Raw genomic sequence first — 103,059 nt, 5'->3', positions numbered from 1 at the left:
AAACACTGGAAGAGGCATATAAGTATACCCGTCAGATTAGCCAGCAGTCTATGCTTAGACAGAAGAAGTATCACGATCAAAATATTATCAGTAAGAGTTTTGAGGTTGATGATAAAGTGCTAGTGTTTTTCCCACAAAGAAATGTAGGGAAGTCTCCCAATTGATGAGTTTTTGGTATGGCCCTTATATTATCGTTGAAAAGCATACTGATGTTACATTCAAAATTAGAAAAGAAAACGATACCAAGACTCTCATTGTACATATTGACAGGTTAAGACATTATGGGACTCAGGTCCTGGGTAATGAAATACCGCAGTCTGAAGATGATCACCAAGTAGTGCAAGATGAAAGTCAGACTGATGAACTTCAGAATGATGAACCTGAACTAGATATGCTTGGTAATTCAGAACTGAATGAATTAGAATTGTCATACGCCAATCGTAGACAACGCACTAGGCCTAAATGGCACACTGATTATGAGTTTGATTATACAATTTAACTTTCAGTACAGTGTTTTAAGAATTATCATTTATTTTCAGATAAAAAAAAGGGAAGAAAGAAAAGAAATGCCATTGACCAAAGTGACTCCCAGGAAGCCTGGGTTTTTATGCTCTATTTGCTTGCTTCGCCTTCCTTCTGAAGAGGAATGGAGAGATCACTTGCTAGCTTGTGGAATGGCTGATAATAATCGACGAAAATATGAATGTGAATTATGTGATCAAGCTTTTAGTAAGAAAATTATCTTAACCAGGCATGTGAAACGCGTGCATAAGGAACAAGAGATTTCAGAATTACAAGGAAAGAGGCAGATTCAAGATTCGTCAGTGGAATCACTTATAGAAGAGGATTGGCTAGAAGATCCAGGAGAACTAATTTTTGAAGAAACCAACATTGAGTTAGGTAGAACTCAGAGAAAAAGAACTGCTCCGCGTTTGCCAGGTATAAAAAGAAAAACAACAGACAGAGTGAACCAAGTAGTTGAGGAAGAAATAATAAAAGACAAGGATGCGAAGAATGAAGACGAAGCAACTAGAAGTAGACCAGACCAGGAGGCACCTGTGGAGAATCTGCATTGCTCCTGTTGCAAGAAACAAGTTGAGACAGTGGAAGTAGCTACACAGGCCAACATTCATGTTGAAGAAGTAAACCAGAGAAGACATAAGAAGATCATACGAGTGATCAGAAAATATCAAGAAAATGGAGAAACCATTGAAAAATTTGAAGAGGACATTTGGTATGATTAGACTTCCTCATGTACATCAAATCAAACTGACTATGTGTTTGTATTTCTTTCATTTTTGTAACCAGGTGTTATTTTTACCTTTGATAAATAAATAAATTTAAAAAAAATAATAAAACATATAAATATCTAGAAAGAAAACATGCGGGACGCATGAAATCAGAGGCGTGGGTGATGTAATGGTTATTGGAAACTGAAAACGCAAAGAAGACCCAGATGTAAGGTTAGAATGGAATAACCTGTCCTCCCTTAAGCTTAAAGTAGACTAGTCCAAAGGGTATAAATAAGACTGCATTGAGAGATTCAGAGTCTTTTGGGGAATGCAGAGCTGCAGTTAAGTAGAAGCAGGAGAAAGGGTAAGAATAACGGATAAGAGAAAGGGAAAATAAAAGAAATAGATTTGCACCAGTGATAAGAATCTCGGGGAATTGAGGCGAGATACTGGGGGCTGTAGATTCTGTATAAGAACGAAACTCCTAGTATCCGCTATCAATAGGAACCTGGGGCAAGGTACACGGTGCTAAGTCTAACAGTTACCAAGTCATAAGAATTCATCCCACATTATATATTCTTTGATTAAATATAATAGAAAAACCCAGATAGGTTTAAGAAAAATTATTATACTGTACATAGTCAAATTATTAGATCATAAACTCAGGTAGAGTAAGAGAAAAATTCATCCCCTGAGAACCCAACGTAGGGGTACACGTTACATTATTTTGCCTGCAGTCGCCTGTATTTAAAAAATATATTTGCACCATTACAGAGATGCTGTGGAATTGTAGCCCTCTCCAGAAAAAATCAGATAAAAAAAAAAATCGGAGAGGGCTACATTATTGCAGCTACAATGTGACGTGCACGTAGAAATCTTTTACATGTACATAAAGTAAGTTTAACAGAATAAAGATCTCTCTGACATATTGTTTCCTATACCTGCCTGTGGATGTGGAATACACATACCGGGGGTATGTAGAGGTATTGTATATTTTCATTTGTATGTATAATGAAAAAGGTGAAAACCAATCTCATAAATCCTGTAAATAAAACAAAATGCATCAGGATTCAAAGGCACGGACCCCCTGAAAAATTTCTGAGAGAGTCCTACAGAGATTAAACTGGAAAAAATTTCTTTGCAATGTATTCTAGGGACATCTCAAGTATGCCAAGATTTTTGGTTAAGATCCGGCTTTTTCCATATATCAAAATATGGGATTTGACCTCTTCTGGTTATCTCCCTTTGAACACTTCGGTAGTAGTTTGGTCGTATTTCGACTGACATGTTTCTAGGCATTGTTTTATACTCATTTTGACTACGAATTACTCTGTTTAACCTGATCAATACAGAGGGCGGTTGACAGGAGATACTTAAAGTCCTCAACAACTGATCCCACCCCTGGTGTTTCCAGGAGACCGTGCCTTTGAATCATGTTGCATTTTGTTTTATTTACAGGATTTTAGGGATGCGCGATTATTTCAGTATACCGGTATATCACGATTTTTTAGTGCGTGATACGTATCGTGATACGAAGACTAAAATACCAGTATTTGGTACATAACTATAAATATTCATTTGTTTGTTCAATCTATTGAATGACAATTACAGGAAGTGTAAAAAATGTTGAAAACAGTTAAACAACTGCATCCAAACATTCTTTCTATTAAATAATAAATATTTAAACAGTAAAGTTATGTTTTTATAGCATATTTTTAGGAAATACTGTATAGGGGATTAATTTCACGGATTGTAATTTTCACGGTTTTCTCTCCTTTGACACGATCGCGGTTTGTTGAATTCGCGGAATCGGTATATAATAAAAGTTACCTCCCTTGTCTATATCCGTTTAATCCAGAACGACATTAATCAGCGTTAAGTATTCACTTAAAAAAACAACAGAGTAGGTTTATATAAAATAGATTTAATAATTAATTGACGACTAATTAAAACAAGTGCAGTTAATAAAAGTCCTTGACTATAAACGTCGAATGACTTTCTTATATACTATTACGATGAGTGCATGTACACCCCAAGATCTTCTTTCCGAAGGGATAATACATCGCGGCGAAAAACCACTGGACGGTAAGAAATGTGTTAATGTAGGTCGAAGAAATAATATCCTTCCACATATTCAGCAAGTTCAATAGTTATTTGAATGATTTTTTAAAAAACAAAATGTCGATAAAAACTAATACACATGATAATGCAGGTAACAAATACATGTGGTCACAGAGTTATGCACGGGTAATCAAAACCATGACCCACGTGTTTTGATTGATGTAGCGTGGGCTATTAAAACAGCTTTCTTACAAATACAGGTTTATTATGTGCTGATCTAAATTAAAGTAAAGCGTGATAATTAAATTAATTGAATGACAAGTGCGACTCGTAATTACTGAAATGACCACGTCATATAGTATATACATGTATACCTATCGTAGTGTATTGTCAAATTTCCAAATATAACATGGAGGTTATTGAAAACTTATTCACTGTTTCTTGAATTCACGGATTTCTTAACACCGTGAATATAGCGAATATTAACACCGCGAGTTATTTTCCCCCTATACAGTACTATGGAAATTCATATGAAATTGTAGTAAAAATTTTATGTAGAAATATCACGATTTATCGTGATATTTGGGGGGGGGGGATCGTGATATATCACGATACGAAATTTCTGCCGATACCCATCCCTACAGGATTTATGAGATTGATTTTCACCTTTTTCATTATACATACAAATGAAAATATACAATACCTCTACATACCCCCGGTATGTGTATGAAATTCCACTTGCACAGGCAGGTATAGGAAACAAGATGTCAGAGCGATGTTTATTCAATTAAACTTACTTTATTTAATGTACATGTAAAAGATTTTTGGTCAGTGTTTTGCAATTTAAGAAATTCTATCTATTGATTTATAGATACATTCATGTTGTTTTGAATTTTTTAGATTGCAAAACTTTAATGTAACAGTTTCAAGTGTTTTTCTGCAACAAATTAAACATAAGTTTTGTGTGCGATATTTTTTAAAGAAAAAAATTAAAGATTTTTTGAAGAACATGTTCCAAGTCTGCATGTCAAGATTTTTTAAGCACATGTAAAGCTATATTTTTTCAATACTCCAAATGTGACGCATATCGACTCTTACGATTATCTCCCTTTCAACACTTCGGTTGTAATTACATTATCACACAGAGTGACAAAATATATAAACACTACTCACAACACATCTTTATTCCACCTACACAGAAACTTGGAGAACATGATAAGCGATAATCTTATCTCCACCTGTAAAGGTATGCAACACTCCCTCAGTACCACTTTACAAAACATTTTCTTCTGTAGATGAAATAGAAGGAGATTGACGTCATTTAAATGACAAAATAAAATCATGAGTCGGAAAAAATACTACACAAATTGTCAGATGATAATGTGTTTGATTCTTTCTATCTTGGATTGAATAAACATATATTGCACCTCTACAACCGAAGAGTGGAAGAGATTTTTCTATCTGCATTGGAACTCTTTCGTACTAACTTTCCAATGATCGGGATTTGTAGGAGCATCAAAAAATTTTTTTTCTACTGGACTTGACAGGAAAAATACAATATAGAAACACATCAGTTTTATATAACATCTTACTATACATATCACCATTCAAAACCTTGCAATGTTAATTACATTTTTCTGATGAGGTTTATTGTCATAAAATGTTAAAATATGCTTGTTTTTCCCCGCGTAAACATAGTTCCGTTTTATTTTTTTCAATGCTAAACTGATTATATAAAAAGAATTTAAAAAATCATTTATCAAGAATGAAGATGAAATAGTATAATCTTTTTATCTTTGCTAATTTCAATGTATATATTTCCACATTAAGAATGACTGAAATTAATTAAGTTTTGCGAAATGTTCAAACATCAACCACGAGTAAAATTGTGCAGATATTTGAATATCAAAGTGTCTCTTACTATAAACTCTGTGTATATCAGTCAATAATCAAAGTTATAATCTAGTAATTAACATTTTTTTTTTGGGGGGGGGGGCTATAATACTATAAAAATTGTGAAGCAAATTCGAACATAAATATTTGTTTTAGATCCTCTACTATAGTAAAACAAAATTTCCATCTCTCTGCAACTGATTTTAATGCAGAGCAAAAATACAACACGTCTTAGAATTATATAAATTCCCTAAACAACGCACGCACACCTTTTTACTCAAGTTTAAAGTATTGATACAGACTTCGTCATGTAAAATAAATTGGATTAAGGAATAGACGGGGTACTGGTTCGGAAGTCCATTTGTGTCCAGTCTGTGTTCTATAAATATAATCCATTGGTCATTGTGAGAAAACAAGGTTCCGCCACCATTGGGTAACTCGTCCACTTCCACGATAGATTCTGATTTTCTCCTTTGTTTGTTTTACATTTACAGAAAAATCAAATTGTGTTGATTCAAAGCTGACAGGTGTAATTGAAAATAAATTCAGATGCCATATGCTTATGTTTTCTTCGTTGTAAAACTCAAATCTTTATTTTTTTTAAGGTTTTATAAAGGTCTGGAGTTCTTTAAGCGCTTACTTAATAATATTTAAACAACTAATAAAAATCATTCTAATTTTTTTTTCTTTGAATCTTTTTTGAATGAACTTACAGAGAATTTATTAATAGAGAATTTATTTATCAAATCTAAAGTGAAGTTAGTGATGGAAACATCACAGTTGTAAGTACATTAAATTGTCATTGTAAACTTAGAAAGTGCATTGCACTCTAATATCGCATATCCTTAAAGATGTGAGGGTTTATGGTGATATTTTTTCTCCGAGTATCTGAATTTTAAACTTTAGTTTTGTACGGTGGCACATTCAAGTTATTATTTCTAAAGATTATATCGACATGCAAATGCAAGATAATTATGTGAACATTCAGCTTAACTATATTGACATGCAAGAAAATGTTGGCATATTTCTGCCCCAACATGATGAATCATGTCATATGCCCAAAAGTTTGTCGACATGTGAGATAATTATATCTACTTGCAAGATAATGAATTGACATGCAAGTTTATCTCTTTATAGAATCTGTTTTTAATTTTGGTAAATTTACATACTAACGCCAGCATCTGACATCATACAAGCAAAATGCTACATATTGATGCTGACATGCAACTTATTTATGTAAACATGCGAGTTACATAAGTCGACATGCAACATAATTACATGTTATATTAAAATACTATTTATTTATGTCAAAATGTAAGTTAATTTTGCATACATACATTTTGCCATCAACTAAATTTACTGGCATAAATAAGTCGCATGTCAACATGATTATCTTGCATAAATACTATATAAATTATTGACATGTCGACATATTTACATGTATCTTACATGCATGTTGACATAAATAAGAATTGTGACAACGAAATTAGCTTGCAAGTTTACATAAGTCGCACGTCAACATAATTTTCTGAAATATTGATATGGTAATGATGCATGTCAACAAAATTATCTCGCATGTCGACATTCGACATAAATAAGTTGCATGATTGCATTAATATGTTGATTGTCAACAAAAACAGATCGCATGACACCATTACTATGTTGCAGGCCCGTAGAACGCGGGGGGGGGGGGGCTTCTTTTTCTGAGTATGCTATTCTGCTATCGCAATCTTTCCTTTAGATGCAGGTTGACACCCCCCCCCCCCCACACACACACACACTTTTTGATGCTTTTTAGGTCGAGCACTGGCAAATTTCAGGATTCGGATAGTAAATTACCCCCCCCCCCCTTTTTAGCTTGTCAGATTTTTTTTGGGAAATTGCCCCACCCCCCACCCCCACTTTTGAAACCGTTGCTACGGGCCTGTGTTGCAAGCCGACAATTAACTCAAATACTGACATAATTAAGTCGCATGTCGACATAATTATTTTGCATGTCGTCTTAATATATAATTGCACATTGTGTATGTACATGTATATATGTCAACATAAATATGTTTGTTTGTTGTTTAACGTCCCTCTGGAGATTGTTTCACTCATATGACGACGCCATCACTTGCCGATGGAACGCTGCAAATTTTTACCTATACGCGACACTTAGGGCCATTGTGCAGCGAGGGATCTTTTTCGTGCTAGCACCTACTGCAACACGGGACCTCGGTTTATCCGGTCTCATCCGAAGGACCGGTCTCCACGTCCCACAGTTGGATTCGAACCCGCGACGTAAGGATCAACTCCTTACTCCACGACTCTAGAGCAGACGCTCTAACCACGTAGCATCTTGTATATATGACGTCAGATACTGGCGTTAGTATGTAAATTACGGAAGCTATAGGTCTCTACACATGTTGTGTTATAACTTGTACATGGTATTATTTTATAGTGTCTTATTATATATACTTTGCAAACACTTAATTTTTTTTTAAAAAAGATTTTAATCAATAAAAGAAATGATAAAATAATTATTAGATTTGCGTGTTTTGTATTTCTTATTGAATTGATGTTTGCTTCACTGGGGACAATCTTACTGCTCATATCCCCCGCGCACATTTCTTCTTCAAAACTTTTTCTCTATATCATGTAGCAAATATTTGACACTATGTACATGTGCCGTCACTAAATCCGAGTGATATGACGTTTCATTAGAATTCCCGACACTAGGAAGTTAGTTCAAGAACAATATTTTCAAACCTTTTCCCTAGAGATACTAGCATATCTATATCTATATCGATATCTATATCTATATCGATATAACTACTATGCATATATTTTTATTGTTGCCTGTCGAGATAACTACATCGATATCTTTAAATCCCATGCCTAGATCAATATTTTCTAAGGATGTCAACGAATATATGAAGGATATTCGTATTCAAAAATCCATGCAGACTTGTAAGTTTGTAAATCCAAACTTGCATTCGTATCAGTTTCATATTCTAAACATGTAAGTATAGGCAATGAAAATGATACGAATGCAAGTTTGGATTTACAAACTTACAAGTCTTACTGGATTTTTGAACACGATTACCCTCCATACGAATCGTCGACTATTCGACTATCATTCAAATGAACCGACGATCGAATAATGAAACGCCATTTCAAGTTCAAGTTCAAGTTCAATTTATTCACTCAAACCAATTAATGGTACATGAGGTTCTATGTACAATATATACAAAAACAATATACAAGATACACGTGAAATGGCGGAAATACATTCAAATTATAAAGTAACCAAAAAAATAGAATAAAATAATAATAATAATAATTATGGATATTATTCGAATATTATTATTAAAATAAATGCAATGAAAGAATGATAACGAGATGTAATTCTCATCTCAAAATTGAGAAACCGCCTTTGCTCAGGGACAATCAATAAGATAATTTTCCTCAAAAAAAGGTCGACTTTCCATTGTACATATAGAAAGTACAGTAATTATAATGCTTCTACTAACGCGAGAATTACATGTATATCTGTCAGCTATACTGTCTGTGTTGTTTTTTGTAATAAATCATCCATCAATACACAAGGCTTTGTTTGTAAAATTATTAATTGGACTGATTTTATACCATTGAAGATTGAACCGCTTACAAGTATATTTTAAGGACATTTTGATAGTCGAAACAATCAATAATAGAATAAGCAGTTATCTAACTGTTTAAGAATTTCACAGGTACCTGACGTGTGGAGAGTGTGAGATTACCCCTAACCATCACCGCTATTTATTTCATAATAAGCTTTAAAAATATTGGCTGGTAATTTTTTTTTTTTGAAAGTTTACTAAAATAAAAACTGACAGTACAGACAGATTTATGAATTCGATTAACGGGGAAATCATACATTCTGGAGAATTAACTGTCTAAATTTATTTCATATAATCATGCTATTCACACGTTACAATGATTTTGATTTTACTTTTTAAACACATTTAAGTAAGAAGGTTTTTGAGTTATGAATGCGTCATGTACAAGTGAAGTTTGAAATAAAATTTCATTTTCAGAAAATGTTATTTTCAAATCAATATTTTTTTAAATCAATATAGCTAATAGCAATAAAATCAATCAAATAAATAAAAAGAAGGTGCCTTAAATTATGTTCTTGACTATACGGAAGCGTAAAGGTCTCTACACTTGTTTGTTTGTTATATTTTTGTACATTGTCTTATTTTTTTATTGTCTTATGAACATATAATCTGTTATGATATTCTTATTTTCATTTATATGTTGTATTGTATCTGGATATTTTCACATAATTTAAAGCTTCTTTTCTGTATGATGGAAATTTATTGCTAAAAGTGATATCGACTTAAAAAAATATTGATTTGAAAAATATTAAGTTTCAGCATGAAAATTAAAGATATCGATGTAGTTTTCTCTACATACAACAATAAAACAATAAAAATATATGCATAATAGTTAAATTGATATAAATATGCTAGTATTTCTAGGAGAAAAGTTTGAAAATGTTGTTTTCCAACTAACTTCGCGGGCGCGGGAATTCTAATGAAACGCCACATCTCTCAAATTTCACAATGTGTAAAGTGTCAAATATTTGTTTTATGAGTATAGCGAAAAACGTATTAAAGAAGAAGGGGGTGGGAGGGGCGTGATCAGTTTGTCCCCATTGAAACATATATCAATTTACATCCTTCTAATCAATAAGAAATTTAATATATATGCAAGTCTAGTAATTATTATATATTCTCCTTATCAATAAAAATCATCAATCTTTCTTTGAAGTTAAAGTGATGTGCTAGCAAAGTATTCATAATAAATATTGCGGTGACTTAAATAATTAATGACCCCCCCCCCCCCTTTGTTCCAATGTTCCATTCATATATACATTAAGTATTATTCCTATTCGTGGATGAAGCGAAGGTGTTTATCACTCTGTGGTAAACATAGGATCTGCCACATTGACGTGAACCTCCACAGTCTTGAACCCCCCTCCTCCCCCCCCCCCCACCTCCAGTACTAAAAAAAATATAAGTATTGAATCATAATATATATCAGATTAAATTTAACTATTAGCACATCAGATATAACTTCTTATTATTTAGAATAATGTAAAATAATTTCTGCTTCACTGCAGCCAATCTGCATACATGTAAGCTTAGTCACAAAGTTAAAAGGGAAAAGGCTGGGGGTATATGACAAGAAAAAAAACAGAGACTTAATTCCGAGTATTCGTCTTTATTTTCTGGATATATTAGCGCGGATCAATACTATACTCCGGTTTAAAAAAAGCTGGAAGAGGAGCACAAAGATATTCTTGCCTCTCCCCCTCTTCAATTGCATATCAGCATAAATAAATCACATGTTAATTTAAATATTTTGCATGTGGATATGAATAAATTGCACGTCAAACTAATTAATCTCATGTCATATATTAATATTTCATGATGATATATTTATGCTGCATGTCGACATAATCTTGTAAAATCTTCTTTATTATGACTTTAAGCTTTACAGCTTATCAGTATATACAATATAATACAATATACAATCGAATACAGTACAGAAGTGGATGATTTACAGGAGAACAATGTGTACGTACATAAATAATAATGAAATAAAAAGAAGTAAAATATTACAATTATTGGATTACAAGATCTCTTCGCCTCATGCTATGATAAATATATTTACCAAGGTTACACATATCTTTATAGTTCTCTGTATTGAACAATTGCAATAATTTAAACATGGATGGTTTTTTAAAGAAATATTTTTTAATAAATTTGTTTCGATAATCTGCATAAACAGGACATACAAGTATAAAATGATATTCATCCTCAACACAATAATGACACGAAAAACATTCCCTCTGGTATTTGTTAGTTTTATTATATCTCCCAGTTTCAATAGCTAAAAGGTGTGAGGATAATCTTAACTCTGATATACATTTTTGAAACTTAACCGGAATAGATTTTTTAAAATAATATTGTAGGTAAAACCCATCAAGTAGATATTTATAGAAAGAACATTTCTGTGAACTTTCAATTTTAGCAAATATTTCTTGTTTAGCCTGATCCAAGATCCTTTGTTTAATAAATTTTAATGTAGCAGTATTATAAGTTGTTGTTTACCCCAAACTTCACTAAAACCAAGATCATTTAAGCATTTCTTAACCTGAAAGGACAGTTTTTTGTGATGAGATTCACAGTTAATATGCATTTTCTCATAACAATTTCTAATAATACAGTTATCACTGGCTAATATATTACTCCAAAAATTTTATCATTGAAAATATTCTTTTGTACAACAGAGGAAGTCTACCTAACTCAGTATAAACAGCTGCATTACATGTAGATTTTTTAACTCCTAGTATTTGCTTACAAAAGTCGAGGTGAAGTTTTCAACATTCTCCCCTTTATTATGTAAAATATAGAGGACAGAAATACGCCCCCACAATTTGAAGTGCACTATTCTACCAAATTATTATGACCTCGTTGTCCAAGAATTCCGATCACTACCTAATAATTGATATGGTGTCCTTCCAAATCCATGAGGTCATTGTTCCAGTAGATGTGATACATAGCTATGGACTGTAAATGGACTTAAATGTACCCCCATTTCTGGACGATAAGATCTAATTAACGAAATGGTCAACTTGTGCTATCTACATGTCTGACGTCATTTTTTTTTTTAAATGAAAGCCGCAAACCCGAACCGTTCATGAGTCACAATCTACAATATCATTTGCGGATGTGATTTTTATATTAATGTCGACATCAGAATGAAAAAAAATTCTTTCTATCAAAGCTGAAATGGAGGGAGCAAAAATGTGAATTTTAGAATGGAGGGGCAAGATCTTCGGGAAAAATAAGACAACAGAAAAGGTGGATGCCGACACCACCTAAAACACAATGCTACTGAATGAAAATAAACAATCTCCCAAATAAATATTTATTCTCTATAAGGTGTTAGGTAGATTGCACGAGATTTTTGAAAATATATCGAAAATTTCATACCTGAGTAAGAACTAATACAGTTTTCTTGTCAAAAACCGGAATCAAAATTAAATGTATATTAGGGGAAAAAAATGCTCTTAATGAAATTCCAAAACGTCATTGGATGGTGGCATTGATTCTGAAAACAAACTACTCGTTTGACTTCGATCTCCACTAAAATTATGTATGGGATTGTTTGAGGAAAGTCATCATTATATTAGAAGTATTCTAGAGAGAATAACTTCAATATCAGACTTCTGAAATTGTTTGATGTTGCAGGGTCAATTATAAAATTGAAAACAAAAGAAAACATTGATGAAAATAACCTATAAACACTCTTACTAATGAAAACACCTTCGGCAATTCATTTTGAAAAAAAAAGAAGTTTCTAAAAACTCTCTTCCATTCTCTCTCTTGAGACACGGTTTAGATTAATTCACCTCCCATATTAATTTCTATGACGAGAATTATCTGTCCTAGGAACGACCGCCAAGTTCCAAAAGACATGCGCCTAGACCACGCAGTCACCCGGCCCCACTGGGCCCAGTGGGAATTCGGTCTTTAACACATCCTTGCTGTTTATAAGTTCTATGGAACTGAAAAAAATACCTGCTTCTTCATCTATTTCGCTGTAAATATTATTGAAGACAAAACAAGACAAAAAAACAAAACAGACATGACGGGTAGGGGGTTTCTCTTCATCTAATATTTGCGACTGAGTTTTTTAATAATGCTTTTTATTTCAAAGACTCCATGTCGAAGCAGGAAAAGAAAATAATATAAGACATTTATCTGATTGTCAGTTAAGTAACAATACACTTTTAGAAACAGTATTTTCTTAAACATTAAACACCAATACAGAATCTGTAAATCTATTGCTGTAGTGTTGAAAGCGTCGATGATAAATTATACATTTTTCAGGAACATAAAACTCTTAACATATCTCTGATCTTCCTTTTATATTTCCAGTGTCATATATTGTGGGAAATCTTTTTTTTTCTTTAAAATAGAATTAGATATCCTAAAAATAGCTTGAAGCAACCCAAATACCGGTCTTTTGTTTATTTCATCTTTTCTTCACATTAAATAAATATTTACATGATGCTTCATACATAAATCGGAGATGAAACTATAAAAAGAGATAGTGAATGTTTTGACCAAATGATGTGATTATTTCTGATAAGATTGCTATTCAAACACTAAGTAGGTTTGTTTAGAAATAAAAGATGGTTAATGTAAAAACATGCTGATTGTACTTTTCTGATATGCTTGCAAATCCTTAAGATCGGCTAGGTATGACTCGGGGGAGTGTTCAAGATTCACTGTGCAAAAATAAAGGGGTAAGTCACCCACCAGAAATGCTGAAAGTGTGGTATTTCATCTTTGCTGATTATGAATTAAATACATATATATGCGCACATTTTCATAAATCCATATTAATGGAAGCGGATTGAAATATTGATGGTTCTATTTTATTTTATTTTTTAAATAAATAAAATACTAAAGATCGCCAAATTTCGCGACATATCATTTTCGCGAGATAGTGTAGTTATTGGCTTTTAGCGAGAATTAAAAAAAATCACGAATTTTGATCAACAATATAATCTTTAATTATAAAAATAACTCATGAATAATTTTTTGTGAGCAAATTGTATCGCATGAATACGCTAGAAATAAGGTTCTCTTGAATAAAAATGATTTACAGTATTATAATTATTCATGAATAACTGATAAACAGTATTTTTTCTCATTTAACTGTTCTTTTTTTAACTTTTCAACAGTCTTGTTTTTGGTGAAAACTGCCCATGAATTGAGAGAGGAAGCGATAATATAGTTTGACATTATAGGAGGATTCCATAAATAATATTTAATATTTTTTTCCTTAAGCTTTATTTCGAAAAATCCTCAAGTTGATCAAATGAAATGTAATTTACATAAAGTATATGTATTTATAAATTCCATAGCTTCTGTAATGTATGTTTCTTGTAAATACAATTAATGAAGAAAATAAAGTTATCCAAAATATTTCATTTGAAACTAATAACTGGCAACGAAAAGTGTTCATTAACACTATAACGTTTTGTTTTTAACAATGCTATAAATTTACAGAACAAATAATATTACATTAACTAAGGAAAAGGTAAGAGAAAATGACTTTTTATAGTGAGTTGGGTGTTAATTATTTTTTGAATTCAAGAAAGTGTTTATTACTACATGTATATCCATTTAAACATTAGATTAACTGTTTCCTTAATAAATGTTAGCTAGCAATTATACCGACATATAAAGGTGGGATTTAAAGGGGACATCCGTGTAGGAAAAAGAGGCGACAATTGACTTCAGGGGGTTGAACTAAACGATCCTCATCCAATGTACAAGAAATGATATAATTCTGCATAAATTGAACATTTTTTTTTTAAATCTACATATTTAGTCTCATTGATTTTCCGCTGGCCTCAGCGATTGCTTTCATGCAACAGAGGATGTCATTACTCATATTTTTCTGCCTAGTTGTATTTTATTGAATTAATTTTCAATATCTTTCTGAAGTCAAGCCTAAAGTTTGGTAGCTATTGCGACAGGAACCTCGGGGCAGGCAAAAACTAAGTCTAATGAGAAATGGCATGGCGTTCGAATTCAATTATTTCAAAAAGATAGAGTGATATTAATACGGTTCAGGGGAGAGCCATTCCATGTTCTTTTATTTGATTGTTTTTGTTGTTGAAATAGATACCTTACACGTGTTAAGACTATACGAACTACACGAAGACTATTTTGTCAAATCAATCAAGTTGCTGATGAATTGCAGTCCGGCGTTTATCACGATGTTAATTTTAACAGCTCGAACATGACAGAATGTAACATACATTGTAAATTTCTTTTATTTTTAAACTACCTAATCAACTTAAGGATTAAATTGATTCAGATCTCATATTTAAAGGTACATATATTTATTTTAACTCTATAATAGCCAGTAAATATATTTATATTTAATTCAGATAACCTCATTCTTCTGTTATTTTTTGATAATTTAAAGATTTCCTTTGTTTCACTTTTATAATAAAATTATTTAATGAATTTCATTATTACAAATACAGCTTTTTCCCCCTTTTTTATGTAAACGTGCATAAAATTAGTTGTAGATTATGAATATTTTTATAATGTACATTATATATCATTTAAAGGTAATAAAAATTACAATCCTGTTTCAATATGATTGCATGGACAATACACTGTAGGACTCACGTAATAAATTTATATACGTAAAACAAATCAATACTGTTAGGAATTAAATGCATGGATCCAAGAATCGGGGGGGGGGGGGGGGGTTCCACACCAGCGTGAAGAAATATCAGACTGGGAGATTTTTTTGACAACCAAAAAACACACTCACACACAAACATGCACACATAGACAAACAAAATTAACTTGTCGAAACTTGTAAACCTATTCCGTGGGATATGGTGGGTAGGAGGTAAGACGTCATTTCCTTCATATGACCCTCTCACCAATTTACGAGGGGTCTGTGTTTCCTACCGGGGGGGGGGGGGGAGGGGGGCAAGATCATTTCTGGTTACTTTACATAGAAATATAATAACTTTGAAAATTCCAAGGGGGTGATCCCCTTGTAAATCCGCGCAAATATTATATTCGAGGATATAATAGGTTGCAGGAATTTGTATTGAATCATCTTGTATGTTTGGAACCAAACTACATGACAAAACCAATTTGAGAGCAATTTTATGTAGCAAAGGGAAGAATTGAAAAAAAAAAAAAGTATTCCCAGCTATATATTAAAAACGTTAAACCAGCACGTCTATGTCAGTTTTTCTTCCAACTCATTATATTTTCAAATATATGTTTTGTTGTTTTTTCTTTGAAATAAGATACTAGTAATTCTATTTGAAAAAGTGTTGAAATTATCGCGTACATGAGATTCATTATCGCAAAGAAATAATTTGTATCGGCAAGAGAAATCCTAATGCTAATTCCAGAGGCTTGCTGGAGATTGGGGTTGTTCAGACATCTCGATGCTGGTGAGAAAACAGAACAAGTACTTCATTTCTTTGTTACATCTAAAACAGCCCCGGGTACTATTTCCTGTTTTCTGATTCAACAACCAATTCCTCCGCCTCATCTGCGGAGTAATTTTCACTTATGTGAAGGTTCACACACAGTTTTATCTTTTGTCTTGATATCACACTGTAGTTAGGATAAAAATAGTCTATAAATCTTGATTTATCATTTTATTTTTCTCTTTCATAAGAATTCATCAAATTTACTACTTGCAAACTTTTGCAATTCTATTTACTATTGAAATTTTAGTTATATAAGGGTGCATATATTTTTTTAAATATATGATTCTTTTAAATATTTTTCTAGATTTACTTTTCAATTTTAGAAATTGGCATAGCATGCAACCCCATTTAAACAAAGAAATTATCTTTGTTGGATAAGATTTAAAAAAGGCAAAGATGTGCTCGTTGAGAACATGTATAGAACGACGACCAAAAATTGTTTGATTTAATTGTGCATTCGGTGCAATATATTATATTTAAATATTTTAAGCCTATAGATATTACAAGATTACCAAAGCTTTAATCTGTAATAATACCCGAAAACAATCTTTAAATCTTCTAACATCTTGACTTTTGACATCTTGTTTAACTGAAATGCCCCAAATAATCTACAGGCAGAATTAGTATCACTTACAAATCAAAACAAAGTAATCAAAGAATTTGATTATACCTACTTATAAAATCTTACTTCGGTGTTGATCTTAATTTTGGCTCAAAGGATTTCAAATCCAATCATTCGCTCCGCTACCTTTTCTGAAATGAGGTGCGAAATAAACCCACGGAGACCTGTGAAGTTGTTCATTTTGGTGTTAATTGCCATAAAACGAGAATTAAAAAAAATTAATATAATAACATCATCTGTACAAGAATTTCTTCTCTCCACTTAGTTGACATTTCCTTTAATTTTTGTATTTATTGTTTATACGATTTGTTTGTTCAGTGAAAAGGTCACTTTTAAACTGAATTTTATGGCACTGAAATTGATTTAAAATAAAAATGAGACAGATTCCTCGATAAACATTATTATTTATTATTGTTCATTTTCTCATCTGTACTATTTCGTATTTTAAAAAATCTAAATGAAAGATGCATTATCAAATAGTAATGCATGAAGTTAGCTTGTTTTTTCCCCATGGAATTATAGTATTTTAGAGTGAATAAATATGGTATTTATATATGTATTTTTTCTAAGTTAATATTAACACAATATTAATAGGATCATGGAAACTAAATCAGGTTGTTCACATATTACATTGGTACAAAAGAGACACAAGATTTTGAATTGAGATCCTAACAAAGACGGAAATTAATTGAATTCTAACAACCCTCATTTTCACTGCGTCTTACAAGGAGGGATATGCCATATAATAAGGGCATGATCAGAAAATTACAGCTCTTCCAGAAAAATATCATTTAGATGATTATCTATTAATTCTTAACTTTTAACTTTAACAGACAAAATTTATGCTTAATTATGAACATTTTGAATTTCCGCAGAAGGAAGCGTAAACCTGACGCCTTTCATCCTTAGCTACTTTCCGTCTTATCTGATGGAAAGTTTTCTGTAAAAAATGTCACCACAACGCCCTGCCTAAAGCTAAAAGGCAATGCTTTCATGTTAAAGACAGCACATTTAAAATGTAGTTATCAATTCTGCAAATTAAATGCAAATGTAACTTTTAGAAGGTAGAAAATCTGTTTAGTGACGAAATAATGGATAATTATTGCTTTTGAATTCTAGATAGATTATCTGAACAATTGACTATAAACGTCAGTTTAGGAAAGTCTTTTTAAGGGTGTAAAACAATTAGAGATTCATAAAAATCGTACCTGGCTTGCTATTAATATTTTCTGTTGCATAACTCAATAAATTTACATTGCATTTTCATTTTTCAAATGCCACAAGACATATCCACTTTTACCTATACGTAGGGGTATATAAAATGGCCTTCTTTATTTAGCGTGATTGGATTTTTTAACACATTTTGCTCTGAGTCACTGAAATCTATCATTCATCTCTTTGTCTACCATATCTCAATTCATGAATGTGATTCACACCTACAGTAGATAAATAGTACAGTACAGGAAGAATTCGAAGAATATCCAGAAAAAGTTAATTTTCGTTTTTATTTTAAATCTTCTTTTTATCTTTGATTGTAAATCATTATTTTCTGTATTTTTTTTCTCATTTTAAAAAAAACCAAGCTCGAGTAAAACATTTGTTTCCGTAACTTTAATTAGCAAGAATAAAAACACAAGACAATCATCAAATCTTTGGAAATATTGAATACTTTTTTCACCCTGTCAACAACACCTTGTTTTCAAATCATTTTTTCAAGCCACATGTTGAGCTTAGTCCCCCTGGAGTTAACTTTATTATAATAAGAACATTATATCTGATGGAAAATCATTAAAATAAGTCGAGATCTAAATACAAATATTGAAACAACAGTTGAATATGACACTTGATCAATCAAAAAAGCGTTAAATTCTAGTTATCAAACGCTATTAATTCGTCACTGTGATTTGGTTTAATTCTTTGTTGTTTGCGCATGCATCTTTGAAAACCTTAATTTTCAGAAAAATTAAAATTCAGCTGATGCATGGTTTTAAATAGGTTTTTTTCTCTTGTGAGCTGAAATTATTTTAAGAAATTAAAAAGCACTTTACATATGATCTCATCATATATTTTACCAGAAACACAATGGAGTATCTTTTGCATCGACTCTACTTCTTTTGCACCCATATCAAACCCATATCAAAATCTGCCCATTTCAACATACTTTATCTTATCTTATCAAATTAACTCTTTGTTTTTAGAGCTGAATTTAACACGATTTTTTTCCCCGATATTAATAATGTTTGTCGCAAATTTTCAGCATAGTTAGTAAATATATATGCATGTTTTCTGTGGTTTTGAATATTTTTATACTGGTGTGTAGATCAATTTTTACTCGATTGTAGTGTATTCTTTTAATTATTTTCTTAAGTCATTTTATCAAAGTTGTTTTTTTTTAAAAATTCATGGAGATGTACGGAAGCCCGTTGAGGCCAGTTCAGAGAAAGAAATATTTTTTATTGCGTTTAAACGCAATAATTATTGCGTTTAATCGCAAAATTATTGGGTTTAAACGCAAAAATTATTGCGTTTAAACGCAATAATTTTTGCATTTAATCGCAAAATCATTGCGTTTAAACGCAAAAATTATTGCGATTAAATGCAAAAATTATTGCGTTTAATCGCAAAAGTATTGCGTTTAAACGCAAAAGATTGCGTTTAATCGCAATCTTTTGCGATTAAACGCAAAGTGTTTTGCGTTTAAACGCAATATACATTGCGATTAAACGCAATCTTTTGCGTTTAAACGCAATGATTATTGCGATTAAACGCAATGTTCTGCGATTAAACGCAATAATTATTGCGTTTAAACGCAATAAAAAATATTTCTTTCTCTGAATTGGCCTAAACGGGCTTCCGTAGAGATGAGTATCATAATTTTTTTTTTTTTTGAAAAAAAAGCTTATCTATATGTAAAAATTATTTAGCTTTTATTTTTCTCTATTCAACATTACTATACAGATTTATAAAAGAAATATTTTCTTTTTTTTTAAATCGTGGAATGTTTCTGAAAATAAACACTGTCAATTGGTACAAATGAAATGAGAAGATACTGAAGAGTGCTCATTATCATAAGTTCATTAAACAAAACATGAGCAGAGCCAACACGGTCACTGAAGATAGAGGTAAAGTTTAATTGTACAAACGCTCCATTTTTTGGATTTTATTGAGGAATATATTGAAGAAAAAATCCCCCCAATAATTTTTTTCAACATTTTCGTAAGCAGACCAGATAAAAAGCTACCAATTGTACATTTTCTCTCTAATACGTAAAAATATTCTCAATTCCCATCAACCCAGCTGATGCCTTGGTTACATTCCGGGACAAACCCTCGGTGAGTAAAATCTATTGTTCAAGTTTTACAGAATCAAGTGAATAATCTTATGTGTAACATTATCTAATTAAGATTACCATTCAACGATAAAATAAAGAAAAATGATTCATATACATTTTTCATTGCTATCTTTCTACTTGGCTTAATAGGAAAGTGCTTTTGATAGAGATCAGGAGTCTGGTCTTAGCTTTAATAGTTCTTAAGTTATATTACAGCGCCAGAGACAATGAAATGGACAAGAATCATTAGATGATGAGATTCCAGAACCTGCACGGTAAGATATGACAATCTCAGGTGGGCTCTCCACTCCGCGTACGGCCGCCGAGCCAGGCCCCATAAATCCTTATCAGCCTCTACCCTAAGGAACTATGTCACAATATCATTGTAGTGATGATCGCCGAGAACATTTAGATGATTGTTTTAGTCATTTCAGGGACCAGATTCTTCTTGCCGCTGGGTTTCGATGAGGTGTGTATAGGTACATTCATACGGTTGATGGAAAGCCATTCACTGATGACACCCTCGGGTCAGGTGTGGTATACTTATATATCGGGTTCAGGTAATGCTTGATATATCTACAATACAGCAATAATTATCAAACGGAAACGCTTTAAACACCTCAATAACATTTTACAAAAATACAAGTAATGGTTTACTTTGTCATTAAATATACAATTCAAATATTCTCTAAAGTATACAGATTTATAATAATTTCTAAGTATCTAAACAGTGACTCATTCATCTGAACCTTTAAGGACCTTTGATGAAATATAAAGTACTTATTTCTTTCACGTTAGGTTAGGCTTTAAAAGAAAAATTTACTGATGCAAAATAAACTTATCCTTATTTATTTTTATTGTTAATTGATATTAAAATATCCTGTGAGGCAAGAATTATTTCTTATTCCTTTTGGTGCAAAACTCACTACATAATTAAAATTATCAATTCATACGAAAAATATCAATGCCTACTGGTGGTCTGTTCAAGGCATGGAGTAATCTAGTAACACCTTGATTTAGTTGCATGTAAATCTTTTAAATAGTAACCCCCTTAAAAGACTTTTTTTTTTCTCAAATATGGTTTTCATGTTTTTTTTCTCCCTCAAATTTCGAGTAAATCACTATTCATTTAAAGACATTACTTATAATGTAGAAAATGTAGGAATAAACAATTTACAGATATTTATATATATATATATATATATATATTTGTGTGTGTGTGTGTGTGTGTGTGTGTGTGTGTTTGTGTGAGAGGGTGTGTGTGTGTGTGTGTGTGTTTTGGACTAAAGCATGTCAAAGTTTATCTTTTATTTTATGGAAAATCCCTAATATATTTTTTATCAATTAAAATAACTTTATTTTTTCTTTCATGTAAGTCTAACTAAAGAATTAAAATGATAAAGAGCAATAGTAAATAGAATCCCTTTTTCATTGATTAAATGTCTGTTATTCACAAAATGCCTCCACATCATTGACATATTAAACATAGAGTGTTGATTTATTGTCATGGTAACAGATTGCTCTTTTTCTACGCAAATAAAAAAAGATTGTTTAGTTTCTTTTATTTGAAAGTATACAAGAAAGTTGACTTCTGGTAATTTAGTAGTCTTTTAACTTCAATATTATTTCAATATCATTTATTTCTTTTCTAGGAAGATATAATCTGAGTATATATATATATATATATATATATATATATATATATATATATATATATATATATATATATATATATATAATATGCTTTCAAGCCAAATGCATAAGACGACACAGCTTTCTTTCAACGAATTAACTTTTCTGTGCAACGTGATACTTTTTTTTTAAATCCTTGGAATATTTTTTTTATGAAAGCAAAATATCGATTTTTAAAGCTGAGTATACCATTGCTTAACTTGTACTTACTGCATTCAGAATAACTAAAAAATTGTCTTCCGCTAAAACATCCATTCCTTGAAAGTGTCCGAAACATATATTAATTTTCAAAATGGAAAATAATTGCTATCTGTCTCGGACCTGTTCTGCTTCGGCTTCAGAAATAACGTGCACTATTTAACGAATCATCTAATATCTGCGAGCAAAAATATTATATATAGAAACCGTGATCACAAACTTGTATCAGATTGCAAATTAAAATCAAGCACCGGTACCTTGGAGGACTTTTGACTTTACTTTGTTCTTCAATACGTGTGACATATTTCTGTTGTAGGAAATATCTTCGGGATAATTTTTGAATTTTGTACACAATCAAGAACAAGCAAATGGTGTTTCTCTATTGCATGGTTTTATTGTCATTATAGAGGTTTGTCTTAAAAAAAAGATTTTCATGTGTTGAAGATTTTGTTTTTGTGTAATTCATTGAAAAAAGAATAATTTCAAAATTTATTTTTGGCTGTACGAAGTGAGCTATCTTCAATAGAAATGTAAAGTATTTTGGTCACATTAATGATGAAATAAAATTATATTTTCTGATTTTACATTAGGGACGAAAAGATTGTTCATGTTGCAAATTAACCTACACATTGCGTGCCTTTTATTTTGCTGTACTTTTCCTACCATTGAGCGAATTCATCCCAATATAAAGACTAAACAGTGCTCTTAAATGTCAGTTTATCCTTCTAATGAAATAAATTCCATCCAGAAAATTTTGGGTTTAAAATTCATTTCCTTTCTGTCCTCGAATTCTTCTCCCACTTCCTGTAATCAACTAAAGACTTAATTTCTTTAAACGACTTATTTTTGCAGAGTTTGCACTGCTATAAACCTTGGGACCACCATCTTTGCTGAGCTCTTCCATACCGTATAGAAGCTGAGAAAAATAATTCCGGAAAAAGCCAGCGAAAACCTGCCTTGGGGATGTCGACATCTAGGTACAATGCTTTAATAATTTCTGTTTTCAGTATTATGATTTATGACACTACATATGGGGTATAATCTAAAAATGTCAAATTAAGCATTAAAAACTATGATATATCGAATATAAAAAAGTCATCAACGACAATGGTCTTATTACTAGATAAGTTCTCCTTTCAGGTGCATGTTTTCGGTTTATCTTTCTCTTTTTGAGACAAAGTATGTTCACTGTTAGATATTACACATTTTCTTCTAAATGTTGGACATTTTTTTATATTTTAAATAGAAAAAAAAATTCTAGAACACGTCTTATGGGTTTTGTCAAAGCAAAAATTTACCATTGATATTTAATACTTTGAAAATATTTTTTGAAGGATTTTCTTTTTTAGTTAATGTTATTTTCTTTTTTTCTTTTTACAGTTGGTGAAAGTAACTACATGTATATTTATTTTCAGGGATACTTTTGTAATGCGAAACTAGTACAATGAAAATCATACAGCTTCGGATTTAATTGAAGTATCATTTCATTTTTTTGTAAAAGTTTAGAGCTTCTAATAAAATGATTCTTTAATTAGAATATTTCAAAATAGAAAAAGAAGTGTCTTCAGGGAAGTCTGGGGTGCTTTGTGGTCATGGTCTGTTGTTAGAGAACCAAGAAGCATCGTTTTTCTGAGTTTGCTACGACGAAACAAGGGGTCTGGGTGATTCTCCCAATTATAAAGCTTTTTAGGTTTAGCTTTAATTAAGAATGGGATTGATTTCGGAGCCAAACCTCCCCTCTTTGCTTATTGTTGGATCGCCATGTCTGCGCAATTATATTCAGACCTTCTGGGCATAAAAGGCGAAAAACTATAGTTTTTTCATGTTTAAGAATCTGTTGTGAGAAGGTTGGGCTTTTTGTGAGTGTGGCTTATTCTGTTGTGAGAGTTCTTGTCCTGAAAAAGACCCGGTATAATTATTTCTGGAGAGTAATTTATTATTAAAGAATTGCTGGCATCCAGAATTTCAAATACATCGTGATGTGTCGAATGACAGGGAAAATGCATCCATTGCATAGATGCTACCAAAATGGTAGTAGAACGATGGATCAAGTATAACTATTTTTCAGCTAGTATTTTTTTTAAGTCTCCTGGCCAATACACTGGTTAGTAGGTACAATTTATTGGAGCGCTATTTAACATTCCAGGACTTTATTTACCTTTTAACATGTGTAATCTTATTAAGTATAATTGGTTGTAGGTTCTTAACTTTTATTAATTTGTTCCTGTCGTATTCCTAAGATACCCAGTTTACAAATACACGTAATGTAGATCACTAAATACCAGACTTTTGCCTAATCGGCTTAAGCATATATTTGTTAAAGTATGTAAGCAGTGCTGAAATGCAAAAATCAATGAAAGTTTAACTGTAATTGACCCATTATACCCAAAGTAAAATTCTTAATCTTCACCTCGTCAAGTTGTTTTAAGATCATTTTAACAGTGGCTCATGTCCCTTCGGGGGACAGTCTTTGCAAAATTTTATTTCTATAATCCGAGTCGAGTGGGGTAGGATTCTGATACTTAGTCTTAAAGTCATTAAAGACACCTAGAGTTTTTAAAATTCGAAAGGTCGTTAGCAGAGAATTTGAATGTTTCACACCGCATCGACTTAAAGTCTTCCATACGATTTGTCAATTTGAAAAGTTTTGAAACTTTGATCATTCACGCATATGCGGTGCATTTCAAAATAATTCACAAATTTTAGTAGAAAAAAATTCTACCAGCTTCGTTAAATTAGGACAGACATTTTCGTTCATGTTTACAATTGGAAGAAAAAAATAGACATTATAACATGAATCATTGTGACTGAAAATATTCTTGCAGATTTAAATTGAATAGAGAAAAATATAACATTAAAGTAGATAAACTGAATGAAAACTCGAATTCAACAAAGATTTTGAATAATATTGGAAACATTTAAGTCTGTTCTGTACACCTTTTTTTGAAAACAAAATAGTAACTGGTCAAAAGCTATTAGTATAAGTACGTCCCATCATAGTAAACATTCAATTCGAAGATTCTGCTTACGTTCTCTTATTGCATAATGGTCTATTTTTTAATGCTAGTTGTCAAGGGTCATTTTCGATATACTGTATCTTGTTTTGAACGGATTGTCAGATTGTTCCTAGACTTGATGTTTCTGTTTGATTTTATCATCAGTAATTTACATAATATTTTTATACCCCAGCCTTAGCCATAGAAGAAAACCAGCTTAATATCTGTCAGACAAGCCCTATTTAATGACAAGGTTCACATCTCGATTATCAAAGGTTACGCTCTTTTTTAAGTTTATTTTAGGTTGATCAATATTTTTCATATGTCTGCAATGCAGACCTTTATTTAATCAAGCAAATAATGAAGCAAATTCATTTGTCCTGGGAGTCTATGCCAAATTATTAGGTTTATATATATATATCTATCATCCTATTACGCAATATTTTGATATCTCTAGTGATTTCAAATGAGAAAAAGTACTAACAGATAATGTACAATCGAATAATATATTTTATATCGTAATCTTTTGTTCCATTGATACCATGCAATCTCTTTTTGAAGCCATGCAATGTCAATTTTAATAACAGCTACCGTTTAACTTCACCCAACAGAAAGATCTTTTGTTGAGGAGGGAGGAAAGGTGGACAACTGTCCAGACAATTAGAGAGACTGCCCTATTTAACCTTAGACTAATGGTGGACGGAAGCGGGTTTCTGACTTTGGAATCTGTCTTGTCTTTTCTGACCTTGGGCAAAAAATGAATCTCCTGTCAGATGCATTAGCAAGGCATAAAAGATTCAGTGTAAAAAGCTACGCCAATTAAGTTGACATTATTAATAAGGTCATTTCTACTGACATGTAAACTGTTTTAGTCGACAGCTCGGGTGAGAAAAGTAATGGTTTTACAGTTTTATGATCACAGACGGTCTCAAAGATATTCATTAATTTCAATTATTGTCAATTTAGTAAGAGCGTAACACAATAAATTCTCTATGCGGATTGTGAAGATCGTAGATAAAATTATTGACAATTCTAAGACAAAAATGAAAAGAATAAAAATTATGTGAATCATCTCAAAATATAAAATATCCTCAGTGAAGAAAGTTCAATGAAAAGGTAAATATAATTTGATAACATTTACATTTTCACCTTTTCTCTCTGCAGTGATTTTATTCTTTCTGATGACAAACATGTGTTATTACGCCACAATCAACAGCAATTTATAGTATTTCAAAGTTACCTTCCGGACAAGATACGCCATTGTAACGGAACTCGTGTCATTTGGTTTCTGCTTTTTTCGAAAATACCCGATAATCACGATAAGGCTACATGCTGCAGCAGTCGGCGGGGATCTCGTTATAAGAGAAATGTCCAGAGGATACTCTGCTACAAGAGTAATTGGTACGATAGAAACAATTAAACGATCAAAAATATTTAATCCTTCTTTGATGTTTCAGTTCATGTAAGGTAATTAAGTGACTACAATGTCAGTGATTTTTGGGACCTAAGATTTAAACGATTCGTTTGCAAATTTATCTTTATAAATGTCAATGTTCGCCATTCCCTTTATGAAATAGCATTATTTGTTATTAAATAGATGTCAATAAAGTCATCTATATAGTCATTTATTAAGGTTTTACTATAACCCACTTTTTTTTTTAACATATTTAATACAACTGATTCAAGTAAAGTAAATGCTTTTTATTTATAATATCATTTTTTGACCCAGACACTTTCCTTCTGTAGGTTTTTTTTTCTAAAATTTTTTACAAGGAATGTCACCAGCCGTTTTCAAACTAACGTCATAATTCAGTTTCATGTATTCACATTATCAGTTTAATGCCTAAAAATGCCATGCACGACATATTTCCGTTATTTTACGTTCAATGCATTTTTCATTAATTTGTTACATTATTGGATGTATTCCTGTTGACCTTTTTCCTGTGCTGAGAGTACTTTAATGTCTGTGTTACCTGATTCAGATTATGAAATCATACATCAAATTGAAAGAAAAGTAAATAAACTATTAAAGACTTGGCATAATTGTACAATGACAATTACTCAAATTCATAGGATTAATAGATTTTCCAAGACTACTCATATTTCTTGTGTTCTTTCAGATTTTGGGAAGTTTGCTGTTTTTTTAGGGAAATCTGAGATGCAAAACAGTTGCTGATTTTTGTAGCATACTTTCGTATTGGGTATCAAGAAGACCAGGTAAGATAATGTACAATGTTGGTTATACTTTAATTGACATACTTATTGTAGTTTAATTGACATACTTATTGTAGTTTACTTGACAAAATTATTATACTTTATTTGACATAATTATTATACTTTATTTGACATAATTATTATACTTTATTTGACATACTTATTACACTTTATTTGACATAATTATTATATTTTATTTGACATTATTATTATACTTTATTTGACATATTTAATATAATTTGCTGGAAATACTTATTATACTTTATTACTTGACATACTTAATATTTTCCTTGTTCATTGTACAATGTTAATAAACTAGAAGTAACACATAGCTATTTTTGAGAAAGAACTGTATTTAATTATTATTTTTTAAAAATGAAACAAAAATCCATCATTAAGTTATTTCGAAGACCAACCAAACCACATACTTTCCATTTGCCCCGAGATAACGTATAATCCACTTAACTTCCCCGGACCTGCGCAGTTGGTTACCTTGTCAGATGCCACTACTCTGGTGTTATCTCCCCCTGGAGGCGGTAGATTGCCACTTGACGGTTCTCGGTGGTAGTTATATAAATCGACCAGTAATTTGTTCTAGTGGGTTCTATACATTAACAATACTGCTGACCACTCGAGATTTTGTGTGATATATTGTTAATTTGTTATCACTGCTGGAATGAGCATTGATAATATCAACACTCTCAGTTATATCAAGATGAAAATAAATCTGTGTATCTTTGTCATCTGTTAGATACGTTTAAACTTTGTTTCAGTTCTTATAATCAAGAATTCATGTTCACTGTTTTATTTTTAATCTTATAAACCCAGTATTGAAATAATAAAAATTGAATCGTTCTATTGCTGAAAATCATGATAATTTATCTTCAGTATATTTATAAATTAAAGTGCAATTTGATTAGTCTGGAATGCTCAAGAAGATCTTTGGTGAAGAATAAAGAGAAAGGTTTGTGTTTAAATTAGAAGCGATTCGTGTACTGCGAATAAGATTTTCAACATAGGAGGATAACGTATTAAACAAACTTTTAAAATTTTAATTTTGCTAAGATAGTAATCCTAATATATTATTTTTGAATTTTTATTAAAGCACTATATAGCAGTTGTTTTTAACATCATGGAGATACCACTGAGAATATCGTTAAATCAGGGACAGAGGTTTATTCTTCAACATGCAATCAAAAAAAAAAAAAAACATGTCGTGCAAGATATGAACACAAAACCAGTCATATTGAGAATACTGGAAGATGCGATATTTGATAACTCCTGTACGTTTTGTAATTTCTAAGAAGAATGAGAAACTATCACATCAATGAACACGTGGCGGCTTACAGCAACCATTGCTGGCGTACTAACTCCAGTTCGTGGACCGATTCATTAACTTTGGCATAAAACTATAGTTATTAGATCCTACAATAATATTAAAACTTCTGGACAGGTTTCCTCTGATAACAACTTCATAATCAAATGCCTCCGAGAAATATTCATCGTCAAGGAGACTTCAAAAGCTTCAATCTATTTGTACAGTGTATTACCGATCGACGTCTTTCCTTTTATGGGTTTGTTTTTGTTCGTAAATTAACAGTTAAAACAAAACGTTTTCATTTATTTACAAAGTATTTATCAAACATGAAAAATGACTCCAGGGGATTTATTTTACCGATGTGTGAAATAGATGCTGTCTCCGTGGTGATGAAAGAAGAATTCATACCTTCCGATTCAATGTAAAATTGACAAAATTTTCCCATACGGAACAAAGATAACAAAGGTTTGACAAAATGCGCCCTTTTTCGAAACTGTGAATTAGTGTTGAAAGTACACATTTGACTCCGGGGTACCTTACATGTGAAATCTGAAAGTGCGGTTTTAATGCATGTCGTTATGAATCCCGTAACCTCCATAATTGCTGTAATAGTGTATAATACGGTTTTTCAAAGAGAATGTCTTTTATTTGTTGTTGCTGTCTCTTTATGGTATGATCTGAACACAAAACGACACAATAATATTAAACTATTTGGTATCAAGAAGGATATTTCATTTATGCACCATTTAGAGTTCTTGATTTTTAAAATAATTAACAATTTTACCAGCAAAATATTATGTTTCAAAACACTTATTTGTATTAGGAAATATGGTAGCAAAAATATAGGAAACTCAGCAAATACAATTTATCATTGAGTCAAATGCTGACTGACGTTTTTCATACTAATTGTTAGGCCATTATTTACACACTGAATTGTCGACGGATTTTTCCGTTATTTCCCGATCATGACAAGGAGCACACGGCGGGTGTGACCGGTCGGCAGGGGATGCTCACTCCTCCATGGCACCTGATCCCACCTCTGATGTTTAGAGGTCCGTGTTTGCTCTGCTCCTATTTTGTATTGTTTAATGGACTTTTGAGCTTGAATACTGTTCGTTATCTCCATACATTTCATGGTAGTAAAATTTGTAGTTTGCTATTATTTTTTTTTTAAATTAAGATTTTCTATTGGAATAGGAGTTTTGAACTAAATATCTAATTTCATTGAAGTTTTTTTTTTAAATTTTGGCAAAATTCAACGTAAAAATCAACTCTTATGCGATGTATTTATAAATATTTAATGCCATAATTTCTTTAACCTTTACATTTACAACTCAATGAAACCTTATATTTTTTGTACTGATTTTTATTCACATTACATTTTATGTATTTTTGTATAAGGTTCGATAAACATGATATTTTATGTATTTTGTTCAATGGTGCAAGTAGTGGACCAGCAGAATTTGATCGTTCATTCTGCATAAAATACAAGACATGCAAATTTTTCATAATTTATTATTAAGTTTATAAAATGACATCCGGTTAAACGTCAATGTTAATTTTGGTCTGTAGTATTTATCAAGTCCACATTTTTTTAATTTCCTCATTGTTGAATTTATTTTCATCAAAGGTTAGGTACTTTCGTCTAAGGAAACGTGTAGTGTCAGCCCATCTAAGATGTTTACATGTAGGATGCATGTATCATAACTGCATCTTATATGAACATTTGATTGAGCTGCTTGCACTATGTATTTCTTAGACAAAAAATACCCTAGAATACTGGAAATTTAGAGATTGAAACATACGACACTGACTTCTGTTTTTCCTATTTACTTATGATCGATACTCATTTTTCAGCAGGCGTAATCAAATGTGTTTTAATTGTACATTTTTTTCAGCAGGCGTAATCAAATGTGTTTTAATTGTACATTTTTTTCAGCAGGCGTAATCAAATGTGTTTTAATTGTACATTTTTTGCATTGTCATCACAAATGGTGGCTGTATTTTACTTACATATTTCAGAGAAAAAAGGGATTAAAGGCTGTGAATGGTCATTTATTGATAAGTTTTGACAATTGACAAATTCAATTACATGTATCAATGTTAACTTTGTATGGTTTGAGTGAATAAACTGATTGATTGTTACGATTTTCAAATAATTGTACAATTAATAAGAATTTTTTTTTTATACTTTTATTTCTTTTCTCCTCTATCTGTTATGATTTTTTCATTGTTGTCATTTTTCTTTTAGATTTAGTTTCCTATAATGTTGACGTTATCTATTCAAAAAAGAAATCTTGCAAATTTTTGTTAATATTGTATCATAACGTGATTGAATAAAGTGATTTCATGCCTTTGATTCGTCTTGATTTTTTCTATTATGCAGCCAGAATCTCTCTCTCTCTCACTCTCTCTCTCTTGGATTACTGTAATTTTCCCTCACTTTTCCCCCAACTGTTTTTTTTTAATGTTGCATGGAAATTAATAAACAATAAAAACATGCGATCTGAAAAATTTCCTTCCTGATTGCACAAAACATGCTATAGTATGCATTGAAATTTTGTGTTTGCTTCAGAGAAGGTTGTTTACAGGGAAATACATTTGCTTCTACAATGAAAACTTAACTTCGTGCCTGGCACATTACTCTACCTAACCTTGTCTAAAAATACACAACATTCCCGGCAGTACACAGAAAGCCTATGTACAGATCGTTATTTCAAATCTAGTCATCCTTTGAAGTTTTGTTTTATGTAAATAGTCAGAGTAAGACAAATGCAATGGAAGTAGCCTTCCATTAGGGAGCATTTGGAAGAAAAAAAAAGTCGAAAAGAGACCTACCGCAACACGTGTTAAATAAATAGATTTGTTTAATCACTCTGTCAGCCTCAACTAACGTAGTATATCAACTGAAAGAAGAATATTCTATAAAAGCTTGGTTTTCAAGGTAAAGAAGGGGACGCAGGAGTTAAACAATAAATCTTAATTAATTACAGGGCACTTGTTTCTGAAAGTATACAATTTCGTACAAATAGATACCTTCTTAATCTAGTATTTTAGTACTTATTGAGGCATTGATTTGCAAAGTAACTGTTTTAAAGTTTTGAATGATTAATAATGGCAAGAAAAAAACATTTTGAAATTCTTTTGAATGTAATGTTTAATAAAAAAAAATCCTTTGTCACAATGATGATAAAATATATATATATATATATATATATATATATATATATATATATATATATATATATATATATATATATATATATATATATATATATATATATATATGAATCATTTATTTACGATAAAGGTAGAACAATGTGATCATGGATTTAAAAAATATATTTTATTGTCCCATTTATTCTGATTTTTTTTTTTATAACTTTAATGTTTCTTCATTGCGTTAGAAAAGTTTAATTTATTTTTGAACATGGTCCCTTTAAATCGGTACTCGACATGCATTTTTTTAAGTATTTCATTTTTTCAAGATATTTTTATATTTTATATTATTATTATACAATTTCTTCAAGCAAGACATGTCTTGTAATAAATACAATTTTTGTGATGTACTAAATTAGTATATATTAAATTAAGAGAAAGTCATTTATAAATATTTTGTAAACATCAAATATCGATATACAAATTTTCACCTGCTTGATAACGCTTTCAATTCGGGCGATGTATGTGGTTTTATGCATAAAATCTGCAGTTTCCTTTATAAAAATTAACTTCAAGAATAAAACAACGCATGCACAAGTATTGCAGTATGAAAAGAATATTCATTTTCATTGGACTTGGTAATATGCAGCAAGAATATTATTCCACACAATTATACGTTCTTTAGAATGATCAATTTTTAAAGTTTAACAAAAGGATAACGTATATTTAATTTATAACATTATTACAATGAATGACTAGGTATTATTATACATGTTTAAATTACGTTTAAACATTTATTTAAACACATATAGATATTTCTTTTTTTTTTTTTTTTTTTTTTGAAAACTTTACAAACAAAAAAATCGCTTTCATGAAAGTAAACTTCTATCATATATATATATATATATATATATATATATATATATATATATATATATATATATATATATATATATATATATATTCCCCGCAAAAGATTTTTTAGAACATAAAATACTATTTTTGAGGTCATGAACAGGTAATTTTCAAAATTGTAGGAAAAGTCAAAATTTAAGTGTTAGTATTTGACATTATCTTGTGAAGCATACAAAATCCCAAACTTGGTTAAAAGTTTTCTGCCATCGACAGTATGCCACGTGCTTAGCTTTCAAATGCCCAGATCTTGGCTCGGGGCATCCTGGGTGTCCTGCAGAGACAATCTTCTTCTTAACTCATATCCATAACACGCTTCAGATTTACAGATTTCATTATGCTATATCTGTTTTATTCCCTTGCATATTTCTATAAAAGCTTCACGGCGAATGATTCACAGATTTTCCAATTAACACTGTCCATAAATGAGGTGTTTTATCGAGCTTCGGAACCAAACCTTAAACTCGGGCCCGAAGGGGTCCATGGATAGTATCAACCTTCTTATCTCCTCATTGTATCACCCAGATTTCACCCTGCAGCATCTATGAAATTGAGAAAAATACCGATTAAAATTCAAATCTGCAGATTTGGCTTTATAACTTTAAATGTTGAGGGTTGAAAGATAAATAAAATCTTAACACAGGTAACTCTTATTCCTGAGGGGAATTTTTGGTGGTTTATTTTTTTTCCATTGTTATGAAAGAAACAAAAAATATAAAATGTTCAAGATTTTTAAGTGTAAGTTACAACTCAAACTTTGACATAAAGGTTCGATGAAACTAGACTAGAAATAAGATATTGAAAATTAATTTTTCTGTTTTAATTGATTTTCTCAAATAATTCATTTGACCAAATATTTTCACTAAAACATTTTTTAATGGTAAGTGGTTTGCTTTTTTTCCTTTGACAATTTATCAAAATTTGTCTAATCTTTTTTTGGGGGGAAAGCGGTTTTTAGTTTTTTATTTATTTTTAATAGTTTTTGTCAAAATTTCATTTATTTATCTATATAGAATATGTTTATTCACCAATCAAGGGCCCTCAGGGGGCATATACAATTATTTCAGAATGATTACATATAAATAATATTAAAGTATATTGTAATATGAAAGAATATAAATCATATCTATCATGAGGGTAAAAATGAAAGATGCACAATACCACGAGTAGGATACTCATGAAAATGCAAGAGTTGCAACATAATCACAATAGTCTGAAACTGGATCAAAAATATTGAGTAGGAAGAAAACTGAAGGAAGATAAAGAAATTGACAATAATAGCAGTATGCTAATACATGTATATAGTGTGGCTTGAATACAGAGGGCACCAGGGGACGATGCCACTGCATAGTCAATCTGATTATGTGCAATAACTCACAGGTGATTGTTTAGATGCTTGAGATAGGTACAATTCTGTGTCAAGTTTCGGTATGATTAATCAATTGCAACAAGTTGCATTTTGTTAACACTATTAATCAGAGTGATGTAATTGTTAGAAACACAATTGGATGTCACTTTCGTTGTTATAACAAGGAGCAGTGTCTTGTTTCTTCACGTATCCGTCATTCAGACGTGACACCCTGCTGCTTCAGATTCATTTGTCGGCTTCCTTCCATTACCAAATCCTTTTGTTAACCTTATCATTGCAGAATTCAATATTAGCTTTGCAAAAAAACACCAACTACCTTTCATTTCGGATTTGAAAGGCAAAATTTAATTTTTCAAAGAAATCTTGGTATTATAAAAGATTTTTAAAAACATATATGTTTCATGGGTAACAAGACGTGAAAGGCGAGTTAATTATTGTTTCTTTCTCTGAGAGACATCTGAGGACGAATGGGGTAGCATCGGTAATTCGATCCCGGGTTCGGTACACCAGAAATCAGACATTAGTCACTGGGTGTCGTAACACTTTAACTATGTGTAAATAAACAGAGAAGCGATGTCTTCGGTATATGTCAAAGAAATCCGTGAAACCGTATCATTTTCTCTTTTTCATTTTAATGGAAAAATTTGTTTGATAGAAAAACTAAAATGGATGACCGCTCAATTAATGAGTTCCGTTCAGAAGCAGAGAACGTGTTTTAAAAAAAAGTTGTAGAAATAATTATGTTGCAGCAAGTTTTAAATTACAGTTTTTAAATCATTGATAAGGAATTCAGGCACGTGGATCTCTATAACATTTTTTTTAAATTAAGAAATTATAAAGTAACACATTTTCATTGTTTTATTTAAGTTTTTTTCTTCCTCATTTAAATTAATACGAGAAATAATTCAGCACCAGCATTTATTATTTACTAATTCCTATAAATTTTGCGAGCACCTGCCTCTTTTTGTTTCTCGTTGTTTCAATTACTCTCTTGTCATCTTCTGTCTTTCACTGACAATTTGTCTCTTTTTCCCTCATATAATCAAAGGAGTCCTCCATACAATTTCCAATTTCAGGAGTCAACCGATGGCTTTTCATCATCGTGTTTTAGATTAGCTTATTGTTCACCATTACTATCGTCGTTTTCTGATACTTTCGTTTTTGATCACCCATTTCCTTAGTACTATCAGCGCTCTGTTTAAGCGGAAGTTTTGACTCCTGGAAAGTTTAGTTCAGTTGATGTTGCACTATTTGTAAAATAATTTACTTGGAAAAAATTCTTATCCATGTTATTATGTTATGTTGTGTGATAATTTTTATATTTTCCAATAGTCTTTGTTTCTTTTGGGATATGTTTTAAATTTTAATGTTCTGTCTCACTGAAATTCAACAAGCAAAATACAGTCCACACATAATATTCTTATAATAATGTTCTTTAAAATAATCGTCTTCATTAATTTTCTTAAAGTTTCAAACATTTTTTGTGCAAGGTCTTTGTTCCTAAATTTGAAATAATTTCTTTACGGTAAATGAGTATAGCGTCCTAAAATTGCTTTCCTAATTTGAATATATCCCGCAATGCAAGCATAATATTATACATCTGTTGTTTGTCGGGCTTTCTTAGGGAATTTACTTTTCTCTGATCAATTAGAGAAATGTATGTCAATGTCAAAATTTCTATTATTCTGAGAATATGAATAACACTCAGCTAATAAAATAGTAAATTTAGCTTACCTTGCCAGTGTCTCAAAACCATAAATATATGCAAAGCAAGGCTGTTCGAGCTAATCTCCATGATATAACTGTAAAACATATTTGAATATGTAACCAATATTAGAATACTGTGCGCAATGGCAGATGTGTACATGATGGTTAACTACCGTAGTGATTCAAACCCATCCATTGTACTTAAACAAATGTTGATGCAAAATCATACATAAGCTGACTATCATTACTGCAGTCTGCTTATAGCTAGGGATTAAAATTGACGCCCAGCCCAAAAATATACAAACAAGATTCGCTCCCTACGGCTCCCTCTGTTTGCAAAACCAGACGAGAAGCCCGCACGTGTCCCCGGGCCCGCAGAGACAAAGGTGTGATTCCGCAAAGTTTTCCCCATAAGGTAAAATCGTTTTCTAATCGTTTTTCTTTTTAAACAATTTATTGCCAGTCTATAGCTGAGAGAAGAAAGGCCGACATCATTGCTTATTTTGCATGAAAGAAAGGCGGAGAATCTGCTTTCTTTTGAGAATGGTTCTGGATTTGAAACATACTGTCCAGATTTCAATTAAGATCTGGAATTCTTGTCAGATGGCTATTCTGACTAGTTTGACTTTTGCAAACATTTGTATTTCGATCATATTTCATACAATTTTGGATGTACATTTCATGGTGGACGTATTCTTGAAATTCCTAATTACCATTTTCGTTTCTAATTACATTTCTGGAATTATAAAATGTCATCGGAGCGATGTCAGGTGAGAGTCTTGCTTTCTTTTCTGGTGTGACAAGAGTCCAGCTCCTGTGCAGGGAGGCAGAAATATCTGTTATCCCAGTGTATCAGCTGAGTCGGCCCTTACCTATAATAATCCCTCTTTCTGTATCAGACAACAGGAGGCAGGAAAATTCTACTGTTATCATTTGGTAATTTGAGGGGAAAACAAACTTACAGCGTTTTTAAAGACAGCTCGTCCATTAAAGCAATTGAATAGGATTGAATGGAGGAGTTCGGCCGTTAAATAGTTCTTTTTATAATACTTAAAATTCATTCCTCAGCGTTTGATAGATTCTATTTTATTTATTTTTAAATTTTTGGGGGGAGACAAACTGATGAAGAGTTGTAAAAGGCAAATTAGCACAATTACTTTGGTATGTAAGTATTATACCTTGGGTTGGTCAAACGCATTAATACTTGTGTATTAATGTATGAACCATGTTAGTTAAAACTAATCGCGTAGCAAATTGCGACGGCTGAGTGAACCCTTTGGTTTTTACGGGAGAAAGATTTATTATGCATTGCGAAGATATTTATACATGGACTAGAACGAATTGGTGACACCCACATTATGCGAGAAATACCCGTTCAACCAATCAGAGCAGGCCAGAGAGAGGGAGCAAAAAATAAAATTTGAATTATAATCACATTCAATTAATGGTGATAACGAAGTTTAGATATATGCTTTGGGTTAGTTTAAACAATACAGCTTTTGGGTTTTAGGAGCATTTTCTGCAGGCTGTCTTGTTCAGTTTTAAACTCAACACAGAAATCGTTGTCACACTACTGAGAGAAATTTTTTGCTTCAAGCGTCTGCATATAACCGCATCTAGATGAACGTTCCTATGCTGAACCCTTAACTGTTTCCCAGGGTCTAAGTTTATCCATTGATTGGCCTTTTCAGTACACCTCGAGGAACGGTTAGCAAGAGTTGTGAAGAGTTACTTGAGGGAGACAGAAAAAGATGTCATTTTTGGCCATCGAGTCCAATTCCCCGTGGCAGGTATGTAGTGTTTTTAGTTTTCTCACCTTTAGCAGGTTATGTTGTACATGTTAACAACCAACTTATGATGAAAGCTTTTAAATATGAACATAATTTTGGTGTTTAAAATTTAATATATGACATAGGCAAACAAAGTCTTAAAGGCTTTTTTTTTATTTTATGTGTCGGTAGAAAACCTTTCTGATGCATATGCATGTTTAATTCCAAGATCAATAAATATGTTAGAAGATTACTAGCAAAGGCAGCCACAATAATCAGCCAATGTACAACATAAAATGTATGTTGAAAATTTCCGCTTGCCCATAGGTCATCTTTTAATGCGATCAAGAGGTCTCATATAATATTCGAGATTAAATAACCAATGAAAAAATAAATCACGACTCGTCTTCTCTATTTCGTGACCTAAAGCAATATGATTGTACTATAATATGACTGTTTTAATACTTTTGTGCGACCCCCAGAAAAACTGTTAATAAACACATACATTTGGGGAAGTATATAGACCTCTTGGCAAAAAGAAAAATCACGACAGATGACCTTTAAATTGTTCCAAATCCCTCCTCCCAAAAAAAGAGAATACACGTTTTGCGGTCTTGGGGTGTCTGCCACGGTGTGAAAATCTGGATATGTTACGAATCGGGATTATCTTAGACTGTCAGGAGTATGAACAATCTTTTTATTTAAGGTATTAACTTTGCTATTTTAAACGATTTTCTACATATAGCCCGTGGTAATATTTCGCGCCGTACTTTTGTTTATGTTTTTCTAAATTGTCGACGAAGAGATTAGCCATTCTTCAATGATACAAAATTCCTTATTCAAACAGTAATAAAGAACGATATTGAAAAGATAATGTTTAACCAGATTCATTTTGTATCCTTCTGGATCACTCAATGCTCGAGCACTTTAGCTGAACAAAAACAACACGGGGATGGTAAGGCTAGTGTTCAATTTCAAAAATCTCTCGACCTGTGATTTTCAACAATTTTTTATCCCGAATGTAAATATTTGAATAAAAGAATTTTTTTTCATTTTTACTCGGGACAAGATACTTTTGAGATGTTTTCCTTACCTCGGATTAAAAGCATGATTATCATTAAACCCTACTTTATTGAGAATTTATTTATTTCTAGGGGGAATGTATCTTTTTTGTTTTCTATGGTATGTGCTTATGTATAAATAAACATGTATTTCCTGTATATTTCTGAATAAATAAATAATTCATGTAATATTCCTTAGCGGTAATATTTTGTCATCGTTTTATATAAATATATACAGACGTTATCAATCTTCTATGTTATAAACTATATATTTCTAAATAAAATACACCCTGTATAGACCTAGGTAGAAAAGAAATAAATACAAAGGTATTTAAAGAAATTCTAATTCAATTGCTTGCACTTGAAAATTTAATATTCTTAAATCTAAGAAAAAAAAATCCACAAAAAGTAGATGATTGATCACTTTGCGTTCAACAGGAGAATTTGAATTACTGAATTGTAGAACAAAGAACCCCGACCTTTGTTGTCCCGCTCACGTTTGTCTTCATTAATTAGGCGACTTCATAAAGTCTAAATAATTAAAAAAAAAAGTCTGCTGCAGTAAAGTCGAATATTGGCATGTCGCAAAGATCAACGGAACTTTATTATTTGATAACTCTTCGAGAACATTTCTGTTTTATAATAATAATAATAATAAAAAAAAAATAACGGGTACCTTAATTCCAATTTTTGCCTCTTTTGTGCAAAGTTCAGCTAAGAGTCTTTTCAAGAAAAGAAAATTTTAATCTTGCTGTTGAGCCATTATTATTCTTTTAAATTTCACCAACTAAAACTTTAACTTTAATTTGTTTCATGTGGCATAAATTCAGAAATTATAATTTCTACTCCTAGGACATTGATTTTGGATAATTAAAAAAAAAACGAAAAATCTTTATAAGGGGTGTTTTATGGTGCTGTAGGTCCTTTCGTTATTTAGGGTGATCCACTGTTTTGACTTGCCTATCTCCCCGTGTTTATTAGAAACTGGTAAAACAGTTACCTTTGTCACCATTACTGATCACTCTGTCTTTGTGATGAGGACATACCATATAATTCTGTCAGTTTACAACCAATTATGACACGTGTAACGATGACCTTGTCACATCATACCCTGCAGTAACAAGGTTTTTGAATGGACAATCCAAAATTTTGAAATTCAACAGATGGTTGTACCTCGTGTTCCTAAAGACTTCTTAGATGACTATCACAGATCGCGTAATACATGTGTTTTCGGTCTTTGTCACCAGAGATACTGAAATCTCGACCGAGTAATCATCTTCTGTTAAATCTTTGTAATTTTACTTCAAACAAATGTCGCTATACATAGACACCACAAGAAGAGTTCGCCATTATTTATGCCATATATAGAACATTTTTCGAAATCCGCAGAAGAGTTTAGCAATAATTTTACAGTAATTATCATGGTTTTATTTTAGTGGAAACTATATTCATTTTCTACGGGAATGCCTAATAATTATTTTATTTCAAAATTATATAATACTGATGATAAAGAGGGACATGAAAAGGAATCCCCGTCAATGGCATCACGATAAATTCTGCGATCGAATTATCAAACATGCAACGGAACTGAATCTAAGACAAGAATCGGCTTTCTATCTGTTCTGTTTAACCCGGTCATTAATAGACACCTAAAGCTAAACAAGTAAAAACTAACAGTTACCCGCGCTATTCTTTATCTTAATGCCATCTTTTTCATCCTATCACGTATTTTGTAGTTTATTAACGTAATTTTTCTAAAATCCATCGTTTCATTTCTCTGTCAATTGAATAAAAGAGCTACTAGTTGACTAAAATGCTTGTGTAATGACTTGATAAATCAATATGGTTTGTAAACTGTTGACAAGAGGGCCGAAACGTCCTGGGGCCATCTTCACAGAATCTGTATCTCTGTTATATTGATGGTTTAATTTTCATTGTAAATAACCCAGATCAATTTTCACTTTTGTTGACTATTTGTTAAGTTTTGTTGACAGATCTTGTCGCTGATGCCCACAGTTATTTTTATTTCTGAATTTGGGCTTTAAATATGTTTCCTATATGATATTTCAATATTGATTGAATTTATATTTTGTTTAAATCGTCCGAAATCAAGAAAAGGTGGATCGCTATTAAAGCAAATGTAAATATTAATAGTTTTAAGTAGATAAGAAAACATTAATTTTTTTTTATAAATGCGAGTGGAAATAATTATGTCTCTTATAACAATATTAATAAAATCAAAATATCGTCGTCATAAAATCACACCCATTTGCTTTTTGTCCATTTCCCAAACAGTGATTTCGCTTTTTTAAAAATAGATATACATGAATAAATAAATAAATAAATAAATAAATAAAAGAAATATAGATAAAAAGCAACTTGATTTAAGAATTAAAAAAAAAAAAAAAGATCTAAGTACTTTCAGCATTGACCTCTTTATTGAATTTTTTTTAATTATTACACTTCGTATTTAAGGAGAGGCACTGGTAAGTTGATGAAATTTGTTTCCGATCCTATTGATTATTTGTCAATAAAATATGTTCAAAACAAAAAAAACAACCTTTTTCTAATTGAAATTCATTCGCCAACCTTTGAATAAATATCCATTTAAACTAACAGCCCTAACACATTGAAAAAAGCTTTTAATTTAGCTGTTTAAAAAAAGTAAATTTGTCATGTCAGGAACAGCAAAGCTTTTTACCTGGACTAATTTTCAAGGTAACAGATTTTTATTACGCGGCAATCAGTTTTGATGACTGATCGAGGATGTGTCTTATCCTAGAAAAAACGGTGCGCCACTACCCTAATGTATGGATGCACCAGCGCAGGAACGTGGCAAACCGAACGTCGGTTTATCTTTGTGAAATCAAATTGTCATAAACAGAAGGAAAAGTTTCTCAGATATTACATATTAAATGCTACCTTTTCTGTAAATTATAGGATATAAAAGATTAGAGACAAACAAACGACATTAAAATTCTCATCCAACTTCTCAATCGCTATGTCTCCGTGTTGCTCGCTTGGTCCATTTAATTCTGTATGTCACGCCATTTATAAGGCCAAGTAAAAGTCGCTAAAAAGATTCAAAAGAACAGACGCACGGCCATAAGAGACTAATTACCAAAACCATGATCCTAATTTGATTTTGAAGAATATGTAACGCTTAATCGGGATTTCTACGCCTGTTTGACTCTCTAAATGTATTTCTCCAACAAGAAATATCAGTGGGTTTTTTTTTTCTTCTTTTGCAAAGATATTAATTCTTCATTGGATATTTTTATCAACCGCTTACTTAACATTTTTTCTTCCGATTCTTTATGATATTTCGGACAATTCAAAGTTTTATTTAGACCGTTCTGGTAAATAATTGAAGCATCAGATATTGCTAGCCTCGCAATTGCTTTATAATGTTAACAATCCTAGCAAATCAGTTCATAAAACTGCATAGAATTAAAGTAACGAATGCTCATTAATTGATCGTGTCCTTTGTCTCTGTGAAAAATTATGCTAACGAATATTGACCAGAAAAATGGTTAAAAATTCCGCTGAAACAAAAAATAAATCTCATAAAAATGGAGGTTCGTTCGCTGATTGCAAAAGACCACGTTTATCATTTAGCAAAATTATTGACATATACGTCAGTGAGAGAAAGACTGATCGATGCAAACAGTATAAAACACCCAGCTGTTTCCGCCGTGCTCCCGAGTCAGACCGGTGCAAAGATGGTATAGATACTTCCGGTAAATAAAATTAGGATCAAGAGATTTATTTCCGAATTATCTGTCATAAGTTTCGAAAAACAACGTGTCCAAAGTAATCAAATTCATACAATTTGAAATTTTTTATTAAATGCAAAAATATGAAATTTAATAAGGCGGTTCCTTAAAACAAAGCAAACAATACTAGCTTAAAATATGTTTTAAAAAAGGTATTTCAATTAAAGAACAGTATATCTTTATAATACTACAGGTATATGGAGAATTCAATCGAAATCTAAAATTTGTTCAGAATTTAAGCAGGTTCTTTATGACCTTTCCAGCCAAAAGTAGGAGAATAATCTTTCTAAAACATAAAATGGCTTTATATCAAGGAAATAAAGTTAAGATACATTAAACCTTACAATGAATGATAATAATATCATATATATTAACATTATATGTATTAACAGCATAATTTTTTATTTAGTTTTATAATAATAATTTTGGGTGCTGATTCTTGCTCAGAATAAATTTGCCTATATAGTACATGCTTGTAGATCGTAGAACCTCGTGCCAGATTTAAGATTAATGAGGATATAATACTTTTTGCTTGTCTGAATATTAATTATCACCGCTCACACACATCCTGGCGGTGTAACTAACACGTCTCTAGTCCTCAAACCCTCCCTAGATATTTATAACGATGGTCAAGCTAGATGACAGCGGGAACTATGAAGAATTGCCTGTCTTCACCTTGTTCCCAAATTTGGTCAAAATTTGTCCGCATCCCCACAGTGATGGACGACGTTTAGCGGTCGGCCTTGATGTCATTTTTCATGTATATTTGTCATTTAGTTGCGATGTGGTCATCTGCATTACATTTAAGGTGTTGTTTTACGAAGTAGTCTGATTCACTTTTCTCGTCCACTCAAAGGTTAGGCTAATGGTCCATTTTTCTGTGGAGATTATGGCATAACCTCTAAATCTTGCCAAGTCTCCTACATTTATCTTCAGTTATGAAGTTATATACCGTACAGCTTTATTGTTTTTTCTAAACAGATGTTTTATCAGCATTTTTTCAGTGAAGAGACAGTCCTTTGGTGATATCTCAAGAATAGCTGGAAAACGTATGAAGAAATGTTACTTTTTTATCTTACTGAACGATGAAGTAACTATAGACCATGTTGGGTATTCAAACATTTAAAGAGCTAGTCTTCAAGTTACGTCTTCGATAGAAACACCTACTCCTAACATCTAGCAGGATCTAGATTGTTTAGTTCAAGCTTAAGCAAATGCTTTTGTCCAATACATAACCCACAGACGATTGGCAAACAGAAGTTGTACGTGGTCAAGTGTTTTTAAGGTCACTTAATGCTATCCTCGGGGACCCAGGATCACAGTGGTCCTAACTGATGACTTTAGCTCTTTACCTTAGGCGGGTGTTTATGAAGTATATTTTGTAAACAATTATTACTAATTAGGATTATCAGTGTCCGTTGGCTAGTGTATTATATATGTGTTAGAGTATTGTTGTACAGAGAAAGCAAATACAGGGGATATCTAGCTGCAAAGCAATCCGGAAACATCTCTTTTTTTTTTATTTTTGTGTTTACTCCTTCTAGGCACCTGATCCTACCCTTGGAATTTCCGAGGGGATCCCTGTTTTATGCCCTGTTCGCAGATTTGTATTGTTTGTAGATTTTTTGAGATCGATCACTGTTCGTTATCTTCACCTTTTCCATTGTAAAGGATATGCTGTTGACATAATTTTTGACATCGAGTACATTTTTTATGAATAATCTACGTTAACCCGGGAATAAGATACAACTACATTATTATTGCAAATCTCTCTGGCTTTCTTTCATAGGATAGTCAGTAGTATTACATAGCAATGACTGGATACCTCTAACGCGTGAAGAGAACGGAAGCTGACTGCCCGCGGCGGGAATTGTGGGTGATGTCAATTTCCTTTACTGACACCTGCCAATCATTCATTGTTTTATCCACCCAACATCAGCTGCTGAATAATTAAGTAACTTCATGTACATAAATAAAGAATTAGGTCTCTAAACACATCGCAAACTTGATTTCTAATTGCTAATCCTTCAGATTATCTTGTATAATACAAACGGACCAATCACTAAGAGCAACCCCAATGATAAATTTTCATTTTAATTAATATTTAAAACATTATGATATAAAAAGAACGTTTTGTTTCTCTCCTCTTAAATGAAATGTGAGCTGATTATATAGAATCCTGTCTTACTTCAGAACATTGAAATTTGAATTGAGCCTCCGTTCTTATTTTTGCCCGAACTATCGCAGACAGAAACTACAAATTACCTACGACACTGTCTCAATGTGAGTTCCTGTCATCAAGGGAAAAGTGTAAAATTTCATCAACTTTGCATATTTCATATTCAAATCAACATTTGCGAACATTCATTCATTCGCGTAAAGAATACAACTTTTAAGACGTCGTCGTTGTATATAGAATGAAGTGTTAAATTAGAAAAAGTGCCAAATTATACGGTCGTTCGATCATCTCGGCTTTCACAGCTTCGGTTCCCCCTGATTTCGGGGATTTTAATTCGATCGCGATGACTGTGCTACTTCACGCTCTTTTCGATTCAGCGTGAATTGGCATTGTGTTGCTGTGCTCTTCAAAAAGGTTTTTCCTCGCCCTACACTTACCTTGCAAAAGCATAACCTTTGAAATAGGATAGGAAAATTTGATGATCATGAAACTTAGAACAATTTTGTTGCATTTATTCTTTCTTGCTATTCTTCATATATGTACTTTAGAAAACAAAAATGCATTTGCAGACTATCGCCACAAATAGATGCGTTTACTAAAATAGAATCGGTGCATCATATTTTAAAAAAAAACTTTATTTGGGATCTTTTGAAGTTTTATAACTTGTTTTGAGTGTTTTTAATGTTTTATTTGTCATATAATTTCGTGAGAGTTGACGGACTATTTTTCACTTACTGGCGAGAACACCACCTCATTGACAAGACTTTGAAAGTGTCCGGGATGAATAGGACTATTCTCTTACACAGATATGTAATTTGTTATCTACCGAATAGCGCTGGGCGTTGTAAGGTTTCATGTCATCATCTTCACCTTTTCTGAACGCCGGAATCTTTTCATCTTACCCACCTGCATTTTGTTATCTATAGTTTCAATGCTTCATCCGTAAATAATATGGCAGATGTCAGGACCGACGACTCGCAGATTCTAATTAATCTGACGTCATCTGATATATCAAAACAAATAAATTACAATGTTGAGATTATTAGACTAACCAGGTCATTTGTCAAGAGATATTTTGTTTGAAATCTTCAAACAATGCTAAAAACAAAAACGTTAATTATTTCTTGGTCTTATTAATTTAAATGGACAGGGATTAGTCAGAGAAGTAATGTTTAGTGCAAATAGCAAACGTAGTGGGGCTATGAAATGCGTACTTAACAATAATTCTGTCCTCAAATTGTTTCTGTACGATTCAAATACAGACTTACTATTAGGTAGATTTTTCTCAATGCGATGCCATCAATTTCAAAATTATGCATTAATCTTAAGAATTAGTTTTCTAAATGCTATCCCCTTCTCTCTCTCTCTCATACCATCTTTACGATTCTGACAGATTCTTGTTATATTTTGGACCAATGCTTGTGATCAGACGACTTCCTGTGGAGTTCTATTGATACTTGACCTTGCTGCGGTCTGGACTTGTTACTACTATCTGTCTATGTACCAGTAATCCTATAGACCAATTCACCATATCCTGAAATACTTCAATACAACTTCTCTTGCCATTTAGTGGATATTTTCTTAATACTTTTTAATAGTCTGATCCTGATTTTGAATGACAAAATTGTAAGAATAGTTGTTTTTAAGCCAGTGCGGGATACACCAAAATGTACTAAGAGTCCAACAGACCTGTTGTATGTTTTCAATACCTAGCGCCTACCTGTCTGAGTCGGTGTAAGACTCTATTGTTCCAAGTCGTGTTGATCCCACACTTCAACACCGCAACAACTGCAAAAGCTAAAGAAAACCATTTTAAAAATGAAGAGACTTTATTCAACGTTGATACCTACTTCAAAAGAGAAAGTCTAAAGAAATAAAACGACTATAAATCTTCTTATTCTGCCCTTTATTGAATTTAATCTCAACTTCAAATATTGTAATCCTAAAAGACTAAACAATGATCTTTTTCTATTTCAAGTTACATAAATTTCTTGGACCAAGGTGTAAAAAAAAAAAAGACGAAGTCAATTCTTGAAGGATTTTAATGATTCTCAATTGGATCTTTGAACATTGATTTTTGATAGTAATATTTAAGATTTAAACTACAATCTAAACGCCTCGAGTGATGTTAAAGAACTGTTCTAGATGACTTGTAGACAAGTACCTCAATAATCGGTATAATAAACCCATCCATGTAAAAGACATTTCTTTTATTTATTTGTTTTCATAGTCCTTCCTTCATTTATTTTATTTATTTGAAAAAAGAGGGGTTTTTTTTTTTTAATAAAGTGAGTATTTTTGTATAAGATGTGTATTTTTTCCCGTGCTGCATCATTTTTTTCCTTTTTGCATTTAAATGTTCTAGCTTTCGAGAACGTGATAAAAGAGATCTTGGTGTGCGCGTGTTATATCGTCCACAAACATTTTAATTTGACATATTTTATTTTTTAATTTTATGTATTGTACATCAAGAAAACGAACAAAGCTATCATTTCATATTTGTCCATGCATTGTACAAAAATAATCAACATTCTTCTGTTAAAACATTACTCAAGAAAGGCAACTTCAATTAAGCGTATGATTTCTTTGATATCAATTTTTCCGTTTCAGAAAGAGTAATTCTAGAAATATGGCAATATGCTTTAGACATAATCGCACTTACATATCGACAATGAAAAGCATTTTATCGGAGAGAGAGATATAAGGGTTTGTGTTCGGGTTTTCTCCCCTAGGCTTGTGATGGCGATCAACGATATGGGGTGGAAATTGTTTCAAAGTTATCTTTCCGTGATCTGTGATTTACCAGCCTTTTATTTATGTATGCTTGACATCTTTAATTATCATTTGGACCTTGTCCAGAGGCCATTTGTTTTTGCTTGCTTTCTAAGGTGTAGACAGAAATAGTTATACACATTTATATATGTATTAACTTTGATATAGGAAGCTAAATATTGTTTCGTATTGTTTTAAATATATATATATATATATATATATATATATATATATATATATAACTCTGATTTAAGGACTAGGGAGACCAGAACATTATATATGGCTTAAGGAGACAATATACAGATTTTTTAAATTTGCTTTTTTCTAAAAAGAAATACCAGATCAATGTTCTATAGAACACCATTTAGTCGACTCTTGCTTTATTTTTTCATTATAAATGCCTCCTAAAAATATATGAAAAAAATGGTCTCCCTAATATTTTATGTTTCTCTCATATGACTTAAGGAGACCAGTGTATACTTTTATACATATAACTTGTGGTTTAAGTAGACCATTTTTCTTTCATAGTAATTTCACTGATTATGGATTAATTAACATATTGTTTCCAACCAGAATAGTTGCGGATGGTCATTGGTCAAGCTCAGCAGAAAGATATTTGTGTTAATGTGACTCAACATGATCAGTACAAAATCTTGAATATAAAACTAAAGTCATTGCACAAGTGACTTATATAGAGAGTAGTTGCCCCCCTGGCGCAGTGGTTAGAGCGTCTGCTCTAGAGTAGAGAAGTAAGGAGTTGATCCTTACATCGCAGGTTCAAATCCCACAGTTGGCTGGGGAGACCGATCCTTCGGATGAGACCGCATAAATCGAGGTCCCGTGTCACAGTAGGTGCTGGCACGAAAAAATCCCTTCACTGCTCAATGGCTGTAAGTGCTGAGTATAGGACAAAATTTGCAGCTTTCCACTGGCATGTGGTGGCGTCTCTATATGAGTGAAAAAATCCCGAGAGGGACGCTAAACAACATACAATCAATCAATCAATCAATATATAGAGAGTATAAGCCCAGAGTAGCTTGTTCTGATATCCACAATTAACTCTCAATGCTGTCGCCCACATGTTGCAGTGGTAAGAGCCTATGCTCTAGAGTTGCCGTGTTAGGAGTTGATCCTTATGTCACATGTTTGAATCCCACTGTGGGACGTGGAGACCGGTCCTTCGTACAAACCAAGGTCCAGTGTCACAGTAGATACTGGCATGAAAAAGATCCTTCACTGCTCATTGGCCCTGTGTGCCGAGCATAGGTCATTTGCAGCTCTCCACCGGCAAGTGATGGCGTCTCCATATGAGTGAAAAATTCTCGAGAGGGACGTTAAACAACAAACAAACTCTCAATGTCCAATACAGTTTAACCTGAAAGTGAATGCAGACATAGACATGCAGACATAGATTAGACTTATTCTTTAGACCAAGTATAGTATACTCCATATTGTTTTGTTGAGGACACAAAGTTCACAGTGAAAATCAAGTAGTTTTTCCTGCTATTTATACCCAGCTTCTTTTAAACCATATAGTCATTGAGTGCATTCACTTTCCAACTAATTGATGAAGTTCTGAATCATACCTATATTTGTTTAAATTCTTTGTGATTTAAGAATATGTTTGACCAGTTGAAACCAAGAGTACATGTACTACATAAAATTTCAATGTTGTGATTAAGATCCAGTATAGCAATATGTAGATGCCATGTTCAATATACATATTTGCTATCATTAAACTTGCAGAGACCATGAATCAAAATAATTCAAATGCTTCAAAATCATTTTATTTTTACTGCTAGTCAAAATACAGTCACTCAAGCATATCCTTTGTTAATTTGAAAAAAAAATGATAGTTTAACATTTATTATTAATACCATACCAAAGCACAAGATAGTGCACTTCTTACATAATCCAATGATTCATGCTGTGATTTGACATACTTAGATGTTTCTCATTTACAGTTCAATATACATGATATACAAGTACAGTGTGACACTAACCTAGTATCAGTTGAATGGATCATTACTATTCTGTTTTTAAGAAGTTTGCAGGGTAAAAAGTATAATAAAATAAAAATGTTGATACATTTATTGATTGCATATGCTAAAAACTTTGATAAAATATCAAACTTTGTATCATAACAGCTTTTACAAATTAATTCAATACATTCAAAGGTACAAAAATCAAATTAATTTCATCCACAGTTTTATCATATTCAGTTGAACAACAGCTACATCTATTATATAAAATGTATGGTAGTTGGCACTGATGGTATAATCAAAGAATACAAAGCTCACTTCTATAAATGTTATCCACTAGTAAGGCAAAGTCTCACTCAACAAACACTCTGGTAATGTATATCACCTGAATCCAAAATCTATGCAAGTTGTTCTGGGTTAGATTTAACTGCTCAATAACCCTGAAAATGTATGTTACATCCAGCATCAGAAGCAGGATGCATCATCTATGTTTACTGATCACCAAAGAGTATATTGTTACTTTGAATGAACCTTCTCTAAAAAACTGGTCATTAATCCAGAAAATCTAAGTCAAATCAAGGATTGGTACCCTGAAACATTAACATACATCATCTTTGCAGGTTTGTTCAACATACAGTTTATAATTACATGAGAATAGGACTGCTCAAAACACTTACTCTTGTGGAGTCCCCCATGTGGCGCAAAGGCTAGAGTGTGTAATCTAGAGTCGCAAGTAAGGATTTAATCCTTAAGTCTCAGGTTCAGATCCACTGGGGATGTGGGGACCAGTCCTTCAGATTCGACCGTATAAACCGAGGTCCCACCTCGCAGTTGATGTGGGCACAAAAAAGATCCCTTATTGCTCAATGACTCTGAGTGCTAAGTATAGGTCAAATTTTGCAGCTCTCCACCAGTAAGTAGTGGCATCTCCATATGGATGAAAAATTCTTGAGAGGGATGTTAAACAACAAACAAACAAAAACAAAAAAACACATGAAGAAAATGTTGATCAGGTCAAGCATCTGAAGTAAATCTGTTAATGTGCTTTAATCCATGCAAGTTTGTCCAGTTAGAGCTTAGGAATAAACCTTGCTCCTTAAATTTTAACTGGGATGACAATGCTAGGTATATAGCAAGAACTCATCTAGACTGTCCAGAAAAGCTTAAGAATATTTAGCAATATCTTACTTGCATGATTTAAAAAAATCTGCAATCTAACATTATTCTAAAACAATTTCAACAAAGTTTCTAATTTTCAACAAATTCAATGCACTATGAGATGAATTACATTTCTAAACCACATACACTCTACTTAAAGTGCAATATACATGCATTATACTGTATGTTAAATCTTTACAGTTCTCTTCAAGTACTCTAATAGTATATAAAATATGAAGATTACCAAAAGTGATCAAGCTTTAAAGTCCATTGAAACAATACAAAATTGGAGCAGAGCAAACACAGACCTCTAAAAACACCAAGTGCTATGGAGGAGAAAGCATTTTCTGCCATGTGCTCCTTGACATGATTGGGCAAATGGAAAAATCCACAAACAATTCAGTGTAAACAATTTTGATGAAAAACATTAGTCAACATTCAACTTAATGATAGATTAAATTTGCTATAACAATTAATTTACATGTAAGTGTACACACATGTATGCATACCCAATTTTACTAAATGAATTATTTCACAATATCCAAAATTGGACAATAATATATAGTTTCTAATCTAGCCAGACAACAGGAAATTTTCATTATCACTTAAATTACATGAAACTATTGATGTCTGTGAGCTACAAATTATATCTAAAAATTATATACATTTTAACAAGTGTTTACAGTTTAGTGTATTTATTATACACAAATGATGACTTAATTAGTAAGACATACCAGTAAAGTCCACAGATTGACTTCCAGATTTCAGCTCAAAGGCTTGAAGATTTTTAGTGGCTTTTTCTCTCATAATTTTTTTTTCACTGAATATTTTCATTTTTTTTTCAAGACACTGTTTTTGTTGAGGTCTTTTAGCAGTTTGATGCAATCCAAGAACTCTGAGGGCAATTTAAGAACTCCTGAATTTCTTTCTTACCTGGCAAAAATAAAAATTTAAAAGTTTGAAATATATTCAACTTACATGAAGAAAACTAGTAAAACTAGCGATAATGTAATAGACCTTTCAGATGTTCCAAAGCAGCTACATGTACCTTATTAAAAAATATAAAGTTTGAAGTATTTAGAGTCACCTGTATTCTGAACAAGGGATATGTGTATTTGACAGACAGATGAATGAATAGACTGATCACTATAGAGCACCTTAGTCTTTTTTCAATAATCATTATATTAGTGAAAATAAAATAGGAACTAGAGTGCTTCAAGGAATGTATATGTCGCCTGCTAGGTATCTTCATTAAAGAGGTAAATAAATCTAAGAGTGGTCAGCTATTAATTTAATATTAGCATGGAGGTTCATGCATTTGCCTGCAAGGAAAAAAAAGGATCCAAAAGTAAAAGACTGGGATAGAATCTGGCAATCAAAAAATATAGTTCCCCAGTCCTCAAATGAATAATTAAATTGAAATTATGATGAATAACTATTTATCATTTTATTAATACACATGCAGGTGCTTCCAACAATCCTCGGAGGAAAGAGATTTCAGACTGTCTTTACTTTGTCACTTTGTCAGTCAACACGATTCATTGTAGAATACTGATCCCAATGTATTTTCATAGTATTTAAATAAGTTTGTGGTAACTGAATTTCATACAGTTTCAAAGTATAGTATCATGAGCTCAAAAACATTTATAAATGCTAATTATCAAAACCCTGCCTCTAAAAATTTTGGAGATATAAGGTGTGACAGACGGAGAGACAGACACCAGGTAAAGTGATCTCTAAGTGTCGTTCTGCTCTGCAGTTGACACAAAAATGAAACTTAGTCAATTTTTGAGCATGCATATCACTTCAGTGATGAAAGGAATGCTGAAGTGGTAAGTCTATCCTAATTATTTGAAAATACGGCAACCCCATTGGTCAGAATATAATACATATGCTGTCCAGCCTTAATTTCATTGGCATAAAGCAGCACAAAACAAGATTTGATTGGATGGTGCAACTTGTTTTTCTAGGGGGCGCTGTTGCAACCCTGGAAAAGAAAATAGGACTGGGGCTTGCCCTTTGGGGGCACTTACTGACCGAAAGTAAACAACAGAAATAGCAAATTACACTAGAAATATGTCCATAGGCCATGAATGCCCCGTCGAGTGTATAGTAATGCAACATGAAATTTTGTGTTAGTATATGAAGTTTGATGAGAATATCTTGAAAAGTTTCTTTAAAATTGAAATAAAAATTTAAAAAAAAATGAATAGATGATAAGTTCTCACCAAATTATGTATAGATGCATAGCCTTAGATAACAATATCTTAAATGGTTTAAAACCATGCAAGATGCAAATTAAAGAAAAGTGAGGTCAAGGTCACAGGAAAGGTCAAAAATTTTTGAAATAGTTGAATAGGTCTTACTAATCTTACAGCATATTAAGTTTGATAAAAAATATCTTGAATGATTTCTTTAAAACTGAGCTAGTCACAAGCGTGGCGCCATGGTTAAAGCGTCTGCTCTAGAGTCACGAAGTAAGGAATTGATCCTTACATCACAGGTTTGAATCCCACTGTGGGATGTGGACACCAGTCCTTCGGATGAGACCTTATAAACTGAGGTCCCATGTCGCAGTAGGTGCTGGCAGGAAAAAGGACCCTCACTGCTCAATGGCTGTGAGTGCAGAGTATAGGACAGAATTTGCAGCTTTCCACTGGCAAGTGGTGGCGTCTCCATATGAGTGTAAAATTCCCAATAGGGGCTGCAGATTACCTGTTATGATTGACCAAAATCCCTACTAGGCTTTAAACTCTTCATTCTTGACCTGTATATCGTCAAATGAGATTTGTCCAGTTAATTAAGGTAAAAATTACTAATTGATAAAACTGTAAATGATTTTTTTTTTACCTGAGTCAGATTTTTACTTTTCTTAAAGGTGTCTGGATTTGACTGTTGGTTCCACCTATCTCAAGGAAATGATCTGTAACAGTAAATGTTAGAAATCATAATCTGTTCTCTATCTCCTATAATCACGAGAAAAGGTGTTAAAAATTAACAGATGGAGATAAAATCAGCAGTCATATTAAAGGCTTTTTTCAATCATCAATTTATTAGTGAAAATCATAAAAGTATTAGGCAAAAATGAAAAATAAATGTTGTCATTAATTAACCTTGCATATCTCTACAATTTTCTGATAAGAAAATTTATACCCGATAGATGCAATATAATCACCCTTTGCCTGCCCCTAAATTAAATTATGAAATTTTGATAGATTTTGATTTAAGCAATTATTTAAAACAAGGTTTTTTTAGGGGCACGTACCCCTGCTTTAGATTTATATAAAAAAAAAAAACTACAAAAAACGTGAAAACCTATTTCTATCTTACTGGTTTATATTTATTACAAATGTCCTCATAGTCAGCATAGCCCAGAATGGTAGACCGCAGACTCTCACCATGAACATTTTTAGTGTCCTGGTTCGAATCCATTTGTTGGCACATTTTTATTTTTTCAAACTTTTTACCTGTATAAACACTAAAGAACGAGTGCACTTATGGGCCCCGGTAAAATGTGAAATAATGAAGAATCAAATTAAGCTTAATTTTCCATCTCAGATCATTAATTGATATCTAAACCCTAAATTCAACAAATTTTATTGCTGAAATTCATGAATATACAAAGAGCAAAGCCATACAATGTGGTAGGGGTCAGCCAACATTCGTGATTTTCTATAGTAAATTGAGGACAGTCATTCATTTCAAAGCTTTTGTTTATTGTCAGCCTAACGTTGTACAAACTTGTGTGATTGACAAAAAATGCATTATACATTTATAAAACTTGTGTGAAAGTAGGAAATTTGTACAAGATTAGGCTTGTACTTAAAATATTAAAAAAATGTATGAAAAGTTCAATGTTTTTCCTATAGCAAGTAAGAGCTTAGATTTACCTGTATGATCTAGCTATGTTGAACCCACCCATGGAATAAATTATTTAAAATACCGGTAGTCACGTGAGTTCTACCCAGGTAAACATTCCTCAAAGATGCTCACTGTAAAGCATAGCCACGTTTTGTATCATTATATCAAAGTCATGCCGCATAGAGAAGTTTGTATGTACATGTATTTGGTTTTAGGAAAACGGGAGGGTTAGGAACACAGAAGGGTTAAGAGAGTTTAGTGTCGTTAAAATGTCATCATAAATAAAAGTGTCAAACATTTTTAACATTCAAGCAAGACAATGGTACCAGTATTGAAAGCCACCCAAATACACCTTTTTTCATTTTAAAATATAAAGGAACTAATGTTAATACTTATTGCATTATTTCAAATGCAAGCATACCAATTTCATAGTTTGATCACTATGGATACAGGCATCTATACAACTTCATTCAATTTTTTTCTCGGGTAAAATAGCGCAAGAAGTATCATTCGGCAAATGTGCCTGTCAATGATCCACCATCAGATTGTTCAAGTGTCTGATTTAAGATTTAAATGCCTCCTCCCCTTGATTTAAATAAACGATTGAAACTCAAAATGGGTTTGATATGACTTTCCGGATCTATAGGCATTTAAAAAACTTCATTTGTTTCAAATCCATGCTGATTGATGTTTTAGCGTGATTTTAATTAGAAATGTCCACTTGTGTTTAACTATTACTAAAAGAGAACAATTTGGTAATATATTCTAAAGTAATACAGCACTGAAAAAGGGCCCATTAAGCATTCCTTAAGTGCACTTGTCCTTGCACTTTGATTTTTTTATACAGGCTTTTGCATTTTACTTATATTTTCTTCCTTAAATGCATGTTTGGTGTTGATATAAAAGACATCTACAGAAATGCAGATCATAAATTCTCTTTAACTAAATGCAATCAACCGGAACTATACCTCATTGTAAGCACACTTTGTTCGAGGACACTAATCATTCACTTTGTGTTACTCGATACTGCAGGTGTCAGGAAAAAGAATCTTGCTGAGCAATAACTGCTGTGTTTTCCTTTCAAGAACATAATGACATGTAATAGTACTGTTGTGCCAGTGGTAGAGATACTGTTCTATGCAGAGTAGATGCAGTTCATTCCTTGGGAAAAATGTGTGCATTGGCGATATGTTATGCTAAAAATGCATGAGGGTTTTCAGATTAGAAAAGAATGTGGTAAGGTCAGTTAAGGTTTTATGTCCCATTGCCATTACTCAGTCAGACATCAAGAATGACCCTCATACAAAGGATGTATAATTCTGTAAATACTGAGGTAGGATCATATGAACACACAGTTGACTAGAATGAAATATATCGAGATAACAAACAGTATTCAAGCTCAAAAGCCCATCAAAAAATACAAAATAGGAGCAGAGCAAACACGGACCTCCAAAACATCAGAGGTGGGATCAGGTGCCATGGAGGAGTAAGCATCCCCTGCAGACCGGTCACACACGCCATGTGCTCCTTGTCACAACTGGGAAACAATGGAAAAATCCATCGATAATTCAGTGTGTAAATAATGGCCTAACAATAAGTATGAAAAACGTCACTCAGCATTTGACTTAATGATAAATTGTATTTGCTGACAAAGTCATTGTATCGACCATAGAATTTACAAAATGATAACTTTAAACAAGACTGCTGATATTCTTGTTTCAGCAACTTATTTGTCAATAACTTACCTCGTTTTAAAAAAATTTCAAACATAGAGGATGCTCTTTCGTATCAAATCAACTGAGAGATATAAACCCTGTATGCAGGTGATAAAGGTATATTGCTAAATAAGTAAGGGAAGTTGACAATTGAAAAGTTAAAGCCATCTCATTTGTCATAAAGCTTGGTTGTTAGATTACCATTAACGTAGAACTAAAGCAATACATGAGAAACAAGAAACTACACACATGTGGCCTAAAGTCAGTGATCGGAACATACATCGATAAGCTTTTTCTAAAGACTGAAACCAATATTGGTCCTAAGGTCAACTCAAATTTTTAACTAGAAGTGTTCCTTTGATATACTATATTTTACTTATTTTCTATAGACTTACTATACCCTGAAAAAAAAAATGGAAAACAGGAACTAGCTGTTTAAATGACCTCGACCACCGAGGTTAATCTAAAGTTTGTCCCTGCCTACCTGAAAAACAGACTACCTCGGGCAGTCAGTAATTTCCAACTCTGGTTATGAGATGCTAAATGTTCAATATTTACAATCAAATGCTTATATTTACATTTTTAAATTCAGGATAGATTGAGAAAGTCAATAAAATCACTTCTATATTATGTCTGTATACTTCAACTGAGAAATTAGTTGAAACTGGTTCCAGAAAAGAAGCTGAAAATGTTCAATAATTTACAGACAACACTTGAAACATGATGACTGAACAAACACAGATAGCAATAAGTAATTTAAATGACTCAGGTGAATTATAACCTGTTCAATCTAATAGATCCATCTTTTTTCTAATACGACGGTTGATCCAAAAGTTTGTGAAATTTAATTATCTCTAAAATTTTATTGTGATTTGATGAAAGCAAACAATAGGCATATTTATAATATGGAGTCTTTATGCAACAATACTGGATATTTTCACCATGTTCCAATTACCAATAAGGTCACACGAGCTTTCTGAACATTGATAGTTGTAAAATCAGGGGGAGACTTCTACGTAACGTCAAGTTAAGTATGTCATGTCACATTATAGGAGCGTTATAGGAGCATCTCACCCTCATGTTCAATTCGACTAAGTAATTCTACAGAATATTCTGCCTTTTTCTCCTTTTCTCTCTCAAGAAAAGCCTTGGTATCCTCTCACACGGATCAACTTATCTTAATATTACACTCATATTTCAAAAATACTCCCCATCTTTGCATATGGTGTTCCAATTTCAGAAGCAAAGTCAAACACAGTACGTCAGCGGTCAACGTCCATCAACGCTTAATAGCGATTCTCTGTAACCACTTGAACTTCTTTGCCACGCATGGTCACCGATTTTGATAAAACTTTGCCTATTATTACAACTTGACACCAGAAACATATATCAAATAAAATTCCGTTGCTATGGGTCTTGGTTGCCATGGTAACAGCCAGAAAAGTTGAAAAAATTGAGATTTTCAGCTACTTTGAATCTTTATTAAGCCTTAATAAAGACTAAGGAAAACAAACAAACCATTCTCCTAAAAACATGACACCTTGTTTCCACTTATGCTATAAAGAAACTATTTAGAATTTATCTCTAAGTAATGGTAACCATGGGTACATTTGAAATACGTTTTAGATGCTGAAAAATGCTGAAAAACGCTCAATATTCACAAATGAAAGATGTTACATGATCAAACTCAATCAACAACGTAAGAAAAACAATAAAAAATATTTGACCTCATGTAATTAGGTATTGGCAATATTATTCTAAAAATAATTTTCATGGTTGCCATGGTAACACAGTGTCACCATGCAAAATCTGTTGCTATGATTGGGTTAATGCTACTATCGTGAGGAAAAACAATAAAATTCATGACTGGCACATATGCATCCTTAGGACCTTGCAACACCGACAACATAAGAAAAATTGAGATTAATTGTTGCTTTGCAGTGTAACCATGGAAACAACGTACTAGTTGTTTAATGTGATATTTTTTTGCTGCTTTAGGAATTTACTAACCTTTTAATCAAGAAAAATATTATTTGAATCACCCTGAATAGTATTTATCTCGTAGAACTAAAGTTGAATATCATATATTGATAAAGGTTGTTGAAAAATACAACACTGTTGCTATGGTTACCAAGAAGAGAAAATGTTCGATTTTGTTAATTTTTTGTCAATATTAGACCCTATGTGCCAGCTTTTTGCATCCAGTTAGAGATTGGGTGATAGTCAAAATTTAAAGTCAGGTTAGTTGTTCACATATATCAATCATTAAAGTTTCGGGAATCTACATACAACGGTACGTATCCAAGGAAACAGAGTATTTTTCAGATTTTAATGCATATTTTTTTGCTTTATTTCCATAGCAACGCACTATTTAAAGAATTGAAATTGAATTTTTTGAAATGTGAAAATTAAGGTCACACCAAGGCCTTTAAAAATTGATCATCAGTTATATAGAAATATGCTTTTTAAAAAGATAGGATAAGATTAAAACACTAGGAAAGTAAATTTAAAATCCCTTCGTGGTATTAAAACCATGGCAACCATTGCCAACCTATAAGAAATATCATATTTTGTCCTTGGTATATGTTACAATGATCTCTTCTCAATTATTTGCTTGCATTTCAACCTATAATAGTTTTTATTCTTCAGTGTATGACATTATAAATTTAAATGAACAAAATTATTACTTTTGAATACTTTGTTTCCATAGTAACGTATGTTATAGATGATTTACCAAACATGTTTATCATGCATTTAAGACACCAGGCCTTCAACTTTCAGAAACCGTCATTGCCACTTGTTTGCTTTGCTGCAAACGTTAACTGTGGGACTCTGAAGATGTTGAAAAATGCCATTTTTCAAACTTTAGGACATGTTGCTATGGTAACCGTGACACGTAGCAACCAATTTTTGCCCGATTTGAGTTTACGGTATCAAAGACTTTTATCATAGAGAGTTTGGAAGTTCTGTTTTTCTTAAATTTCTAATGCCACTGGTAAATCAGTTGCTTAATGCATTTTTCTCCAGCCTGTATCAGTAGTATACCCCTTTAAGTCAGAGTGTTCCCAAGATTTTAACAAAACTTATAACTTGACCAAAATGTGATGTTCTCTAACAATTAAAATATGAACAAGAAATCATCAACTAATAATCTAAATATCAAGTTAAATCAGTAAAACTCTCACAGAAAGGTATATTAGTGGTCAAGCAATCGTAATTATGACAAAATTTTCGTTTTATTTGCCACTTAGTGCAGGATTTTTCTTATTTCACGTATTAAGAATTAAAATGATAATGAACGAGTAAATGTCTCCCCTGCATTTTCAAACATCCTTTGCTATGGCAACTGCCATAGAGTTACTATCATAAATATTTAAAATATTGTTTATTAAAAAAATTCGACAAGTGTCTATATAATTCTTATTTGTAATTTTCAACCACTTACACTAAAAAATAAATAAAAAATGAAGAAATTCCACGAACTTTCGAATCAACCCTCGTACATGTCAGTCATTAAATTTATATTAATAATTATACAGTATGCATAAGGGAGACCAAATGTATTATTACTGCATTAAGGAGACCAACTACTATCCACATGTAAATCAGTATTTAACCACTTTCACTAATAAATAAATAAAATATGAAGAAATTCAACAAACTTTTGGATCAACCCTCATACATGTCAGTCATTAAATTTATATAATATGCAGTATGCATAAGGAAGACCAAATGTATTATTACTGCATTAAGGAGACCAACTACTCTCCACATGTAAATCAGTATTCAACCAATTTCACTAATAAATAAATACAAGAGGCCCAAGGGCCTTAACGGTCATCTGACTATAATACAACAATTAAGAGGATCCACAGAGTATAAAATGAACTGAAAGGTGAAGCTTTGTTGCCCAAAAGCAAGAAAAATACGGTGATCAGGATCAACAAAATAATTAGTCTAGTGTTCATGAACAGTTCATAAATTAGGTTCTAATCTGTTCCCCATTTATCACTATCACCATACAGTTATTAACAAACTATTAGTGCTTCTGTACTACCCGGTATTTTAATTCCTTGTTGAAAATCTCTTACATTGGACTCTTTTGGTCTTTGATGAACATTGAATAAGACAAGTTATTTTTGTCTCAATTTTATTCATCTATTACTTACAAGTCTACCTGATCATTAAAACTATGAAAGTACTTTTTGTATTATACGATAAAAAACCTTGCATAATTCTCTTATACTATTAACCTTTCAAGTACATTATTTACAGTGATTCTCACGTCTGAGATTTTTCTCAAACATGCGTGCCACCAACGTTTTTTCCGACTCAGCTGAGAAAAAATTCTGAGATTTCTCAGAAAATCTTGAGATTGATGTATACCAGTCTCAAACAAAATCTCACAATTTTTTTTTTATGGTACAATGATCGCAAATGTTGTGACAGTGGCACATTTTAATCAATAAATACACGAAATTAACATACAAGCACAGAAAGGATGTTAATTTCTCCCAAAACTTGATTATCCTGTGAAGGGGGGGGTTAATTACGCGCATGTAAATATTCTTATTATATTAATATTGTCCACGCATGGAATCAAGCACTTTAAACTTTACCAAAAGAAAAAAATAAATAAAGAAAAAAATAAAGAATAGAATATTCTAGTGGCACGTTCGTACATAACATTTATATCTTCATTCGTACAGGAATTAATATAATTAATTTAATTCATATTTAAATGAGCTATTTGTGACAAGACATTTTTATTACATGTAATTCACAATGTTCATGTATATCAGAAAAGGAAATATGATTAGATAAAATATCAAAACTCCTCGGTCCCGTATTTTTTTTCCCAGGAAGTTATATTTTACTATTTATTAAGGTAAATATTATACGAAATATTAAAAGAAATCTGTCTAGAATTTTATGTACAAATTCTTCTGTTCTTTCGAAATAATATGTAAATCGCCATTTATTTATTACAGATGATAGCAGTCTGTCTAATTTGGTTCTTAATTAAATCTATAAAATTCTTGATTGAGAATTTGGATCGACTTTATACTCACAATGTATTGTGCGTACTTAAATCCTTGACCATTTATATTATTTATAAGAATAAACTTGACTTATGACCATTCTGAAATACATGTATAAATCACAAGAAGGACTGCATCTATTCAAATGTACTTGCTAGCTATAGTACTTGCAAGAATAGATTCTTTTTTAACAAACAGTATTTTTTAGTACGACAACTTACATTTTGAAGCAAAAAAGTATGATCCGTAGGTTCTTTTTTTTTTTTTTAAAAATTACATCATTACGCAGTGAAACTTTTATTTACGATACAATTAGAAATTAATCAGTTTCTCATTACTCAATGAGCGTATGCGAGATTGATTTGGGTTTTCAATGTAACGATGATTATTTGTCAAGTGGTGCTATATTCGTTGTTTATTATTTATCTAAAAAAAAAAAAAGAAGACTTTCCGAGACATTTTGTCACAGGGGATCGTAGAAAAATGCGATGTGTTAGTTTGCCGCTTCCCTATACATGCCCTTAGTTCAAATTTCAGCCAGTTTTTCTTCCTTCTGGGGGGATATGAGCTGAAATTCACCGACAATTAAACAGTTCCTCGAGAAATTTCCTTGATAAATTAAATCCTGTAAAACTAAGCATGCGTATGTTACCTGCTCCTGGATATGTTTGCTGTTTTTCCACAATTATGGTATACTCGCGAAATTTATTACAGCATGTGAGAAATTTACATGATATAGGCCTACTGAGCATTTTTTTTTTTTGTGGATCTGCTAGAAAAAAAATTCACTCAGGTTTATTCTAAATTTAAATAGTCCCTATGACTCATATTTTTTTTTTTTTTTTTTGCTATGGAGAATTAAGAATTATACAGATATATCTAACATATATAACAAACAAAGAAAAATGATTTCTTTTAATCAGTCTGGGGAATATAGTCTTGATCCGCCTACCTGCTACATGTAACGTCACAATGGTGGAAGTGACGCCTCGGTGTATGTTTTTGTGTGTTTATGTCGACAGACGAACCAAGACTACAAAGTTTAGATATGTTTTTGTGTTATTCTTCTGTAGGGATTTTTTACGGGGGGTTCAATGAAAATTGTCGCAAATGTCGAAATGGAATCCTCTTTGTTGAATGACTCGAAACAACAAATAAAAGACGAAGGAAGTGTGGGATGTGTTTTTTTGTGATATTCACTAAAATATTGCATAAATAACTGACTAAAAGGTAAATTCAATCATTGATTCAACAAATTCATGCATTTTCAGAACAAAAGGTCGTATATAACAACGAGAATAAGTCCAAGATTTTTCTCAAATCTCAGCTTACGTGAGATGATCGAATCTCAGAGATGTTGGTGGCATGATGTTTTAGGAAAATCTCAGCTGAGGCAGAAATCTAAGATTTGAGGTTGAGATTTGAGCTGAGATTTTATACGTTGGTGGCCCCGAAGCCAGATGTTCAAAAATCTTTATGAAAACTTTTACTTGTTTTGCCTCTGATATGCCCAGGTGCAGAGAAGATTTTCAAAGAAATAATGCATTTTTTACTACAGATTCACTATATTATCAATAGAGCCCCCCCCCCCCCCCCCCCACACACACACACCTAGAAACACCAGAGCCTCTCACCCTGGGACCAGAAGTTTGCTCATCATACATGTAAGTAATCACTTTGTTTATCTGATTAACACTAAGGAGCAGACAGGATTATTTAACAGAATTAATGCATTTTCACTATATCATCAAGAGCCCCACCATTACACCAGCACATCTGACCCAGGGGTCATGCAATTCACTACTCTGGAAGAAGCAATCATGCTCATCATAACTATATGCTTAGCTTCTTTGCTTTTTAACCAGAAGCAGAAAAGAGTATTTTCAAAGAAATTTTGCTTTTTCACTATATAATCAATAGAGCCCCTCCCCCTTTTTCACCATAACCCTTGACCCTGGGGCTATGAAATTCACAATTTTGGAAGAGGCAATCTTGAATATCAAAACAATGTACTTAGTTTGTTTAAATAATACCCAGGGGCAGAGAAGAAGATTTTCAAAGAATTAATGCATTTTCACTATATAATCAATATAGCCCCGCCCTAACACCAGAACCCCTGACCCTGGGGCCATGAAATTCACAATTTTGGAAGAGGCTCTCTTCCTCATCATAACTATGTACTTAGTTACTTTATTTAATACCCAGGAGCAGAGAAGAAGATTTTCAAAGAATTAATGCATTTTCACTATATAATCAATAGAGCCCCGCCCTAACACCAGAACCCCTGACCCTGGAGCCATGAAATTCAAAATTTTGGAAGAGGCCCTCTTCCTCATCATAACTATGTACTTAGTTACTTTATTTAATACCCAGGAGCAGAGAAGAAGATTTTCAAAGAATTAATGCATTTTCACTATATAATCAATAGAGCCCCGCCCTAACACCAGAACCCCTGACCCTGGGGCCATGAAATTCACAATTTTGGAAGAGGCAGTCTTGCTTTTCATAACTATGTACTTAGTTACTTTATTTAATACCCAGGAGCAGAGAATAAGATTTTCAAAGAAATAATGCACTTTCACTATATGATCTATATTGCCCCATCCTAGCACCAGAACCCCTGATCCTGGGGCCATGAATTTCAAAATTTTGGTAGAGGGCTCAATGCTTATTACAATGATGCGAACAGTTTGACTGCTTGATGTCCAGGAGTAAAGAAGAAGATTTTTAAAGATTGCATTATTTTTGGTGGTTTTAGCCCCGCCCCTCAGGCCCCAGGGGGACAGGGACCATGAAATTCACATGCAAGTCTAAACTCGACGTAATGAAGATTTAGATTTGCAAACAAGGTCATTACACTGACCATAAATTTCTCGACATGTAAAATTCTAAACAAGGCAGTAGAAAGCTCTGTATCATGGACTTAGTTGTCAGTAGGATGTCTTGGTTCAAAACAGTTACTACATAGAAGATACTCTTGCCGTTGCAAAATTAGTTGAAAGACGTAGACACCATCTGCAATTGATAATATAATGTGATTTTGTTTTCTTGCAGGACACGGCAATACTTTTATTCTTCTCATGTAGAAGTTTGCACATGAATTCTCCTTCATTAGAACATACAATAATAGGTCGGCAAATTAATGATCACAGTTTTTGGAAATGCGAATTATGTAAAACACATTGTTTGAAGGCTTTCATACCATCTGATGGTTTTGGGGTAAGAATCGTGATTTCTAATTTTCTTTAAATTTTCTACAGGTTTTTTAGAAACAAGATTTCATTAAAATCACTTCTTTAATATGGTAATTGTAGCACAGTGCTTCTTCACAGCATTTAGATATTTATCTCATGCACATTTAGAGCAATTTTTGAAATTTAAATATGGCATTCTTAAACATTTGTTACACCATTATACAATTACACAGGTATTTATATTTACTTCGAATTTTAACATGAAATTTGATTTGAGTAACATTTTTGTGGACATCCATGGGTTTTAACAGGTCTGGACGATTTTAATATTAATTGCCATAAATGCACAGAATAAACGACATGCTAAGGCAATCTTTAAAATAATGTTTGTTTGCCCTCTCCCTTCACCCAAAGATGCTATATACCAAATTTGGTTGAAATTGGTTGAGCGGTTTCAGAGAAGAAGCTAAAAATGTTCAAATGTTAATGTACGTCGCACGACGACGGACGAAAACGGATAGCAATAGGTCACCTGAGTTACTCAGGTGACCTAAAAATATGAAGAAATTCCTCGAACTTTTGGATCAACCCTCGTACATGTCAGTCAATAAATTTATATAATATACAGTATGCATAAGGAAGACCAAATGTATTATTACTGCATTAAGGAGACCAACTACTATCCACATCTAAATCAGTATTCAATCTCTTTCACTAATAAATAAATAAAATATGAAGAAATTCAACAAACTTCTGGATCAACCCTCATACATGTCAGCCATTAAATTTATAAAAAAAATAAATATGCAGTATGCATAAGGAAGATCAAATGTATTATTACTGCATTAAGGAGACCAACTACTCTCCACATGTAAATCAGTATTCAAAACGAGAGATTTTATTACCCTAGTAATTTACATGTTTAGTTACATGAACTAAATCTATTTACCTTTGTCATCACGCAAGAACTGTTTTACATTCATCCAACTTTAACAACATTATACATGCATACAGTGTATGCCATACATTAGGAAGACCAGATGCATTATTACAACATTAAAGAGACCAACTACAATGGAACAATGAGACAGTATTCCAAAATGTTCATCCCAATACCATAGTAATTTCCCTTAATTTGTTTGTATTTAGATGACCTAAATCAATTTATCTCAGCCAGAATTGGAACAAAAAAGCTAGTCACACAAGTGGCCAAACACATGAACAGACAGATGGACATGATGATTCCTATGCTTATATACAACCATGCTTATATACACCCAAAGTTGCCAAAGTAGAGCAGATGCAGTGGTTAGAGCGTCTACTCTAGAGTCGCGGAGAAAGAAGCTGATCCTTACATAGCGAGTTTGAATCCCACTGTGGAATGTGGAGACCCGTTCTTCAGATGAGACAGACGTATTAACTGAGGTCCCCTGTCACAGTAGGTGCTGGCTCGATAAAGATCCCTCAATGCTCAATGGCCGTAAGTGCTGAGTATAGGACAAAAATTTGCAGCTCTCCACCAGCAAGTGGTGGCGTCTCCATATGAGTGAAAAATTCTCAAGAGGGACGTTAAGCAACAAGCAATATACACCCAAAACTTTGTTTGCAGAAGATTTTGTGATACATGCTTTACAAGTATACATATTGTTCATAAGGGAATAAAAATGCTATAATATATCATTAAGAAAAGCAACTGAAATTAAATGTGCACTTCTAATTGAACTAAACAAAATTACCCTTTGTCAGAATGTAGATTTATAAACAGGAAGGCTGTTTTTCTTCATTTTTTCCATGTCAGATTCAGACTGTTCTTCAAAAAATTCTGGCATACACCCTGTAAAAGTGAACAGTGCAGATAATAAAGAGCTTCTAAATAAACTGCATAATATTTAAAAGATCCACTTAAAAGGGATAACAAATGCATATAACTGCATCAAGGAGACCAACTGATATCCATATATACATAAATCAGTACATGTATTTTAATTGTGATATTTTAATATCCTAGTAATTTACATGTTTAGTTTCATGAAATAAATCTATTTACCTTTGTCCAATGACCAATGAGCACAAGCACTGATTTTTCCTCTTTTTTCTTAACGGAATCACCAGGGCCAGTCTGCGGTCCATATGATTCTGGCATATGTACACTCTGTAAAATGCATATTTGTACCATGTACAGGCATATGAACAATATTTCTATACTACATACATGCATCATTAAACTTAATAATCTTTTTTTCCAAAATTCATTATTCATAGTGTTTTGCTGTTAGCAAAATTCAACAAAAACTATACTGTATATACTCGCCTATAAGGTGGTCTGCCTATAAATCAGTTGTATTTTTTGAGGTTATTTTGGAGGGATTTGCTATTGACCCGCTTATAAATCGGTACAACTTTTTGCCAGAATCAATTGACAATTTCAAATCAATGCTCTGATGTTTTAACCTGGTTTCAAAATACTAATCTTTTTATGACTCACCTATAAGTTGGACATAGAGTATATACAGTACCTGCATTATACATGCATTAGGAAGACCAAATGCATTATTGCAATATTAAAGAGACCATTGCGGCAAATGAAATCAATGTATGAATTGTATTCAAAACTACGGGTGTACTAATTTGTCTGAAGTATATCATGATATAATGTGATACACAAAGACTTGAACAGGATATGTACATATACCCACATTCCTAAATGTAACAACAGTTTAAAAATCAATAATTTTTTTTTTTTTTTTTGCAAATTTCACTGTCTAATTTATGAAATATAAAATATTATTTAAAACCATAAAGCATAAAATGGTTGAAAGCTCATTTAATACAATAACTGACATAAATAGGATGTTTAATCTACATTTATTAATATTGTGGGTCATCACCCCATTTTTTGTGAAGGAATCGTGAAAGGCATTGTAATTCCAACTTGCTCACAGAGCAAGTTTTACACAGAGGACCAACTCTTTATTCAAAATTTAGTTTACATACTTAATTTTTTAACAAGTTTAATGGGTTTATAAAACTTTAAACTAAGTCAAAATATTTTGCTTTCTAAATATGGACAAGAAATGTTTTTTGCTTAAAATCACCTTAACTTCAGATAAAAAAAATGCACTGTGCTCATCCTCTTCAAATGCCTTGTTTGTAAATAACTGATAAAGGGTACATCTCACAAATGCTTCATTATTACAAATGTCTTACAGTAAATATAGGCATCACCACAACTTATTTCATTAGTAAGAATAAACCCTTAAGCAATGAATATAAATGCTGAAAAGTGGTGCATTGTTAGGAGTTGATCTTACTACACAAGTTTCGAGATTATCTCCATTGCACTCGGCACACCTCGGCCGATTCGTACCTCATCAAACGTTTGATGAAGGTGATGGAATCAGCCGAGGTTTGCCGAATGATCTCCATTGGTGCACTCTTTTGTTATGGAGGGAAGTTTTGTTTCCACATTAGCAGGCAGGTGGGACAGTTATTTATATATTGCATACATTACGTCATTGATATACTGTGAAACCTGTCTTATCCAACATGTTGAAGGGGAATAAAATCAATGTCAGATTAGACAGTGTGTCGGATTACCCAGTGTTGAATATTTCTGAGCATTATGATAAATGTCAGGTGACTTCATACAGAAAAAAAAAACATTTTTCGTTAGGTTTAGAGTACATGTGTATTTAATTGTCAAAGTGTGTGTGTGTGTGTGTTTCTTTGTTGTATAAAATATACCTTCGGCTGATTAACATTTCTTTGAGACACATCATTTGTTACAGCACTAGTAAACTCTGTAGTAATATACGATAATTTCTTTTAAACGTGCAAAACAGATGGAACTGCCAATCACTTCGAGTTGTTGCAATTTAATTTTTAGCATTTTACTTACTAACAGTAGATATTAAATATTTTGTCTACCTTCTGTAAACAGTGGTTTTATTTTTTTTTCTACACTACATTTCTCTCCGATTTTTTCTGCATTGTTAACTTCTCAAGATAGACTGTGCTATTAATACCCTCTCGTGACTTTTCAAACAAATGGGACGTACCTCTAAAACATTGTTATTGCGATTTAATTTTTATCAAACAACATTAACATTTTAAAATTTAATGGGTCTACTTAAAGTGGAAGTTTTTTGCTTCCTGCAAATCTTTTATGTGCACAGTCTCACTTAATTCAGTGTATATTAACCCGGAAATGAAACATTTTCTATTAGACGAGATGCTGTCTTCAAATTGTGTGTTGTCTACATGTTATACAGTAGTTTGCTGTACTCATTTTTTAGGGAGACATGACTTTAAAGGACTCTGACTGCATGTTTGATTTCAATTTCAAGCAAAAAATCTTATTTATTCTGTTAGGTAAAGGCAATCTAAATATCAGGTACTCCTTTTTATTTTCTATCGCGTGGATGCTATTTTGTCAATGCGAGAATAAAATTGATAACAACGAAGAGTACTGATTGCCTAATTTTTAAATTCAAACACAGTTCATTTATTGTTTATATAAACACCATCAAACTAATACATGTAATTAACTACTAAGTAGACCAAGCTTGTGCCCAAATGGAACTAGCGACTAATTATGGTACAAATGTATAATTATGTCGAATTACCCAGGTAAAATCATAAGGTAATTATCTAGTCTTGTCGACAAAAAGCACCAGAATTCGGAATGTACAGTGGTCGGAATATACAGTGTTTTATTCTATATATATTATAAAGAAATTTTTGGGAATAAAATATTTAAGTTTTAATGGTCGGAAAGTCCAGTGTGCTGGATTGCACAGTTGTCGGATTGGACAGTGGACACTGTAACATCATAACTGATTGTCGGGATGCACTCTTCAACTTGAAAATTAAGGAATTAATGAAAAGGCGTCAATTTTTTTCAATGAACAAAAAATCAGAACAAAAGAAACTAAGAATCAGAACAAAAGAAATATCAGTGAATAAGGACACAATTAAAAAATTGTTGGTTTGGCATTGCCGATTGAGTCTTTAAACACTTGGGTCAGTAGGTAGGGAAAATATATTTTTTTTTTTTTTGCTGATACAAAAATTAATGCTATTAAATCAATTGTGTTGTATTATTGCATTTTGTTATACAAATTAACAACTATGTCAAAACAGATATGAAATTTCACACGTCATACAGATTTCTAATACAGTTTCAGGTCTTGAGTGACAATTATGAAGCAAGAACTTCTGCTTTCTGCTTTCTGAGCAGGAAAGGGCATATACAAAACAAATCAAACAACACTAACAAATAAATGCTGAAATGATACATCGTGATATGTAGGTATATTGGGTTTGGATAATACACAGACATTATGATACGATACATCTCTCAAAACAATTTTATGATTCAATACATGAATCTAGACATTATTTAAGTTATAAAATTTTAATAAAATTACTTTCTTATTAATTTTTTTGTAAGGATAAATTAACCATAAATGTACAAACAAACAAACAAAAAAAAAATCAAAAATCAAATCACTTGAATTGAAATTTACAGCAAGGTATTGCTGTAAAAATTATCATTAATATATTTGTCTAGGGAGGAATTGATGGGAATTGCTTTAATTTGTTTTTAAAAATTTCAAAATGATTTATAAATCATGATTGTCAAATGTCAATAAATAACACAATAAAGTAGATTCATCATTTAGTGTAATGGCTAAGCATTCAGATTTGTTGTGTTTCTCATATATATACTGAAACTTTGAATGACACAGTTTATAAACAAGCTGTCTTCTCTGTAGTAGCGGCACTAGTGAAGAATCCAACATGTTTCAAAACTCGTAAGAATGGCCTGATTTGAATGTGTAAGATACAGTTGCAATGCCAACCATGCCAACATTTGGCATTTGTTTATTTTTTAGTTATTTATGAACCAGCAATAATTAGGGCTGCACCAAATATATTGATACATATCTAGATTAATGAATATATCGTATCCAAAAAATAACTTAATTCCAATACATTTTGGGCAGGCAGTTTTTTTATGTAATTCTGTGAAAAAGTTGGGAATTTCAATCACCAAAGATTATATTTAACTGTTTTGAATTAAAACTGATCAAAAATGATATAATCGTTAAGGAGGTAGCACATCTTAGATGATTATTACAAAATCATAAAAATACATAGACAACTTTACTTAGCATGTTGATTTTACAGTCAAGAAAAGTTTGAATTTGAAGTGTAATTTTTAAAGACAGTGAGACAAAAAATTAAAAATGAGTTGCAAAACAATTATTATTTTTATAAAATTCATGCATAATGATTTATTAGACTTTTTTGACAGAATTGTTAAAGAATCCAATATATTGCATATCGCATTAAAAAATGTCTTCTTTTTTTTTGCTCAATACACAGCCCTAGCAAAAATGATATACAACAAGGACTTTGATTGGATTATTAAGGCCAACATTTTTTTATTTTCTGTTTTACGGGAATTTTTTTCAAAAATTTGAGTCGGGGGGGTCGAAATAAAAATAAAAATAAAAGCTCGGAATTTAAGCAGTCGGTCAGAAAAATAAAAATAAAATGAAAAAATGCAATAAAATTTTTTATTTTTAATTAAGGTTGGAATTTTATTTGTATGACCTTAATTTGTTAGAAAAACAGTGCTATTTGAAAAACTTATGTACACAAAACACAGAATTGGTACTGTTAATGGATCAATGAACTATTTTAAATTTAACTTTCTCTTAGATATTTGGAGCAGGGGTGCATTTCTAGTATAAAGCTTGCAGTTTCTAACATTAATGCAAATCAAACATACAAATCTATAGTCTTCTCTCAAATGTCAAATATCATATTGTCACCACAGTAAACCTATAGGACTTCTGTCACACCCCTCATAAACTTTTCAGAATCTTTTATTTTTCGGTATTCAGCAAATTACAAGATCTGAGGATTTTGGACTAGTTCTGGCAAAGTTATGTAGAAAATACAGTGAGACATTCAATGGATCAGCTAAAATAAATTAATTCACAGAAGTGCACATGAGACATGAAAAAAAGAAAAGTTGTATAATATTTTTTTTTCAACGCACTTCCAATTAATATATACGTAGGTTGAAAAAACGTACCACAATATCTCTATTGAAAACATATTCAAACTTCCTCAATCTGTAGTATATATATCTTTTTATCCTTATGTTTTCTTTCTGAGCATGCTAACTTTCAATATAATTGTAGAAAATACACATCTTTCCCATAGTATACACATGTAAAATACACATGACAATATTCTGTTTACTGCAGAATTTAAAAATTTAATTGTTGAAAATGGTTCTAATCCACAACTGTTGAATGAAAAAAGAAACCAGGTCTTGAATTGAAATAATATTTGTAAGGGCGTATCATTTACAACAATACTTTTCCCTAGTGGTAAAAAAAAAGTTGTTTTACTAAACAAGAGCTATACATATACACTACATCAGCTGATATGAATACGCTGAACAATCAATGTACATTAATTTGTTACATAGCACGCAAAATTCCATAAAGCAATAAAAAAGGAGATAATGTCTTGTATCAATCAAGCATCAAGCATATATACTGATATATCTTCGTAGGTAATTCTGAATTCCAATATTTGTCATAAAACGAGTGAAAGTTGTGATTCGAATTTCCTCAGTCACGCCACTTTCTACCAGTTCTACATAGTTCTAGTGTTCTGTCGTTACTTGTAAAAGAAAACATTTCTGTCTTAAAATTAAGTTTAAAAAATCTTCAAGACGTATTTCAATGTATTGAAGCAATTGTCAAAGATAATACGTACTCAGAACCTTTCAAAACAAGCGGTTGACAGAACCTCGATTTCCACGTGGCCCTCCGCATGACATTTGATCAAGATCACTGATTCGTCTATTTCATTCAATCTTTCATTAAAATTTATACTTTTTCTAATATATAACATTGACACGTCACTTTTTAAACTGACTATTTAAAAACACGTGAAGCCCTCCGATTCTGACATTTTGGCGCTATGCTGTGCAGTGACTCTTCACGCAACGAATACTGTGATTGGATGAATCTATTTACCTCAGCCAATGACAAATCGCATTTTGAAAGGCTTGTAAAAAGGTTATTTATATTTCTTTTATTTTTTCAGAGACTATAAATAAACTATCGGCGGGAGAAATAAAAATAAAACTTGAATTGGGGACTTTTATTTTTATTTCATTTTAGCCCAAATTAGGGTCGGCGCTCCCGTAAAACAGAATATAAAAAAAAGTTGGCCTAACATTCATTCAATTGATCATAATTATTAACTGTTATTGCACTTTCATTTTCAAAATGTTGTTAGGTATGTTGTTTGTTCATTCTTTTGCATTGATATTATAATTTATAAAAGAGTATTTTAGCAGAAAAAAATTATCAATTTACCTTTCTTGGAATAAAGACATGTTGACCCTTGAGCTGAGATTTTCTCTCTTTCCATAGATGTGTTACACTGGGGTCCACATGATTCTAGCAGAGACCCTGTAAAAAAGGACTTAATTATGGAAAAGCATGAAGAATATATGCCTATTATACATATCTTAAATTCTAATAAAAACAATGTTTTTTAATTAAGATCCATATATTTCTAATGATTGACATAATACAAATTCAAAATAAAATATGCATGTCTATATTATACCTTAAGCAGACCAATTGCATTAATACATCCTTCAGGAGACCAACTTAAATCAATATTTGAGAAATATTTGTGAGAACAATAAATTTGTCTACTTTACAGTACTAAATGTACATGGAATCTATTGGATCATGTTACTTTAATTGACCTGCCTTAGTTCAACACAGTAATCTGACAAAGAAATTGAGCCAAAACAACATTTTAAGACTTTTTGAACAGTGCATGTTCCTATCATTTCAAAACCATTACCAGTAAAAAGCTAATATAGGAAAATGATGACAATTAATTAATATTGTACTTTCAGGTATATTAAATGAATCAATCTGATTCGTCAAGAAACATTTGTTAAAAAGCACTATTACCCACTGAATAATGAAGCCACGCCCTCCAGTGTCGCAACAGTCAACATTGCTTGACGACGGGTGATATTCCAAAAAATAGTGACTGCGCAGATTTATGCGCTCAAGGTTCACTATTATTTGTATTTGTATAAAACATTCAGTATAATATAATAAATGTTGCATGTAGTTGAGTGTAACGTTGAAAATTTTCACCCCTTGAAAACCAAATACGTCAAAAAGGGGATAGGTTTCTTTTCCAACTTCTATATAGTTTCGCCCCTGCAAAAACTGGTATAGACCTAGGAAATGTTTAAACGGGCTAAGAGAAACCAAATGCATCGAGAGTACTTTAATTGTTTTTACCCAAGTTACATACCAAAAAAGATTCAGAAAGACGTCACATAAAGTTAACGTTGATTTGAACTGAAGTTAGGGTGTCAAAAGTCATTCACGTCCAAAAGTGACATTGATCATGTGTGGTAGATATTAAACTCCTACGAGCAAAATATGCTGGCATAATCAAGTGAGGATCTTTCCCTAATCCTATATATAAATCCATTTAATACAATATTATATGCACTTAAGCAGCTGTTTATGACATTGTAAAATTATATAAACAAAACCAGTTTATATAATTTATAACAAGACCGGTTTATACAATTTATATACCAGGGTAATTAATAATATAATTTATATAATTTTATCAAGATAAGTGTATGGGGTAGAGGGAGCAGACATTGAGAAACAATGTTGTCGGACCTCATGAAACTAAACTAACAGTCTTCCAAATAACCCGGGAGTCCAATGCCAGGGACCTGTTAAATTTGCAGCTGGGCATGTAAAAATTGTCAAATTACATGTCCGAAGAGGGCATATGTGAATCTTCTTTCATTGTACGATCTTTACTTGCCATTTATTCTGTCCTACCCCCATTATTCCCGTAAACGTTGCTATATGTAATGTCTTAGATGGATTGCCTGTCTACATTCTCGATACGACCTGTCAAATGATTGTCAATCTAATCATTGAAGTGTTTAGTTTAACCTATTTGTTTTCTCGAAGTTTCTTGCTAAATTACGAGACGTTCATCGATGCCACATACTGTGGCACTACAGTCATGATCCCATTTCTGAAATTCAGTTCAGCTAAACCTGCCAACAAATGACCAGCATGCAACTCAAAAGTTATTAATGAACAAAAACGCTTTAGAAAATGGCAATCACGGTGAATAAACACACGTGGTACAGTCACGGAGAAATACAATGCTGAAAAAATTAATATAAAACCTTTATACCTAATGTTTTTTTTTTGTAGCACAATACTGGTAAATGTAAGAATTTTGAGTAGGGCATGTACAAATTTGAATGCGCTGGGTAAAAATGATAGGTCTACATGCCCGAAGGGCATGTGCTGAAAAAGAGTTGTTGTGAAGACTGAACTAAAGTGACAGCGCCGGGTGATCATATAAAGTCCCTTTTATTACATAATAATTTGGCAAATTATCAACATATCACGCTAAAATTTCCAACATATCTTAACGGTGAGAATTTTTATTTTTTAAGTTGAAACCCTGTGACCTGTGAAAAAAATGAAATTTGTATCATCTAAAGTCTTAAGATGTATCAAGGTAATTTTCAAAACAAATTTGCGGTTGGGGTTATAAATGAAGGATAAAACCAGAGACCTCGGAATGGAATACTTGGAAGTCTCTGGTTTTATTCTACCCCAACTGGAAGTTGTATCCCATCTAAAGTCTTAAATTTAACAATGTATCGAGGTAATTTTCGAGGAATAAATGAGTGCTCTACAATAAAGAGTCTCGACCAGAGACGTCTGAAACGATTTATTTGACAAGAAAAAAGTCTCATGAAGCGAACAATGTCATTTTAAAGTAGGTTAATGATTGATATATGAACAAAATACGAGCTTGAAGCAGGGTGCCTAAAATTGAGTTAGATACCTTGTGGTAAAAATAAGTAGGGGTGCACCGTATATGAAACAAGTGCCTGTGATTGATAGTCTGAAATTTCTCTTCACATAAATATTAAAAGCTTGCAGTGATCGCTATAAATCTATACAACAGTCAAGTTACATATGGTAAACTAACATAAAAACAAGATTACAACAGTCATGATTACAGAAGGTATATTTTGTCAGTAGGTGAATGTAAACAGGTAAACACACGTGGGACAGTCACCGCAAATAAATGAACCACAAAACGACTTATAACATTAAAATGTAAATATTCATCTGCACACAGAGTTTTGCATAATAATTTTAAAAAAGTGTAAATTAAAATATAAAATAAACAAACCTCAAACCTTGTAACAAGGCTTGTTTCCCTGCATTCTTATATCTGGTTCTCTGTCACTGAAAATGCAGGGAACCCAGGGTGCGTTATTAACTCGTACACAGATTTGTTGATACGAATAAACCTATAAACATATATATACGAAATACAATATTATCTTAAAAAATGAAGAATTTCAAATTGCTTGAAAAATTATCTTTATGTAGTTTATAATAAATGGTTGTAATTGTATATTAATTTCTATCTATCCATTAAAATTTGATATTTATATCAGCTTATGTATACGTCTGAACAATTATTGTTTTTACACTCCCTGTCACATCTTCATAGTTAAGCCTGTAAGCATGGTAAGTAGGAATCAATTTCAGTTGAAGGGGACCAAAACCAAACATTTTTTAGTTTCATTTGGTGGGGGGGGGGGGGTATAAACCCCAAATGATCATTTTATCTCCGTCACTGAACTGCTGAAAATAATGAAGGGAACTAGGCTGCGATAATGATTTGTAAAGAATTTCCAATTGCTTGGGAAAAAAAAGCTTTTCGTGTATGTGGTTTACAATAATGGTTGTACTTGTATATTTTCTATATATCCATTAAAATTTCATAGTATCAGTATTTCACTATTTGTAAACATTAACTGTTACAATAATATTAAATAAATGTTACACTCACTGTGTAACATTTAGTTACTGTCACATCTTCATAATTAAACGAGAATATTCCCTTCCGTAAATATTGCTATATATCTGAACTGTTACCAATTAATCTTTCTTTGGTGAAAGAAAACCTCAGGGATGGAGAATAGGCCCGTACGTAATTTAGTTGGAGAGGGGGGGGGGGGGTGAGCACAACCAAACAACATTTTTCAGTTTCAGGTTGGGGGAGGCTACAAACTAAAAATTTCTTAATAAGCAAAAGAAAAATACATTACCAGAGGTTATTATTTAGGGGGGCCAAAAGCAAAAGTAAAAAATAGATCATCAGAGGTTATTATTGAGGGGGTCCAAACATAAAGGAGCAATGTTTTCTATAGTATACCTAAATTTCATTTCGTACGTTCCTTCAGCCATGTATTGTATCAAATCTGCTTCACCCTTTTTTTACTGCATATGTATTTTAACAGCAGAGGACCACATTATATTAATAAATAATTATTAAATTACAGCTATTTTTTTCTTACAGGGTCTGTTTCATTTATACTATATCATGATGATCATGTCCTGCATGATGTTTACAGAAAGTTTAATTAAAATTTTTAAGCTCGACATAGCTGCGTCAACTTGCGAGACTATTTTTTTCTACGTTCGGCCTAATCTTTAAATATTTTCTGCAATTTGTTTGTGGACTTGCATAAAAGAATTAAAAATATAGGGGCCTATCATTTAACTTTATTTCGAATTTCCTTCAGGATTTTATATACCGAACTATAGTCTAATGATTATTTAAAATCATACTTTTTCTCTTAAAAGCTAAATTACTAGGCAAAAAAACAAAACAAAAACAAAAACAAAAAAAAAACACGAATGTTTGTCTTGCGTATTCTTAATTACAACCTATTACTGTATCATTTTAGTTACTTACCCAAATTTCTCAACATTCATGGTGTTCAGAGGTCATTTTCTGAAAACTGAAGAGGCATTCCGATGGCATTCGGAACAAATGACGGAAAGCACTTGCTAAGAATTCAAAACATGGTCCATAAATTTACAATATTTTTCCTTTTTAGGTTTTTAACATAAAAAGTGGAAAACTAAGTTAATGAAACACTCATTTGAACATATCAAAAGCGGAAAAAATATATATGCTAGATTTTTTGTTTAATTGCATGTTTTTCATGGTCTCCAAAATGCAGAAAAATTATCCTTTGAAATTATACGTAGGTTATACATTCTTTTCTTTTTTAGGGAAGATGATAGGAATTAGACAACTTTTGAATGTTAAATAACAGAGTTAAAGATTAATAATATTTAATGGCAGACTGTTTATTTATCTATAAAAAGACATTTGCAATACTGATGAGGTCAAAATAATAGGGAGACCGAAAAAGGTCGCCTTAATCCAGTGGTCTCCCTAAGCCAGAAAATATATCCTCCTTGGTCTCCTAAAGCCATATGTCATATATATATATATATATATATATATATATATATATATATATATATATATATATATATATATATATATATATATATTTATCTATATATATATTTCATACAATCTTCTGGAATATAATTTAGAAGATACATATTATACAATGCGCAAAAAGTTCAAATTTACATACAAACAAGTAAACCGATGGTTAAACTTAAGGATTTTTGTCTCATTTTCTCACGGTGTTTTACTCAACATCTTGGTGTGAAACAAAATTCTATTAAAATTCGTAAATTGAAAAAAATACTCTTGTTTATGTAACAATTTATGGAATTTAACAACAAGTTTTAAAACAACAATTAAATCCAATTAGCCGGACCGTTTGGTGGATTTTGTACGTTTTCTCCTTTGGTGTTGGTCCATTATAATGGAGCATTACTCGCTAGTGCGATATGACGTAAGAATGACAGTGGCGATAATCCAATGTTTAAACAAAAACAAAAAAATACTTCACAGTCATACTATAATAGAATTAGTACTTCTGTTTTTGCAGCTCTCTGCGATTTTCCAAGATAAATTCCTCTTGTCAATTAAAGTATAATTCTGTTAATTCGACAGGTTAATTTATTTATAATTCTGTAAATTCGACATATAAATAAATGGAAAAAATTCTCAAATAGGCTTATTGCGCTAGAATTATAAAGTCGTGTCACTGATAAATCAGAATTTTTTCCATATTTAAAAGAATTTAAGGAAAATAAAAGAATGCTCTTCATTTAAAAGAATACCTAGAATTTATCATTGAACTACTTTTTTCTCTAATTTTCTTCAAGATGCATTATGTATCGTTATATTTACTAAATGCAGAGTCATGAGAAACAAGAAATTTTGATTTATTCACTCATATCTTATTCATTCTTAACTGCCCAGCAAAGATATACTTTCACAATTCAAGAGGAATGTGCTGCTGTAACTTCGAAATAAACCAAGAAACTTTACAAGTTAGTCGAATTCTCGGGAATGTAATATTCAATTGTTGAATATAGAGACTAAAATTTTGTATGAGTATTTTCCCTTTGAATTGCAAACTTCTGGGAGTAGCTAAACGCTGATGCATTATAGACTGAATAAACATTATGATAAACGCATCACATATTATTCAAATTAGCACCGTTAACTCCGCCTATCGAACACGCCCACTTGTTTTCTCACCGAAGCGTGTTCAGCTCTGACAAGCCCCAAATATTCCATACGTAGATCGTTGGACTTATTTTGGATATATGCCTTTGGGCTAGATGTGCCGTAGCGAATCTTGAATCGCTGTTTTATCTATTCATGCTGATTTCAATTAAAAAAAAAAGTAACATTATTTTTTAACAGTGAAAATCGTTTGTTAGGTAATAATTTCGTACACGTGTGTTGGACATTTAAACTACTTGAACACTAATCAGTGATATTGAGAAGTCACTGAAATGGAACATTAAAAGCATTTACAAGTCACTGGATCGAACTTCACCCCAGGGATAGATCGTAGGAGTGTGTCGGCCCAGTATGGCACAAGTGAGCCCCGTGGGGCACGTTGCGACTGCGGAGGAAACGGGGCAGGCAAAAGTAAACGGGAGCGGATCTATAACTGATTTAGACCAGTCTCAGAGTTATTATCGTAAGGAGGAAATGCCCGAAGCGTTTGATGGATTATTAACTGAATCAGAGGTGCATATACTATAATTTTATTTTAACAAGAAAGTTTTATTTTCATGTTTACATAAAAAGTTCTGATGGTTTGTTTGCATTTAAAATTAACTGCAGGGGTCTTGGTAATTTCTTTGGACTAAAAAGATTTCAAGTGTTCTCATTGTATCTTTAAAAATATTTAAACGACCGATTAAGAGTAAAGTCTAGAAAATAGAATATTTTTGTACATTAAGAAATTAATCCTATCCGGAATGACTGACCAATATAAACTGAACAGGTTCCATCAATACATACCTCCATTTGACGGCAAAAAGGAGAGTCGGAATTAAAATGGAGAGAGAAATTGTTCAGTTTTTTGTTTTCCTTTTACTGATAGCTATGCTTTTATTTTTGTTGTGTTAATTCATTCCTGCTATCAGAAGAGAAGATAGGCTGTGACTAATTGAATTCCAAGCAGAAAGAAGGGAGTGACTTAAAAATCCAATACTAACCCTCCCCCTTCATACTTCAGTTGTACTAAGCTTTGCTTCATATCGCAGCGGATGAAGTCCATGGACTCGTTTTTAATTGTTCTTTAATTTTTCTTCATTCTGAAAAAAAATGCCTGAATCTTATGCATACACGGTAGGATCACATACACTTGATGTAAAATTTGGATGAAAGTATTTCATTTCAGTGACTTCTTTTTGTTTTCAATAGGATGTCTGTGTTTGAGGATAATTTTACATAAACTTTTTTCTTTCATTCCAGGATCGACGAGATGTCAGCAGCCATGGCGGTTTGGGACAGTTGGTCAGCAGTGTATCCACCACAGGTTCTTTTCCTCCCGCCCCCCGACTATCTCACACACCAACCTCAGATTTTCAGCCACCCTATTTTCCCCCTCCATATAATCTCCCATCCCAACAAACAATGGACTTTCACCATCCTCACTTCAATGCGGACTCGTATTCACATTTGAGTAATTTTCACCAGCAATCCCAGCAGCATTACCATCAGCTTCATCCCCCGGAACGAAATGTGCTACGCTACAAAGAAGAACCTCTTCATAATATGCACCCCGGACTTACACCACCCCACTCGGACTACGGCGGGATCCGCCGCCCAGATATTCTTATGTCCGGGGGACATCCATTAGGTTTTGGTGATCAGAATACAAACTTGTTAAATATTCACCCCTCAGCAGGATTGCCGGGAATTGAAGATGGGATCCACCAGGTAAGGAGGACGATTTTTTTCATTATTACGGTTTTAATATTTTTTTCTCACTTAGAATTCTCAATAAGGGGGTAGTCACTGATTGGGGCGGGCGCTGGATTTAAGAAAGATGTGACCATAAATTGTTTGGAAATTATACTTCGTGAAGGAGTACATCTCCTCTAACCTATCATTAGTCAACCGTCGAGAGGAGTTTAGTTACATTCGATATTTCAACTCGTCTTAATGCTACAAATTGTTATGAAATGTTCTCTTTCTATCTGGTCCTTAATTGCTAATTTATTGATACGAGAAGATATAAAATGAAGCATCAAGTTTGTGTGGTTTCCTCTGAGAATAATTGGACTGAAAACTGTACAATGCATCGCTTCTTTGATGACACGGCTAAAAAATAATAATAATAATAAGCCAGAATCTGGCAAAAAATGTAGGTTTTATCATTTTAAGTTTAAATATACTAAATAAACAAAGTATAAATATTCATTTTTATTTATGTTTGTTATGGCCTGTATAACATTCAGTAAATTAATTATTTTACCCTGAGGCAAAACAATTACACATTTATTTCATGTATAGAGAGAGATGGTCTAATAGTACACTGAAAAAAAATGCAAAGGCATCTCACGTTCAAAAATATGTCCCGAATTCATAAAGTTTAGTTATATACAAATAACAAAAGAAGAAAAATAATTTATTTTTAATTTATACATTCACAAAAATATAAATATTAAAACTATTGAGAATTTTGAGAATGGGATTTATTATTTTAGATACACTTTTAACACACCGAAGATCACTACACTGTATTATGGTAGTATTTTCGAATACATGTAATTATTCTTTTAAATTGCTTCAGACAACATTTATGGCGCCACACAATGACGGGAATTCATAACGAATTTTCCATATTCATATAAGTAGCTTTATACATTTTAGTTGCGATTAAATGTTTTTATTGCACTTTATTTTTTTTATTTTGCGAAGAATGTTATTATTTATTTTCTTAATTAATTAATCTTAATTATTTTTATAAGGAAAACTGCCTAAAAACCCCGTTTTGTTTCCAAATTATAATTCATAAATCATGCATAGAAATAGTTATGGCGTGATTAATTTTTTTTTCAATAATAGACATCTTCGCTACATCTTTGCCATATTATAACATTTCATTCAGGGTAGTATCAATTTAAGGGATCTAAATATTGTCCTTTAATTCCGTCACTATTCTCTACCGGAATAAATGATGCTGCTCATTAGAGCGTCTTCACGTGATGTAACAACTATAGAATAATAAACCGGAGACAGGTATCTCTCGGCACTGTTTCCGGATTGACAAATCAGTCGTACATTTCTCCACAAAGAGCCTGTTTAAATTCTTTTTATAATGTTGATCTTTAATTAAAATTCCCACCCATGCAAGATGCTAAGGAGTAATTTTGAAGCCATTTTGTTTGGCCGAGTCTGTCCTATCTCCATTGAGACTTGTAAATGGACATTTCCTTTTAAATTCGACAGTCTTAATCGAGTACCTCTAAGTATGAACCAAACGGACCGTAGCCCCCTTTTACCAAACATATTAGTCCGGAACGCAGATAACCGTAACCTTATCAATATTCGGAGCCTCGCACAGACAACCCCCGATAAAGATTCGAGTCGTAGCTGTGACAGTCCCATGCCAGAAGATTTACAGAGCTATGTCAACCAACAATATTATTTGTAACTTAATATATTATTGTTCACAAGTCCCCACATAGACCACTGTAGAAGTCTGCTTAACGCTTATAGTACGGCCAGTTAGTTTTATGTCGGTAACATATGTACGATTCTTCGTCATGAGGGTCCTGTGTTTTCCTCTCTCACATAAAAGTCTCTTTTATCCGTTCTGTGCACATCAAACAGCTCTCCTTCGTTATACCACAAGTTTTTTTCCCCTGTTTTGTAAATTTATGCAATTCTCTGACGACTTGTTTTAGTTCACCAAAACAAAATCCGGGCGATACCTGCATTTCATTTTAAATTTGGGTAAAAATTTATGGTTATGTTGTAAAATATATTTTTGTATTAAAGAAAAGGTAAACGGCATCTACCAGTTGACTCTGTCATTGTAACACTGAATATACACTGAATACTTATAGATGTGTTACATTAATAAGCATTTATATTTTGACACTCGAATGAATCTGTATTAGACAGTTGCTAAGTCACTCAAGGAAAACCTTGCACATAAATATAAATGTTAAAAGGGAATTCAAATAGCTTTTTGTGCCAGCTTGCACATTTAGATCTATTTAGTTTTTGAAGAAAAAAATGTTATTTCATTTGAATACAATTTTGCTATTATTTCACCAGAAGAATATTAATACGCATAAATTGCATATATAAATCTTAATGCACTCCGATAAAATTCAACCCAAAATATATTTTCCAGCTGAATGAATCTCATTGCTTATTGTTATAGAAGACTTTATGATTGTTTGCTTCTCTCTCACGAATTCGAATATTGTAAACAAATGCATGATAGAATGCAGCAAGGAAAGTGAACTATATGTGTATTTATCTACAAGTCTTAGACAGCTATTTGATATCATCTTCGACCTTCCCTCTCAACCAGCAAAGAAAATCAGCTACTTTAATTCTGGAAAATAGATTAATACTGAAAAACTTGTTTTTTTCTCTTTTGTTTTTTTTTATGTAAGAATAAGATAAATGCCAGTATTTTAAGAGTTTCCTTTGATCTTGAAAAGTCCACGGTCTGTAACACAGCGCTTTCACAACTATACTACATAGAATCTGTTCAATGCCATCCCTAAAAATAACGTGGCGTGATAGAAAGCATTTTAATCCATAAAATTTGTTTAAATTACTCTTTTTACATTTTATTCTCAAGTGTTTGAAGTGATAAAAGTATTTCAAGTACCGGTGATAATAGATGGCGCTTACTGGTCTACAGCTGTTTTTTTTAAGTGGCGGGAAGCATGTTAATATGCTTTTACACCTCAACAATATGGGAGAAATACAAATTTGGTCCAGTCTAGAAATACAGTTCGATTAAAGATGAATCATGAATTATGAATAGAAAGAAAAAGAAAATTTGAAATTCAGGACCGTGTTTAAGAATTTTTTTTTTTTTGTATACAATAGTTGCATCTATGTTTATGTATTCACATGTATATTTTGTGTACTAGTATAGGAATTTTTTTTACATGTGTAAATACATGTACACGTATCAATCAATGTACTCGTACACGTAAAGTTATCTGAACCTGAGCATGATAACTATACCATGGAAAAAATATAAAGCGATCACGTGTATAATCGAAATCAGATTTCTTGAAAGAATGAACTTTTGAAATTAGCTAAGATTTTGTTCGCCGGCTCTTTGGCCATCATCACTGCCACCTTATTTGTAGAGAGATGCCTAGGGGCCTAATTTTCAGTCAGGTCCCTATTGATTGACCAGGACCTTTCTACTTTCTCTAACAAAGTAAGCCCTTATTGGAAAAACTGATTTCTTAACTACTGTCTTTGTACGGTTTCCAGTTCTGACGCACTAACCCTTTCGAAGAATATGACTACATTTTTTTGTGTGGGTTATTTTAAATTTTTTAGATATTGACGCTTTTATTTTCGTTATCAACGCATTAAAGCACAGAAATAAAATTTGCCTTTTAAAATTTTCCAGTCCTCAATGTGTACTAGGAGCAGAATGACCACAGCTTCAAATTTCAAACCACAAACGGACAATGGGTACCATTACCGTCCACTGATTCAGTGATATTAAATGGACGTTTGACCTATCATCTTAACATGACCTTCTAAGTTCTTGCATAACAGAGAAAAATGACTATGGTCAGTAACGACCTACTTTATCTTCCTCTCATGAACAACCAGAATTTAAAGCCATTAAATATTATGACTTTTTAATATCAATGTTAATTCAATAAACATTTTCAAAAACAGAAAATTAAATGAAGTTAAAAAGGACAACTAATAGTGCTGGGTCAAATCTGCTTTTAGGTAGAGGGTGTGGTATTTTGTCTGCAGAATTCGAATATATCTGTGTCGCCGCTTTGAAGATGTAATTCATAATATATCTACTCTAGCATTGTCACAAAGAGAATGAAACAGGTTTTGAAAAAAAAAAATCAATGAAAATGTATACTTCAGATATATTTTCAGCCTGTTGCATTATCTTTTGTAAAAACAAGTAACAAAAATCTTATTGGCTGTATTTGCGAGACACATGATTATGTATGTTGAATCAACATGATGGATAGTGTACTCGCACAGATCGACCCGAGTGACAAATCATCCCCAATACGTCTATCATTTTCACTGACATTTATCCTACTGTTTCCATGACAACAGCAGAAACGGACTTTTTTGGCCCAGCTTTCATTTTTCCTTACTTTAATTAATTGACTCTTGGCGACGGCCTAATAAACAGGGAATTAAGAACTACACAGTCCTTGCCACTTGGATCTTTATTTTTCTCGGGGGACAGAATTTGTTTTCAATTCGAACACAACCAAGCAATAAAACAAGCAAATTGGGGTTTTCTTGTTTTATGTTGTTATATGGTTTTTTAAATCATGTGAGCATTGTTTACAATAGTTTTATTTAATGCTCGTTTATTTTCTTATCACAGGGGGCAATAGATGAATCCGGTAACTACATATCTACCGACCACAATGGGGTCATCAGAAAGGGTGAGTACTTTTCATTTCAAGAAATGGCGATTTTCTCAAATGTTCTCCTAGACATTTTTTATCTTGTGTAGAAATGAACATAATTTTGTTTGAGGTTTATTATAAGATGAATTTAATTCAAACAGAAATATATGTAACCTAAAAATATTTTGAAAATTTTTTTTGGTCATTGCTTGAATGGTAATAAGTAACCGTTCTTTGATATTTCTCCACATGACTAAGTAGATGGATATTACATGGTTTTCTGAAATCTTGAGAAAAATTTTCTTAGACACTTTGTGGTTAAAGATTTGAGGAAGAAAGGAAATATTTTTCTACATGGTAGAATAGTGTTCGGTAAAATTAATCACTGTTGTTGAGCAAGATAACAAAGGGAGAACTGTAAACGTCAATCACGGCTTCAAATTCTGACAAAACGAGTGTCATCAAAAAGTAAAAGAGAGGATCCAGACAACGCAATGCAAATTATATTATTCCGAAATTTTATGAAAACATCCTTGACTTGATATTTGTGAAAACAGGAAAATAACTGTTACTTAGACGAATAGTTTTTTTTTATTTGTTCTATCTGATTGTAGTAACCTCCCCTTTCCTTAGATCAAGAAAAGAATGAAATTTGTTTCTTTCTCAATCAATATACAGTCAATACTGTTTGTTTCTCCGTGACAGTCCTTTTTCGCGGGTTTGTTTACTATTTCATATGACTCCATGCTGCTATGCGGAAGCAATACAACCATTGGCCCTTAGGGTCTGCGTAAAGTACACCGCCACACTTCCATTGTGAAATCTGAAGTAGATATATTCAGACAGAGAAATTGTTCCTTTAGGCAACATTGTCACTCTTTCATTGTGCATTCATTCACAACCTTTTTAACAATACACACAAATACTATGATGACCTGAATTGAAAAGCCACCGAATTCATTCATATATATTTAACGCCCTCTTTGCCTCTAAGGGGAGATAACTAAATAAATGTAAGCAATCATTATAGGCCTATTGATTTTGTAAACGTTATAAGTCATCATAATTAATATCAAGTAAAATACAAATTTAACATGAATGAGTGCACAAATACTCTATTGAAGGCATTGGTAGTTCACAAAACCTGTGTGAATTAACACCCCCTCCCCCTCCCCCAAAAAAGTTCATGAATATCAAAGAAACTTGTTAAGAAATGTCTATATTTAAGAAAAAAATTCGTAGACTGACATAGAATAATCCATCTTACATTAGGAATATTAAGTTGTTAATTCGACCTTGCTTTGTGTGTCGGAGGCGTTATGGGGTGTTTCGGTTGATAGATGTCTGAATGCTGGCGATATTGGGTACCTGGGTTCTGAAGTTTCAAAAAACATTTTCATATAAATTAGATTCCAGTGTATTTATCACTTGAATTTGCGAAGGATGTAATTGTTGATCATATCTAGAAAAAAAAACCCTGAAAGGTAGAAAAGTGTGGGGAACAAGATAATGATGTATATTACATCTTAATTCTGACAAGCCCTCATTCAGAATGAATTAACCAGCTTCATGCAAAATAGTATGCAAATGACATAAAACCATTACATTCAAAACTGAACATTAAAATGACAAGTGAAATTGAAATCTTTCAAGACAGAAGGAAGGACGAAGATGCATGGGCCATTTGTATAGTACAATATGACACAGATACTCCTTATATCACCTCTACAAACTCTCAGGGTATTTTGTTAAGGCCCACCTATGAATTAAAGTAGCATTTCACGATCTATTTAAAAGTAAATAAAGATCTATAGCTCTCTCCAACCAGTACGAAATTGGACGGGATATGGAATTAAATGTCTTAGATGCCATTTATTTCGATCTTACACTTAGAAGTGAATCTCTCTTACATATTGTCCTTCATTTTTCTTCTATAATGAATTGAAATGTTTTTAATTCTTTGCTCTAACCACCATTTCTCTGTCATTTATTATCAAGTGACTAACAACCCGACTACATTTACATTTACTTCCAACTCAAGTAGTTCTCACATTATTTTTCTTAAAATAGCAAGTGATGAATTTTTCTAATTGAGATTTTAAGACACGACCAATTGCTCTAGAACTTCTTTTGTCATAGTTGGAAAGACCTCTCTCTCTCTCTCTCTCTGACTGTCTCTCTCTCAATGATTTCTAAATGTTCCCATGTTCTCTCTCTCTCTCTCTCTCTCTCTCTCTCTCTCGTGACGAATTGTGATGTTCCTATGTGTTCCTTTTAACCAAATACGGACAAACATTCGCGGTTGTCTTAATGAAATTTCCTCCAATTACGTTTATATTACAAAGAACTGCTTGGGAAAGGGTAGAACCTAATTTCATCAGTTTCTCGGGAGTTTGATGAAATCTGTCTTTGCTCAACACACAGATAATGAGCTAAGAGCAGTTATTTAATAAACTGAGATTACACACCAGAATGCGTTCTGTAATGTTCATACAAAATGTTCTCGATAAAGCAGCTTGAAAATCCAACATTATAACTTAAAGGTTTCAATCAACCTCAGACTGTTCACAGTTTCAATCAGGGATAGTGATTCTATCATAAACCTACACTGGAACAACTATTCCTTATTATTGTCCAAATGCCGTCGTCAACAGATTTACAAAATATCAAAAATTGATAAGAGAATTGATACTTTTTCTTCAGGCATCAGACCCAAAAATGACAACAGTAAAGATTTGGTGATTTCAGGGATCACCTCACCGGGGGATGTCTTCTGTTCAGTTCCCGGCCGACTGTCCCTCCTCAGCAGTACCTCAAAATACAAGGTGACGGTCGCAGAGGTCCAGAGACGATTGTCCCCACCGGAATGCCTCAACGCATCACTACTGGGCGGGGTGCTCCGAAGGTAAGCGATTTATAAAGTGGGTATAATAACAGATGCAAATTTTTGCCCCCGTTTCCTTTGACAAGTGTCCTCCTACTGTTTTTTCATGAAGAAGGAGGGTTCACAAATAGCATCAAAGACGGTTAGACGCTACCAATTAAGAGTCCTCGATGTGTTTATCGCAGCGGAGTGCTGCAGCCTGATGTATCATCATATCAAGCTTCTTTTAGAATCTCAGCTATGGCGCATTCATAAGGAACAATAACGTTTTCAACAGGGAACGAATTTACAAACAATTATCTTCAGAACACATCTTAATCTTTAAATAACCCACCGATTTCCATATTGTCACCTGTCCCTTAAATTCAATGCTAACCTTAACACTTTTTATTTTTAATTCCCATTAAAAGTATACATGTGAGACTTTCAGGTTTTTTTTTAAAAAAAGGACAAATAGGAAAGTTTAGCATTTGTTACCCTTTGAATTTATGATTGATATTATAATTAATATTAAGACTTTTGCTTTAAAATGTCGTATTGAAATTTTAACCATGATATAGGGAAGATAAACACTTACGTAGGATAAACTTCTAAATCAATTTTAAGTGCTCTTGACAAGTTGAGTTATTAATGATCTTACTTTGTGTTAATACACCAGATTAAAATTGTTCGATGGAGATCTATTTAATCCATTGTAATTAACTTGAGTAAATGCTTTTTCGTAGGTTTGTACAAAATAGAATTAAGCTTTCTAGTTGTCAAAGTGACTTTACAGTAGTATGAACAGGAGTGTTCATGCACGGTGTATATTTCGTTCATTTAAATGTTTGTAAACTCTTTTAGTTCATAAATTTTAAAAACCTCTTTGGCTGTTTCCTTGTTTGAAAACCCTCTAGGCGATTAAATCTGTGGATAAAATATACGTTCCCAGGGTTTAAAATGTTTCAATATTTTCAAATTTTAATGAAACAGAATCTGGTTTCAAATTTTAAACATGTTAACAAAATATTTTCCTGATGACGATTACATGTAATAAATAACAAACGATGAAAAATCATAAAATATTTGAATGGGCAAAGTATGTTCATGTCTATTATAATTTTACAAAAGAGTAAATCCTTTTTTTTTTAAATTTTGCAGAGCAAAATCCAAAAATGGTGGACGATCGCTGAGAGACAAATTAGACAAGATAGGACTTAGTCTTCCGGCAGGACGCAGGAAGGCCGCTAACGTCACGCTTCTGACGTCACTAGTAGAAGGTGAGCACAAAGCTACATTAATTTTTCATGGTTTATATATATATATATTTTATATTTACATTAGATAAATATCAAATTGCCTAAATATCAGGCAATCAAGAATATAAAAATAAAAATATATTTTGGCTTGGATGTCTGGAAGCAATTTTCAGAGCGACAAAAATGTTTTGAAAGTGCATTGATCTATTTCAGTTTTATTAATGCATTGATATGAATTCTCTTTAAATAAAACTTTGTGTAAAATGTGCTTAATAAAGGCTTTGTTTTCGGTGAAATTAATACATGGTAACTGAATTATTGAAACTGTTTTTTTAGATGACTGATAACCTTATTAATTATTTTTTTGAAATGATCATTATATATTCTTTCAATTCTCTGTTGGTAAATTTTTGTTATTCTTGAAAGCATTGATTTTTAGTTCCAGTTATTTGTGAAAAAACAAATGGATAAGTTCAAGTCTCTATTCCAAGAACCTGAATTCTACGTACATAAAGAATTTTTTTTTAATGAATAAAACATTGTTTTTGTATAATTAATTAAAGTATAATCAGAAGTGAGATATTAGATTCAGCTTTCTGGTAATTTGTTTCAAACAATCTCCAACATATATAGAAACGATACCTCAAATTAGCCTGGTCCCTGAGCTGGCCTCCGAATATCGATAAAACCATGAAGTCATAAAATTGTCCAAATGATATATAGAGATGATCTAATGAAATTGATGGCAGCTATTTGGCCTTTCATCTGTTTCCCGAGTAACAGATGATACACCCATGTGTTTACCAAACCAATGATCATCTGTAAGCTTTGGTGATCACCATTCGGTAAAAAAAAAAATAATAAAATAACCATTAATTTACAGTCTTTATCCAAATTTAGAAATGGCGTCTCTATTGTATCTTTCGGTGGCCGTCTTTCCTTCATTGAGAATTACATGTATTGATAATAGATTTGACAGTTTTGGGTTGAAAAATTAACAAGTAAATTAATTTTTTTTTCTATAAAAAATAATGAAGAATTAATATTAACTTTTTTTATGAATATAAGAAAAAAATCAAAAAGATAACAATATTGAAATAAGTGTCTAAATATAGCATAAATTTTACTTGATAGTGCATTTTCAAGCAATATCACAAAGAATGATATATCAATTTAAGAGAATAAGCCCATAGACAAGACAGACTTGGTGACCCTTGTACAAAGTCTTGCCAAAACATAAGACTACAAGTCGCTTTCATTTGCGGACATGCATGATGAATTTAGATAGAGAACACACCGTTCGGGCTGATCACCTATTTTAAATGCAGAATGTGTGTGTGTGTGTCTTTTTATTTGCTACAAATAGAAATTTATAATATTGATACTATCTCCTTCTATGAAACATTCATATTGCCTTTTCATTAAATCAATATTCAGGTAAATGTCAAAATTTATAATTTTAAAGTTCAATTCTTGTCTGTCTCCGTAAATATTCAAATAAGGAAGTTCATTACCACAACTTTTATCCTCGCATTCCAAAGAAAACCAACACGATTTTAAACATAAATAGAATGTGACATGATCTTCAAAAGAAATCTTTGTCCATCTGTCCATCCCTTTTTAAATAAAAATAAATAGAGACGAGGGAGAGAAAAAGAATGACAAAACAAAAAGATTGTTAAATTCCTGAACAACAATGTCATTTCTGATAAAAAAAAAAAAAAACTGTTGCCATATTAGAGTAAGTAAGTAATTTGTTTATTATAGTGACATGTGTTACATTTATAAATACAAAAAGAAATGGTATAATTTGAACCCCCGGCCCATTGGGCCCAAACGTCACTGTTTTACAAAAAAGGTAATAGTACAAAACAAAGGATTCTTTTCATTTTAGAGTTTATAGCTGATATATAAGCAGTACAAATTTATATATATTATAGATTAGAATACACTGGTTAAATCAGAGAGAGGGAGAGGGTCCGGAATTCCTAACAGTCATTAACTGTCAAGCGCTCATCAATCAGCCCTGCGTCTAAGTCCTGTCACATTGCTTGGACAGCAGTTCTACCTACATATTAAACCTGTTACATAGTTTCTAGGTCACCTGTTCGGCCCTTTGCGTTTTCTAACAATTTTCCTCGATATTGTTTCGGTGTTTTTCTTGGCTTTCACTTGTCATCCTAAGCAGGATATCCGGAGACCGTCCCTAACGTCACATTGAATTCGTTATGGTCCTCTGCTTTAAAAGATACTTTTTTTAAAGCATTAGAAAATTTTCAAACAAAACTATTTTTTTTCCATTTCGGGAATAATATTTGTATGACTTTATTCATGATACAACGCCACATTGAAAGAAAAAAATTGTTTTAATGTATTAGATCGATGACAAAAATAGGGAAATTTAACCCAGAAATAAAGCAATATTACACAATTACATGGCAGTGTTGTTCAATTGTTTGTTATTACTGTTTGTAGGTGAGTCTGAATTGTATGGCAGTGTTGTTCAATTGTTTGTTATTACTATTTGTAGGTGAGTCTGTTCGTCTTGCCCGTGACTATGGCTATCTTTGTGAGACTGAATTCCCCGCTCGCCAGTGTGCTGAGTATAACGCCAGACAGTATAGCAGCGACCCCACAGATCAGATGGCCCGCAAAAACATGATCTTAGCCACAAAGTAAGCAGTCGACAAAATGTCATAACTTAACGACAATAAATGTTCAACTGTCATATCAGGAAATAAACATTTTCAACAATGTAGCAGATTGTTCCTAAACCATGTTTTTTGTTTCAGACAAATCCTGAAGGAATTCATGGACTTGTTGAACCAAGACCGCTCTCCGCTCGGCAACACGAGACCACAACCTATTCTGGAGCCAGGGATTCAGAGACATTTAACTCATTTTAGTTTAATTACTCATGGTTTTGGATCGCCAGCCGTAGTGGCATCTCTGACGGCCGTGCAGGCCTATCTTAATGAAATGTTGAAAATATTGGACAAATCCTACTCGACAGGAACTGCCCAGGTGCAAGGCCAGCAGATGGAAAATGGTGTAAAACCTAAACTCTCGGAAAAAGATGAAAACCGGCGAGAATGATTGTCGTGTGTTTATGCAGGCGGCACAATGGACGGACGCAGTCTATATCAAAAGTGCTGACTGATTCCTGGCAGAAGAATCAGTTTTATATGACTAGAGTCTCATTTGGTCGACTTTGTAGTAAAGAGCCATTGAGGCATACATTTTGTTCAAATTATCAGGGTCATTATATACATATAGATTAAGATTAGATGTAACGAATTTCATGAGAAATCCATCTGTCTTTCTAAAACAAAGGAAATGTTCTTCAGGCAATAAATTTTCTAAAACACGTCTTGAGATCAGCGACACAAAAGGACACAGCAAGAGCGATTTATCACCTTGTGTTTTTGTTCACGTTATATTTCCTTTGAGAGATACTTATGTCGCAGCAGACAATTGTAACAATTTACTGACTGACTTATAAAGAAAGAAAAATCAAAACAAGAAACATATATATATATGGACTTGATCTGTATTAGTTGACTTCATATCTGAAGATATCTGCTGCAATACTGTACTGGTCTTTATTTTTCATTATGTTTAAGATTTAGCATTATAATGATATGAACGAGCATTAAGTTAATGGTTCTAGTCTCCTGTTTTTATTTTAATGAATCTCACAAGATGTATGTTTACCTATAACATATTATTGATGCTATTATTTTGTGTAAATATTTTGAGGAAATACTCGTTATTGAGGGAGAGAGAGAGAGTGTGTGTGTGTGTGTGATTTACATATTAATTCCAGACGACATGTACGTCACTACTGCATTCCTTACCGCCATTGTCTTGTGATCAAAATTGTGTGAATAAGGACGATGTTCATGTGTAACCAAGTGTAAAAGTGTGTGAATGAGGAAATTTTCCACTTTGGAGTACATATAAAGAATATTACATTGTACAAGCGGTCAAGGAATTCATGAAATTAAATTAAAATATACAAAACTACAAATGACTGTGTTTAGTGACTTATTTTGAAGGTGAAATGAACGAAAGGATTTCGGTAGATGACGTTATAATACTTTATCTTTAGAACACTTGCTAGTTGACTCAATTTGAAACAAAAATTAACTTTATGAATATTCATTGATAATGCAGAAAGTTTAGGATAAAACCAAGGCTGTCTACACAAAAATAAGAAATATTAATTATCATTAACATGCAGAGTGTGTATGAGGATGTTTAATGAGGATGCAAATCATTTAACTACAGTTACTTTTGAAATTTAAAGGATAACGGCGTATGATTTTAACAATATTACACGCATATGACTTTTTCATAATTTATTATTTAAAGTTGTTTGTTTATTATACCCGTAAGATAACAACAACAACAAAAAAAAAAAAAAACCCAGTCTCACAGAGAATATATATAATTATTTTCATTTACTGTTGCAACTTCTCAAAATATTATCGATATATATATATACATTTTACTAAATTTCCACTAAAATATTTGTTTCATTAAACTTTAAATATACTGAAAACTTTTTTACAGCATATTCAGAAAAATCAGTATTTGGATATATTTTTTATTTGGTCTTATTATTATTAGTAGTATTTTCTTTTTTATATATATTGTATTCTAAAGAAGGAAAATAAAACATGCAACCGAAGTACATAAATTATACGGGAAAAAAGAATTAAACATGCAATTATATGCTAAAAAGAACAAGAAAATTTGTTTCAAGTGTGACGTATTCCCTCCCCCCAAAAAACAACAAGCTTTTGTGCTTCTGTCATAAATACTTTAATATATAAAGACTAAAATAAAAATGTTTTGGAAAAGTTGATATTGATTGATATTGAAAATAGCATTTTACAGTGTATCTTCACCGATAAAAATGAAAATACTGATGTACAGTCATGAAGCAAACACTGTAAACAACTGGGCTATCTGAAATCCTTTGTTTGTTAAAGGTTTCATCAGCCAAAAAACAATCTCACTCTTAATTACAAAGAAATAAATCTATAACTCAACAATATACATTCTTACTGGGTAAATTGCATTAAAAATCATTTCAAATCATGGGTAATGCAATAAATAAAAATTATAGCTTTGAAACTATGAAAATAAAGGAAATATACTTACATTATTTTTAAAGTCCAATAATATTCAAATCAAAATAATTAAAAATAATTAATCCTTCCCTTTGAAGAAATTTAAGAATTCTTAAGTGACTGTTTCGGGTTTAGATAAAGCAAAGCCTGTGCCACGTACGCAGTACAATCTTGAATTTTCTTTCTTTCCTGATGAGTGTATTGTAGGAGAAAATTAAAACTAAGACCTCTTCGTTCATATTCAGACATTAAGTAAAAACCAAGATATCTGTAGGGCATTGTTATAGGCTCAGAATAACCAGGGGCAAAAAGCTCGCGTATATTATGAAGAATGTTTAGATGCATGCTAGTATTTGCCTTCGAGGAGTTTAGAAATTTGCCTTCCAGCTCTAGGTTAAAGCACTTTAATATCTTTTTATTTCGTTTGTTTTGATTAAGTTCATCTGAACTAGTTCACTATTTTTGCTGTTGTTTTAGGGGAAATTTAGCTTTGGTGATGTAAATCATAATGTTTCAATGTTTAGGTACTTTTGTTTGAATAAAGTCTGGAATTGAAATTATATTTTTGGTGAGAGTAAATTTCGCTTCAGGTAATAAAAAAATTGAAGCCATATATATGAGAGAGAGAGAGAGAGATTTGACTTTCTTGTTTTATCATTATTACTGAAATAAGAACGTCTCCTTGTTCCTGAAACAGCTTGTGGTTTTTTAAATGGTGTCATCGTCATGAAAGGGTAAGAATAAACAAATAAATTAAATAACTTTCATAACAAATAGTTTAGAAGCCATTTTTCTGAATAATGATTTTTTTCTCTTATTTCATAAATTACACATGTAGTGAAAAATTCCTCAACTACACGCTTATAATTTTATATACACGTATTTCTTATCTGATTTAAGATACTCTAGACCAGTTTAAAAATATTTTGACTTTTCATAATTCTTACTTTTAAAAAGGTGTTAAAATCACGAAATTTTCTTTAGGTAAAAAGGTATAATTATAGTCCAAAAATAAAAGAGCAGTGCCCAGAGGCAAAACAATACATGAATGGGACTGGAACGGAAGAATTAGTGTGTAAGAAAATCCCTAAAATGCCTTCCAGGGCTTTATTTCGTCCTGATCTTTATTTAATGTTTTTATTTGCAAAGGTAGAGGTCAGAAATGCGCAAGTCTGGCAAAATTATTAATATAGTAAACCTTATACACACGAAAAGAAAGAAATAAAAAAGAAAGAAATAAAAAAGTAAAGACGCCAAGAATAAAATTTTATCCATATTGTAAATTTTGAAGAAAAAAAAGCCAAATAAATTATTTTGCACATGCTGAAGAAATGAAAAGTATTAAATATTTTTCTTATAAATTTTATTTTGAATTTCATTTATATGCACAATTCATTTTATAACTAAGCCTCATTAGTATCGTTAACCATGTTGCTTCCTCCTTACTTTTCTTAAATGTCATCTAACACGCGAAATTACCTCCAAATGCAATACATAACGATAAAAACCACGGAATTTCTCGTTTTGAAGAATTAGCCTGAAAAATGTTTTACACTTCTACAGCGTAATATGCCGTATACAACAGAAGCGAATGTTGCATAGGACATTGGTTATACCGCGTGAAAGCAATTCGTTGGTCATTTGCAGTAATTTGAAATTCATAGACACTGATTTGTCGTAATAAAGTTATCGCGTGTCGTGTGAAATATGAAACACGATCTAATTCAAATAAATGACGAATAAAGGAAAAATCAATAGGTACTGCGTCAGGACTCAAAGTTAGGCGCCTTAACGAGATTCGAAGGCATGGGAGGTGATATAGGAAATAATCATCGCTCCAATAACAGCTCAACACTGCTATTCTCATGCAGTTTGCTGCTCTGCAGTGAGGCTTAATACAATATTGAGAGACAAAATTCGCGATTCAAGTGAGCTTATTATTGTTTTAATAAGTGTAATAAGGCAGGAAAGGGGAATTAACTCTCATATGTCTTAGTGATGAAACACCTTGGTTTTAGATATCTTTAGCCATGCTTTCAGGCATATTATCTATCTTTTTTTTCATAAATATTCAATTTACTTTTCCCTGTAGATAAATTAATAGTACATCAAAGTTGCAATAATTGGAATCAAATCCAGAAAGTATGAATGTAAGAGCAAGGCTTATTTAACAGTCCAGTGATCATTTCACCAAGTCCCTCCCCGGTCTTAGAGCATATATATAACATTTGTGTTAGATCTGTAAATTATGTTCCATTTTAAAATTAAGATATTGAACAAATATTCAAATGAAATCAAAACTATTTACGTCATTTTACATGGTTCTGCGTGAACGAAATAAAGAGAAAATTGTGTACTTTTCAAGTATGTCAAAGAAATATTATAAATTAAAAATCTACCTCAATTTTGCTTAAATAGATTAAAATGCACACACACACCCCTACCATAAAAAGGTGAATTTACTTTCAAGTATTGATCTATATAGCATGCCTTTGAATCACAACCACATCATAAAAGTATATCACTAAAGACTACATAAAGGGTTGACAAAATATTAAAATTACTTCCCTATATATGCACTGTTGTTTTATTTTTCTTTATATGGAATTCGTTAATATTGTACCAAATATTTACATATATATGTTAACAAATTACAAGGTCAAATAAGGAAAAGTAGGTTAATAATAGAAAATTACTGAAAACAGGCTAATATTTTTGTTTTATAAATAAATATTTTTTAATGAATCAGAATTCGTGACAAAGACATAAGAATCTCATATTTATGAGTATATTTAAGGAATAACTGTCTTATTTTTTGGATTCATGATGTGATCAATCGAGTGGCTTGCGTGATGATTTGCATAAACGCCGAAGGCGTTTATGCATAAAATTATCACGCAAGCCAATCGATTGATCATCGTCATGAATCCAAAAAATAAGACAGTTATTCCTTATATTTACATGCTCCTGATTCTGCAAATTCCTGTGCTAATAGCCCCGCTTCTGTCTCCATTTGTCCCGCCCCGCACGTGATTTTTTTTTAACCGCGCCTATCGATGAACCAGTAGATTTATGTAGAAATAAAGTATTTTTACAATTTGTAATTTTATCTCGGACAAAGACATTGGAAATGTAAATATATATGAGTATAACAGTTCTTATCAAATTGAATATTTAAATGTATGAGTATTTACTGAAATTTATGAGTATTAACATGAGTATAATATATCATATCAATATGTTTCCTATGTAATGAAGCTAAGAATGGACACTCCATCAGAAGTTTGGTTATTTTTCAAATAATGCAATTATAGAAAGGGTTCATCTTAAATTTTGTAAAGTTTTACTCCATTTAAAATATTCAACTCCAGATTTCATGATATATAGTGAACTTTGTCGATACTCCGTGGAAATTCAAATAAAAACACATATATCTTACTGATCAAAATTGCAAATTCATAAATTAGGATTCATTATAAATCAAGAAAAAGGCGGAAAAATCTGTTGGTTTGAAAATATTGGAAATATTTTGAACAATAGGGACTATCTAATATTTGTCTGGAACAAAGTTCAAGTAATATAAAAAGACGAAAGTCAAAGTCATTAATTGATAATTCAAACAAAGTTGGCAATCAATTACTCAAACCCCACCTAAAGCACTAAATCATAAAATATACAATTAAAGTTTGAAAATTATTTTAATATTTTATCAAATAAGGACGTAATCACATTTTGTAGATTTAGAACTTACACTACTAACCGAACACTACTTACACTACTAACCGAACACTACTCACACTACTGACCGAACACTACTCACACTACTAGCCTAACACTACTCACACTACTAACCGAACACTACTCACACTACTGACCGAACACTACTCACACTACTGACCGAACACTACTCATACTTCTGACCGAACACTACTTACACTACTAACCAAACACTACTTACACTACTAACCGAACACTACTCACACTACTAACCGAACACTACTCACACTACTGACCGAACTCTACTGACCGAACACTACTCACACTACTAACCGAACACTACTCACACTACTAACCGAACACTACTCACACTACTGACCGAACACTACTTACACTACTAACCGAACACTACTTACACTACCAACCGAACACTACTCACAATACTAACCGAACACTACTCACACTACTAACCGAACTCTACTCACACTACTTACCGAACACTACTCACACTACTTCAAATTTACATAATAATGATTTAATTGCTCTAATTTAAAAAGACCTTAAAAACCGAGGCCCCGTGTCACGGCAGGCGTTGGCACGATAAAGATCCCTCACTGCTCAAAGGCCAGTGAGTGCCGAGTAAAGGTCAAAATTTGAAGCCCTTCACCGGTATATGGTGACGTCTCTATATGAGTGAAAAATTCTCGAATGGGACGTAAAACAATATACAATCAATCAATCAATCTAATTTAAAAATCTATTAACTAATTTTCCACATCAAATTGCGAGTTTCTTATATGACGTATATGATATAAGACAAAGAAAAATCACACGCATGTAATGAATATATTTTACCCATGTTTACCCCTTTATCCCGTGGATATGACTCATTGGATAATTTTTTCATAATCCACAGTTAAGTGCAGTTGTGACGTCACAATGGTTTTTGCGTTAGAGTGATGAAGTAGAATAAAGTGGAGTCCTATATAAAACAGTCTAAAACATTGGTTGTGAAGTATTAAACATGGGATAAAAAGAATCCCCCATGATTTGTAGTTGGATATGACTTTTATCCAACTCGTTGTGTGTTTTTATCCCCTCGCCAAGGCTCGGGGATAAAAAAAAACACACAACTCGTTGGATAAAAATCATATCCAACTACAAATCATGGGAGATCCTATATATATTTCTTAAAGTGACTTATAGGTCCGATGGGCCGGGTGTTGTACATATATGTTTATTTGTTTAATGAATGTAAAATTATTGTATACACAAGTCACTATAATAAAATATTTACTTACTCACTCACTTACTTACTTACTAGCAACCGAACACTACTTCGAACTAACTAATCACTATTTACCGATTGAAAGTAGACGCTGGGTTGATATACCAAGACAAGACGGAATTTGTTCCCATTGCAATCTAAGAGAAATCGGAGATAAATTTCATTATGTACTAAAGTGCGGTTCACTACAAAAAGATAAAACGTTATGGTTAACAGATAAACAAATAAAATTTAAGAACACGATTAGTTTTAAAAACATTGTGAATAGTAATTAGCACCGCTTTCTGAGAAAATTATGTTCATTAAGGACATACGCAATGTAGTTTGAACTTTATTGTCTTTTCCCCTGGAGTTGAAGAGTTCCAATACTTAAAGGAACTGTGTGCTACATTTTAATGTCTATATATGCTGTTGTACATGTCTTCTAAAACAAGTTTGGATAAGCAAAACATTTAGAATATATGTTTAGTAATTTTTGTATATTTTTCTTTGAATTATACAAGAATTTTCATCAATTGATATCTTTTCAAAACCCCTGGTAATGCATGCTGATTTTTTGTCTACGAACATCTGATGGCACTATAATCTTAAATTAAGAATATCTTGAAAAATTATCAGTAGGTAAGGTACGTTGCGTATGTCCTTAATAAAGAAAATAAATAGAATGTGCTCCCCGGTATAGAATTCCCATACTTCACATTTATAGTAATGCACTAAGTTTGGTATTTTTTCTTCATTCCTGCCTTATCTATCCATTCCTTTGTATTTATCAGCTATATGTTTTTGTAATCTCTATATACTATTGTAAAATGGTGATGAAATTCAAATAAATGAATGGGTCCTAAGTCTTGCAAAAATTGATTTAACAATGCTTCTTTAACAATAGATTTTAACCATGTATTATATGCACTAGAAATTTTTTGACTCATCCATAACCAAAAAATTCAAAATCATTCCAGCCATAATTGCATAAATAAACCTTTAGAAAAACATTTATAGAAAAATCGATACATTATGTATGTAAGCTTAAGTTCATGGACCATCAAAAGTGTAGCCCAATATGTAATCATTCGTACCTTGATAAGTATTATTAATGGATATTACCCAGTTTTCTTATACACATACCATTAATGGATATTGCCCAGTTTTCTTATACACATACCATTAATGGATATTGCCCAGTTTTCTTATACACATACCATTAATGGATATTGCCCAGTTTTCTTATACACATACCATTAATGGATATTACCCAGTTTTCTTATACACATACCATTAATGGATATTGCCCAGTTTTCTTATACACATACCATTAATGGAAATTACCCAGTTTTCTTATACACATACCATTAATGGATATTACCCAGTTTTCTTATACACATACCATTAATGGATATTGCCCAGTTTTCTTATACACATACCATTAATGGATATTGCCCAGTTTTCTTATACACATACCATTTTGGGGTACTAGAATTAACATGTAATATAAATTTCAAAAATTTTAAATGCAATTTTTCTTAAATATCAAATATCTGTTTCCGTATTCACATACTTCACAATTGTGTGTCAAGATTGGATTTATAAAACTATCAAACCGATTTGTTTAACAATTTACTGGTAGATTGAAGCATTTTATTTTCTTTGGTACACCATACATAGCCTCTTGAAGCTTGTTTGGTCAAATGTGTTTTTGCACTTCTGAACAATCCACTACGAGACATGATAACACGTAAATATTTATATTCGTTCACAATTTCAAATTGACGTTCCTTTATATTAAAAAAAGTTTCCTTTGAACTTCTTGCTCTTGAGAGAATGAGTATTTTAGGCTTGCCTATATTTACTTGGAGCTTCCAATGATCATCAAAAAAGGAGGAAAAAATATTCAGTGATCTTTCTAAATTTTTGCCTTCTTCTTTGTTCTTCTTGGCTGACTTTATAAAAAATGATAATCGGATATTCTTGTGGCGTACATCCAGTTACTTCCCTGGAAAACAAAACAAACTATGAAGATTTAATCATTCATTAAAATAAAACAGATTTTTATAAAATAACACTGAAATAAGGAATTATATGATGATTCATTCTGAAATGAAAAATGAGACTATGTTTCCCTTTAAGTCACTTCAAAGCCATAATACTTATGATCTTAAACACAGGAAGCGACTTTAATTAACTCAGGGCACAATCAATCTCCGTCTCCCAAAGTTTAGAAAGTTGGATTGTGTAAAACTCAGACTTAAAATAAAGGTATACATTCCTTTTAAGTGCACATTGTTACTAACATACTCAGAATTTTATACAAAGAAATATCTAGCCAAATGAATTATCTAATTAAACCAGAAAATGTTCTAAAAAATCAAAGGACTATATATGATAAGAGTCAATTTTTGCCCCATATATTAACATTTTAGAATGTGATTCAGATATGTATGATTGTTTTTTTATTTTGTAGAAGAGATTATATTAGAGATATTTCCATTACATTTTTCACATTTATATGCATTCACAGACTGTAAATGACGTCAGAAATGATGGTATTTTTAAAATCCAATCAAAATAAGACAAAAATGTTCATTTTTCTTTACGTTTTTCTAATGGGAAACATAGAGCGCAGCCTTGAAAATTTTTCTGTCAGTAATTAGTCTTGGATAGATAAATCTACGGTAAGAATTGTTCGAAGATGTGCTCAGTATTTTCTGGAAGAAAAACTGCTTGAAAATAAGCCTTTTTTAAACAAAATATGCAAAAATGGCGGGGAAAAGTGTACTTTATGATGTCATATTTCTAAATCAATGGCATTTTGATCAAATTGAAAATTAAGAATAAAGGTCGCGTGTATAGATGTGCAAAGTAAAGCTATATATAAATTGAAATTAAGATATTCATTTTAGGGGCATCTGAGACACTTATCATGTATTGCTCTTTACCTGATGTAAAACAAAAGAACTTCAAGTTCTCAACATTAAATTATCCTCCTAAATAATAATATTATTGAGGCATATGTTTGGATGAACAGTTTTAACCTTGTAGCCTGGTCAATATAATATTATCTTAAGGTCTTTTAGAATTTACTTTTGTCTGCTGTAGTCCAGAATGTACGATAGATTGTTATTACTTCGTTTACCTTTCAGCTATAAAAGTAGGAAACTCAAAAGAAACTCATCCACGTTATCATTATTTCAGTCCAAGTTAAAGCAAAAAGATAATGGATGGAAAACATGCTTCATGGTCAGTTAAGAAATAATATTATATAGTATAAAAAGCATATTTTTTAAAAATCATTTGTCCTGTTTATTCTAACATCGTTGTAAACTTAAAGAAACATTGAAGTATTCAAAAGTGAACTTTTATATTGTATGATAACGCAACCTATTTACATCAACTTTATTGTGAAGAAAAGATCTATAGTTGAAGAATACTAGTCAATAAAATCATTTCAAGTTGTGACTCATTATGTATATTCAACAACTTTTCGAACATACAATATACCTGT

General features: G+C 32.0%; 2 protein-coding genes and 1 long non-coding RNA gene across 8 annotated transcripts; 2 read left to right on the top strand and 1 right to left on the bottom strand.

Annotated features, from left to right (window-relative positions):
- The first annotated feature begins 566 nt into the window (after positions 1-566).
- Positions 567-1,244, top strand: LOC133174956 (uncharacterized). Its single transcript, XM_061310047.1, has one exon. It carries the CDS (start codon positions 567-569, stop codon positions 1,242-1,244), a length of 678 nt encoding a protein of 225 aa, XP_061166031.1.
- Positions 1,245-36,075: 34,831 nt separating this feature from the next.
- On the top strand, positions 36,076-93,447 carry LOC133175060 (transcription factor AP-2-epsilon-like). 5 transcript variants are annotated; one of them, XM_061310168.1, is made up of 8 exons: positions 36,076-36,208; positions 37,485-37,583; positions 80,155-80,622; positions 85,271-85,331; positions 87,999-88,200; positions 89,320-89,438; positions 91,948-92,092; positions 92,210-93,447. In XM_061310168.1, the coding sequence occupies exons 2-8, from the start codon at positions 37,545-37,547 to the stop codon at positions 92,511-92,513; spliced, it is 1,338 nt and encodes a 445-aa protein (XP_061166152.1). In that variant the 5' UTR covers positions 36,076-36,208; positions 37,485-37,544; the 3' UTR covers positions 92,514-93,447. The 5 variants fall into 5 exon arrangements, with proteins under 5 accessions (XP_061166152.1, XP_061166154.1, XP_061166153.1 ...); XM_061310170.1 differs by lacking the exon at positions 36,076-36,208 and adding an exon at positions 36,442-36,563; XM_061310169.1 differs by lacking the exon at positions 36,076-36,208 and having other exon boundaries at positions 37,305-37,583.
- LOC133175065 (uncharacterized) lies at positions 49,122-75,761 on the bottom strand. 2 transcript variants are annotated; one of them, XR_009719221.1, is made up of 6 exons: positions 75,629-75,761; positions 72,714-72,809; positions 66,350-66,454; positions 66,039-66,136; positions 53,341-53,413; positions 49,122-51,423 (listed from the first exon to the last, which is right to left on the bottom strand). It is a non-coding gene; the product is annotated as an uncharacterized LOC133175065 (long non-coding RNA). The 2 variants fall into 2 exon arrangements; XR_009719220.1 differs by having other exon boundaries at positions 75,622-75,760.
- Positions 93,448-103,059: the final 9,612 nt, after the last annotated feature.

Source organism: Saccostrea echinata, unplaced genomic scaffold, assembly GCF_033153115.1.
Source record: "Saccostrea echinata isolate AGI-Se365-2 ecotype Australia unplaced genomic scaffold, CSIRO_AGI_Sech_v1 ptg000060l, whole genome shotgun sequence".
Lineage (NCBI taxonomy): Eukaryota > Metazoa > Mollusca > Bivalvia > Ostreida > Ostreidae > Saccostrea > Saccostrea echinata.
Note: the sequence above shows the minus strand (reverse complement) of the source record. Positions and strands in the feature narration are given on the sequence as shown.

Bases quoted from the DNA above. Each gene is read 5' to 3' on its own strand.
- LOC133175060 (XM_061310167.1), top strand. From the start codon at position 79,261: ATGGCACAAGTGAGCCCCGTGGGGCACGTTGCGACTGCGGAGGAAACG. The intron at 80,623-85,270 runs GTAAGGAGGACG...TTCTTATCACAG, and splicing joins TTGAAGATGGGATCCACCAG to GGGGCAATAGATGAATCCGG. The intron at 89,439-91,947 runs GTGAGCACAAAG...TACTATTTGTAG, and splicing joins TCTGACGTCACTAGTAGAAG to GTGAGTCTGTTCGTCTTGCC.
- LOC133174956 (XM_061310047.1), top strand. From the start codon at position 567: ATGCCATTGACCAAAGTGACTCCCAGGAAGCCTGGGTTTTTATGCTCT.